Raw genomic sequence first — 133,374 nt, 5'->3', positions numbered from 1 at the left:
AGAGCAGTATTATAGTAGTTATATTCTTTTACATAGGGGACAGTATTATAGTAGTTATATTCTTGTACATAGGGGGCAATATTATAGTAGTTATATTCTGGTACACAGGGGCAGTATTATAGTAGTTATATTCTTGTACATAGGGGGCAGTATTATAGTAGTTATATTCTTGTACATAGGGGCAGTATTATAGTAGTTATATTCTTGTACATAGGGGGCAGTATGATAGTAGTTATATTCTTGTACATAGGGGGCAATATTATAGTAGTTATATTCTGGTACATAGAGGCAGTATTATAGTAGTTATATTCTTGTACATAGGGGGCAGTATTATAGTAGTTATATTCTTGTACATAGGGGGCAGTATTATAGTAGTTATATTCCTGTACATAGGAGCAGTATTATAGTAGTTATATTCTTGTACATAGGAGCAGTATTATAGTAGTTATATTCTTGTACATAGGAGTAGCATTTTAGTAGTTATATTCTTGTACATAGGAGCAGTATTATAGTAATTATATTCTTGTACATAGGAGCAGTATTATAGTAGTTATATTCTTGTACATAGGAGTAGCATTATAGTAGTTATATTCTTGTACATAGGAGCAGTATTATAGTAGTTATATTCTTGTACATAGGAGCAGTATTATAGTGTAGCGCCCCCACTGCCGCAGGGCAGAGGGGTACCCGGTACCGGGCCTGTGAGTCTCTGCTCTGGGGTTGTCACGGTGGCTAGACCCGGTCCGTGACCCTGCTGAGGGGCGTACAGTAATAGATGTGGGTGGATGATGGTGGTGGTGATGGTGACGCTGTAGTGGTGCGGTGCAGTAAATAACGAGGACACCAGGTTGCAGTCTCTTTACCTCTTTACTGAAGATCTTGAAGCTGAATATTGTAATACTCCCTCGGCGTTCCGGCCGCCGGTTGTGCGCCTCAGTAGAATGTTGCCTCGATCTTTCAGCACGACCCCTACTGGTATTCTCCTCGTTGCTTTGATCTCGTTTCTCACTCAGCACAATCTATCTCGCTTCTTATCCCTTCTTGGGCACCGCCGCTATACTGAGCAGGCACGGTCCCGTTGCGTTCTCTCTAGTTGCCAAGTCTCTGTCAGGATCCCACCCCTGACAGAGACCCTACCGAATCTTCTCCCGCAACACCCTCTGCCACAAGGTGTTGCCTGGCTCCAACCCAGTCAGCTTTCTCCCTAACTTCCTGCCTGACCCCCAGTTTTACCAGTGTGTGAGGAGTGGCCTAATGAATAGAACCCTTAGCTCCCCCTGGAGGCCCGGTGGTGAAATGTATTGGTGTCTGTGATACTTGACCAGATGAACTCCTTCAGTGCCATCAGACGTACCATAGCTCCCCTTAGTGGCAGAGCCACAGTACTGCAACGACCAGGACTCTGGGGCGCTGCACTCCCCCCTGGTTAAATCCAGTACTCCGGGACTGGGAAGAAAACAACAATACAAGTTAGCAAAAAGACATACAATTTTGTTGAGTGCAATAACAATAAGTATATTTGAACTGAGCTTCCCTTTATGGGAGGTGAGGACACTTGAACGTTACAAACATAGTTAAATATCATAGCAACATGCTATAAATAACTTCTCTTACCCAACCGGGTATTCTACTTAGTACAAATTCTTGAACAATAATTTAACATTGCCTTTAAGGACGTAGACTCTGAATCCGCTAAAGACCTTCTTATAATCACATTATAAGGCAATCTAACTTTTACATTCTCCTTCTTTAAATCTGCAGGACCGCCTGTCCTAACGGCACCAGACCTACTGCCTCTCCTTTCTTACAGGACCGCTCCTTTCAGCCCGAGCCTTCTGTCTTTTCAACTACTATATATAGTATAGAACATAACATTACTTTCAGTTTAAGAGCACTGAGCCATCTCTATATGGCTCCTAGGAGGACTCAGGGTTCACCTTCTGTCCTCGTTGTCTATCAACATTATCAAACATTTTCTATATAACATTAAACCTTCTCATTATTTTCTTACTGACACGTATGCTGGACACTACGTCTACCCCTACGGGCCCACTGCATCCTTCTTCTAGCTTTCACTTTCTTTCAGGGAACATTATCAGCATTTCTTTACAATTAACTAGTTGGATACATATAACTTTCTCATGCAAACATTACCATCACTTTCTTTTTATCAAGACATTATTGCTATCTCTCAGTCTCAAAGCAATACCATTCTTTAAGTGTAACTAATGAACATCCCCTTTAAGAGGGGACCAAGTCTTTATGAGGTAGCATATCTTCTCAAGCTACCAGTCCATACTCAGCAAAGGTTCCAGTGTGGTATCTTCACAAAGAGTCCTTTTTTTAAGTAAAACCAGTAGGGAGCACCTTTAATAAGGTACAAACTATTTACAGAAAGTTTGTATCATGCACTGTTCATGATTGCAGCAGTTCTGGAAACTTGTGCAAAACTTAGAAGAACAAACAAAACAATAGGGATCCCGGGTCAACAAAGGGATCCCTTTAAAAGTTTACCCTCAACGGGTTTAGCAGCAAAACAGGAGAACAGTAACTATATACATACTCATGGTATCGAGGTTTATCCCTCCATGTCTGGGGATGGCTTCCGTGAGTACCGCCCTCCTCCTGCCACCACGTAAAGGGCATTGGCACCCTGGATAGGGGTCTGGGTACTCACGGTTCTCCTCGGAGTGATGGCCCGCAGACACTTGGCACACAGGGAGATGGAAGCAATGGCCGCGGGTCCCGGTGAATCATCTGAGGATGGTGGTGTCACTTCCGGCTTGTATTTACGCACATGCAGGGCATACCACCCTTTGTCTCCCCAATGGCGGATATACCGAACCCGGTCCCCTGGGTAGAGATCCCGGCCTGGGTGTCCCTCCATGAGGTGCGCCTCTACATCCCGCCGGTTTACAAACACCTCCAAGGCAAGGTCGGACTCTTTAATGAAGCCCCAACCTCCCTGCAGTCGGAAGGTGCTGATCACGCCGTAGCGCTGCGGGCCCCAGTTCTCCTCAGCAGCCTGCCTGACCTGGGCTTTAGTTTGAAGGTCCTTCTCTCGCTCAGCCTGACGCCGGAGCTCCTTCTTGCGGGCCCACTCCTCTTCCTGCTGGCGCAGCTGCTGGCGGTATTCCCTCTGGCGGATGACCTCAATACTCTCCCCCTCCTCCTGGACATCCCCTGGAAACCCCATCAGATTGGTAGTGGCCGCGCGGGTCCACTTGAAGGTTACCCATTCTCCCTGGAGCTGCGTGGGCTGCTTGATGGGTCGTAGGGGGCTATCGGCTGTCTGCAGAGTTTCCCAGGGCCTCTCGCATTCGATGCGGCTACACACCCGCCCGGGTGGTCGTGGTGGGGGTGAGTCTACGTCCACCAGCAGGGGCTCTTCAGTCGCCACGCCAGGGTCGGCGCCTTTACCTGCTTCTGAAGCATCTCCGGTGCCGGTCTCCTCTGGTGTCGGCTGCGGGATCGGTGCCTGGTGCTGGTGCGGCCCCTCACCAGGGATGGTTGCTCGCTGGCACAGGCTCCGGAACTGCCGGCACAGCTCCTCTACCTCCGCCCCGAGGATCTCCTGATTAGCGCAGCCTGGTAAGAGCTCCTTCGGCTCCCATTGGTGGGGCCTGGTACGGGTCTTCTCTCCCTCTCCGGGGTGACTTCCGCGCTCCATGCTGCCAATCGGATTCTGCCTCGTGGCGTTCAGAGGTTTTTGCTCCTCCCCTTCCGGAGGGCGGCCCCTCTCTCCTCCACCATCCCACACTAGGAGGCGGGCCCTTCTCCTTGATGAGCATATCCTCTGGACATAGTAATATCTGTGAGGGGCGGGTTCCATCTTCGCGCCACTCTTCCAAGCTACGCCCACGATAACACGCCCCCTCTCTCCTGCGCGCCACATAGTACTATAATGGCGGCGGTTTTGACGGGGAATGGCGCAGCACAGTCTTTACTATAAAGTACAGTCCAAGCACCATAAATCACAGTTCCAAGGCACACATGACCTCATTCTTCAGGCTTAAGTAGATCCTGTTCGTGACGCCAAGTTGTAGCGCCCCCACTGCCGCAGGGCCGAGGGGTACCCGGTACCGGGCCTGTGAGTCTCTGCTCTGGGGTTGTCACGGTGGCTAGACCCGGTCCGTGACCCTGCTGAGGGGCGTACAGTAATAGATGTGGGTGGATGATGGTGGTGGTGATGGTGACGCTGTAGTGGTGTGGTGCAGTAAATAACGAGGACACCAGGTTGCAGTCTCTTTACCTCTTTACTGAAGATCTCTGGGTCCTCAGTCCGGAGTCCAGATAGCCAGGCTGCGCAAGTCCGGCCGGTCCAATGGCACCTCCAGAGTTCTCTTAGCAGGTGGAAATCTGTGCCTTCCTTCTAGCGCTATGTGTTGCGGTCCTTCCCTGCTGTGCTTACGGAAAGTCCCCACAACTGTTGTGTCCGTTTCTTAAGTTCCCTCACTACTCAATTAGATGATGTTCTGCTAATTCTCCGTTCCTCCCTGATGTTGCGGTTAGAACGGCACCCGTTTGACGGGTAGGCTCGGAGCTCTTCTGGGACCCTAGAGTCGCCCCTCTCCACAAGTTGCCCCCCAAGACTGCATAGGTGATTTAGGTGAGACAGCCCGCCTTAAACTGACTGTCCTGCCGCTGTTTAGAGTATTGCTTGAAGCTGAATATTGTAATACTCCCTCGGCGTTCCGGCCGCCGGTTGTGCGCCTCAGTAGAATGTTGCCTCGATCTTTCAGCACGACCCCTACTGGTATTCTCCTCGTTGCTTTGATCTCGTTTCTCACTCAGCACAATCTATCTCGCTTCTTATCCCTTCATGGGCACCGCCGCTATACTGAGCAGGCACGGTCCCGTTGCGTTCTCTCTAGTTGCCAAGTCTCGGTCAGGATCCCACCCCTGACAGAGACCCTACCGAATCTTCTCCCGCAACACCCTCTGCCACAAGGTGTTGCTTGGCTCCAACCCAGTCAGCTTTCTCCCTAACTTCCTGCCTGACCCCCAGTTTTACCAGTGTGTGAGGAGTGGCCTAATGAATAGAACCCTTAGCTCCCCCTGGAGGCCCGGTGGTGAAATGTATTGGTGTCTGTGATACCTGACCAGATGAACTCCTTCAGTGCCATCAGACGTACCATAGCTCCCCTTAGTGGCAGAGCCACAGTACATAGGAGTAGCATTATAGTAGTTATATTCTGGTACATAGAGGCAGTATTATAGTAGTTATATTCTTGTACATAGGGGGCAGTATTATAGTAGTTATATTCTTGTACATAGATGCAGTATTATAGTAGTTATATTCTTGTACATAGGAGTAGCATTATAGTAGTTATATTCTTGTACATAGATGCAGTATTATAGTAATTATATTCTTGTACATAGGAGCAGTATTATAGTAGTTATATTCTTGTACATAGGAGCAGTATTATAGTTGTTATATTCTTGTACATAGGGGGCAGTATTATAGTAGTTATATTATTGTACATAGAGGCAGTATTATAGTAGTTATGTTCTTGTACATAGGAGCAGTATTATAGTAGTTATATTCTTGTACATACGAGCAGTATTATAGTAGTTATATTCTTGTACATAGGGGGCAGTATTATAGTAGTTATATTCTTGTACACTGGGGAAGTATTATAGTAGTTATATTCTTGTACATATGAGCAGTATTATAGTACTTATATTCCTGTACATAGGGGGCAGTATTATAGTAGTTATATTCTTGTACACAGGGGGCAGTATTATAGTAGTTATATTCTTGCACATAGAGGGCAGTATTATAGTAGTTATATTCTTGTACATAGGAGCAGTATTATAGTAGTTATAATCTTGTACATAGTAGCAGTATTATAGTAATTATATTTTTGTACATAGGAGCAGTATTATAGTAGTTATATTATTGTATATAGGAGTAGCATTATAGTAGTTATATTCTTGTACATAGATGCAGTATTATAGTAGTTATATTCTTGTACATAGGAGTAGCATTATAGTAGTTATATTCTTGTACATAGGGGCAGTATTATAGTAGTTATATTCTTGTACATAGGGGCAGTATTATAGTAGTTATATTCTTGTACATAGGGGGCAGTATTATAGTAGTTATATTCCTGTACATAGGGGAAGTATTATAGTAGTTATATTCTTGTACATAGGGGGCAGTATTGTAGTAGTTATATTCTTGTACATAGGGGCCAGTATTGTAGTAGTTATATTCTTGTACATAGGAGGCAGTATTATAGTAGTTATATTCTTGTACATAGGGGGCAGTATAATACTCATTATATTCTTGTACATAGAGGCAGTATTATAGTAGTTATATTCTTGTACATAGGGGCAGTATTATAGCAGTTATATTCTTGTACATAGGGGGCAGTATAATACTCGTTATATTCTTGTACATAGAGGCAGTATTATAGTAGTTATATTCTTGTACATAGGGGCAGTATTATAGCAGTTATATTCTTGTACAATGGAACAGTATCAGATTAAGTTTTGCTTTTGGTCAGGACAGGAAATTAAAGTAAATGTCTGTAATATTTTCTGGGTGAAATGTCGCTGTGGTTGCTTTTTTTCGTATATTTGTGAGACAGGAAAGGGATTTCTTGAACTGTCATATATTGTTCCGTCCCCATTCATATTCTTTAGCCCTGTAGATGTAAGTGACAACAATCCACTCCCTGTAGAACAACACAGTGGATGATGTCAACAATAATCCAGAATTTCCAGAAATGTGCCTTTTTTCTGATGTCATTGGTTGTTACCTAGGAGCTTACAAGCTCACAACTTAAACAAAACTCAACGTCCCCAGAAGAATTGAAACAAATTTGCAAAATAATAGCATAATAGGCGCTAACTCTACTTTTTAAAATGTTTCTAATCAATAAATATTAGAAATTTCAGAAATCTCATTCAAAAACTGAGTAACGGGAATGGCGTTCTCCACCGTATTCCTGTAGTTCTATCTTTTTGTCAACAGAGGGCGTACAATGACAAGACAATTGTGGCTCTATAACTCTTTGACTTTTCAGCAGTTCTCGTCATTTCCATAGTATCTTCTAGTCTTTAGATTGGATTAGGCAAACTGAGTTGCCTATTTTTTTTTAAGATCTTACATTTGTTGATTAGATTTAAGCAGTTGATAAAACTGAATGATAAAAACTTGTAATTTTAACTATTTCACTTTTACAGTATATCTGCGTGTGGCACAGCTTGGGGTCAGCCGGTGCCGCTGTCTTAGGGGCTGTCACCTATGTTTCTTGGGCTACATGGGAATTTTTGTAGTAGTTTTAATCAGTAGGTTATGGCTTAAGGCAGAGAAAAACTTTGAGCATTTAACAAATATTTTAACGGGACAGATAATCGTTATAAATAATAGATGTCCCACTACGGGAGCCCCTGTGATCACTAGAATGGGGGCTCCTTATCCACCACCCAGATTATCCTGCGTTGTAACGTTTCATCAGTTTTTTCTGCCGTCTACGTCCAGGGATGCTGCTCACAGTGGACAAAGGAACATCAAGATCTCTGGAGATGGACTTGTAACCGTGAGATTGTTTGTTTATATTTTTCAACAATTTTGATTCTCAAGTCCTCAGACTGTTCTCTTCTCCTCTCTCTGTTCTCCATGCTTATTGTGGCACACACAGACACACAAAGCAAATATTGAGTCAGCTCCTTCCCTTTTTATCTTTTCAGGTGTGATTTTCATAATTTCTTACAAATGTTACTTGCCACAGGTGAGTGTGAACGAGCATCACATGCTTGAAACCAAGTTGTTAACCCATAATTTTAAAAGGTGGCAGCAATTTTGACCTGCCTATTTTTGGGTTTTTTTGTGAAATTATTTTCCATTTGCCTCAATTTTTTATTTTATAAAAATATTCTCAAGGGAGATAAACGTGTGTATAACAAAACATCTGTGATTGCAATAGTTTTCTGAGAGAAATACTTCATTTTCTGGGATACTTTCAAGGATGCAAACAGTTTCGGCCATGACAACCCCAGTTATAATAGAAAATCAACCTCCATGACTGACAATGTCTTCTAGGATCCAACAGCTCCTGCTTTCTCCATACACCCAGCTGGATCAGGAGGAGGAATAGTCACTAGCTTTTCCTATTAGGTGTACAGAGCTCTTGTTCAGCACTGTGTATAAAGCGATCGGGAAGGCAGGATCAGTAATGTACCATCTCTGCCTTCCTTATGGGTAGTCTGACTGTCAGTCAGCTCCATGATCACGTGCATCTGCTCTACTATGCAGTGATGTTTTAGAATGTCACCGCAGACCAGGGTTGGACTGGCCATCTGGCATTACTGGCAAATACCCTGTGGTGGGCCGCTCGATCTGTCACCCCCATCATGCTGTCAGCTTCTGCAGCCAGAAGCGATCACTGCACTGCTAAAATCACTGCCACAGCACTAGAAAGGATGAAGTTGATATCCTGATCACGATCTGCAGTGAGGTAACATATAGACACGGCAGGGGGAGGAGGTGTGCTGTGCTGCTCTTTGCTGCACCGGTCCTGCTTCTTACAGCAGCCCCTGATCAGGACATCAGACCACCCACTTCCTCCTGTCTAGCATGGTGGCAGGGCCCAAAAGCCACCCACTTACTCCTGTCTAGCATGGTGGCAGGGCCCGAAAGCAGTTATGAGCTGCTGATAACCTTAACGTGAGTGCTTGGAGCAGAGGACCAGGAAGCAGCACTGGAGTTTTACCTGGAAACAAAGTAGCTGTTAAAAGGCAAGCATTAATAGAATTAAGAAGAAAAAATATCAGTGTCCACTCTGCTAACATGCCACTAAGTGCAGACTAAAACGAGAACTATGGAAATGAGAAAAAAATCCAGCAACCGCCAAAAGTATATATAAAATATCACATTTATTGAAGTTTTTTTTTTTCAATAGAAGGAAAGAAAGAGGGGTATCAAAATTGCATATGAACGCGTCTATGCGTTTTAAGCTGTCCAAGCTCTTGACAAGTCTTGACAAGCAGCATTTGAAAAAGATATGAGTTATATAGAGCATGCTCCCAGAAGGGGCATGTAAAAAAGCACCATAATTACCCTTAGTTCTTAACCCTATGTGTCACACTGAAATACAAAATCATATACATATGTATCAATGCATATTTAAATAGAAAAATCATATAAGTCACAAAAATGAAAAAAACATCTGCGATACTGTGTATAAATTGTTATAAAAATATACATAAAAATATTTTTTTCATATATATGTTCCATTTGTACACTAGATTGGAAAACATACATATGTTTAATAAATATACATTAAATCATTTTTAAATTAAGTCCATTCAGAGATCTTGTACCCGAATTCAAAATCTAGAAAGCTTCACGTTTAAGGAGAAGCCGAGTCCAGTTTCCACCTCTCATAGCGGTGTTAACCCTCTCAATGACCGTGATTAGTAATGAAGAGCAATCACCTTGGTGTTATCAGGTGTCTCAAACTCGCCTGGGTGCATAGAAAAAAAATGAATTTGATGGGACGTATTCTTTGCAGGATGAGATGACATTTTCAGTGATAGCATTTTTTTTCCCATACAACTTTTATATAATTTTTGGCATTTTTTTTTATGCCATTCATCTAATGGGTTGCTGTACAATTTTTGTAGCTGCTCACCTTCATATAGCAATGATTCTATACTGGTCATCTTGTAATAATGTCCTCATTTTGGTTACCTTGTAGCAATGTCACCATTCTGGTCACCTTGTTGTATCAAATGTCCCCAAACTGGTCACCTTCTCGTAACAAATATCGCTATCCTGGTCACCTTCTCATAGCAAATGTCGCCATCCTGGCCAACTTCTCGTAGTAAAGTCCTCATCCTGGGCATCTTCTCGTAACAAATGTCCCCATCCTGGTCACCTTCTCATAGTAATGTTCCCATCCTGGCCACCTTCTCTTAGTAATGTCCCAATCCTGGTCACCTTGTTGTAGCAATGTCTCCATCATGGTCACCTTCATGTAGCAGTGTCCCCTTCTTGGTCACCTTCTCATAGCAAATGTCGCCATCCTGGCCACCTTGTAGCAATGTCCTCATCCTGGCCACCTTGTAGCAATGTGCCCTTTCTGCCACCTTGTAGCAACGACCTCATACTGGTCACCTTCATGTAGCAAATGTCCCCATCCTGGTCACCTTCTTATAGCAAATGTCCCCAATGTTACCATTCTTCAGATACATATTAAAAAAATCCTTCTCACCTGACCTCAATCCCTCAGCAAACAGTGACCTCTTCCTCGTGCACAGTCGGGGCAGCACATGGCAGTGATGTCATATGGCGCCCTGCCGGAACGTCGACGTCAGCTGCCGATCTCTGATTGACCGTTGGCTGGTATTGCTACAGAGAGATGGTCTCTGTGCCACAATACATTTCAAATGAATGTCATCCAAGGTCGCACGTTCTGCTGAAATGAAGCAATAGCATCAGTGACCCCTGAACCATGCCACGATCGCCACGGGGAGCTTTGGTGCCTGTGGGCTGTATGAGGCGGCCCGCAGATCCCATATTTGAGACCTTTGGTGTATATCATGAAAATGCCTGGATAAACCAGACATGCAATGTCTAATTCTCAAGGGTTCAGGAACCTCATCGTGAGTATATTCTGCAATCCTTATCTTCAATTTGCATGTAGTACACCCAATATATTGTATGTAACATATACTACAATCTGCTTAATACACAGCATGTGTCATGCTGCAATTAATGTTTTTATATCATATGTGCATTTAGGGTTTAATGACAAAAAGGGATTTTTTTTCAAATATTGACATAAACTACTACTAGATTGTTTGCAGCAAAAAGTACCTTTGTAGGATAGTCATGTTTTTTATTTGATTTATTTTTATTGCTGGTGAACAGTCTAGCTGAGAGGATACTACCAAGGGAAGTGGCTCGGCTCCGCTAATTTTACTCCAGAGAACAAGATCTGTGAAAGGACATCTTGATACAATACGGGTACGTTTTTACGTATGATACCTTTAACGTATGATCCCCTTTAACTTGACATCCAAAAAAGGTACAGTATGTATGACGTTCAATCTTAAGTTGATATCATTATCATTAAGCAAACTAGATTGACAAGAACTGGCCAGAATTATGGCTGATGGAGAAGATAAACAGCAAATCGTCAATATATCTACCGTACCAAACAATATTCCTATGGAAGGGATTAGATGATGACTATCACACGGTCTCCTCCCACCATGTCATATATAAGTTTGCAAGGGAAGGTGATAAGTTAACACCCATAGGACTGCCTTGAATATTCAAATAATATTCATTATCAAAGTAAAAATAATTATTTGTTAAGAAAAATGAAATTACGTAAAATACATCAGATTAAACTATCTGAAAAATGGCTATATTTATGGAGATGAAATGATAAAGCTCTAAGAGCCATGTCATGGGGAATACATGAATATAGTGAAATAACGTCACCTGTAGCCTAATTATAGTGATCAAACCACAACATATCCATAATTTGTAGTAACTGCTTAGTGTCTTTAATATGACTGCTGGGCACAAAAGGTTGCAACAGGTTATCCAACCATGTTGATAAGTTCTCAGTCAATTTATGCCCGCCACAATGGTACGAAATGGTGAAGGAAAACAACCCTTGAGTACTTTGGGAAGGGCATGAAAGATGGGACATGCTGGATTGTCGTTGGTAATGCATCGCTCAAAAACTCCTTTTTCAAGTAATTTAGACATATTGGTAGCAATGCGATTGGTAGGATCATAAGTTAACTTGTGGTATGTGGATGAATCTGACAAAAGATCCATAACTAACTTGTGATATAACAGATTATCCTGGATAAATATTGAGCCTCCTTTATCTGCAGGTAGCATTACTATATCAGGGTTGTCTCCTAGTTGTTTAATAACTGATTTCTGACTGTAGCTAATATTGGAATTAATCTACTGTTGCGTGATGTTCCATGAGATCTCTTTCTATGATATGCTGGAAATTGTACATAGCAGGTACGTTTATTTGAATGGGGTAAAAACTGGGATTGGGAACGTTAAAGAATGGTAGTTTGTCCTCAATAATGTCATCATTACGATCACTGAAATCAGTCAAAAGGCTGAGAGAGCGCTGTTCCTGAAAATTGGGATAGAAAATATTCTCAGGAATATTAGTTAGACGATATAATGTTAGCCATCAAGTTGATAAATAGTTGTAAGTCAAATTTATGTATGAGATAGCCAATATGGTTGTCTATAAAATGATGGCAGTCTCACGATCAAAGCAGAAGTGGATGGTGAGATATGGAGCCTAAAAGTCAGAAGGTCACAACATTGTTTCACTTTTGCTCATCAGGGTATTACAAAGTTTTTTTATTTTCACGTGCACTATTGATTTATGAAATAAAAAATAAAATGATGTTTATTTTTTAGACTGAGTTCCCACGATGAGTACTTGGTGAGTATTTCATGTTGCAGCATTGCTGCAACTATTAGCTGAATTGGAAATTGCGTTTTTATTGCGCGTTTCGTCTTTGGTCGTTCATGTTTTAACCCCTTAGTGACGGAGCCAAATTTTTTAAATCTGACCAGTGTCACTTTATGTGGTAATAACTCTGCAACGCTTCAACAAATCCCAGTGATTTTGAGATTGTTTTTTCATGACACATTATACTTTATGATAATGGTATATTTATAAAAAGTATCAAAAATTTTAGAAAAATGTTACAAAATTAGCACTTTTCTAAATTTGAATGATTGTCTCTTTAATCCAGATAGTCATACCACAGCAAACTATTAATAAATAATATTTCCCACATTCTTTATATCAGCACCATTTGTAAAATGTTATTTTATTTTGTTAGGATTTTATGAGGTTTAAAAATGTAGCAGCAATTTTTCATATTTTCAAGGAAATGTACAAAATTTCTTTTTTTAAGGACTTATCCATGTTTGAAGTGACTTTAGGGGTCCCATATATTGGGAAACCCCCAAACGTGATACCATTTTAAAAACAGTACCCCCTGAGATATTGAAAACTGCTGTCAGTTAGTTTGTTAACCCTTCAGGTGTTTTACAGGAATTAATGCAAAGTGACATGACAGAAATGAAAATGTGTATTTTTACCACCTAAATGTCTCTAACTTCTGAACAGATTACTACAGCCGACAGACTATAAGGCCACTATTTGGTCATGAATTGCCATGGCAAAAATCAGGACCACACAATCATGATCTGAGGGCACCAATTTGGATAAAGAGGAAGCCCTCACACTCTTTTATCCATTTGTAATGGTGTAGTCACTATTGACAGCAGCATCTAAAGGTACCGTTACACTAAACGACTTACCAACAATCACGACCAGCGATACGACCTGGCCGTGATCGTTGGTAAGTCGTTGTGTGGTCGCTGGGGAGCTGTCACACAGACAGCTCTCTCCAGCGACCAACGATCAGGGGAACGACTTCGGCATCGTTGAAACTGTCTTCAACGCCCGGGTAACCAGGGTAAACATCAGGTTACTAAGTGCAGGGCCGCGCTTAGTAACCCGATATTTACCCTGGTTACCATTGTAAAAGTAAAAAAAAAAAACATTACATACTCACATTCTGATGTCTGTCACGTCCCCCGCCGGCATCCACAGGGTTAAAACTGCTTTCGGCAGGAGCGCTGCTAATATGCACGCGCTGCTGCCGAGAGCTTCCCTGCACTGAATGTGTCAGCGCCGGCAGTAACAGCGGTGACGTCACCGCTGTGCTCTGCTTTACGGCCGGCGCTGACACATTCAGTGCAGGGAAGCTCTCGGCAGCAGCGCGTGCATTACCAGCGCTCCTGCCGAAAGCAGTTTTAACCCTGTGAACGTCGGGGGACGTGACAGACATCAGAATGTGAGTATGTACTGGTTTTTTTTTTACTTTTACAATGGTAACCAGGGTAAATATCGGGTTACTAAGCACGGCCCTGCGCTTAGTAACCCGATATTTACCCTGGTTACAAGTGAACACATCGCTGGATCGGCGTCACACACGCCAGTCCAGCGATGACAGCGGGTGATCAGCGACCAAAAAAAGGTCCTGATCATTCCCATCGACCAACGATCTCCCAGCAGGGGCCTGATCGTTGGTCGCTGTCACACATAACGAGATCGTTAGCGGGATCGTTGCTACGTCACCAAAAGCATGATGTTGCAACGATATCGTTAACGATATCGTTATGTGTGACTCAGCCTTTAGGGGTTAAACAGATTTGGATGGTGCAAACACTGATCGTGGCTGATACAGCAAGTTGTCAACTATAGTGGACAGCCAACAGCTGCTAGATTGTCACCTGTACGGGAAGGCTATTCTCTTATATCTCAGGTCAGTTAAAAGACGTATTGGCTGTCATTAAATAAAACTACTTTGTTTTGCATACATCCTCTTACTTACAGTAGCTTTGATAAAACTTAATTTATATATGCCATGTATTTTGCCATCCTGGCTTCATGCAAATTGCTCCCCAATTTCCTAAGGACTTTGACTTATCATTTGCAAATATGCCAAACTACTGTCATTCCATAAAAAGAAAAACATCACTCATGAACTCAAAAAAATATTTCACAGTCCTAGTAGGGACTGTAATGGTAGTAATCCAACTCCCAACCCGATTATCAAGGCTCTATTGCATAATTCAGAATTACATATTCAATAATTTATGTTAAATGATTCATCTAAATTCATGTGCGATTTTCCATGAGGCAAGTGGTGAATCCCAGTATTTATGGTGCGTATATATATATATATATATATATATATATATATATATATATATATATATATATATATATAATATATATATATATTAATATAATATGTATAATAGATATATATATATATCACTCTGCAGCAGGACCCTAAGATGTACAGGAGGTTCTAACATTAATGTCTTTTCAACTAGTTGTAACTACAATTGAAAAATATAATTTCCAACTTGAAGTGAGCACTATTTGCTTTTTTCTACTTCATTCATTAAACTTAACGAGAGGTCCTGTTGCTCCTTTAGAGTCCTCACAGCGCTGTATCCGAACACTTTCATTGCCTTCTGACAAACATCTTGAATCTCTAATACCGCTTTGTGGTTAAGATCTTTCCTCCACTTCTGAACAATTTTCATGGAGTCTTCAGCAAAGTTCATAAACCCTTTTTGCACTTTTTTGTGTTGATGGGTGATATTGTACAACCATTTTTGAAGATCTTCATTTAGGCTTAGACCTGTAAATTTGTAGATCTTATCAACCATAGTAAATGGTTCCATAGCCAAGTCCTCATGCCGTAACATCATATACTTTCCTTGCAAGGCTTCACCCGCTTGTCTACTAAAATTGTTGATCGCTACTTGTGCTTTGCAAATTTTGGCCATAACTTGGGTGACACTAGGGTTTGACTTCTTATTTTGCTGTTCCTTATCTTCCCTGACCACGATGAGATCCTCGTCATTCAGAAGTTGAAAGTTTAATCGTGATAAAGCCACGGCCCGTGGGTCCCTTACCAGGTGAATAACTCTAAGGTCAAGATTGGTATCTTCTAAAAGTGGGACCAGAGAACCAAGGTCTAGGACACGAACCGTCTTCAGAACCACATGACTGTGGACCTTACAAGACTCCTCCATCTTTTTTAAGGGAACATAACCACAACGTTGAAAACAAGTGGGTCTATCGTATTCCTCATCTTTGCTTAAGGCTTTGCAAGCAGGTGCTGAACATAAAGCCCAACTCTCAGCCCAAAAAGGTAGATCAGAAATATACCGCCCACCTCGCGGAAGGTATTCATGTAAAGGAGACACATCACAACTGTATAATGATCGGAAAAGGTCTCTGATAGGATAATGTAATAGACTGGCCTTGTGATTGGGGAACTTGACCCAAACCATTCGTGCCGGCTCAAAGATATAAAAAACATTAGGGTGATGGTTGAATATCTGCCCCAAGAAAGAGGAGCCAGACCTCCACGATGAAAGAATGAGAACATGAATGCGTTTTTCTTCATGGCCTTCAAAGTCTAACTTGTCTTTAAAAATCCATACAGAGAAGATGAGAAACGATACAGTGGTGAAGCGGAGGAGTGTAAGGCGGGGAGCCATGCTGTGGTTCGTCTGTAATGAGAAAAAAAGAAGCCACTTTATAACAAAAATGTAATAATAATAACAGCATATTCTGGGCATAATGTAAAAACTCAAAATGTATAAACTCCTTCTCTTCCTGGACCATACAAGATGAATATGGGAAGAATCTGACACTTTTATTTATTATCTACAAAGTATGAGCATGTCCAATTCTCCCCAACATTAGATGTCATGGAAAGAAAGGTTGGGTATCTTGGATTTTCAGCATGACTGATCATTTCTGCTCAAATAAGATAATCTGTCACCAGAGGAGAACAGATGCCAAGCAGAGGATATGTCTGTATAGAGTGGAAGGGAAGAACCACTGATGACCAAATCACCATTCGTCCGACAAATATCGCAATTCTATGGCCACCTGGAAAAGTGATATGTAAGACTGGGTAACACCTTCAGATCAGACCCAACAGGGCCTGGAACTAATTAACTTATAAAAAATCAATATTTTTTGCAGTGATCTGAACAAGGACTGCAGCTGCTCTGTGAACATCCCCCTGACTAAATGCTGGCGGCTCCCAAGAGGAAATAAGTTAGTTTTCTCCCAGTAGCCGCACTTTCAATCAGGCCAGTCAGCATTAACCTGCAGATTAACGCTACAGCTGCAGGTAAATAGTGGATTCCAAAGTGACAGGTTCCCTTTAAAGAAGTTGTCCACTACTATAACCTTTTTTTTTTTTCATAAATCTTGCTATTATGTGCCACTGAAAACATCTACTGTGTTTATTTTAGCAATATTACCTTTTATCATGCCGTAGCAGCACATCTTTAGTGCTGGATTCAGCTCTCATGGGGTTAATCGACAACTTCCTTTCTCCTGAGTTATTGTGCTCTAATACTACAAGTTCCATGATGCATTGCACTGCTACTAAGCACGAACCTACCACACCCACTCCAAAACACACCCCAACCCCTCCCTCCTCTCCCCCCTCTATCTTCAAAAAGATTTGTGATGTCATTTCTGTCCAACCTCCTCTTTTACATTTGTCCTACCCACACTCCATTACACACGGATAAAGGGATGGATAGATAGATAGATAGATAGATAGATAGATAGATAGATAGATAGATAGATAGATATAGTAGATATAGATGAATACATACAGATATATCTATACATCTATGTCTATTTCCATAGATATGTCCATATCCATGTTTCTAAACCCCTTCACCCCTGGAGCTTTTTTGTTTTCGTTTATCGCTCCCCTTCTTTCCAGAGCCATAATTTTTCCGTCAATATGGCCATGTGAGGGCTTATCTTTTGCGGGACAAGTTCTACTTTTGAATGACACCATTGGTTTTACCATGTCGTGTAGCAGAAAATGTGAAAAAAATTCAAGGTGCGATGAAAGTGCAAAAAAAGTGCAATCTTACACTTGTTTTTTGCTTGGCTTTTTGGCTAGGTTCACTAAATGCTAAGGCTGTGTGCACACGTTGCGGATCTGATTGCAGATCTGCAGCGTTTTTTGCCGCACTGAATTGCATCAAATCCGCAGTGTAGTGTACAACCAATGTAAGTCTATGGGAGCCGCAGACTTGTTGTGCACATGCTGCGGAAAAAGCTGCACCAAAACCACACCAAGAACTGCATCAAAACCGCACCAAAAAATGCATCAAAACCGCACCAAAACTGCAAAACTGCACCAGGTTTTGATGCAGTTTTTGGTGCAGTTTTGATGCAGTTTTTGGTGCAGTTTTGATGCTTTTTTTGGTGCGGTTTATGCGCGGTTTTAATGCCGTTTTTGGAAATAAGTAAATAAACGGAAAATGTGCATGATTTGAATGGAAACATGCATGAAAAAACAGATTCCAAGGCCGGATTCATCATTTCACAGCTCAGTTTCATACTTTTTTTGCCGGATCCGTCGCTGTGCGTTTTTTCGCAGGACAGAAAAAACGTTCCTCTGTATGTGTTTTCCATCCGGCGGAAACAGCTTTTTTGACGGATCCGGCAAAAAACGGATGAAACTCTATGAGAAAAAAACGGATCCGGCGGAAAAAAATGGATCCGTTTTTTTCAAAACTCGCCGGATTGTGCCTCACGGCAAAAACCTGATGTGTGAAAGCACCCAAATATATGGATAGATACATCTATGTATCTATAGATATATCTATCTATAAATATATCTATAGATAGATATATCCATAGATATATAATAGAAAGGCCGATGTTTCTAAGGCCTCTTTCACACTAGCGCTGTGCACTGCACATCGCAATGCGTCGTTGTGGAGAAAAAACTCGTCCTGCAAAGTTGTCTGCAGGATACGTTTTTTCTCCATAGACTTTCATTAGCGACGCAGCGCAACGGACCCTTACCGATGCTAGTTTGAAAGCAGCCTAAGGCTACTTTCACACTTGCGTTTTTAGCAATCCGTCTTTTTGGGAAAAAAACGGATCGTGCAAATGTGCTCGCAGGATGCGTTTTTTACCCATAGACGTGTATTAGTGAAGGATCGCGACGGATGGCCACACGTCGCGTCCATCGTGCAACGGATGCGTCGTGTTTTGGCGGACCGTTGGCACGTCCGTCGCGTCTGCCATTTTCTACCGCGCATGCGCGGCCAAAACTCCGCCCCCTACTCCCCGGACTTCAGAATGGGCAGCGGATGCGTTGAAAAACTGCATCCGCTGCCCACGACGTGCACAAATTTCACAACGTGCGTCGGTACGTCGGCCCAACGCATAGCGATGGACCCGTGCCGACGCAAGTGTGAAACAGGCCTTAATGAGCGTTTCATTTAATAAAAAATGGAAAAAAACGGCGTGGGCTCCCGCACAATTTTCTGCGCCAGAGGGGGAAAGCCGACGGCCGGGGGCCAATATTTGTAGCCTGCTATGAATATCAGCCCGCAGCTGTCTGCGTAGCCTTTACTGGCTATTAAAATAGGGGGATCCCCCCCAAAAAAATGATGTGGGGTCCTCCTATATTTTATAGCCAGAAAGGCTACGCAGACAGCTGCGGGCTGATATTCATAGCCTAGAGAGGGGCCATGGATATTGGTCCCCCCCGGCTACAAATACCAGTCCGCAGCCGCCCCAGAAATGGCGCATCTGTAAGATGCGCCAATTCTGGCACTTAGCCCCTCTCTTCCCGCTCCCGTGTAGCGGTGGGATATGGGGTAATAAGGGGTTAATGTCACCTTGCTATTGTAAGGTGACATTAAGCCGGGTTAATAACGGAGAGGCGTCAATAAGACGCCTATCCGTTATTAATCCAATACTAAAAAAGGGTTAATAAAACACACACACATTAGGAAAAAGTATTTTAATATTCTTCATTTAACCATACTTACCATACTTCAGCGCCTGCAAAAAACGTAAAATAATAAACCGTATACTACCTGCCCGCCGTAGTCCATTTAATAACTAGTGTCCCACGACGATCTTCCCTATAGAACAGTGACATCGGGTGATGTCACTGCTCTATAGGACCCTCAGTGACACACTTACAGGAGACAATGGCTCCTGCAGTGCATCACTGAGGTTACTAAAGTTCACTGGTCTCACTTTATGGCAAAAAGCTGCGTGAGAACTTTCTCATACAGCATGCCATAAAGTGAGACTAGGGACTATTTTCTCACAGGGGCGTAGGAATACATTGTGGGGAATACATTGTGGAAGGATACCTTCCTCCCCTCACTGTGTTCCTGGGGCCCCTGGAGAGTGGTTGCATCAGCAGATGCTCCTGCTCTCCACGGGAGATCGTCGAGGGACACTCGTTTTAATTGGATTTCTGCGGATCAGGGAGTATACTGTTTGTTTATTATTTTAATATTTTTTACAGATGACAATGGCTTTGGGGATCAAAGTGACAAGTGATGGTGAGTATATACTCTATGTTATATGTACTGTATGTCTGTATGTGTGTATGTACTGTATGTCTATGTATGTACACGTACTGTATGCGCATGTCATTGCATGGCGCATGTCGTCACATGGCGCATGTCGTCGCATGCAGCATGTCGTCGCATGCCGCATGTCGTCGCATGTGGTCGCATGCCGCATGTGGTCGCATGCCGCATGGCGCATGTCGTCGCATGCCGCATGTCGTCGCATGCCGCATGTCGTCGCATGGCGCATGTCGCATGCCGCATGTCGTCGCATGTTGTCGCATGCCGTCGCATGCCGCATGTTGTCGCATGCAGCATGTCGTCGCATGGCGCATGTCGTCGCATGGCGCATGTCGTCGCATGCAGCATGTCGTCGCATGGCGCATGTCGTCGCATGGCGCATGTCGTCGCATGGCGCATGCCGCATGTTCTGTATGTGTTCTATGTATGTATGTACTGTATATGTGTTTTTTTTTTCTTTGTTTTTTTTTTACATTCAACACATTAGCCGGATGATGGGACTACTACTGTCCCATCATTGGCTAATGTGTCACTCACTGTCACTGTAGCAGGCAGAGCCCGATGGGACTTGTAGTCCCATCAGACATGCCTGCACACAGAGACAACGCCGCCCCCACCACCACCGCACAGCCACCTTCAGCACCATGCAGACCCCCGCCGTCGCACCGGTCGCCACCGCCACGGCACCGGCCACCGTGGCGGGACCGGCCGCCATAGGCACCAGCCGCCGCGGGACCGGCCGCCGACGGACCGGCCGCCGCCACGGCACCAGCCGCAGCCACGGGATCAGCCGCCGCCGCAGCACATCTCGGCAAGCAGATCCCATCCCAGCACCAGACACCTGCAGTGCACAGCCCCGCCCACCCCTCAGCAAAGCCCCGCCCGCCCCCAGCACAGCACAGTCCCGCCCACAGCCCAGTCACTCTTGAGTGACTGCTGACTGTGCGGCTGGAACACGCCTGTTACTGACGTCACGTCAATTTCCAGAGTCTGGAAATTGACGTGACGTCGGCGGAAATTAGCGGTGGCTGCAGCCTGGGGGTCACGTGACCCGGACTCAGCCACCAGCATAGCGCCGCTCACAGGCGAAAACGGCAACGCAAGGTATTTACACAATTCGTCAGGGGCCCCGGGGGGATACATTGGGGGGATAATTGAAAGTAGTGGACAACCCCTTTAAGTATGGTGATCCTGATGGGATGCTCATCACTCCGCCCCTGCTGAAGGGTTCATGCCTTTCATCTCGGTGCTCCTGCGAAGCATAGGAGACCATAGTTTTAACTATAAATTCCAATACTTGTAAATTGTTAGCCCTCGCTGGCAGGGACCTCTCTCCTTCTGCACTAGTCATGACTTGTATTGTTTAAGATTATTGTACTTGTTTTTATTATGTATACCCCTCCTCACATGTAAAGCGCCATGGAATAAATGGCGCTATAATAATAAATAATAATACTAAATAGCTAAAAAAAAGAAGCTGGCAGCAAAATTGCTATCTATCAACATTCTAAAAATAATTTAACCATTAGACAAACGCCGTAAAGAAAAAAAAATCCTGAAATTGCCATATTTTTTGGTTGTTTCACCTCAACAAGAAATGTATTAAAATTGATTTATTGCTATCACTAAATGATATCAATAAAATCATCAGACCGGCAAACATAAATATCCATCCTGCACTCGGGTCCATCCACGGAGAAGTAAAAAATTTCTGGGTCTTAGAAAATGACGCCACAAACCAATTTTTTTTTTGCACAGTTCAGAATTTTTTATAAAGTACTAAAAGAATCATTTAAAAAAATTATAAGTCTGGTATCTCCATAATTGGACTGATGTGAAGAATCACGTAGCAAGACCATGACATTTGTAAAACTGAAAGCTCAAAAAAAAAAAAAAACCATGGCGAATTTGGTTTTTATACAGTTTCATTCCACATGGATTGAAAGTGTTATGTCTTTAAGGAACTATCATAGAATCCTAGAATGTTAGAGATGGAAGGGACCTCCGGGGTCATCGTGTCCGACCCCCTGCTCAATGCAGGATTAACTAAACCATCTCAGACAGATGTCTGTCCAGCCACTGTGTGAAGTCTTCCAGGAGAACTCACCACCTCTCGCAGCAGACTGTTCCACTCATTGATCACCTTCACTGTCATAAAGTTTTTTCCAATATCTAATCTGTGTCTTCTCCCTTTCAGTTTCATAACATTGCTTCTCGTGCTAGCCTTCTTTTTTTGCAAGCTAAACATTCGCAGACTCTTAAACCGTTTCTCGTAGGACATACTTTACAGTCCACTTACCATCCTGGTAGCCCTCCTCTGAATTTGCCCCAGTTTTTTTCAATGTCTTTTTTAAAATGTGGTGCCCAGAACTGAACACAGTATTTCAGATGTGGCTTGATCAAGGTGGAGTAGAAGGGGATAATTACTTCATGTGATCTAGACTCTATGCTTCTCTTAATATATCCCAATCCTGTGTTTGCCTTTTTTGCTGCTGCATCACACTGGCTCATGTGCAGTCTGTGATCTATTAGTATACCCAAGTCTTTTTCACCTGCTGTTGCTTAGTTCTATTCCTCCCATTCTGTAGATATAATTTTTGTTTTTCTTGCCCAGATGTAGAAACTTGCATTTCTCCCTGTTAAATTTCATTCTATTAGTCGCTGCCCATTGTTAAAACCTATCTAGATCCTTCTGAATCCTTTCTCTGTCTTCTCTAGTGTTAGCTGTCCCTTCTAGCTTTGCATTCTCTGAAAATTTGATCAGTTTACATTCAGTTCCCTTATTTAGATCATTTATAAAAATATTGGACAAGACTGGGGCCAGGGCATAGCTTTGTGGTACCCCACTTGAAACACTCTTCAGATTGTATGTGCAACCATTTATTACCACCCTTTGAGTACGATCACGGAGCCAGTTATGAATCCACCTAACCGTTACCTTGTCAATCCCATATGTGGCGCCCCAGGGTCCTGGTCATCACAGAAGCATTGCTTTCCTCAAGAGGAAAGTGATGTTACGTTTTGGAAGCGATGAAGGATATCCACCATACACACAACATGTTCACACTCCAGGCCACAAGGGGGAGCTTTTGATCCTATTACTAGGAGATTCCCCTATATATATTGTGGTTTGGAGAGAAAGAGAGGTCTGATTGTCAGAGAGACAGAAGGGAGCAGACCAACCTAGAGGGTCAGAAGGTCTGAAGGGGCCATGTAGTCTGAAGTACTACAGCTCCTGGAAAGAGACATACAGAAAGCTGAACATTGTTCAGTGAGCGAACAGGAAAGCGAAGCACAGGAGAGTAACATCAGGGGAGACCAGATAAGATCAGGCTGCCTCCCTCTGAGGCGCAGATAACCAGTATCCGGACCAACGAGGTTGTAAGGACTCTACGACTTACATCAGAGACCGGCAGGACAGCTGAACTGCAAGTTACCTGTCCGCCTTAATATCCAGGAGGCACGGTGACACATATAGAGCCTGGGGCGTGCTAGAGTCCCTGTAAAAATGCTCAAGTCACCAGTCATACGGGTTTATGTCCTATCCTATATGGGGGACAGAGAGAAGAACTGTGAGGACCTTATCTTAAGCCATAGGCAGTAAGGGACTACAACACCACCGTGCTAGAGGAAGGCTTTTAACTCCACCTGGTAAAGGGGACTTTGGATTCGCTTCCAAGCCAGCCGGACTCTGCTGACCCTGTGATCTGGTACCCTGGACTGTGGCTGCCTGAAGTCTTCAGTAAACCAGGTAAAGAGACTGCAAACCTGTGTCCTCGTTCTTTACTGCGCCTTTCACCATCTTCCATCTACACACTGGGAGCCCTGGGGATACACTTCACCTGTGGGAAGTTATACCATCTAGCTGCCATAACATCACCCCAGAGGACCCCTTAAAGCAGTGTCGGTCCATACTGACCGAATACCACAGGTGGCGTCACGAACATAAACTCTATTCACCAAATCCCTTTAAAGACTTTTCCCTTTTACATGGGCGCCCAGGGCCATGGACCGGGTCGCCACCGTGACATCCCCTGTGAACACCAGACTCAGTACTGGGTACCCCACAGCCCTGGCAGGGCTACTCACATACTTGGTCATTTTTTTTTTAATAACGATAGTATAAGATGCTTTATCAAATGCTTTGCTGAAGCTGAGATATTCTATATCTACCACATTTCCCTGATCCACACAGTCAGTGATTCCATCATAGAAGGAAATTAGATTAGTCTGGCATGACTTGTTTGCTACAAACCCATGCTGGCTCTGGTTAATTGCTGTATTCTTACTGTAAAGGGCATTTTTCTGCAGAAATGATTAAATTACATAGGGTTAGGGTTTCTGCTCCAAACATAAGATATATCCTGTAGTTTAGTCCAGTGCATCTGATTTATCAATTAGTTGTCCCCTCTGTAACTTCACCCATTGGAGCCAAACCTTTTTAAAGCCCTAAATTTAGATATCACCATTAACATCCTATTAGTCGTCCTGCGCTGCATCATTGAAAAATTGTAATATATCGATACCCTTCAAACTTTAGGAGCAGCCATGATATTAAAGTCTAGCCTATTTTGCGACCCCTGGCTTTGTATCTGCTATTGCTGAATCTTGCTGTTAAAAAGTCCCTAATTTGATTGCTCTTACTGTAAAGAACCCTTTTCTACGGTAATAATGAAATCACTTTACCTACAAACGTAAGATATATCCCTTAATTTAGTCCATCACATCACATTTATTGGAGTCCTCTCACAATGGAGCTATTTTCCTATGTGCATGATCTCTATACTAAAATGTCCCAATGTGTAACATGTCAAATAGTCACCCTCTCCTACTCTCTAGGCTCCAGTCACTAGGCATTAAGGACACTGCTCTCTCCTGGTTCTCTTCCTATCTTTCTGAACGCTCCTTCAGGGTTCTGTTCTCCGGCTCCACTTCATCTCCTCTTCCTCTCACTGTCGGGGTACCTCAGGGCCCTAATTGGACAGACCATCAGCAGATTTGGCTTTCACTACCATCTTTATGCTGATGACACACAACTATACACGTCATCCCCTGACCTTACCCCCGCTGTACTACAGAACGCCACTGACTGTCCGCAGTCTCTGACATCATGTCCACTCTCTATCTGAAACTCAACCTCTCCAAAACTGAACTTCTTCTGCTCCCGCCTTCTACTAACCTCCCTAAATCTGACATTTCCCTCTCCGTGGTTGGCACCATAATAACACCCCGGCAGCAGGCGCGCTGTCTGGGTGTTATGTTTGACTCTGATCTCTCCTTCACCTCCCACATACAATCTCTTGCCCAATCGTGCCGCTTACACCTAAAGAACATCTCTAGAATCCGCCCTTTTCTCACCATGGAGACAACAAAAACTCTCACTGTCGCCCTAATCCACTCCCGTCTGGACTACTGTAACGCTCTATTAATTGGCCTCCCCCTCACGTGACTTTCCCCTCTCCAGTCTATCCTTAATGCGGCAGCCAGGGTTGTCCATCTGGCTAATCGTTACTCGGACGTGTCCGCTCTTCGCCAGTCATTACACTGGCTGCCCATTCATTACAGGATACAATTCAAAGTACTTGTTCTCACCCACAAAGCTCTCCACAGTGCGGCACCCCCTTACATCTCCTCCCTCATTTCTGTCTATCGGCCTAGCCGACCACTGCGCTCTGCAAACGACTTTCGACTAACCTCTGCACTAATCCGTACCTCCCACTCCCGACTCCCAAGACTTCTCCCGTGCTGCGCCAATCCTCTGGAATGCTCTACCCCAAGATATTAGGACCATCCACAACTTACATAGTTTTAGGCGCTCGCTCAAAACTCATTTGTTCAGAGCGGCCTATCACGTTCCCTAATCAAACTAATTTTATGTTTGTGTGTGTGTAGCCCATTCACACACACACACACTATCTCCACCTACCCCCACTCCCTGAAGATGGCTGGACCATCATTGTAAATACATCATTGTAAATACACACCTGTACTTTGTATCTCCCCCCACCTCATTGTAGATTGTAAGCTCTCATGAGCAGGGTCGTCTTATTTCGTCTTATTTTGTTTTATTACTGTATTGTTAACATTCTTACCCATGACTGTTGTGTTTGAAATTATTATTATTATTATTAGTAGTATTCAATAAAGAGGACAGTGCAATGCACATGTACAGACAATAAGTCAAGAGGTATAAAAATCTATATATAAAATGCAAGCAATAACTATGTGCAATAAATTGCCATGTGTAGTGTCAAACAGATAAACTAGCTCATAGGAAAAACATCATAAGGGAATGAAGGCCCACGTGTTTCGCTACAGAAGGTGGCTCCATCAAGGGTCAACCACCTGAGGAACCCACCTCCTGTAGCGATACGTTAGCCAGTACGTAGTTATTGATTATTTTATATCTCCTCTTTATGCTGCATTACTTATTGTCTGTACATGTATATCGCACCTTTCGTCTTTATGTATTTCTAAGTGGCATCACTGTAGAGGCAATGTCTATTCACACCTATCTCAGATATCCACCACATTTACAGGGCCCTATTGGTCATCATGTCGGATATATGGGTTGTAGCCCAGTATCAATTTTTGGTCTTTGGAACAGGTTTTTGGCGCAATGTTAACTGTTTCGATTTGTCTTGGCTTTTGTGTTTGTTACTTACTAAAGATTTACAACAAATAAGTGTAGGAAGTGCAAACAATCTATTGTCCTGGTCTTTTCCTCTTTTTTTCTATATTGTTAAGTTTTATTTGTATTTTAGGCAGAAAAAATATTTTCATCTTTTAAATTTTAAAAATTACAAAAAAAGAAAATGGGCTATGCAAAAGTTTGTGCACCCTGCATGGTTAGTACCTAGTAAAACCACCTTTTGAAAGTATCACATGTCTTAAAGAGTCTTTCAGTTCTTGTTTGAGGGATTTCCATCCATTCTACCTTGGAAAATTATTCTGTGAGATTCCTGGGGCGTCTTCCATCCTCTGCTATTTTGAGGTCTAGTCACAGATTTTCAATGATGTTCAGATCAAGGACTGTGAGGGCCATTGTAAAATCTTAGGCACACTACATTGCCACACCACTTTTTTTCCCTATGTTCTTGTATCATTTTATATCACTAATTGGACCTTTTATCTCCTCCCACCCTATATCAAAAGAGAAGTGTAAAGATTCATCTCACCTTTTTTCCAACCTGGCTAGTAATCCTTGATGGCTCCCGGGTCTGCTGAAGACTTGTCCTTTATATCTGGCATATTGTGCCTTTTACTTGCTCAGTTGCATTCAATCCCTTGGAAACTGAATTCTGAAACCTAAAGGCATCAATACAAAAAGACTCATAATGTCACCGGTGGAGGAACCTGCTGGAGGGCACATTCCACTTCCTTCATTAGCAACCTTTGAGTAAGCTTACAAGCTATATATATATATATATATATATATATATATATATATATATATATATATGTGTATATATATATATATATATATATATACATATACCGCACAGACCAAAAGTTTGGACACACCTTCTCATTTAAAGATTTTTCTGTATTTTCATGACTATGAAAATTGTACATTCAGTCTGGAGACATCAAAACTATGAATTAACAAATGTGGAATTATATACTTAACAAAAAAGTGTGAAACAACTGAAAATATGTCTTATATTCTAGGTTCTTCAAAGTAGCCACCTTTTGCTTTGCACACTCTTGGCATTCTCTTGATGAGCTTCAAGAGGTAGTCACCGGGAATGGTTTTCACTTCACAGGTGTGCCCTGTCAGGTTTAATAAGTGTGATTTCTTGCCTTATAAATGGGGTTAGGACCATCAGTTGTGTTGTGCAGAAGTCTGGTGGATACACAGCTGATAGTCCTACTGAATAGACTGTTAGAATTTGTATTATGGCAAGAAAAAAGCAGCTAAGTAAAGAAAAACGTGTTGCCATCATAACTTTAAGAAATGAAGATCAGTCAGTCCAAAAATTGGGAAAACTTTGAAAGTGTCCCCAAGTGCAGTGGCAAAAACCATCAAGCACTACAAAGAAACTGGCTCACATGAGGACCGCCCCAGGAAGGAAAGACCAAGAGTCACCTCTGCTTCTGAAGATAAGTTTATCCGAGTCACCAGTCTCAGAAATCGCAGGTTAACAGCAGCTCAGATTAGAGACCAGGTCAATGCCACACAGAGTTCTAGCAGCAGACATATCTCTGTTATGACCCCAGTGGACAGGGTCTCAGAGGAACGTGTAAGTCTGCAAGATACAAAAATCCAGCTCATAGGGCTGTGGTAACTGGGTTGACCAAATAGCTACTCCTAACGCCAACACTAGAAGTAGCCGGGGATCATGCCTACGGTGATCGCTAGATGACTCGCGCCAGCCGGAGAATCTAACTACCCCTAGGAGAAGAAAACAAAGACCTCTCTTGCCTCCAGAGAAAGGGACCCCAAAGCAAGATACAAGCCCCCCACAAATAATAACGGTGAGGTAAGAGGAAATGACAAACACAGAAATGAACCAGGTTCAGCAAAGAGAGGCCAGCTTACTAATAGCAGAATAAAGCAAGATAACTTGTCGTGATTCTCAATGGCGAGAGAACATAGCCCAGCATATATGAGAACTAGCTCTTGGAAGATGGAAACTATACTGACCATGAACTAAACCTGCCGCACAACTAGAAGTGGCCGGGTAGCATGCCTACGTTTTTTTATCCCTAGATGCCCAGCGCCAGCCGGAGAACTACCTAATCCTAGCAGAGGAAAAGACAGTCCTGGCTCACCTCTAGAGAAATTTTCCCAAAAGGCAGACAGAGGCCCCCACATATATTGGCGGTGATTTAAGATGAAATGACAAACGTAGTATGAAAATAGGTTTAGCAAAATCGAGGTCCGCTTACTAGATAGCATGAAGACAGAAAGGGCACTTTCATGGTCAGCAGAAAACCCTATCAAAACACCATCCAGAAATTACTTTAAGACTCTAGCATTAACTCATAACACCAGAGTGGCAATTTCCGCTCACAAGAGCTTTCCAGACACAGTAACGAAACAGCAGCTGTGAACAGGAACAAAATGCAAAAACACACAAGGACAAAAGTCCAACTTAGCTGGGAGTTGTCTAGTAGCAGGAACAAGCACAGAAAGGCTACTGATTACATTGTTGACCGGCATGAAACTGACAGAGGAGCAAGGTTATATAGCGACTCCCACATCCTGATAGGAGCAGGTGAACAGAGGGGATGATGCACACAAGTTGAATTCCACAAGTGGCCACCGGGGGAGCCCAGAATCCAATTTCACAACAGTACCCCCCCCTCAAGGAGGGGGCACCGAACCCTCACCAGAACCACCAGGGCGATCAGGATGAGCCCTATGAAAGGCACGGACAAGATCGGAGGCATGAACATCAGAGGCAGTGACCCAAGAATTATCCTCCTGACCGTATCCCTTCCATTTGACCAGATACTGGAGTTTCCGTCTGGAAACACGAGAGTCCAAGATCTTTTCCACAACGTACTCCAACTCACCCTCAACCAACACCGGAGCAGGAGGCTCAACGGAAGGCACAGCTGGTACCTCATACCTGCGCAACAATGACCGATGAAAAACATTATGAATCGAAAAGGATGCAGGGAGGTCCAAACGGAAGGACACAGGGTTAAGAATCTCCAATATCTTGTACGGGCCGATGAACCGAGGCTTAAACTTAGGAGAAGAAACCCTCATAGGGACAAAACGAGAAGACAACCACACCAAGTCCCCAACACAAAGCCGAGGACCAACACGACGACGGCGGTTGGCAAAAAGCTGAGTCTTCTCCTGGGACAACTTCAAATTGTCCACCACCTGCCCCCAAATCTGATGCAACCTCTCCACCACAGCATCCACTCCAGGACAATCCGAAGATTCCACTTGACCGGAGGAAAATCGAGGATGAAACCCCGAATTACAGAAAAACGGGGACACCAAGGTGGCAGAGCTGGCCCGATTATTGAGGGCGAACTCCGCCAAAGGCAAAAAAGCAACCCAATCATCCTGATCCGCAGACACAAAACACCTCAAATATGTCTCCAAGGTCTGATTAGTCCGCTCGGTCTGGCCATTAGTCTGAGGATGGAAAGCAGACGAAAAAGACAAATCTATGCCCATCCTAGCACAGAATGCCCGCCAAAATCTAGACACGAATTGGGTCCCTCTGTCAGAAACGATATTCTCCGGAATACCATGCAAACGAACAACATTTTGAAAAAACAGAGGAACCAACTCGGAAGAAGAAGGCAACTTAGGCAAGGGAACCAGATGGACCATCTTAGAGAAACGGTCACACACCACCCAGATGACAGACATCTTCTGAGAAACAGGCAGATCCGAAATAAAATCCATCGAGATGTGCGTCCAAGGCCTCTTCGGGATAGGCAAGGGTAACAACAATCCACTAGCCCGAGAACAACAAGGCTTGGCCCGAGCACAAACGTCACAAGACTGCACAAAGCCTCGCACATCTCGTGACAGGGAAGGCCACCAGAAGGACCTTGCCACCAAATCCCTGGTACCAAAGATTCCAGGATGACCTGCCAACGCAGAAGAATGAACCTCAGAGATGACTCTACTGGTCCAATCATCAGGAACAAACAGTCTACCAGGTGGGCAACGATCAGGTCTATCCGCCTGAAACTCCTGCAAGGCCCGCCGCAGGTCTGGAGAAACGGCAGACAATATCACTCCATCTTTAAGGATACCTGTGGGCTCAGAATTACCAGGGGAGTCAGGCTCAAAACTCCTAGAAAGGGCATCCGCCTTAACATTCTTAGAACCCGGTAGGTAAGACACCACAAAATTAAACCGAGAGAAAAACAACGACCAGCGCGCTTGTCTAGGATTCAGGCGCCTGGCAGACTCAAGGTAAATTAAATTTTTGTGGTCAGTCAATACCACCACCTGATGTCTGGCCCCCTCAAGCCAGTGACGCCACTCCTCAAAAGCCCACTTCATGGCCAAAAGCTCCCGATTCCCAATATCATAATTCCGCTCGGCGGGCGAAAATTTACGGGAAAAAAAAGCACAAGGTCTCATCACGGAGCAGTCGGAACTTCTCTGCGACAACACCGCCCCAGCTCCGATTTCAGAAGCGTCGACCTCAACCTGAAAAGGAAGAGCAACATCAGGCTGACGCAACACTGGGGCGGAAGAAAAGCGGCGCTTGAGCTCCCGAAAGGCCTCCACAGCATCAGGGGACCAATCAGCAACATCAGCACCCTTCTTAGTCAAATCAGTCAATGGTTTTACAACATCAGAAAAACCAGCAATAAATCGACGATAAAAGTTAGCAAAGCCCAAAAATTTCTGAAGACTCTTAAGAGAAGAGGGTTGCGTCCAATCACCAATAGCCTGAACCTTGACAGGATCCATCTCGATGGAAGAGGGGGAAAAAATGTATCCCAAGAAGGAAATCTTCTGAACCCCAAAAACACACTTAGAACCCTTCACACACAAGGAATTAGACCGCAAAACCTGAAAAACCCTCCTGACCTGCTGGACATGAGAGTCCCAGTCATCCGAAAAAATCAGAATATCATCCAGATACACAATCATAAATTTATCCAAATAATCGCGGAAAATGTCATGCATAAAGGACTGGAAGACTGAAGGGGCATTTGAAAGACCAAAAGGCATCACCAAATACTCAAAATGGCCCTCGGGCGTATTAAATGCGGTTTTCCACTCATCCCCCTGCTTGATTCGCACCAAATTATACGCCCCACGGAGATCAATCTTAGAGAACCACTTGGCCCCCTTTATACGAGCAAACAAATCAGTAAGCAGTGGTAACGGATATTGATATTTAACCGTGATTTTATTCAAAAGTCGATAATCAATACACGGCCTCAAAGAGCCGTCTTTCTTAGACACAAAGAAAAAACCGGCTCCTAAGGGAGATGACGAAGGACGAATATGTCCCTTTTCCAAGGACTCCTTTATATATTCTCGCATAGCAGCGTGTTCAGGCACAGACAGATTAAATAAACGACCCTTAGGGTATTTACTACCCGGGATCAAGTCTATGGCACAATCGCACTCCCGGTGCGGAGGTAGTGAACCAACCTTGGGTTCTTCAAAAACGTCACGAAAGTCAGACAAGAATTCAGGAATCTCAGAGGGAATAGATGATGAAATGGAAACCAAAGGTACGTCCCCATGAGTTCCTTTACATCCCCAGCTTAACACAGACATAGCTCTCCAGTCGAGGACTGGGTTATGAGATTGCAGCCATGGCAATCCCAGCACCAAAACATCATGTAGATTATACAGCACCAGAAAGCGAATAACCTCCTGGTGATCCGGATTAACACGCATAGTCACTTGTGTCCAGTATTGTGGTTTATTACTAGCCAATGGGGTGGAGTCAATCCCTTTCAGAGGTATCGGAGCCTCCAATGGCTCCAAATCATACCCACAGCGTTTGGCAAAGGACCAATCCATAAGACTCAAAGAAGCGCCAGAGTCGACATAGGCGTCCGCGGTAATAGATGACAAAGAACAAATCAGGGTCACAGATAGAATAAACTTAGACTGTAAAGTGCTAATTGAAACAGACTTGTCAGGCTTCTTAGTACGCTTAAAGCATGCTGATATAACATGAGTTGAATCACCACAATAGAAGCACAACCCATTTTTTCGTCTAAAATTCTGCCGCTCGCTTCTGGACAGAATTCTATCACATTGCATATTTTCTGGCGTTTTCTCAGTAGACACCGCCAAATGGTGCACAGGTTTGCGCTCCCGCAGACGCCTATCGATCTGAATAGCCATCGTCATGGACTCATTCAGACTCGCAGGCACAGGGAACCCCACCATAACATCCTTAATGGCATCAGAGAGACCTTCTCTGAAAATCGCCGCCAGGGCGCACTCATTCCACTGAGTAAGCACAGACCATTTGCGGAATTTTTGGCAGTATATTTCAGCTTCATCTTGCCCCTGAGACAAGGACATCAAGGCCTTTTCCGCCTGAAGCTCTAAATGAGGTTCCTCATAAAGCAACCCCAAGGCCAGAAAAAACGCATCCACATTGAGCAACGCAGGATCCCCTGGTGCCAATGCAAAAGCCCAGTCTTGAGGGTCGCCCCGGAGCAAGGAAATTACAATCCTGACCTGCTGTGCAGGGTCTCCGGCAGAGCGAGACTTCAGGGACAAAAACAATTTGCAATTATTTTTAAAATTTTGAAAGTGAGATCTATTCCCCGAGAAGAATTCAGGCAAAGGAATTCTAGGCTCAGACATAGGTGCATGAACAACAAAATCTTGCAAATTTTGTACCTTTGTGGCGAGATTATTCAAACCTGTAGCTACACTCTGAAGATCCATTTGAAACAGGTGAACACAGAGCCATTCAAGGATTAGAAGGAGAGGAAGAGAGGAAGGCTGCAGTATAGGCAGACTAGCAAGTGATTCAATTAAGAGCACACTCAGAACTAGAGGGAAAAAAAAAAAAAAAATTGTAGCAGACTTCTTTTTTTCTCTCCTTTCTCAGCCAGTAATTTAACCCTTTTTTGGGCCGGTCAAACTGTCGTGATTCTCAATGGCGAGAGAACATAGCCCAGCATATATGAGAACTAGCTCTTGGAAGATGGAAACTATACTGACCATGAACTAAACCTGCCGCACAACTAGAAGTGGCCGGGTAGCATGCCTACGTTTTTTTATCCCTAGATGCCCAGCGCCAGCCGGAGAACTACCTAATCCTAGCAGAGGAAAAGACAGTCCTGGCTCACCTCTAGAGAAATTTTCCCAAAAGGCAGACAGAGGCCCCCACATATATTGGCGGTGATTTAAGATGAAATGACAAACGTAGTATGAAAATAGGTTTAGCAAAATCGAGGTCCGCTTACTAGATAGCATGAAGACAGAAAGGGCACTTTCATGGTCAGCAGAAAACCCTATCAAAACACCATCCAGAAATTACTTTAAGACTCTAGCATTAACTCATAACACCAGAGTGGCAATTTCCGCTCACAAGAGCTTTCCAGACACAGTAACGAAACAGCAGCTGTGAACAGGAACAAAATGCAAAAACACACAAGGACAAAAGTCCAACTTAGCTGGGAGTTGTCTAGTAGCAGGAACAAGCACAGAAAGGCTACTGATTACATTGTTGACCGGCATGAAACTGACAGAGGAGCAAGGTTATATAGCGACTCCCACATCCTGATAGGAGCAGGTGAACAGAGGGGATGATGCACACAAGTTAAATTCCACAAGTGGCCACCGGGGGAGCCCAGAATCCAATTTCACAACAATAACTTATCTGGTCAACAAAAACCCTATAAAAATCCACGCTGGAGATTCAAGAACCCCCGAACCGTCTAACGGTCCGGGGGGAGAACACCAGCCCCCTAGAGCTTCCAGCAAAGGTCAGGATACAGATAGGAACAAACTGGACAAAAATACCAAACAAAACAAAAGCAAAAAGCAAAGAAGCAGACTTAGCTTGAAAAACAGGAACCAGGATCAGAGGACAAGAGCACAACAGATTAGCTCTGATTTCAACGATGCCAGGCATTGAACTGAAGGTCCAGGGAGCTTATATAGCAACGCCCCTGAACTAACGGCCCAGGTGAGGATATAAGAAAAGACAGACGCTCCAGAGTATAATCACTAATGATGGCTTACAAATGGAAAAAACCCCCATAAAAGGATACTTTATTGATAATATTAAAACCAAACCCCTATCTAATACAAGAGTATAAAGGGGATAATAACCCCAACAAATAGAAAAAGCCCTATACTGGAACCATGTAACGATAATTTACCTATATGTCTAACTAGGATAGTAAAATATAACAAAAAGTGATATACAGGATATAACTAGAAGGGTGTATAGAAACACAGATACTAACCCTACCACTAGGGCAAATATAAATTTGCAACCCTATGAACTATCTTCCTACCTAGGTGCGGGGGTAGGCACCCTAAGAAAAACGAGAATGGCGCCCCCGCTCGTGCGGTGGCTGTCCCTGGTTAACTACACACTCCCTATAAGAAACAGGGTGTGAAACAGAAAGCCAAGTGGCTGTAAATAACTTGTAAACATATGTGATACCACTTAATACAGCATAACAGGCCCACCCCCACAATGTGCTGTAAGGTAGGGATAGGAAAACTAGATGTATACAAATATATACCACTAATGATACAATGAAAAATAACAAAATAAACACATAAGTAATACCAGTATTACAAAGAGCTATAGATAGCAACAAGTGCCACAAAAGAAGTCCCCACAAAACATAACTGGATGTAAAATAAATACCAATAAATCAGAGGGAATGCCATAAGCAGATAAAGACACACATCAGTGTTTGTAATGATATACTCATCTGCTGCAATAGTAGATCCCAGCTAATGCTTCATCCAGTATGCATTAAGATAGGGCAAACAAACTCCATAATCCACCTCTCGACGCGTTTCCCCCATAACCATGGGTTCATCAGGAGAGTAACGAAGATAATATGGCAGTAGACAGATATAAAAAACGATAGGGCTGCAGCGACATACCTAAGGGCCATCTTTAAATAGATGATCTCCAAATGTAGGAGACGTATGTATTTCCTGTTTAATGCTAAAAGTCAGTAACCGTGCCCTCATCCAGGATGTACACGTTAGCGGGAACAGGCAAAGCATATGTATAACGCCATGATATTGGAGCATACGGCGGCCCCACACAGAAGTGAAAAGCAACAAGTACCTCCATCGCCAGGAGATCCCGGAAATGTCCGATAAAGGCGCTAAAGAACAGCGCATGCGCCGGATGCACAAACGGTAGAGGATAACACACCACCATGATGTTGAAGACCATAGGAGCTCCATAGAAACATCAAGACAACAGCGCATGCGCCGCACAGTGCAATGAGAGCACTAAAAAACAGACAATGCGCCGAATAAAGTGAAAAATAACAAACCACTTCGATATAAGAGACCCTGGGTATTCAATTCACCTATCTCTCAAAGGGTACCACAAGAATACATAAAGGTGATAAATATATAATAAACTTCATCACCTTCATTGATATATACATAAACAAAAAACAGGAAAATACGAATACAAATAAAAAAATACCATAAAAAACCCAAACCCGGTGATAATGCTGCAAATAACAAAATACACAAAAAAAGATAAATAAATATATATCAGGCATAATACCTCAATAGGAAAAGCTAGCTAATATCAATAGGTAGATATACCCATCATAAGAAACAGCAATAATTTTGCTGTTCATTCAGGCCATAAGGTGCAAGAGTGCGTAACCTAAAAATCCACTGACACTCCTTTTGAAGGAGCAATTTATCCAGGTTGCCACCACGGGGATTACGTCGCACCACCTCCAGGACACAAAAAGAAATTACTCTACTGTCATTTGAGTGAAAACATCTGACATGCTGGGCTATAGGTGTGTCCCGTTTGTGCTTTATGTCTCCCAGATGTTCACCAATACGTCTTCGTAATTCTCTTTTAGTTTTTCCAATATAGTTAAGCGGACATGAACAAGTTGCCATATATACTACACCCTCGGACTTACAGTTGGCAAAGTCCCTCATATAGTAGATCTTATCTGATGTTGTGCTCCTAAAAGTTTTCTCCTTTTTTATCCATGGGCAGAATTTACAACTACCACACCTAAAAGTACCACATGGTTTACGATCCAACCACGTTCCAGGTGTTTTAGGGCGATCATAAAAACTATGGACCAACCGGTCCTTTATGGATCTACCCTTCTTGTACGTAATTCTTGGAGTGGAGGGAATAAAATCTTTCAAGTCAGGGTCCGCCCTGAGAATCCCCCAATGTCTTTTCAAGATACTCTGCACCACATTCGATCTATTGTCGAACATACCAATGATTCTAGGAATCTCAGGTATGTCCTCCTTACGTGGTGGATAAAGTAACTCATGCCGTGTACAACCGGCTGCATGTTTCAGGGCACCATCCAGAACCAAACCAGGGTATCCTCTCTGGCCAAATCTACATCTAAGATCATAGGCCTGTTCAGTAAAGTCATGGTTACTGGAACAATTTCTCCTGATACGAAGAAATTGTCCTTTTGGAATACCTTTACGGAGAGTGCCAGGATGAAAACTATCCCACCTGAGGAGGCCATTTGTGGAGGTGGGTTTCCTAAACGTCTTGGTGGTCAGCCTCCCCCTATGATCCTTTCTAATGTTAAGGTCGAGGAAATTGATGGATTCTTCATGTATTTCGGATGTGAACCTCATATTAATATTATTCTTATTGATGTGCAAAATAAATCGGTCAAACTCAGCCACAGTGCCCGACCATAATATGAACACATCGTCGATAAATCTCGACCAAAACAAAATCTTGGGGAACCACCACGCTTCTTCCACAAAAATAACGGTCTCCTCCCACCAGCCCAGGAAGAGGTTGGCATACGATGGGGCACATGAACTCCCCATCGCCGTCCCCCTGAGCTGGTGGTAGGTCTTCCCAGAAAACAGAAAACAATTATGGTTCAATATAAATGCCATCAATTCAACCATAAATTTATTATGTGGGATACATTGGGTGGCACGTGTATTAAGGAAGAATTCCATCCCCCTGATGCCTGCCTCATGTGGAATATTACTGTACAATGACTCCACATCTATAGATGCTAGATAGGTATTAGCGTCAGTGTCCAAATCCTCAAGTTTTGTAAGTAGGTCCAAAGTGTCCCTCAAGTATGAGGGCAAAGATGTAACAAAAGGGCGAAGAATTTTATCAATGTAGATCCCTACATTCTGGCCCACCGAATTGACCCCCCATCATGTGCCCCATCGTATGCCAACCTCTTCCTGGGCTGGTGGGAGGAGACCGTTATTTTTGTGGAAGAAGCGTGGTGGTTCCCCAAGATTTTGTTTTGGTCGAGATTTATCGACGATGTGTTCATATTATGGTCGGGCACTGTGGCTGAGTTTGACCGATTTATTTTGCACATCAATAAGAATAATATTAATATGAGGTTCACATCCGAAATACATGAAGAATCCATCAATTTCCTCGACCTTAACATTAGAAAGGATCATAGGGGGAGGCTGACCACCAAGACGTTTAGGAAACCCACCTCCACAAATGGCCTCCTCAGGTGGGATAGTTTTCATCCTGGCACTCTCCGTAAAGGTATTCCAAAAGGACAATTTCTTCGTATCAGGAGAAATTGTTCCAGTAACCATGACTTTACTGAACAGGCCTATGATCTTAGATGTAGATTTGGCCAGAGAGGATACCCTGGTTTGGTTCTGGATGGTGCCCTGAAACATGCAGCCGGTTGTACACGGCATGAGTTACTTTATCCACCACGTAAGGAGGACATACCTGAGATTCCTAGAATCATTGGTATGTTCGACAATAGATCGAATGTGGTGCAGAGTATCTTGAAAAGACATTGGGGGATTCTCAGGGCGGACCCTGACTTGAAAGATTTTATTCCCTCCACTCCAAGAATTACGTACAAGAAGGGTAGATCCATAAAGGACCGGTTGGTCCATAGTTTTTATGATCGCCCTAAAACACCTGGAACGTGGTTGGATCGTAAACCATGTGGTACTTTTAGGTGTGGTAGTTGTAAATTCTGCCCATGGATAAAAAAGGAGAAAACTTTTAGGAGCACAACATCAGATAAGATCTACTATATGAGGGACTTTGCCAACTGTAAGTCCGAGGGTGTAGTATATATGGCAACTTGTTCATGTCCGCTTAACTATATTGGAAAAACTAAAAGAGAATTACGAAGACGTATTGGTGAACATCTGGGAGACATAAAGCACAAACGGGACACACCTATAGCCCAGCATGTCAGATGTTTTCACTCAAATGACAGTAGAGTAATTTCTTTTTGTGTCCTGGAGGTGGTGCGACGTAATCCCCGTGGTGGCAACCTGGATAAATTGCTCCTTCAAAAGGAGTGTCAGTGGATTTTTAGGTTACGCACTCTTGCACCTTATGGCCTGAATGAACAGCAAAATTATTGCTGTTTCTTATGATGGGTATATCTACCTATTGATATTAGCTAGCTTTTCCTATTGAGGTATTATGCCTGATATATATTTATTTATCTTTTTTTGTGTATTTTGTTATTTGCAGCATTATCACCGGGTTTGGGTTTTTTATGGTATTTTTTTATTTGTATTCGTATTTTCCTGTTTTTTGTTTATGTATATATCAATGAAGGTGATGAAGTTTATTATATATTTATCACCTTTATGTATTCTTGTGGTACCCTTTGAGAGATAGGTGAATTGAATACCCAGGGTCTCTTATATCGAAGTGGTTTGTTATTTTTCACTTTATTCGGCGCATTGTCTGTTTTTTAGTGCTCTCATTGCACTGTGCGGCGCATGCGCTGTTGTCTTGATGTTTCTATGGAGCTCCTATGGTCTTCAACATCATGGTGGTGTGTTATCCTCTACCGTTTGTGCATCCGGCGCATGCGCTGTTCTTTAGCGCCTTTATCGGACATTTCCGGGATCTCCTGGCGATGGAGGTACTTGTTGCTTTTCACTTCTGTGTGGGGCCGCCGTATGCTCCAATATCATGGCGTTATACATATGCTTTGCCTGTTCCCGCTAACGTGTACATCCTGGATGAGGGCACGGTTACTGACTTTTAGCATTAAACAGGAAATACATACGTCTCCTGCATTTGGAGATCATCTATTTAAAGATGGCCCTTAGGTATGTCGCTGCAGCCCTATCGTTTTTTATATCTGTCTACTGCCATATTATCTTCGTTACTCTCCTGATGAACCCATGGTTATGGGGGAAACGCGTCGAGAGGTGGATTATGGAGTTTGTTTGCCCTATCTTAATGCATACTGGATGAAGCATTAGCTGGGATCTACTATTGCAGCAGATGAGTATATCATTACAAACACTGATGTGTGTCTTTATCTGCTTATGGCATTCCCTCTGATTTATTGGTATTTATTTTACATCCAGTTATGTTTTGTGGGGACTTCTTTTGTGGCACTTGTTGCTATCTATAGCTCTTTGTAATACTGGTATTACTTATGTGTTTATTTTGTTATTTTTCATTGTATCATTAGTGGTATATATTTGTATACATCTAGTTTTCCTATCCCTACCTTACAGCACATTGTGGGGGTGGGCCTGTTATGCTGTATTAAGTGGTATCACATATATTTACAAGTTATTTACAGCCACTTGGCTTTCTGTTTCACACCCTGTTTCTTATAGGGAGTGTGTAGTTAACCAGGGACAGCCACCGCACGAGCGGGGGCGCCATTCTCGTTTTTCTTAGGGTGCCTACCCCCGCACCTAGGTAGGAAGATAGTTCATAGGGTTGCAAATTTATATTTGCCCTAGTGGTAGGGTTAGTATCTGTGTTTCTATACACCCTTCTAGTTATATCCTGTATATCACTTTTTGTTATATTTTACTATCCTAGTTAGACATATAGGTAAATTATCGTTACATGGTTCCAGTATAGGGCTTTTTCTATTTGTTGGGGTTATTATCCCCTTTATACTCTTGTATTAGATAGGGGTTTGGTTTTAATATTATCAATAAAGTATCCTTTTATGGGGGTTTTTTCCATTTGTAAGCCATTTTTTGTTTTTCCCTCAGTTAGTATTTTTGGTTAGTAAGTCTTCAATTATATTTTTCATGGCTAGCTTTTTATCTGGACCCATTAATACTGGGCAATGGATAGAGGATGCAAATTTGGCCTTTTCCACTGACAGTAGCCGGGCAGGGGCCAGCAGCTCCATTTCTATAAAAAATCTCTTTAATGAACTATTTGTAGGGTACAAAAATAATATCAAGTCGTTTTGGGAAATTAAGGCCCTTGAAAATTATCTGAAAAATAACATTGTTCCCAGTGGTCTAAGGATTCAGCTTCTTCCATCCCCTAGATTGGTAAACCCTCAGCTCTTGGAGGTCTGGCAACGAGAATCAATAGAGTCCTCCTGTAGATTTATGAGAATTTTGGTTGAAGAGGAGAAAATTAATTTTGAACGCACTAGAAAAATATTGGGGGAGCTTATAGAAAAAGCACTAGTGTTTAAATCTGATCCTGATTTCACAAGGAGGGAGTCTTTATTACAGACCTCTGTGGAGAAATTCCAAGCTAACATCAAGGATAGGAAGCACTTCCAATTTATAAGGGATTATACTGAATTTAAAGAAAACAGGGCATACAATTTTGGTAACTCTTATCGTGACAATCGTGTTCAATTTTCCTCATCAGAAACAGATAATTCTGGAAGTGAGAGGTCTAATTCTGTAAATAGGTGGAGACAGAGGGGTAGGACACGGGGCAGGGGACAAAGACAAAGACAGAGATGGCAAGGTTTTGGCACATATATGCATGCTCCCGTAGGAGCTACCAATATGGGCATGGAAGTACCAGGTGGTATTCAAACAAACAATTCCACCGTTACTATGAGCGAGCCATCATTTCCAATGACAGTGTCTGGCCCTTTGCCCTCTTTACCCTCTTTACCCTCTTTACCCTCCTCCTCTCCTTTTTTGGAGCAGAGGGCCCCACTTGGTTATCCACTGAGAAACAGAATGGCTTAGGATTGGTGGGGTCTAGTCAAATCATTAATTTGAGTAATTATGAGTTATCATTTGATGAATTTAATGTTCTACTTAAGGGTCTCAATTTTGTACCCACAACTAAGTTTGATGTTTTTGGTTGGGTTAAAGACATGAATTTGTTTGCACGTAAACTGAAATGGCATAAGTTCCATCTGGATAAGGATAGAGAAAGATGTGCTAGTATGGGGATCTCGGGTGAGGATCTCGAAACTGTAGACATTCTGGCTGACCTGTTGGGAGATAATGAACGTGAAGATGGTGTGGGTCCCTTTACGTCACTGAAACGCAAAAGTACTAGGGCACCTCCGGCTGGGGGTTTGGACTCCATTGACATCTTTCTTAAAGTTGTGGAGGAAGATCTTTTGAGGATTAATCCCAATGAGAGGGGGGATGCTCTTTCGTCTAATCTAACTAGACCTGAAATGCAGGCTTTAACTGAATTGGAAAATAATAGAGATATAGTGATCAAGCCCTCCGATAAGGGGGGCAATATGGTCATAATGAACCATGACCAATATCTATCTATGTGTCAACTTATACTTGATGATAGAGAGACATATGAAATTTTGAGTAAAGATCCAACTCTACAATATATTGATACCTTAATGTGTCTTCTTATTAGTGGCCTTGATTCCAGGTTGATAACTAAGGACGAATTTGAGTTTCTTTCCCCCTCTTTCCCCCTGGTGCCTGCCTTTTATTGCCTACCCAAGGTACATAAGGGGCTTTCGCCCCTTAAAGGTCGCCCTATAGTGTCGGGGGTCAATTCGGTGGGCCAGAATGTAGGGATCTACATTGATAAAATTCTTCGCCCTTTTGTTACATCTTTGCCCTCATACTTGAGGGACACTTTGGACCTACTTACAAAACTTGAGGATTTGGACACTGACACTAATACCTATCTAGCATCTATAGATGTGGAGTCATTGTACAGTAATATTCCACATGAGGCAGGCATCAGGGGGATGGAATTCTTCCTTAATACACGTGCCACCCAATGTATCCCACATAATAAATTTATGGTTGAATTGATGGCATTTATATTGAACCATAATTGTTTTCTGTTTTCTGGGAAGACCTACCACCAGCTCAGGGGGACGGCGATGGGGAGTTCATGTGCCCCATCGTATGCCAACCTCTTCCTGGGCTGGTGGGAGGAGACCGTTATTTTTGTGGAAGAAGCGTGGTGGTTCCCCAAGATTTTGTTTTGGTCGAGATTTATCGACGATGTGTTCATATTATGGTCGGGCACTGTGGCTGAGTTTGACCGATTTATTTTGCACATCAATAAGAATAATATTAATATGAGGTTCACATCCGAAATACATGAAGAATCCATCAATTTCCTCGACCTTAACATTAGAAAGGATCATAGGGGGAGGCTGACCACCAAGACGTTTAGGAAACCCACCTCCACAAATGGCCTCCTCAGGTGGGATAGTTTTCATCCTGGCACTCTCCGTAAAGGTATTCCAAAAGGACAATTTCTTCGTATCAGGAGAAATTGTTCCAGTAACCATGACTTTACTGAACAGGCCTATGATCTTAGATGTAGATTTGGCCAGAGAGGATACCCTGGTTTGGTTCTGGATGGTGCCCTGAAACATGCAGCCGGTTGTACACGGCATGAGTTACTTTATCCACCACGTAAGGAGGACATACCTGAGATTCCTAGAATCATTGGTATGTTCGACAATAGATCGAATGTGGTGCAGAGTATCTTGAAAAGACATTGGGGGATTCTCAGGGCGGACCCTGACTTGAAAGATTTTATTCCCTCCACTCCAAGAATTACGTACAAGAAGGGTAGATCCATAAAGGACCGGTTGGTCCATAGTTTTTATGATCGCCCTAAAACACCTGGAACGTGGTTGGATCGTAAACCATGTGGTACTTTTAGGTGTGGTAGTTGTAAATTCTGCCCATGGATAAAAAAGGAGAAAACTTTTAGGAGCACAACATCAGATAAGATCTACTATATGAGGGACTTTGCCAACTGTAAGTCCGAGGGTGTAGTATATATGGCAACTTGTTCATGTCCGCTTAACTATATTGGAAAAACTAAAAGAGAATTACGAAGACGTATTGGTGAACATCTGGGAGACATAAAGCACAAACGGGACACACCTATAGCCCAGCATGTCAGATGTTTTCACTCAAATGACAGTAGAGTAATTTCTTTTTGTGTCCTGGAGGTGGTGCGACGTAATCCCCGTGGTGGCAACCTGGATAAATTGCTCCTTCAAAAGGAGTGTCAGTGGATTTTTAGGTTACGCACTCTTGCACCTTATGGCCTGAATGAACAGCAAAATTATTGCTGTTTCTTATGATGGGTATATCTACCTATTGATATTAGCTAGCTTTTCCTATTGAGGTATTATGCCTGATATATATTTATTTATCTTTTTTTGTGTATTTTGTTATTTGCAGCATTATCACCGGGTTTGGGTTTTTTATGGTATTTTTTTATTTGTATTCGTATTTTCCTGTTTTTTGTTTATGTATATATCAATGAAGGTGATGAAGTTTATTATATATTTATCACCTTTATGTATTCTTGTGGTACCCTTTGAGAGATAGGTGAATTGAATACCCAGGGTCTCTTATATCGAAGTGGTTTGTTATTTTTCACTTTATTCGGCGCATTGTCTGTTTTTTAGTGCTCTCATTGCACTGTGCGGCGCATGCGCTGTTGTCTTGATGTTTCTATGGAGCTCCTATGGTCTTCAACATCATGGTGGTGTGTTATCCTCTACCGTTTGTGCATCCGGCGCATGCGCTGTTCTTTAGCGCCTTTATCGGACATTTCCGGGATCTCCTGGCGATGGAGGTACTTGTTGCTTTTCACTTCTGTGTGGGGCCGCCGTATGCTCCAATATCATGGCGTTATACATATGCTTTGCCTGTTCCCGCTAACGTGTACATCCTGGATGAGGGCACGGTTACTGACTTTTAGCATTAAACAGGAAATACATACGTCTCCTGCATTTGGAGATCATCTATTTAAAGATGGCCCTTAGGTATGTCGCTGCAGCCCTATCGTTTTTTATATCTGTCTACTGCCATATTATCTTCGTTACTCTCCTGATGAACCCATGGTTATGGGGGAAACGCGTCGAGAGGTGGATTATGGAGTTTGTTTGCCCTATCTTAATGCATACTGGATGAAGCATTAGCTGGGATCTACTATTGCAGCAGATGAGTATATCATTACAAACACTGATGTGTGTCTTTATCTGCTTATGGCATTCCCTCTGATTTATTGGTATTTATTTTACATCCAGTTATGTTTTGTGGGGACTTCTTTTGTGGCACTTGTTGCTATCTATAGCTCTTTGTAATACTGGTATTACTTATGTGTTTATTTTGTTATTTTTCATTGTATCATTAGTGGTATATATTTGTATACATCTAGTTTTCCTATCCCTACCTTACAGCACATTGTGGGGGTGGGCCTGTTATGCTGTATTAAGTGGTATCACATATATTTACAAGTTATTTACAGCCACTTGGCTTTCTGTTTCACACCCTGTTTCTTATAGGGAGTGTGTAGTTAACCAGGGACAGCCACCGCACGAGCGGGGGCGCCATTCTCGTTTTTCTTAGGGTGCCTACCCCCGCACCTAGGTAGGAAGATAGTTCATAGGGTTGCAAATTTATATTTGCCCTAGTGGTAGGGTTAGTATCTGTGTTTCTATACACCCTTCTAGTTATATCCTGTATATCACTTTTTGTTATATTTTACTATCCTAGTTAGACATATAGGTAAATTATCGTTACATGGTTCCAGTATAGGGCTTTTTCTATTTGTTGGGGTTATTATCCCCTTTATACTCTTGTATTAGATAGGGGTTTGGTTTTAATATTATCAATAAAGTATCCTTTTATGGGGGTTTTTTCCATTTGTAAGCCATTTTTTGTTTTTCCCTCAGTTAGTATTTTTGGTTAGTAAGTCTATAATCACTAATGACCACTAGAGGGAGCAAAAAGCAAAATCACAACAGTACCCCCCCCTTAGTGAGGGGTCACCGAACCCTCACCACGACCACCAGGGCGATCAGGATGAGCGGCGTGAAAGGCACGAACTAAATCGGCCGCATGAACATCAGAGGCGACCACCCAGGAATTATCTTCCTGACCATAGCCCTTCCACTTGACCAGGTACTGAAGCCTCCGCCTGGAGAGACGAGAATCCAAGATCTTCTCCACCACGTACTCCAACTCGCCCTCAACCAACACCGGAGCAGGAGGCTCAGCAGAAGGAACCACAGGCACAACGTACCGCCGCAACAAGGACCTATGAAACACGTTGTGGATAGCAAACGACACAGGAAGATCCAGGCGAAAGGACACAGGATTAAGAATTTCCAATATCTTGTAAGGACCAATAAAACGAGGTTTAAATTTGGGAGAGGAAACCTTCATAGCATCAAAGCGGGAAGAAAGCCACACCAAATCCCCAACACGTAGTCGGGGACCCACACCGCGGCGGCGGTTGGCAAAGCGCTGAGCCCTCTCCTGTGACAACTTCAAGTTGTCCACCACAAGATTCCAGATCCGCTGCAACCTATCCACCACAGAATCCACCCCAGGGCAGTCAGAAGGTTCCACATGACCCGAAGAAAAACGAGGGTGGAAACCAGAGTTGCAGAAAAACGGCGAAACCAAGGTGGCGGAACTAGCCCGATTATTAAGGGCAAACTCAGCTAACGACAAGAAGGTCACCCAATCGTCCTGATCAGCAGAGACAAAACACCTCAAATAAGCCTCCAAAGTCTGATTAGTTCGCTCCGACTGTCCATTAGTCTGAGGATGGAAAGCAGACGAAAACGACAAGTCAATGCCCATCCTACTACAAAAGGATCGCCAGAATCTGGAAACGAACTGGGATCCTCTGTCTGACACAATATTCTCAGGGATGCCGTGCAAACGAACCACGTTCTGGAAAAACACAGGAACCAGATCGGAAGAGGAAGGCAGTTTAGGCAAAGGAACCAAATGGACCATCTTGGAGAAGCGATCACATATCACCCAGATAACAGACATGCCCTGAGACACCGGAAGATCAGAAATGAAATCCATGGAGATATGTGTCCAAGGTCTCTTAGGGACAGGCAAGGGCAAGAGCAACCCGCTGGCACGAGAACAGCAAGGCTTAGCTCGAGCACAAGTCCCACAGGACTGTACAAATGACCGCACATCCCTAGACAAGGAAGGCCACCAAAAGGATCTGGCCACCAGATCTCTGGTGCCAAAAATTCCTGGGTGACCTGCCAACACCGAGGAATGAACCTCGGAAATGACTCTGCTGGTCCACTTATCAGGCACAAACAGTCTGTCAGGTGGACAAGAATCAGGCCTATCAGCCTGAAATCTCTGCAACACACGTCGCAGATCTGGAGAAATAGCTGACAAGATAATACCATCCTTAAGAATACCAACAGGTTCAGCGACTCCAGGAGCATCAGGCACAAAGCTCCTGGAAAGAGCATCGGCCTTCACATTCTTTGAACCTGGTAAATACGAGACCACAAAGTCAAAACGGGAGAAAAACAATGACCAGCGGGCCTGTCTAGGATTCAGGCGTTTAGCAGACTCGAGATACATCAGATTTTTGTGATCAATCAAGACCACCACACGATGCTTAGCACCCTCGAGCCAATGACGCCACTCCTCAAATGCCCATTTCATGGCCAACAACTCCCGATTGCCCACATCATAATTTCGCTCCGCAGGCGAAAACTTCCTAGAGAAAAAGGCGCAAGGTCTCATAACAGAGCAACCAGGGCCTCTCTGCGACAAAACGGCCCCTGCCCCAATCTCCGAAGCATCCACCTCAACCTGAAAGGGAAGTGAGACGTCAGGCTGGCACAAAACAGGCGCCGAAGTAAACCGGCGTTTCAACTCCTGGAAAGCCTCCACGGCAGCAGGAGCCCAGTTAGCTACATCAGAGCCTTTCTTGGTCATATCCGTCAGCGGTTTAACAACGCTAGAGAAATTTGCGATAAAACGACGGTAGAAGTTAGCAAAACCCAAGAACTTCTGAAGACTCTTAACTGACGAGGGTTGAGTCCAATCATGAATAGCTCGGACCTTGACTGGATCCATCTCCACAGCAGAAGGGGAAAAAATGAACCCCAAAAAGGGAACCTTCTGTACACCAAAGAGACACTTTGAGCCTTTTACAAACAAAGAATTTTCACGCAGAATCTCAAAAACCATCCTGACCTGCTCCACATGCGAGTCCCAATCATCAGAAAAAACCAGAATATCATCCAGATAAACAATCAAAAATTTATCCAGATACTTCCGGAAAATGTCATGCATGAAGGACTGAAAAACTGAAGGTGCATTAGAGAGCCCAAATGGCATCACCAAGTACTCAAAATGACCTTCGGGCGTATTGAATGCGGTTTTCCATTCATCGCCCTGCCTAATGCGCACAAGGTTGTACGCACCACGAAGGTCTATCTTGGTGAACCACTTGGCACCTTTAATCCGGGCAAACAAATCTGACAACAGCGGCAAAGGATACTGAAATTTGACAGTGATCTTATTTAAAAGCCGATAGTCAATACAAGGCCTCAAAGATCCGTCCTTTTTAGCCACAAAAAAGAATCCCGCACCAAGAGGGGAAGAAGACGGACGGATGTGTCCTTTCTCCAGAGACTCCTTGATATATGAACGCATAGCGGTATGTTCAGGTATCGACAGATTAAACAGTCTTCCCTTAGGAAACTTACTGCCTGGAATCAAATCTATAGCACAGTCACATTCCCTATGAGGAGGCAATGCACTGGACCTGGACTCGCTAAAGACATCCTGATAATCAGACAAGTACTCCGGAACTTCCGAAGGCGTAGAAGAAGCAATAGACACAGGCAGGGAATCCTCATGAATACCACGACAGCCCCAACTAGACACTGACATAGCCTTCCAGTCAAGGACTGGATTATGGGTCTGTAACCATGGCAGCCCCAAAACAACCAAATCATGCATTTTATGTAGAACGAGAAAACGTATCACCTCGCGGTGTTCAGGAGTCATGCACATGGTAACCTGTGTCCAATACTGCGGCTTATTTTCTGCCAATGGCGTAGCATCAATACCCCTAAGAGGGATAGGATTTTCTAATGGTTCAAGAATAAAACCACAGCGCTTAGCAAATGAGAGATCCATAAGACTCAGGGCAGCACCTGAATCTACAAACGCCATGACAGGATAAGATGACAGTGAGCAAATCAAAGTTACAGACAGAATAAACTTAGGATGCAAATTACCAACGGTGACAGGACTAACAACCTTAGATATACGTTTAGAGCATGCTGAGATAACATGTGTAGAATCACCACAGTAGTAGCACAAGCCATTCCGGCGTCTATGAATTTTCCTCTCATTTCTAGTCAGGATTCTATCACATTGCATCAAATCAGGTGTCCGTTCAGACAACACCATGAGGGAATTTGCGGTTTTTCTATCACATTGCATCACATCAGGTGTCTGTTCAGACAACAACATGAGGGAATTTGCGGTTTTGCGCTCCCGCAACCGCCGGTCAATTTGAATAGCCAGGGACATGGTATCATTCAGACCTGTGGGAATGGGAAAACCCACCATAACATTCTTAATGGCCTCAGAAAGGCCATTTCTAAAATTAGCGGCCAGTGCACACTCGTTCCAATGTGTCAGCACGGACCATTTCTGAAATTTTTGGCAATACACCTCTGCCTCGTCCTGGCCCTGAGACATAGCCAGCAAGGCTTTCTCTGCCTGAATCTCAAGATTGGGTTCCTCATAAAGTAAACCGAGCGCCAGAAAAAACGCATCAATATCAGCCAATGCCGGATCTCCTGGCGCCAACGAAAAAGCCCAATCCTGAGGGTCACCCCGTAAGAATGAAATAACAATTTTTACTTGTTGAGCAGAGTCTCCAGACGAACAAGGTTTCAGGGACAAAAATAATTTACAATTATTCCTGAAATTCCTAAACTTAAATCGGTCTCCTGAAAACAGTTCAGGAATCGGAATCTTGGGTTCAGACCTAGGATTTCTGGTAACATAATCTTGTATACCCTGCACACGAGCGGCAAGCTGGTCCACACTTGTAATCAAGGTCTGGACATTCATGTCTGCAGCAAGCTTAAGCCACTCTGAGGTAAAGGGGAAAAGAAAAAAAAAAATGAGAGAGGGAAAAAAAAACTCAAAATTTTCTTTCTTATAATCCCACTTCTGCAATGCATTAAACATTTAATACTGGCCTGGCATACTGTTATGACCCCAGTGGACAGGGTCTCAGAGGAACGTGTAAGTCTGCAAGATACAAAAATCCAGCTCATAGGGCTGTGGTAACTGGGTTGACCAAATAGCTACTCCTAACGCCAACACTAGAAGTAGCCGGGGATCATGCCTACGGTGATCGCTAGATGACTCGCGCCAGCCGGAGAATCTAACTACCCCTAGGAGAAGAAAACAAAGACCTCTCTTGCCTCCAGAGAAAGGGACCCCAAAGCAAGATACAAGCCCCCCACAAATAATAACGGTGAGGTAAGAGGAAATGACAAACACAGAAATGAACCAGGTTCAGCAAAGAGAGGCCAGCTTACTAATAGCAGAATAAAGCAAGATAACTTATCTGGTCAACAAAAACCCTATAAAAATCCACGCTGGAGATTCAAGAACCCCCGAACCGTCTAACGGTCCGGGGGGAGAACACCAGCCCCCTAGAGCTTCCAGCAAAGGTCAGGATACAGATAGGAACAAACTGGACAAAAATACCAAACAAAACAAAAGCAAAAAGCAAAGAAGCAGACTTAGCTTGAAAAACAGGAACCAGGATCAGAGGACAAGAGCACAACAGATTAGCTCTGATTTCAACGATGCCAGGCATTGAACTGAAGGTCCAGGGAGCTTATATAGCAACGCCCCTGAACTAACGGCCCAGGTGAGGATATAAGAAAAGACAGACGCTCCAGAGTATAATCACTAATGACCACTAGAGGGAGCAAAAAGCAAAATCACAACATATCTCTACAACAACTGTTAAGAGGAGACTTTGTGCAGCAGGGCTTCATGGTAAAATAGCTGCTAGGAAACCACTGCTAAGGACAGGCAACAAGCAGAAGAGACTTGTTTGGGCTAAAGAACACAAGGAATGGACATTAGACCAGTGGAAATCTGTGCTTTGGTCTGATGAGTCCAAATTTGAGATCTTTGGTTCCAACCACCGTGCCTTTATGCGAAGCAGAAAAGGTGAACGGATGGACTCTACATGCTGGTTCCCACCGTGAAGCATGGAGGAGGAGGTGTGATGGTGTGGGGGTGCTTTGCTGGTGACACTGTTGTGGATTTATTCAAAATTGAAGGCATACTGAACCAGCATGGCTACTACAGCATCTTGCAGCGGCATGCTATTCAATCTGGTTTGCGTTTAGTTGGACCATCATTTATTTTTCAACAGGACAATGACCCCAAACACACCTCCAGGCTGTGTAAGGGCTATTTGACCAAGAAGGAGAGTGATGGGGTGCTACGCCAGATGACCTGGCCTCCATAGTCACCAGACCTGAACCCAATCGAGATGGTTTGGGGTGAGCTGGACCGCAGAGTGAACAGAGTGAAGGCAAAAGGGTCAACAAGTGCTAAGCATCTCTGGGAACTCCTTCAAGATTGTTGGAAGACCATTCCCGGTGACTACCTCTTGAAGCTCATCAAGAGAATGCCAAGAGTGTGCAAAGCAGTCATCAAAGCAAAAGGTGGTTACTTTGAAGAACCTAGAATATAAGACATAATTTCGGTTGTTTCCCACTTTTTTGTTAAGTACATAATTCCACATGTTAATTCATAGTTTTGATGCCTTCAGTGTGAATTTACAATTTTCATAGTCATGAAAATACAGAAAAATCTTTAAATGAGAAGGTGTGTCCAAGCTTCTGGTCTGTACTGTATATATATATACATATATATATATATATATATATATATATATATATATATATATATATATATATATATATATATATAACACCACTCCTCATTTTATTGTCATGGAAGTGAAGTCAAGATCCTAAACGCCCACAGCCAAAAGAATAAGAAAGAAAAAATCTAGTGAAGTAAAACAAAAAGATTCCAAAGATGATGCTGTGGCTTGGGCAAAAAATAAGTTGAAAAGAAAATGCCCGTATTGATCTAATTATTTTGATCTGCAGACGTATAGAAATGTAAGCAAAGAAAGGCATCATGTGAAATATACAAATGAAACTCCGCAAGGAGAAATAAGGGACAAAAATTGGTTTTACACCATGTATACAGAAATCATATACCAAGAAAAGGGTGTGAATAATCCAAAAGGCAAACAATATATATTGAAGGAATATTTTTATGAAGGGTAAATTTAAATAGTACCAAAACCACGTTAGAAAAGTATAAATATATTACAAAGTTAGCCACAAGATGGCGCCAACAGCAATGTCCCCAAAAAAGGGATTTGTGGATCACAGTAAAAATGAAAAAGTGACTGAAATAATAACTTTTGACACACTGATAGCAACACTATCCTTTGTTTCAGATGCTGCACATCTCATATCGTAAGGCAATTGTCTATGCTGTGAAGATACGAGATGTGCAGCATCTGAAACAGCGGATACTGGAAGCCTGTGCTAGCATTTCTTCTGCGGTGTTGCTATCAGTGTGTCAAGAGTGGGAGAATAGGGTTGCATCGACAATCCAACACAATGGGCAGCACTTTGAACACATTTTATAAGTGGTCATAAACTTGTAAATAACTCATGAAAGAATAAAAGATTAAAACCAAGCACACCATTGTTTTTCTTGTGAAATTCTCAATAAGTATGACGTGTCGCATGACCTTCTTCCCATTGAAAAAATAAAGTGGATCCAAAATGGCCGACTTCAAAATGGCCGCCATGGTGACCACCTATCTTGAAAAGTTTCCCCCTCCCATATACTAATGTGCCACAAACAGGAAGTTGATATCACCAACCATTCCCATTTTACTTAGGTGTAGCCATATAAATGGCCCACCCTGTATATGTTGCACAGCATGAAAGATGTTATACTGCAATATAGAACAGTGTAGATGCTAATCCAGCTCTGAAGCAAGATAAGACATTTTTCTATGAGCAGTACCAGCATCGAGGACATGAAACAGCAGTAGAAAGTAATGTAGATGTGAATCTACCTCTAATTGTAAGATAATGCATTTTCTAGAAGCAGTAGCATGAAGGGCATGAAACAAATACTGAATAGTGTTGATGTGAATCCATCAGATAAGATTAAACATTTACTAGAAGTATTCTTATCATGGAGGACATGAAACAGCAGTACTGAGCTGTGTATATGTGAATCCAGCTTTGAAGTAAGATAAAACATTTACTAGAAGCTGCAGCATGGGGACATTAAACTGAAGTACTAAGCAGTGTAGGTCTGAATCCAGCAGTGAGCTGAGATAAAACACTTGAAAGCAGCAGTACAATCTTAGTTCTCTATTACTCCCTCTTCCTCCTCATTTCATAGACTGCAATAAGCAGGTGTAATCTGATCTCTCAGTGAGCTGGCAGTGTCTTCCCAATCCCTGGGTATGGTCAAAACCGAACAGCAATTTCAACTTTTAGGTTGGGTCAAACATTTTGGTCAGGGACATCCAAAACTTTGTTGAAATTATTTTCAATAAATCTGAGAAGTCTCGACAAATTGGCAATTCAGGACTGTCCCAGGCCTGTTGGCAACTATTCAATTGTTCCAACTTCTCTAGGCATCTTGGAAAATATCTACTATATAATTGTCTAAGGGTCACTTTCATCTGTCCTTCTGTCTTTCTGTTAGTCACGGATATTTATTGGTCACGGCCTCTGTCTGTCATGGAAATCCAAGTCGCTGATTGGTCGTGGCAAAATGGCCGCTCCTTACTCCCCGCAGTCAGTGCCCGCTCCATACTCCCCTCCAGTCAGCGCTCACACAGGGTTAATGGCAGCGGTAACGGACTGTGTTATGCCGTGGGTAACGCACTCCGTTACCGCTGCTATTAACCCTGTGTGACCAACTTTTTACTATTGATGCTGCCTATGCGGCTTCAATAGTTAAAAGATCTAATGTTAAAAATAATTTAAAAAAAATAAAAAATCATTATATACTCACCGTCCGTCGGCCCCTTGGATCCAGAACCGGCCTTTCCCGCTTCGGTGACCGCTCCATGCATTGCGGTCTCACGAGATGATGACATAGCGGTCTCGCGAGTCCTGCTACATCATCATCTCGTGAGACTGCAATGCACTCTTGGACCGGAGCGTGCGAGGAGCATCGGTAAACGCTTCGCCTGGATCCGGGGTGTTATGACCCCAATGGCGAGGGTCTCAGAGATATCAGCAAGTCTGCGAAGTACAAAAATCCAGCTCATAGGGCAGTGGTAACTGGGTTGACCATATATCTACTCCTAACGCCAACACTAGAAGTAGCCGGGGAACATGCCTACGTTGGTCGCTAGATGTCTCGCGCCAGCCGGAGGACTAACTACCCCTAGAAGAGGAAAACAAAGACCTCTCTTGCCTCCAGAGAATAGACCCCAAAAGTTGGATACAAGCCCCCCACAAATAATAACGGTGAGGTAAGAGGAAATGACAAACACAGAGATGAACTAGGTTTAGCAAAGAGAGGCCCACTCACTAATAGCAGAATGTAGTAAGATAACTTATATGGTCAACTAAAACCCTAACAAAAATCCACAAATCCATACCAACGTTGCCAGGCATTGAACTGAAGGTCCAGGGAGCTAATATAGCAACACCCCTGACCTAACGACCCAGGTGAGCATACAAGGGATGATAGACATACCCAGAGTAAAAACACTAGTAGCCACTAGAGGGAGCCAAAAGGTAAATTCACAACAGTACCCCCCCCTTAGTGAGGGGTCACCGAACCCTCACCAAGACCACCAGGGCGATCAGGATGAGCGGCGTGAAAGGCGCGAACTAAATCGGCCGCATGCACATCAGAGGCGACCACCCAGGAATTATCCTCCTGACCATAGCCCTTCCACTTGACCAGGTACTGAAGCCTCCGCCTGGAGAGACGAGAATCTAAGATCTTCTCCACCACGTACTCCAACTCGCCCTCAACCAACACCGGAGCAGGAGGCTCAGCAGAAGGAAACACAGGCACAACGTACCGCCGCAACAAGGACCTATGAAATACGTTGTGAATGGCAAACGACACCGGAAGATCCAGGCGAAAGGATACAGGATTAAGGATCTCCAATATCTTGTAAGGACCAATGAATCGAGGCTTAAACTTGGGAGAGGAGACCTTCATAGGAACAAATCGAGAAGACAGCCATACCAAATCCCCAACACGAAGTCGGGGACCCACACCGCGGCGGCGATTGGCAAAACGCTGAGCCTTCTCCTGTGACAACTTCAAGTTGTTCACCACATGATTCCAGATCCGCTGCAACCTATCCACCACAGAATCCACTCCAGGACAGTCAGAAGGCTCCACATGTCCCGAGGAAAAACGAGGATGGAAACCGGAGTTGCAGAAAAATGGCGAAACCAAGGTGGCAGAACTAGCCCGATTATTAAGGGCAAATTCAGCCAACGGCAAGAAGGTCACCCAATCATCCTGATCAGAAGAGACAAAACACCTCAAATACGCCTCCAGAGTCTGATTAGTTCGTTCCGTTTGTCCGTTAGTCTGTGGATGAAAAGCGGACGAAAACGACAAATCAATGCCCATCCTACCACAAAAGGATCGCCAGAACCTGGAAACAAACTGGGATCCTCTGTCCGACACAATATTCTCAGGAATGCCGTGCAAACGAACCACGTTCTGGAAGAACACAGGAACCAGATCAGCAGAGGAAGGCAGCTTAGGCAAAGGAACCAGATGGACCATCTTGGAGAAACGATCACATATCACCCAGATGACAGACATGCCTTTAGACACCGGGAGATCCGAAATGAAATCCATAGAGATGTGTGTCCAAGGTCTCTTCGGGACAGGCAAGGGCAAGAGCAACCCGCTGGCACGAGAACAGCAAGGCTTAGCTCGAGCACAAGTACCGCAGGACTGCACAAATGACCGCACATCCCTTGACAAGGAAGGCCACCAAAAGGACCTGGCCACCAGATCTCTGGTGCCAAAAATTCCCGGGTGCCCTGCCAACACTGAGGAATGAACCTCGGAAATGACTCTGCTGGTCCATTTAGCAGGCACAAACAATCTGTCAGGTGGACAAGAGTCAGGCCTACCAGCCTGAAATCTCTGCAACACACGTCGCAGATCTGGAGAAATCGCTGACAAGATAACTCCTTCCTTAAGAATACCCTCAGGTTCAGCGACTCCAGGAGCATCAGGCACAAAGCTCCTAGACAGAGCATCGGCCTTCACATTCTTAGAACCTGGTAAATACGAGACCACAAAGTCAAAACGGGAGAAAAACAATGACCAGCGGGCCTGTCTAGGATTCAGGCGTTTAGCAGACTCGAGATACATAAAATTTTTGTGATCAGTCAAGACCACCACCCGATGCTTAGCACCCTCGAGCCAATGACGCCACTCCTCAAATGCCCACTTCATGGCCAATAACTCCCGATTGCCCACATCATAATTTCGCTCTGCCGGCGAAAACTTCCTAGAGAAAAGGGCACAAGGTCTCATAGTAGAGCAACCAGGGCCTCTCTGCGACAAAACGGCCCCTGCCCCAATCTCCGAAGCATCCACCTCAACCTGAAAGGGAAGTGAGACGTCAGGCTGGCACAAAACAGGCGCCGAAGTAAACCGGCGTTTCAACTCCTGGAAAGCCTCCACGGCAGCAGGAGCCCATTTAGCTACATCAGAGCCTTTCTTGGTCATATCCGTCAGCGGTTTAACAACGCTAGAGAAATTTGCGATAAAACGACGGTAGAAGTTAGCAAAACCCAAGAACTTCTGAAGACTCTTAACTGACGAGGGTTGAGTCCAATCATGAATAGCTCGGACCTTGACTGGATCCATCTCCACAGCAGAAGGGGAAAAAATGAACCCCAAAAAGGGAACCTTCTGTACACCAAAGAGACACTTTGAGCCTTTTACAAACAAAGAATTTTCACGCAAAATCTCAAAAACCATCCTGACCTGCTCCACATGCGAGTCCCAATCATCAGAAAAAACCAGAATATCATCCAGATAAACAATCAAAAATTTATCCAGATACTTCCGGAAAATGTCATGCATGAAGGACTGAAAAACTGAAGGTGCATTAGAGAGCCCAAATGGCATCACCAAGTACTCAAAATGACCTTCGGGCGTATTGAATGCGGTTTTCCATTCATCGCCCTGCCTAATGCGCACAAGGTTGTACGCACCACGAAGGTCTATCTTGGTGAACCACTTGGCACCTTTAATCCGGGCAAACAAATCTGACAACAACGGCAAAGGATACTGAAATTTGACAGTGATCTTATTTAAAAGCCGATAGTCAATACAAGGCCTCAAAGATCCGTCCTTTTTGGCCACAAAAAAGAATCCCGCACCAAGAGGGGAAGAAGAAGGACGGATATGCCCCTTCTCAAGAGACTCCTTGATATATGAACGCATCGCGGTATGTTCAGGTACCGACAGATTAAACAGTCTCCCCTTAGGAAACTTACTGCCAGGGATCAAATCTATTGCACAGTCACATTCCCTATGAGGAGGCAGTGCACTGGACTTAGACTCGCTGAAGACATCCTGATAATCAGACAAATACGCCGGAACTTCCGAAGGCGTAGAAGAAGCAATAGACAAGGGCAGGGAATCTCCATGAATTCCATGGCAGCCCCAACTTGACACTGACATAGCCTTCCAGTCCAAGACTGGATTATGGGTCTGTAACCATGGCAAACCCAAAACAACCAAATCATGCATTTTATGCAGAACAAGAAAACTTATTACCTCCCGATGTTCGGGAGTCATGCACATGGTAACCTGTGTCCAAAACTGCGGTTTATTTTTTGCCAATGGCGTAGAATCAATACCCCTAAGAGGGATAGGATTTTCCAATGGCTCAAGAACAAATCCGCAGCGCTTGGCAAATGACAGATCCATAAGGCTCAGGGCCGCACCTGAGTCCACAAACGCCATGACAGGATACGATGACAGTGAGCAAATCAAAGTTACAGATAGAATAAATTTAGGTTGCAAATTACCAATGACGACCGGACTAACAACCTTAGTAAGACGTTTAGAGCATGCTGAGATAACATGTGTAGAATCACCACAGTAGTAACACAAGCCATTCTGGCGTCTATGAATTTTCCGCTCATTTCTAGTCAGGATTCTATCACATTGCATTAATTCAGGTGCCTGTTCAGACAACACCATGAGGGAATTTGCGGTTTTGCGCTCCCGCAACCGCCGGTCGATTTGAATAGTCAGGGCCATAGAATCATTCAGACCTGTGGGAATGGGAAAACCCACCATGACATTCTTAATGGCTTCAGAAAGACCATTTATAAAATTTGCAGCCAATGCACACTCATTCCACTGGGTCAGCACGGACCATTTCCGAAATTTTTGGCAATACACTTCAGCCTCGTCCTGGCCCTGAGACATAGCCAGCAAGGCTTTTTCTGCCTGAATCTCAAGATTGGGTTCCTCATAAAGCAAACCGAGCGCCAGAAAAAACGCATCAATATCAGCCAATGCCGCATCTCCTGGCGCCAGCGAGAAAGCCCAATCCTGAGGGTCGCCCCGTAAAAAAGAAATAACAATTTTCACTTGCTGAGCGGAGTCTCCAGAGGAACAGGGTCTCAGGGACAAAAACAATTTACAATTATTCCTGAAATTTCTAAACTTAAATCGGTCTCCGGAAAACAGTTCAGGAATCGGTATCTTAGGTTCTGACATAGGATTTCTGGTAACATAATCTTGTATGCCCTGCACACGAGCAGCAAGCTGGTCCACACTTGTAATCAAGGTCTGGACATTCATGTCTGCAGCAATCACAAGCCACTCAGAGGTAAAGGGGAAAAGAAAAAAAAAATGAGAGAGAGAAAAAAAAAACCTCAGAACTTTCTTTCTTATAATCCCGCTTCTGCAATGCATTTAACATTTAATACTGGCCTGGCAAACTGTTATGACCCCACAAATAATAACGGTGAGGTAAGAGGAAATGACAAACACAGAGATGAACTAGGTTTAGCAAAGAGAGGCCCACTCACTAATAGCAGAATGTAGTAAGATAACTTATATGGTCAACTAAAACCCTAACAAAAATCCACACTGGAGATTCAAGAACCCCCGAACCGTCTAACGGCCCGGGGGGAGAACTCCAGCCTCCCTAGAGCTTCCAGCAAGGATAGGATATAGATTATGTACAAGCTGGACAAAAAATGCAAAACAAAAACAATAGCAAAAAGCAAGAAAGCAGACTTAGCTTAATCAAGCAGGAACCAGGATCAGTAGACAAGAGCACTACAGATTAGCTCTGATATCAACGTTGCCAGGCATTGAACTGAAGGTCCAGGGAGCTAATATAGCAACACCCCTGACCTAATGACCCAGGTGAGCATACAAGGGATGATAGACATACCCAGAGTAAAAACACTAGTAGCCACTAGAGGGAGCCAAAAGGTAAATTCACAACACCGGGGCCAACGGAAGGTGAGTATATAACTATTTTTTATTTTAATTCTTTTTTTTTAACAGGGATATGATGCCCACATTGCTATATACTGTGTGGGCTGTGCAATACATTACGTGGGCTGTGCAATATAATACGTGGGCTGTCATGAATCCCCAATGGCTAGGGATAGCACAGGATAAGCAAAGTATAATAAATATCGGACGAGCTCTAGGGTGATGGAACCTGGGCTGACCGCTGCCCTACGCCTGACAAACGCAACTAGAGATAGCCAGGGAGCGTGCCTACGTTGGTTCTAGACGCCACGCACCAGCCTAAGAGCTAACTAGTACTGCAGAGAAAACAAAGACCTCACTTGCCTCCAGAGGAATTAACCCCAAAGGTATAGTTGCCCCCCACATGTATTGACGGTGAAATGAGAGGAAGGCACACACATAGAGATGATGTATATAGCTTTAGCAAATAGAGGCCCGCTGAAAACTAGAAAGCAGAATGACACAAAAGGGGACTGAGCGGTCAGCAAAAAACCCTAATCAAAAAAACCATCCTGAGATTACAAGAACCCATGTGCCAACTCATGGCACATGGGGAGAACCTCAGTCCACTAGAGCAACCAGCTAACAAAGAGACATTCTAAGCAAGCTGGACAAAAAACCAAACAACTGAAAATCAGCACTTAGCTTATCCTGAAAGATCTGGGAGCAGGTAGGCAGGAACCAAACAGAGCACATCTGAACACATTGATAGCCGGCAAGGGAAATGACAGAAAGGCCAGGTAAAATAGGAAACACCCAGCCTCTGATGGACAGATGGAAACCAAAGGCCGCAACCCACCAAAGTCACCCAGTACCAGCAGTAACCACCAGAGGGAGCCCGCAAACAGAATCCACAACAGTGGGCTGTGCAATATAATATGTGGGCTGTGCAATATACTTCGTGGGCTGTGCAATGTACTGCGTGGGCTGTTGTTATGATCTGGTGGCTTCAGAGCGGCATCAGACGTGCTCTGGAGGAGGTGGTACCTGTACTGACCGCAGACCCTGAACTTAACACCGCAACTAGCAGTAGCCGTGGGATGTACCTACCAGTCCTAGACACCTCGACACAGCCGGAGAACTAATTACCCCTATAGATAGAAACGGAAAACTATCTTGCCTCAGAGAAAATCCCCAAAGGATAGACAGCCCCCCACATATATTGACTGTGAGAGGAGAGGGGAAAAACATACGCAGGCTGAAAACAGAATTTAGCAAAGAAGGCCAATCTAGCTAAATAGACAGAATAGGACAGAGTACTATGCGGTCAGTATTAAAAAAAAACCTAGAAAAATCCACCACAGATAATACAAAAATCTCCACACCTAACTAAAGGCATGGAGGGAAAATCTGCTTCTCCAGAGCTTCCAGCTAGACTGAATAAATCCACACTGACAAAGCTGGACAAGAAAAACATAGAAATGCACTGAACAATAAAGTCCACAGTATGTGGACTGCAAAAACCAAGCCAGGACTTATCTTTGATGATTTGAGCAGATAAGCAGGAGAATCCAGGAGGAGAAGTGACTCCACCAAGGAACAATGAACAATGAACAACTGGCACTCACCAAAGGGTGAGGCCAGACTAATTAGCCCCGTCCGAAGTGGACGCACCTGATGACTGCTGTGAAAGACAAACAGCAGCACTACCACTTATAACCACCGGAGGGAGCCCAAGAGCAGAACCCACAACAGAATTCACAACAGGCTGTGCAATATACTACGTGGGCTGTGCAATGTACTACGTGGGCTGTGCAATATACTACGTGGGCTGTGCTATATACTACATGGGCTGTGCAATATACTACATGGGCTGTGCAATGTACTACGTGGGCTGTGCAATATACTGCGTGGGCTGTGCTATATACTACGTGGGCTGTGCAATATACTACGTGGCCTGTGTTATACACTACGTGGGCTGTGCAATATAATATGTGGGCTGTGCAATATACTTCGTGGGCTGTGCAATGTACTGCGTGGGCTGTGCAATATACTACGTGGGCTGTGCAATGTACTACGTGGGCTGTGCAATATACTATGTGGGCTGTGCTATATACTACATGGGCTGTGCAATATACTACATGGGCTGTGCAATGTACTACGTTGGCTGTGCAATACACTACGTGGGCTGTGTTATACACTACGTGGGCTGTGTTATATACTGCGTGCATGGGCTGTTATATACTGCATGAGCTGTGTTATATGCTACGTGGGCTGTTATAAACTACGTGGCTGTATTATACGCTATGTGGGCTGTTATACACTTCGTGGGCTGTGCTATATACTACGTGGCTGTGCTATATACTCCGTGGGCTGTGTTATGTACTATGTGGCTATACTATATACTCTGTGGGCTGTGCTATATACTCCATGGGCTGTGCTATATACTACGTGGTTGTGCTATATACTACGTGGCTGTGCTATATACTGCGTGGCTGTGCAATATACTATGTGGCTGTGCAATATACTATGTGGCTGTGTAATATACTATGTGGCTGTGCTATTTACTATGTGGGCTGTTATATACTACATGGCTGCCGCGAACAATCAGCGACAGGCGCAGTCCGGCCGCAAATTGGCGCGGGATTTGAACCACACTTCGCTAATTGGTCGCGGCTGGCCGAATCCTGTGTATTCAATGTATTATTCTAAAATCTTCATAAATAAACTACATACATATTCTAGAGTACCCGATGCATTAGAATCGGGCTACCATCTAGTATGTAATAGTGACCTAATTGTTTAGTTGTTTTTTTTAGTTTGGTGAACTATTCTGGCGGCATTGGCTGTGCCTGTGTGAATTGTGCTGGAGAGGTAACGTGAGCTGTGGAGGAATTTAAAGAATTGTGTAAGGGCTGAACATTTGCTGAACTCAGTTATGTCTGTTTCATACATTTCTTGGACATAATAGGAATGGGGATTTTTGGGGAATTAAATGTGTGGGAGACAAGTTCACTTGTGTGACCATGTCCAATACTTACCAACTCTCCCATAATATCTGTGAAGTGCCCAAAAAGGAGCATCTCTTAAAGCCCTTTGTGAGTTGCCAAAACTCCTGGGTATTTCCAAAACCTCCTAAACAGTCCTAAACAGCAGGAAACCCTCAAGAAGGTATTTGTTATGACACAGAAAAATGGTAATGACCTAAAACCTTGGCACAAGAGTAAATTAGGTGCGAATGGGAGGCTGTAACTTGTGTTGGCAGATATGCAACAGATACAGACTTATTTGTGTGCAAGAGAAGTTTATACTTTTCTGACAGGAGATGGCGATGTTGTTACTGTTATATGCTTAGTTGAATGTGATGCATATACTTGTTGTACTTTGGTTTCAGTTTCTCTCTGGTAAAAGGTCCTTCAGCCTTCCGGTTATGCTGTAATAAGAAGCTGATGCATGTACCTCACGTTCTGTGTAGATAAAAGTTGAATTACCCCATATAATCTACTCTCACAAGTTTCTTCTGCGACCAAACTATGCAACAACTTGGACGTAACCAGTATGCAAAGAATGTTACCTGGAGAAAATCTGTGCCATAAATCTTACAAATGTCTGTAATTATCTGTAAGTAACTAAACTTTTTGGCAGAAAAAAACTAAATCTGCAGCTCAACCTGACCTGGTTACATTTAACTACCTTATTAGATAGACTGATAGGTAGATAGATATAATATACAAACTCTACACACCCTTGATAAAATGCCAGGTTTTTGTCATGTAAAAAATCCTGCCAAGAAGAATCCAAGACCTTTTTCCACTTTTTTGATTGTGCCTATAATCTGTACACATCCATTGATAAACAAACTAAAGGCTGCCAAGAAGCCGACAAAAAACAGTAAATGAGTGCAGGTATTTCTGGCCAGTACTGTTGTGAACTGCATGTGACAACAAACTGCTGTATTCTTCATATGTCCGTCCTGTGGGATAAGGAGGCAAGATGGAAGTCTTTTGTTACAAAAAAAAACATTCAAGCCTGACTATGTATTCCTAATATCTCCATCATGTCTGCCGAAATCATGTGGGGAATATGTTCTTGGCTGATGAGACCATGAGGGAACTTTTTGGCCAAAATTCCAGAAGAAAGCCAACTCTGCATTGCCAGAAAATCACCATTCCCACTATGAAGCATGGTGGAGGTAACATTGTGCTTTGGAGTTGAAATTCAGCAGCTAGACCTGGGGTCTTAATGAAGGTGGTGGGCACTCATGAATTGGCAAGTTTGTGCACTAAGTGCCTTCATTATATTAGTGTATTCTATATGGCATCAATGCAGGTTACATCTCACATATTTAAATGTTTTGGGCACATCTTAGCTCTTACAGAGGCTGCTGTGTTCTTTTATTTGTCTTTTGTTTTGTAGATAGATACAAATAAAAAAAGCTGATCAGCGTCTGCTAACAGGATGAAGCAAGTGTGAACAGGTGCAAGCTGCTGTGACTGCAGAACACACAAACCAGAGCACACAGCAGCCGCTGTGTGCAAAGATGTTTGCAAACATCCAAAATGGTAATTCTGAATGGCATTACTGCTGTATACATTTCAGAGATTCTAATAGCCCTTTATTTTGTAAGCCTTGGCACAGGAGACGTAAGTCTGATAAAGTAGGTTCCCATCAATAAGTGTTATGATCCGGTGACCCTGGAGCCGCATGAGACTATCTCTGGAGTAGGTGGTACCTGTACTGACCGCAATCCTATTACTGACACCGCAACTAGAAGTAGCCGTGGGATGTACCTAACCAGGCCTAGACACCTCGACACAGCCGGAGGACTAAATACCCCTAAAGATGGAAATGGGAAATCCTATCTTGCCTCAGAGCAGAGCCCCAAAGGATAGGCAGCCCCCCACAAATATTGACTGTGAGTTTAAGAGGAAATACGTACACAGGCAGAAAAAACAGAGTTTAGCAAAGAGGCCCTCCTAGCTAGATAGAAAGGATAGGACAGAGTTCTAAGCGGTCAGTATTAAAACACTAGAAAATTCCACAGCAGAAAATACTATATACTACATCTAACTAAAGACATAGGATGTATATCTGCATCTCCAGAGAAACCAGCATGACAGAAAAATCCAAGCAAGTCAAGCTGGACAAAAAACACAATAGATTGCACTGCACATAAAAGCACACTGCATGCTTGCTACAGAGAACCAAAACAAGGCACTTATCTTAGCTGAAATGACAGCAGGGCAGTGGAGCCAGACAGAGATGCAATCCCTCCAAGATACAATGGACAACTGGCAGGGATTGATGGATCCTACAAACCTAAATACCTAATAGAGCTGCAATAAGCAGAAACACCTGCCCTGGCCTATAATCCAGAGACCACTGCACTACCACTAACAACCACCGGAGGGAGCCCAAGAGCAGAATTCACAACAAATAAGGTTGTCTTGCTGTGGCTGGTAGGCACACATGAATTGTCCACAAAAATATATTTCCACCCTCTTTACTCCCAATTATCTCAGGTATTAATTCTCTCATTGATAATCTAAGTCAATGGTTAGATGAGCCCCTGGTGATCAGAGTCCCTGGTTATCTTAGGGACACATCCTCCGTTCTGGAAGTCGTTTATAAATTTTCATGGTAAAATAATTTCTCCTTCATGAAATGTGATGTGTGTTGTTGGTTTTTATTCCATTATTCCACATTCATTAGCCAAGATATCAGTTCAATACCATCCAGATTGCTACAGTACTTATTGTCCAACTTGAAAAATTCGTCATGCTAGTTTTGGACTATTTGTTAAGTTATCATTTTTTCATGCTTCATTCACAATTCTTTCAATAAATGGAAAGGACCCCAATGGGCTCCAAAATTTCCCCATCTCTGGCCATTCTTTACATGGCTTGGTAGGAATATTTCCTAATACTTTCTTTTCCCACATAATGTGGTACGGCCGTTATGTAGACGATGTCCTGATCATTTGGTTGGGAGAAACTCTTGTCATCCCACAGTTCCTACAATACATGAAAACCAATGATCATATTTTATGTTTTGGCTTGGTAGGAATATTTCCTAATACTTTCTTTTCCCACATAATGTGGTACGGCCGTTATGTAGACAATGTCCTTATCATTTGGTTGGGAGAAACACTGGTCATCCCACAGTTCCTACAATACATGAAAACCAATGATCATATTTAATGTTTTAGCTTGGGAGGAATATTTCCTAATCCTTTCTTTTCCAACATAATGTGGTACGGCCGTTATGTAGATGATCTTCTCATAGTTTGGTCGGGAGAAACACTGGTCATCCCACAGTTCCTACAATACATGAAAACCAATTATCATATTTTATGTTTTGGCTTGGGAGGAATATTTCCTAATCCTTTCTTTTCCAACATAATGTGGTACAGCCGTTATGTAGACGGTCTTCTCATAGTTTGGTCGGGAGAAACACTGGTCATCTCACACTTCCTACAATACATGAACACCAATGATAGATTTTATGTTTTACTGCTAATCATCCTGATATTCCAGTTTCAGTTTTGGATCTCACACTCACAGGCATACCATCGGAGGGCAGGGCAGGGACAACATAATACAGAAAGGTTACCGCAGGCGGTACTATTCGTCTCACTAGCAGCTGTCATCCAAGACATAGCACTCAACCTTTCCCTTATGGTGAAGTTCCGTGTGCCAGACATATCTGTTTTAATGATGATGCTGTCTGTTGTGAACTCTGTTTTTGGGCTCCCTCTTGTGGTCACAACTGGTACTGTGTGAGTGCTGTCTTTGGGCTCCCTCTGGTGGTTCTTTGTGTCATTCTGCAGGTCTGAGGCAGGATCAGCTGTCTCGTTATCTCTTAGCTGGTTTCCTATTTAGTTCACCTGGACTCTCAGTTGTTGCCTGCTGTCAATGTCTTCAGTGCTATTTTGGAGCTCTCCTGCAGTCCTTCGTTATCAGTCTCTTCAAGAGAAGCTAAGTTTTCCTTGGTTCATTTTTTGACCATCAGTGGTCACATGTTTCTTGGTTTATTTTTGTCCAGCTTGCTTATATGTGATTTCCTTGCTTGCTGGTAGCTCTAGGGGGCTGAGTTTCTCCCCTCACACCGTTAGTTGGTGTGGGGGTTCTTGTATTCTCAGCGTGGATATTTTGCATAGGGTTTTTTTTACTGACCGCACAGTTCCCTATCTGCCTTCTGCTATCTAGTATTAGCGGGCCTCATTTGCTTAATCTGTTTTCATTTCTACGTTTGTGTTTTCCCCTTACCTCACCGTTATTATTTGTTGGGGGCTTCCTATATCTTTGGGGTGATTTCTCTTGAGGCAAGTGAGGTCTTACTTTCCCTCCAGGAGTAGATAGTTTCTCAGGCTGCGTCGAGACGTCCAGGATTTTAGGCACGTTCACCGGCTTCCTTTAGTGTGTTGGTTAGGATCAGGTTTGCGGTCAGTCCAGTTACCACCTCCCTAGAGCTCGTGTCTATGTTCATAAACTTAGCTAGTCCATTTTGTGATCCTCAGCCACTAGGATCATAACAGCTGTCCTTCATGAGAACACCTTCATTTGCAACAGACTTAGACAGAAGCTATCATGATATGAAAATCAAGCATGCGTTTAATAAAATTGCAAACAAATCGAGAAATATCTTGTTCTACAATTCTAGAAACAGTACTATCAGAAATCAGGATATGTTCACACGTTGCGTTTTTTATGTGTTTTTTCCCGCAGGCAAAACTTGCTCTCTTGGCAGTAAGAAACTTGCTTAAAAAATGCAGGTTCTGTGTTTTTTCAGTTGCATTTTTTGCTGCGTTTTTTTCCCCCACGTTTTTGTCCTGGTGCACATGTTTCTTGTGCATGCTGATAAACCCTTTGCTTTCAGCGGGTGAAAAACACTGAAAGAAGTGATGTGCTACATTTTGCAAAAAACAAGGTATTGCACAAAATACTGTGGACAAGAGCTGTGCATGAGATTTCTGAAAGCTCGTAGACTTTGCTGGTAAAACGCAGCGTAGAATTTGCATTACAAACGCAATGCAAAATCAACAAAATCAACACATGATTCACCCTTTGTCACTTTCTCTACACCGTACCGTTCTCGATTCAATGAAATTAACAAAATTGTTTTGAAACACCTTCCTATTGTAAACCAGGATGAAGCCCTGCACAAAATAATTCCCAGGGGCTGCAGATGAGTGGCCAGAAGGGGGCGCTCATTGGGAAACATGCTGTTTCTCTGCATGTTGCAGTCTCCACCATCAGCCTGGAACGGCATTAGATGCAATATTTGTGTGCTTGCTGCAGACCAGGAAATCTCCTCCCATTGCACATGGTGAGGATGGCGACATTAAACCCATCGTGTGTGATGCGGTGTACAGCGATATTGGATGCACGACATGTGATTACAAAAAAACGCATTGCAGCGCACACAGCTAATAATCATAGCAACAATACTACGAATTCTGGGGAAGTAAAACGTTTTACCGCCATTCATAAAGGTGATGTGTCGCTATCTCTGCTCCATGGCTTAGAGAACGTGATGTCCTCCGTACTTCCAGAGGTGGCAGACACAGGCGGTACTACGAGAGGTGTCGTGTTCAGAGGTGGCAGAGACAGGCGGTACTACGAGAGGCGTCATGTTCAGAGGTGGCAGAGACAGGCGGTACTACGAGAGGCGTCGTGTTCAGAGGTGGCAGAGACAGGTGGTTGTTATGACCTGGTGGTTAAGAGGCCACACTGATATGACCTGGTGGCTAAAACGCAACATGGGACGAGCTCTGAGGAGGTGGTATCTCTAATCCAGCACTGGATTATGTACCTGTAACCATGGAAAACCCAGCAAAACAACATCATGCAAATTATGCAACACCAAAAAGCGAATATTTTCCTGATGTGCTGGAGCCATGTACATGGTCAACTGTGTCCAGTACTGGGGTATATTCTTGGCCAATGGCGTAGCATCAATCCCCCTTAGGGGAATAGGGCTCCGCAAAGGCTCCAAGGAAAAACCACAGCGCTTGGCAAATTCTAAGTCCATTAAGTTCAGGGCAGCGCCAGAATCCACAAATGCCATAACAGAAAAGGATACTGTGCGGTCAGTAATAAAAACTACAAAAATCCACGCAGAGTTTACAAAAATGAACTCCACACCGACTCACGGTGTGGAGGGGCAAATCTGCTTCCCAGAGCTTCCAGCTAGCCTGAATATGACATAGTGACAAGCTGGACAAAAAGAGACATATTTGCAAAGCAATAGTGTCCAAAGAAAATGGACAAACAAGAACTAGCAGAAACTTATCTTTTGCTGACAAGGACAGGCCATATGAGAAATCCAAGGAGAGAACCAAATCCAACCTAAGACATTGACAGCTGGCATGAACTAAAGCCCAGAGCAGGTTTAAATAACAAACCCAGGCAAGGCGAACAGTGATGGCATCTGCTACAGCTACCTAATGGAGCAGCAGTTCCACTCGAAACCACCAGAGGGAGCCCAAGGGCAGAACTCCCAAAAATACCATTAGCAACCACAGGAGGGAGCTCCAGAACGGAATTCACAACAGTACCCCCCCCTTGAGGAGGGGTCACCGAACCCTCACCAGAGCTCCCAGGCCGATCAGGACGAGCCAAATGGAAAGCACGAACCAAATCGGCAGCATGAACATCGGAGGCAACAACCCAAGAATTATCCTCCTGGCCATAACCCTTCCACTTGACCAGATACTGAAGCTTCCGTCTCGAAAAACGAGAATCCAAAATCTTCTCCACCACATATTCCAATTCCCCCTCAACCAACACCGGAGCAGGAGGATCAACGGAGGGAACCATAGGTACCACATATCTCCGCAACAAGGATCTATGGAACACATTATGAATGGAAAAAGAAGCTGGAAGGGCCAAACGAAAAGACACCGGATTGATAATTTCAGAAATCTTATAAGGCCCAAAAAAGCGAGGCTTGAACTTAGGGGAAGAAACCTTCATAGGAACATGACGAGAAGACAACCAGACCAAATCCCCCACACGAAGCCGGGGACCAACACACCGACGACGGTTAGCAAAACGTTGAGCCTTTTCCTGAGACAACGTCAAATTGTCCACCCCATGAGTCCAAATTTGCTGCAACCTGTCCACCACAGAATCCACACCAGGACAGTCAGAAGGCTCAAGCTGCCCTGAAGAAAAACGAGGATGAAAACCAAAGTTACAAAAGAAAGGCAAAACCAAGGTAGCAGAACTAGCCCGATTATTAAGGGCAAACTCGGCCAACGGCAAAAAGGTCACCCAATCATCCTGATCAGCAGACACGAAGCAATGACAATGAGCAAATCAGGGTAACAGACAAAAGAAATTTAGGCTGTACAGTACTAATGGTAACAGACCTAGGGACCCTCTTAGTACGCTTAGGGCAATCAGAAATAGCATGAGCAGAATCACCACAGTAAAAACACAGGCCATTCTGACGTCTGAATTTCTGCCTTTCTGCTCTAGTCAAAATCCTATCACATTGCATAGGCTCAGGACTCTGCTCAGAGGACACTGCCATATGGTGCACAACCTTGTGCTAGCGCAGACGCCGATCAATCTGAATGGCCAAAGACATTGACTCATTCAGACCAGCAGGCGTGGGAAACCCCACCATAACATCTTTAAGGGCTTCAGAAAGACCCTTTCTGAAAATCGCTGCCAGGGCATACTCATTCCATTTTGTGAGCACAGACCACTTTCTAAATTTCTGGCAGTATACTTCTGCTGCTTCCTGACCCTGACACAGAGCCAGCAAAGTTTTTTCTGCCTGATCCACAGAATTAGGCTCGTCATACAGCAATCCGAGCGCTTGAAAAAATGCATCAACATTGAGCAATGCAGGATTTCCTGGCTCAAGGGAGAATGCCCAGTCCTGCGGGTCGCCATGCAGCAAAGAAATAACAATCTTCACCTGCTGAATGGGGTTACCAGAGGAACGGGGTCTCAGAGCAAAAAACAATCTGCAATTATTTTTAAAGTTCAGAAATTTAGATCTATCCCCAGAAAATAAATCAGGAATAGGAATTCTAGGCTCTAATACCGGAGTCTGGACAACATAATCTTGGATACTCTGTACCCTTGCAGCGAGTTGATCCACACGCAAGGACAGACCCTGAACCTCCATATCAGCACCAAACTCCTGAACCACCCAGAGATTAAGGGGAAAAAAAAGACAAAACAAGCTACAAAGGAAAAAAAATGACTCAGAACTTTCTTTTCCCTCTTTTGAGATGCATTTAACACATTGTGGGCCAGCTGTATTGTTATGACCTGGTGGTTAAGAGGCCACACTGATATGACCTGGTGGCTAAAACGCAACATGGGACGAGCTCTGAGGAGGTGGTATCTCTAATCCAGCACTGGATTATGTACCTGTAACCATGGAAAACCCAGCAAAACAACATCATGCAAATTATGCAACACCAAAAAGCGAATATTTTCCTGATGTGCTGGAGCCATGTACATGGTCAACTGTGTCCAGTACTGGGGTTTATTCTTGGCCAATGGCGTAGCATCAATCCCCCTTAGGGGAATAGGGCTCCGCAAAGGCTCCAAGGAAAAACCACAGCGCTTGGCAAATTCTAAGTCCATTAAGTTCAGGGCAGCGCCAGAATCCACAAATGCCATAACAGAAAAGGATACTGTGCGGTCAGTATTAAAAACTACAAAAATCCACGCAGAGTTTACAAAAATGAACTCCACACCGACTCACGGTGTGGAGGGGCAAATCTGCTTCCCAGAGCTTCCAACTAGCCTGAATATGACATAGTGACAAGCTGGACAAAAAGAGACATATTTGCAAAGCAATAGTGTCCAAAGAAAATGGACAAACAAGAACTAGCAGAAACTTATCTTTTGCTGACAAGGACAGGCCATATGAGAAATCCAAGGAGAGAACCAAATCCAACCTAAGACATTGACAGCTGGCATGAACTAAAGCCCAGAGCAGGTTTAAATAACAAACCCAGGCAAGGCGATCAGTGATGGCATCTGCTACAGCTACCTAATGGAGCAGCAGTTCCACTCGAAACCACCAGAGGGAGCCCAAGGGCAGAACTCCCAAAAATACCATTAGCAACCACAGGAGGGAGCTCCAGAACGGAATTCACAACAGGCGGTACTATGACAGGCATCGTGTTCAGAGGTGGCAGAGACAGGCGGTACTACGAGAGGCGTCGTGTTCAGAGGTGGCAGAGACAGGCGGTACTACGAGAGGCGTCGTGTTCAGAGGTGGCAGAGACAGGCGGTACTATGACAGGCGTCGTGTTCAGAGGTGGCAGAGACAGGCGGTACTACGAGAGGCGTCGTGTTCAGAGGTGGCAGAGACAGGCAGTACTATGACAGGCGTCGTGTTCAGAGGTGGCAGAGACAGGCGGTACTACGAGAGGTGGAATGAAGGATAAAATGATTTCTTTTATATTTACTGAATTTCATTGGTTTCTTTCTCACCTCTGTATCCTGTTTCTTATAATAATGATGTGTTTTATAAGCATTTATTGCTGGATATTCTGCAGCCAGGTATCTGCCCTACACTGTAGTCATGGATGGCAGAATGCACAACCCGGCACTATTCCCACCACATAGTGATTACAGCATTAACCACTGAAGTGCCGCACGTCTCCGGGGACATCAGACGGGGCTGAGCTTTCTGGGAAACTAGTCAAATTAAGGAAAGAAATCAGCATGTGACTCTCAGCTTGGCTATATCTGACAAATCCATTTGTAATACACTTTATAATCTCAGCTCCACTACATCGGGGAAGCTCAGTTCTGCAAAAAAAGAACTAATACAGCTCTGCTTTATATGACCATCTCACTGACAAACACAACTCAGCTATACCTGATCATCTCACCGACAAACACAGCTCTGCTATACCTGATCATCTCACTGACAAACACAGCTCTGCTATACCTGATCATCTCACTGACAAACACAGCTCTGCTATACCTGATCATCTCACTGGCAAACACAGCTCTGCTATACCTGACCATCTCACTGACAAACACACCTCTGCTATACCCGATCATCTCACTGACAAACACAGCTCTGCTATACCTGACCATCTCACTGAAAAACACAGCTCTGCTATACCTGACCATCTCACCGACAAACACAGCTCTACTATACTTGATCATCTCACTGACAAACACAGCTCTGCTATACCTGACCATCTCACTGACAAACACAGCTCTGCTATACCTGACCATCTCACTGACAAACACAGCTCTACTATACTTGATCATCTCACTGACAAACACAGCACTGCTATACCTGACCATCTCACTGACAAACACAACTCTGCTATACCCGATCATCTCACTGACAAACACAGCTCTGCCATACCTGACCATCTCACTGACAAACACAGCTCTGCTATGCCTGATCATCTCACTGACAAACACAGCTCTGCTATGCCTGATCATCTCACCGACAAACACAGCTCTGCTATCATCATACTGGGAGCAGGGAGGGGATTATTGGTGCCTCACCGGATCCAGATGATCACAGGTGCCAGGAACAAATGGCTGGATACCTCTCATTAGCAATAGCAAAAACGGAGAAAAACGTTCAAGCACCTGGCGTCTCTTCCCTAAAATCTTCAATATTCTATTTTCATGTCAAGAATAAAACATCATCCGGGGACGCAGCCCCTCAGCGCCTGACGCGTTTCGAGCGAAGTTCTTAGTCATAGGCCTATGAGCAATACACAAAACCCTCCTCATACACCCATTGTATCCAGTGCAGCCATGAACACCTGCGACCTGACGTGACTGATTCACATTCTTTACAAATTCAAATGTGAGACACGAAAAACAAAAACACGAACACGACGCCTCCACAGATTGTCGCCTCTCTGTCCACACAAAACTAGTTTGTAAGAAGCATCGTTACTCTCTCAGTACAACAACGTATGTGTTTTGATAAACATAAAAAAAAATAAAAAGACATGAAAATTTAATATTGCAGATTTTAATGAAGAGATTCCTGGTGCTGGAACTTTTTTCCGCCTTTTGCATCTCTGCTATACCTGACTGTCTCACTGAAAAACACAGCTCTGCTATACCCGACTGTCTCACTGACAAACACAGCTCTGCTATACCTGACTGTCTCACCGACAAACACAGCTCTGCTATTCCTGATCATCTCACCGACAAACACAGCTCTGCTATACCTGACCATCTCATAAACACAGCTCTGCTATACCTGACCATCTCACCAACAAACACAGCTCTGCTATACCTGACCATCTCACCGACAAACACAGCTCTGCTATACCTGATCATCTCACCGACAAACACAGCTCTGCTATTCCTGACCATCTCACAAACACAGCTCTGCTATACCTGATCATCTCACTGACAAACACAGCTCTGCTATTCCTGACCATCTCACCGACAAACACAGCTTTGCTATACCTGACCATCTCACTGACAAACACAGCTCTGCTATACCTGATCATCTCACCAATAAACACAGCTCTGCTATACCTGACCATCTCACCGACAAACACAGCTCTGCTATACCTGATCATCTCACCAATAAACACAGCTCTGCTATACCTGATCATCTCACCGACAAACACAGCTCTGCTATTCCTGACCATCTCACCGACAAACACAGCTCTGCTATACCTGACCATCTCACAAACACAGCCCTGCTATACCTGATCATCTCACCCACAAACACAGCTCTGCTATTCCTGACCATCTCACCGACAAACACAGCCCTGCTATACCTGACCATCTCACAAACACAGCTCTTCTATACCTGACCATCTCAACAACCAATGCAGATTTACTATAATTGACTGTCTCGCTGACAAACACAGCTCTGCTATACCTGATCTTCTCACCAATAAACACAGCTCTCCTATACCTGACCATCTCATGACAAACACAGCTCTGCTATACCTGACCATCTCACTGACAAACACAGCTCTGCTTTATATGACCATCTCACTGACAAACACAGCTCTCCTATACCTGATCATCTCACTGACAAACACAGCTCTGCTATACCTGACCATCTCACTGACAAACACAGCTCTGCTATACCTGACCATCTCACTGACAAACACAACTCTCCTATACCTGATCATCTCACTGACAAACACAGCTCTGCTATACCTGATCATCTGACTGACAAACATAGCTCTGCTATTCCTGACCATCTCACCGACCAATGCAGATTTACTATACCTGACCATCTCACTGACAAACACAGCTCTCCTATACCTGACCATCTCACTGACAAACACAGCTCTTCTTTACCTGACCATCTCACTGACAAACACAGCTCTGCTATACCTGACCATCTCACTGACAAACACAGCTCTCCTATACCTGATCATCTCACTGACAAACACAGCTCTGCTATATATGTCCATCTCACGACAAACACAGCTCTGCTATACCTGACCATCTCACCGACAAACACAGCTCTCCTATACCTGATCATCTCACTGACAAACACAGCTCTGCTATACCTGACCATCTCACCGACAAACACAGCTCTCCTATACCTGACCATCTCACTGACAAACACAGCTCTGCTATACCTGACCATCTCACTGACAAACACAGCTCTGCTATACCCGATCATCTCACTGACAAACACAGCTCTGCTATACCCGATCATCTCACTGACAAACACAGCTCTGCTACACCTGACCATCTCACTGACAAACACAGCTCTGCTATATATGTCCATCTCACGACAAACACAGCTCTGCTATACCTGACCATCTCACCGACAAACACAGCTCTCCTATACCTGATCATCTCACTGACAAACACAGCTCTGCTATACCTGACCATCTCACTGACAAACACAGCTCTGCTATACCTGACCATCTCACTGACAAACACAGCTCTGCTATACCCGATCATCTCACGGACAAACACAGCTCTCCTATACCTGATCATCTCACTGACAAACACAGCTCTGCTATACCTGACCATCTCACTGACAAACACAGCTCTGCCATACCTGACCATCTCACTGACAAACACAGCTCTGCTATACCTGATCATCTCACTGACAAACACAGCTCTGCTATACCTGACCATCTCACTGACAAACACAGCACTGCTATACCTGATCTTCTCACCAATAAACACAGCTCTCCTATACCTGACCATCTCATGACAAACACAGCTCTGCTATACCTGACCATCTCACTGACAAACACAGCTCTGCTTTATATGACCATCTCACTGACAAACACAGCTCTCCTATACCTGATCATCTCACTGACAAACACAGCTCTGCTATACCTGATCATCTGACTGACAAACATAGCTCTGCTATTCCTGACCATCTCACCGACCAATGCAGAATTACTATACCTGACTATCTCACTGACAAACACAGCTCTCCTATACCTGACCATCTCACTGACAAACACAGCTCTTCTTTACCTGACCATCTCACTGACAAACACAGCTCTGCTATACCTGATCATCTCACCGACAAACACAGCTCTGCTATACCTGACCATCTCACTGACAAACACAGCTCTCCTATACCTGACCATCTCACTGACAAACACAGCTCTGCTATACCTGATCATCTCACTGACAAACACAGCTCTGCTACACCTGACCATCTCACTGACAAACACAGCTCTGCTATATATGTCCATCTCATGACAAACACAGCTCTGCTATACCTGACCATCTCACCGACAAACACAGCTCTCCTATACCTGATCATCTCACTGACAAACACAGCTCTGCTATACCTGACCATCTCACTGACAAACACAGCTCTGCTATACCTGACCATCTCACTGACAAACACAGCACTGCTATACCTGACCATCTCACTGACAAACACAGCACTGCTATATCTGACCATCTCACTGACAAACACAGCTCTGCTATACCTGACCATCTCACTGACAAACACAGCACTGCTATACCTGACCATCTCACTGACAAACACAGCTCTGCTATACCTGACCATCTCACTGACAAACACAGCTCTGCTATACCTGACCATCTCACTGACAAACACAGCACTGCTATACCTGACCATCTCACTGACAAACACAGCACTGCTATACCTGACCATCTCACTGACAAACACAGCTCTGCTATACCTGACCATCTCACTGACAAACACAGCTCTGCTATACCTGACCATCTCACTGACAAACACAGCTCTGCTATACCTGACCATCTCACTGACAAACACAGCTCTGCTATACCTGATCATCTCACTGACAAACACAGCTCTGCTATACCTGATCATCTGACTGACAAACATAGCTCTGCTATTCCTGACCATCTCACCGACCAATGCAGAATTACTATACCTGACCATCTCACTGACAAACACAGCTCTCCTATACCTGACCATCTCACTGACAAACACAGCTCTTCTTTACCTGACCATCTCACTGACAAACACAGCTCTGCTATACCTGATCATCTCACCGACAAACACAGCTCTGCTATACCTGACCATCTCACTGACAAACACAGCTCTCCTATACCTGACCATCTCACTGACAAACACAGCTCTGCTATACCTGATCATCTCACTGACAAACACAGCTCTGCTACACCTGACCATCTCACTGACAAACACAGCTCTGCTATATATGTCCATCTCATGACAAACACAGCTCTGCTATACCTGACCATCTCACCGACAAACACAGCTCTCCTATACCTGATCATCTCACTGACAAACACAGCTCTGCTATACCTGACCATCTCACTGACAAACACAGCTCTGCTATACCTGACCATCTCACTGACAAACACAGCACTGCTATACCTGACCATCTCACTGACAAACACAGCTCTGCTATATCTGACCATCTCACTGACAAACACAGCTCTGCTATACCTGACCATCTCACTGACAAACACAGCACTGCTATACCTGACCATCTCACTGACAAACACAGCTCTGCTATACCTGACCATCTCACTGACAAACACAGCTCTGCTATACCTGACCATCTCACTGACAAACACAGCACTGCTATACCTGAGCATCTCACTGACAAACACAGCACTGCTATACCTGACCATCTCACTGACAAACACAGCTCTGCTATACCTGACCATCTCACTGACAAACACAGCTCTGCTATACCTGACCATCTCACTGACAAACACAGCTCTGCTATACCTGACCATCTCACTGACAAACACAGCTCTGCTATACCTGACCATCTCACTGACAAACACAGCACTGCTATACCTGACCATCTCACTGACAAACACAGCACTGCTATACCTGAGCATCTCACTGACAAACACAGCTCTGCTATACCTGACCATCTCACTGACAAACACAGCACTGCTATACCTAACCATCTCACTGACAAACACAGCTCTGCTATACCTGACCATCTCACTGACAAACACAGCTCTGCTATACCTGACCATCTCACTGACAAACACAGCACTGCTATACCTGACCATCTCACTGACAAACACAGCACTGCTATACCTGACCATCTCACTGACAAACACAGCTCTGCTATACCTGACCATCTCACTGACAAACACAGCTCTGCTATACCTGACCATCTCACTGACAAACACAGCTCTGCTATACCTGATCATCTCACCGACAAGCACAGCCCTGCTACATCTGAACATAGAACAATTACTGAACATACTATCATTGGGACCGACATGTAAATATAATCTGTGACCTTTGTCATTACGAGAAGCGGCTGAGATACGTTTGGCCACATAGCAGAGCTGAGTGTGTCATATGGTAACAATGTGATACTCTTCCATGGCACGGCAGGAAAACGAAGTCACTGCCACTCAGAAGACATTGTGGAGCAGTTCTAGCTCTGCTACATCTGCACATGTAATGTCAGCCTGCAGCGTACCTGAATACGTGAGCGTCGTCTGCGCAGAAGCTCCAGTGTCTGTGATTTCCTCGGAGAGTGAAATGTCGCTGTCAGGCGGGCGAGATAAGTCGTTATCTCATAATAACCATAAAACTGGTTATGGATCCGGCTCAGGGAACAGCTGCACAGCCACTTAACCCTTTGCGGACCTGGCATTAGCCTTTTTTTTCTCCTGTTTAGTCTTTTTCCTTCCCTCTTCCAGGAGCCGTAACTTATATTCCCCCAATACCCCAATATTTCCCCAAGTTTTTTGAGTTGCACTTTTGAATGTCGTCGTTCATTTGACCAAATAATGAAGTGAAAATTGGAAAAAATTGCTAAAATGGTTAAAAAAATATCTCAATGCGGCCATTGTTTTGGGGGTCTTGTGTTTACATCGTTCATTGTGCAGTATAAACGAGCTGGAAATGTGATTCCCCAGGTCAGTACGATTACGGCGATATCAAACATATAACATATAGGGGGTTTTTCAAAAAATATTTTTGTGGTTAGAACAATGTAGATCCTGGTAAAGAAACAAATGTCATGATATTCCGAGACGTGTCTGTTGTTTTTTCGGTTTTTATTTTTTGCATCCCTGGATCTGTGTCAGGACTTGTGTGTTTTTTGCTCGCTGAGTTGTAGTTGTCATTGATTTCATTTTGCAGCTACAGAGCGACATTTTGACCACATTTTATTGCATTTTTTCAGTGGGGCGACAGAAAAAAATGGTGATTCTGGAATTTTGTTTTTTTAGGTGGATTAAATAATTCTATATTTTGATAGATTGGAATTTTTCGGACACAACAGTATCACATTTTTTCTTTATTTTTTTAAATTTATTTTTTAAATGTGAAAGGAGGGCTGATTTACACATTTTCTCCCCTAATATGGGGCAATTAGCATCCCCTTCATGGGGTTTTGCCTACCTCTGGGTCAACGTGTTAGGCTATAGGTTGTACTTGATGGACTTATGTCTTCTTGCATTCCTCAAACTATGAAGCGATAAGCCTTAGAGATCTATGGATCCATAATAGAAAACCATAGAAGTCTATATATCCAGAATACAGAAGTCGTAGAACACCTTAGATCTATAATATATTGACCATAGAAATCTATGGATCCATACTGAGCCGGGACAAGGTAATTTTTTCTCCTACAGATGAGGCAAGTGGTGCCTTATCCCCTGCACTCACACACAGCTAACATGCTGCATTATTTGCTCCTTGCACATCATTTGTTTGTGTTCCGTCTAACCTTTGGCATTTAATTTACAATATCGAGGATCCCAATTCATCTCATCTAAAAATGAATACAGACCACATGAATACATACCACATCATATACACACTAAATGAATACAAGTACACACTGAGTTCACTGTATGTAATAATAAGGGTGGACACTATGTAACAGGAAAAGATGACACTGTATATAATAAGGTAGGAAACTGTATGTAATAGGAAAAATAACACTGTATATAATAAGGGAGGACAGTGTATGTAATAAGAAAAGATTACACTGTATAATATAATAGGGGAGGACACGGTATGCAATAGGAAAAGATAACACTGTATAAAATAATTGAGGACATTGTATGTGATAAGAAAAGATGACACTAAATAATAAGAGAAGACACTGTATGTAATAGAAACAGATAACACTATATAATAAGGAAAGAGACTGTATGTAATAAGAAAAGATGACACTATATAATAATAAGGGAGAACATTGTAAATAAAAAGTGACAAAAATGAATACAATGTAATAAAATGCAATATAAAGGATGCAATATAATAGAGGATGATGCGGTATACAGGTACTTCTCGCAAAATGAGAATATAAAAAAAAATAATTGATTTCAGCTCTTCAATACAAAAATTGAATCTCATATATTCTATAGAGTCATTACAAACAGAGCAATCTATTTCAAGTGTTTATTTCTGTTAATGTTGATGATTATGGCTTACAGCCAATGAAAACCCAAAAGTCATTATTATTGGAATAATTAACAAAAAACACCCACAAAGGCTTCCTTAGAGTTTATAAAGCTCCCTTAGTCTGTTTAAGTAGCTCCACAATCATGGGGAAGACTGCTGACCTGACAGATGTCCAGAAGGCGGTCACTGACACACTCCACAAGGAAAGTAAATTTTGCATTTCATTTGGAAATCAAGGTCCCAGAGTCTGGAGGAAGAGTGGAAAGGCCACAATCCAAGCTGCTGAGGTCTAGTGTGAAGTGCCCACAATCATGAATGGTTTGGGGAGCCATGTCATCTGCTGGTGTAGGTCCACTGTGTTTTATTAAGACCAAAGTCAGTGCAGCCGTCTACCAGGACATTTTAGAGCACTTCATGCTTCTCTCTGCCGATAAGCTTTTTGTAGATGGAAATGTCATTCTCGAGAAGGACTTGGCACCTGTCCACACTGCCAAAAGTACCAATACCTGGTTTACAAACAACAGTATCACTGTGCTTGATTGGCAGCAAACTCGCCTGACCTTAACCCCATAGAGAATCTATGGAGTATTGCCAAGAGGAAGATGAGAGACACCAGACCCAACAATGCAGAGGAGCTGAAGGCTGCTATCAAAGCAACTTGGGCTTCCATAACCCCTCAGCAGTGCCACAGACTGATCGCCTCCATGCCACGCCGCATTGATGCAGTAATTGATGCCAAAGGAACCCCGACCAAGAACTGAGTGCATTTACTGAACATACATTTCAGTAGGCCAACATTTCAGATTTTAAAATCATTTTTCAAGCTGGTGTTATAAAGTATTCTAATTTACTGAGATAATGACTTTTGGGTTTTCATTGGCTGTAAGCCATAATAATCAACAATAACAGAAATAAACACGTGAAATAGATCACTCTGTGTGTAATTACTCTATAGAATATATGAGTTTCACTTTTTGTACTGAAGAAATAAAATAAATTAACTTTTTGATGATATTCTAATTTTGTGAGAAGAACCTGTATAATAATAGAGGACACTGTATATAAATAAAGACAATGCAAATAATATAATAAAATGTAAGGAAGGACACTGTATGTAATAAGGGGTGAGCGGGGGGAATACATCTGAATTGGGCTTCCAACACATATCTTGCTCGACCTTGTATAGATATCTGCCATATAACATTGGATCATGGGAAATTACACCTCCCAGTATAACCCCTTACCTACAATGATAAGGCTATGCTGGCATTTGTTTTTTCACAAACATGAAGAATAAACCTTTACAATCAGCATTTTTCAGGAGACGTCTCTTTCTTTTCTTCTCTATTTACTCCTGACTTCTGGCCATGATTTGTCTCTGCACTTCCTGTTAGCTAAGGTGCCCCTACCACAATACAGCGACCATAGAAGTCTACGGATCCACAATACATTGACCATACAAATTAATGACCATAGATTCTCTATTCAAAAGTTTACTTCTGGGTACAGACTTTTATAGCTTTGCCCCTTCCAATTAATAAATGATCTTACTCTTTCTTGGCAGAATATGTCAGGGGAAAAAGGGAACTCATTGGATTTAGACCTTGCCAATCCTTGTTTATGCAGGGGATACGCTGCAACCTGGCAGGTTTGATAGCAGCAGTTTCCCTTTATTCATTAGATAAACATGCAATCTTCGGCAAAGTCAGTATACATGTTTATAAGGGAGTAGACAAGAAAAACTGTCAATTGAGCATATCTTTATTGTTTATGCAGAAATTGAAAAAAAAAGACTAATGACTGAGCTTACAGCTTGCAAGTTTATGGTGGAACTGGAATGAATAATCGCACGTCAAGTACAACTTGTATGTTTATATTCATGTCGGAAAGAATAGCTGTAGTTTCTATTCTCCTTACATGAGTATTGGTGAATCAAGAAAGATAGCCGTCGACCAAAACCAGCTGGGGAGTTGGAAAGACATGCTGTCAGCTGAGCCCAGGTTGCATGTTTATGGGGAATCATAAGGAAGCTGTGGGCTACATAAGCATTTGGAAGACAGCTTACTTGTACGGCGGTGGCCAGGTATAAGGAATGTCCTCTTAGCTTGAGACATGAAACGTTGAAATGGGAAAACAGAATTTTACTCAAAATAATCACCTCCATGTTCCATATTCACATCACTAAGGGTATCAACCTCCCCAAGTTATGACACAAAGTCCAAGCTCATATTTTGCTGATCACTTCTTGAACCCACTGGCAAGTAACCGAACAAGTCCATTGCTTCCTTGCAGTATTCCTCAATCTCCTTCACATAGTTGAAGTCCATAGTCTTCCTCCGCTGATGAACAACATTTGAAGACTTTCTAGAAAATGTCATGAATGCTTTATTTTCCCTAACATTGATGTGAATGATGTTATATACCCATTACTCCAGATGTGGTGTCCATCAAACTCAGATTTTTATTTGTATTCGTGATAGGTTCTCTTGACAAGTCCTCATGACGAATGAGCAGATATCTTCTCTTTAGCTAATCTCAGGCTGTGTTGACCATTTTGCTTATGTTTGCCTGTGCTTTGTAGATTGTGGCCATGACCGGATCTTTTGTGGCTTTGTCATGTTCCTTAAACACAATGGGATTACCAACACTGAGTTCACAATTTCTCCTCGATTATGCTATCACCTTGGGGTCGCTAACAAGGTGGATTGTCTGAAGATCAAGGGCAAAGTCTCAAAAAAACTGGAAGGAGAACAGAATAGTCTTAAGGTACCGTCACATTAAGCGACGCTGCAGCGATATCGACAACGATGCCGATCGCTGCAGCGTCGCTGTGTGGTCGCTTGAGAGCTGTCACACAGACAGCTCTCCAGCGACCAACGATGCCGAAGTCCCCGGGTAACCAGGGTAAACATCGGGTTACTAAGCGCAGGGCCGCGCTTAGTAACCCGATGTTTACCCTGGTTACCAGTGTAAATGTAAAAAAAAAACAGTATATACTCACCTTCTGATGTCCGTCAGGTCCCTGGCCGTCTGCTTCCTGCACTGACTGTGAGCTCCGGCCGTCCGTAAAGTAAAAGCAGAGCACAGCGGTGACGTCACCGCTGTGCTGTGCTTTACGGCCGGCCGGCGCTCACAGTCAGTGCGGGAAGCAGACGGCCAGGGACCTGACGGACATCATAAGGTGAGTATGTACTTTTTTTTTTTACATTTACAATGGTAACCAGGGTAAATATCGGGTTACTAAGCGCGTCCCTGCGCTTAGTAACCCGATATTTACCCTGGTTACCATTGTAAAACATTGCTGGCATCGTTGCTTTTGCTGTCAAACACGACGATACACGCCGATCTGACGACCAAATAAAGTTCTGGACTTTCAGCAACGACCAGCGATATCACAGCAGGATCCAGATCGCTGCTGCGTGTCAAACACAACGATATCGCTATCCAGGACGCTGCAACATCACGGATCGCTATCGTTATCGTTGCAAAGTCGTTTAGTGTGAAGGGACCTTTAGATTCGTACTGTTTTCATGACCCTATGGCTGTAGGTGCCATATGCCTTTCACATTTCATCAAAGGTGGATTTCTTACACTGTTGGAAACATTTTGACCGATTATAGCCATCAGGCGGTAGAGGAAGTGAGCATGATGGTAGTGAACACAAAGCTCGACTTTCTGAGGAGAAGGATATGCTGGAAATGTGCTGGTGATCACCGCTGACATAATGTTGTAGTGGGGTAACATCACAGTTGAAAAGCAAATGAATGAGGTCTCTGACTGTGTAGTGAAGAAGTTTGGCACCTTCTTTTCTAAATCTCATCTGAATGTCCTGGTTCAAAGAGATAAAAAACCATCAGGGTGGTGATTGAAGATCTGCCCGATGAAAGAAGAGCCAGAACGCCAAGAAGATAGAATGAGAACATGGACGGGTACTTTCTTTGTTTCATTGGACTTTGGTAACTTAAGATCGGACTGACTTTACAAAGCTGGTATGAAAGGAAAATTATGTATAAAAGTGCACAGAAGTAGAAGACCGAAATGATGGACATGGTGCAGTTCAACCTAAGAGCAGACATTGTAGAGGTCAATTAGAAGTGAGAGAGAGGAAACATAAAGGGTTTCCACATTTCATACAAATGTAAATGCAAAAGAAACAAAAAACAGTAGAAATATATATACAGTGCCTTGTGAAAGTATTCTGCTCCCTGGAGCTTTTCAACCTTTTCTCACATATCATGCTTCAAACATAAAGATACCAAATGTAAATTTTTGGTGAAGAATCAACAACAACTGGAACACAATTGTGAAGTTGAATGAAATTTATTGGTTATTTTAAATTTTTGTAGAAATTAAAAAACTGAAAAGTGGGGCGTGCAATATCATTCAGCCCCTTTACTTTCAGTGCAGCAAACTCACTCCAGAAGTTCATTGTGGATCTCTGAATGATCCAATGTTGTCCTAAATGCCTAATGATGATAAATATAATCCACCTGTGTTTAATCAAGTCTCCGTATACATGCACCTGCTCTGTGATAGTCTCAGGGTTCTGTTTGAAGCACAGAGAGCATCATGAAGACCAAGGAACACAAAAAGGCAGGTCCACTGTTGTGGAGAAGTTTAAAGATTTGGATACAAAATGATTTCCAAAACTTTAAACATCCTGAGGAGCACTGTGCAAGCGATCATATTGAAATGGAAGGAGTATCATACCACTGCAAATCTACCAAGACCCGGCCATCCCTCTAAACTTTCATCTGAAACAAGGAGAACACTAATCAGAGATGCAGCCAAGAGGCCCATGATCACTCTGGATGAACTGCAGAGATCTACAGCTGAGGTGGGACAGTCTGTCCATAAGACAACAATCAGTCCTACATTGCACAAATCTGGCCTTTATGGAAGAGTGGCAAGAAGAAAGCCATTTCTCAAGATATCCATAAAAAGTGTTGTTTAAAGTTTGCAACAAGCCACCTGGGAGACACACCAAACATGTGGAAGAAGATGCTCTGTTCAGAAGAAACCAAAATTGAATTTTTTGGCAACAATGCTAAACGATATGTTTGGCGTAAAGGCAGCACACCATCCCCACTGTCAAACATGGTGGTGATAATATCATGGTTTGGGCCTGCTTTTCTTTAGCAGGGACAGGAAAGATGGTTAAAATTGATGGGAAGATGGATGGAGCCAAATACAAGACTATTCTTGAAGAAAACCTGTTGGAGTCTTCAAAAGACCTGAGACTGGGACGGAGATTTGTCTTCCAACAAGACAATGATCCCAAACATAAAGCAAAATCTACAATGGAATGGTTCACAAATAAACATATCCTGGTGTTAGAATGGCCAAGTCAAAGTCCAGACCTCAATCCAATCGAGAATCTGTGGAAAGAGCTGAAAACTGCTGTTCACAAACGATCTCCATCAAACCTCACTGAGCTCAAGCTGTTTGCCAAGGAAGAATGGGCAAGAATTTGTCTCTCGATGTACAAAACTGATAGAGACATACCCCAAGCGACTTGCAGCTGTAATCGCAGCAAAAGGTGGGCAGCAAAGTATTAAGGTAAAGGGGCCAAATAATTTTGCCGGCACCACTTTTCACCTATTTCCACAAAAATTTAAAATAACCAATAAATTTCGTTCAACTTCACAATTGTGTTCCACTTGTTTTTGATTCTTCACCAAAAATTTACATTTGGTATCTTTATGTTTGAAGCATGATATGTGGGAAAAGGTTGAAAAGTTCCAGGGAGCTGAATACTTTCGCAAGGCACTATAAGTCTTTGTTCACATCGGCATAGTTTTCGATATTATCGTGTTCCTATCAGCAAGTCTTGCTTTTGGAAACACAGAAATGTAATGGACAGCATTATTAACCAATAAGGACTGTCAAGTTGCATTGGGGCTTAAAAGTTTATCCATCAAGAAATGGAACACAAAAAACATCAACAGAGAACAAAGCATAGAAATTGTATAGCTAAAATGCCAACCATTCCTTCTAAGAGAGGACAGAGGACAGTAACTTCTTACCTTCTTTTCAAATCCGAGCCGATTGAGGAGACCAAGTGAAGATTCTTCAACGCGTCTTTCAATTCTCCATAATTTTTTTCCTTTAAAATTGGAAAAAAGGGTTACGTTACGTTGAAAACTGAAGCCCATAAATATGTCAGCAAAGCTCAATCATTTCCTAATTTAACACAGAAAACAATTAAAACAATTAAAACCAATTAACAAACAGAACAGATCGCTCTGGGAGGCTAAATCCAAATTTATGATCTACAAAAGCCAATTATTCTACCTCGTAAAGCCGAACCCTTCCTTCTGGAGAAGAACATGTTCATGGCTTGGTGTAGATGAGAACTAAATGAACGCTTAAAGAAAGCTCTTGAGATATTTAACTACCTGAAATACTTAGTTAAATGTTAGATATGTACCAATTAGTCTGCATGAAGTGCAACCTCAAGGTCTGATTAAAAGGCTTTCTTGATTAAGTGACACTTCTTAAACCGCACACATCTATTAACATAACGACGTCATGAAGATTGGTTGCCTTAATACACTCTGTGTATAGAGAGCGGCGGCTGTAACCGTGCCCCCAGCAGGAGAATGGAAAAAATTGATAAGTGATGACCCCAGCCATATAGCCCCATAAGAAACCATCTAATAAAAAGTTAAAAAAATTAATAACACATATGCAAACATAATTAAAAACAACCAACACTAAATGAGGTAAATCCCCTCACTATAAAAAGGATGCCCTTCTATTCAAAATTTAGAGGAAAGCTGCAAACCCCAAATTTTCATTGAGACCTTGTAGGCTCATAGCCCCCAATCGGAAAATCCGATTCATAATCCATATATATCTTTAAATTTTAAAGATATATATGGGTCTCTTCTTGCGGATAAAATAATTTAAGTCCGCTTTAGAATTGTATATTTACACAGTAGATGCCAGCAGTGAGGTCAGTGATGAGATTAGGGCTGTATGTCATTACATGGCTCACAAGCCTGTTCTTACCTTATAGGAGGGTGTGTTCTTTTTTTAACGTCATGCAAGGTAAAAAGTAAAGGCCCCAGCAAAGAATCTTTGCTAATGATCTACCATCCTACCTGTGCTCTTCATTCTTCTAATGACTTGAGGTTAGCATCCTCAATAATCAGAACCTCCCACTCCCGTGTCCAAGACTTTTCACGTGCTGCGCCAATTCTTTGGAATGCACTACCCAGGTCAATACGATTAATCCCCAATCCCCACAGTTTTAAATGTGTCCTAAAAGCGCATTTGTTCAGACTGGCCTACCGCCTCAAAGCATTAACCTAGCTATCCCTGTGTGGCCCATTCAACATTTTTACCATAATGAGGTTCCTCGCATCATGTTCTCATACACTTTATGCAGTCAATAGCCCTCTGTGTCTGTATTGTTACATACTTAGGCTGTTAACTGGTTCATGCAGCTTTACATGAACACCCGATCCTTACACTATGGCTGGTTCGAACAACGAAAGCAATTGTTACCATCCACCTCTCGTGTCTCCCCTTTTCCTCATAGATTGTAAGCTTGCGAGCAGGGCCCTCACTCCTCTTGGTATCTGTTTTGATCTGTGTTTATTGTTATGCTGTAATGTCTATTGTCTGTACAAGTCCCCTCTATAATGTAAAGTACTGCGGATTATGTTGGGGCTATAGAAATAAAATTATTATTATGTTAAGGTATTCGATGACTTTTTGAGATTATTGGGTCGTTCTGTTCTCCTTTATCTGCTCCGGTCATACTTTATGATTGACAATATGAAAGGTTGGTCTATGGTCTGTCCTCTGTTTGTGATACAAAACTTACACCAATGATAATGCCCTTAACAAAAAAGTCATGGTATATAGGTAAATAATGCCAGATTTGCATATTGATTGCATTTAGCTGAAAAACTCCATCACATAATTCAATAAAAAGGAGAAAAAAGAGTCATAATTCAATAAAACTTAACAAACTTTTATTTCACTAAATTAAAGCACAATTATTGAGATTGTCAGACTTATCACTGGTGAAACAGTGACGACATGGGCTAAACAATGCTATTTCTCAGAACAATAAATGTATTAGTCATGCAGAAAATGACATGTTATTAAGTTGCCCCTAGTAACATCTACAACCACATAAAAGATGCAAACAGTACAACTCTATATGTATATGCACACGTCCACCTTCCAGAGGGCCATGGACCGGATCCTCACACCCCATAAGAATTATGTTTCAGCATACCTGGACAATATCGTAATCTTCAGCACAGATTGGGGAAGTCCAGGCGGTGTTCCTCCGGGAAGGTGGGTTCTCTATAAATCCCAAAAAAAGTGCCATGGGGAAAGAGGATGCCAAATACCTTGGAAATGTAGTAGGTAGATACTAAATCAAACCCCAGACCAATAAAGTGAACGCAATCCAAAACTGGCAGAAACCACTCTCAAAAAAGCAAGAATCATGGTTTACTATAGTAGGTTCATTCCCAGCCTTATCATGGTGGCCGCATCCCTGACTGACCTCCTTAAGAGGACAAATTCAGTCAAGGCCAAATGAATATCAGAGGTGGAGACAGCCTTTTAAGAACTGAAAGTAGTTCTGTATAAGCAGCCGTTCCTGGTAGCCACCAACTTTAAAAAGGAATTTGTACTCCAAATGTGCACCTCAGAAGTCAGATTAGGAGCGGTCCTTTCTCAGGAGGTACACGGAGTGGAGTATCCTGCTCTCTACCTGAGGAGGAAACTGTCAGCATGCAAAAAAAATTATTCCATTGTGGAAAAGGAATGCTTAACCATAACCATGGGTGGTGGACACATTGCAATACTATCTCTTAAGATGAAAGTTTAAATTAGTGTCAGACCATGCCAAACTCAGGTGGATGAGGGAGAAAAAGGGAAAAAATGCTCATGTTACCCTCTGGTTTCTAGCCCTGCAGAATTTCCTCTTCCATGTGGAACATGGTAATACCAATGCCCTCTTGATAATTGCATGTCTAGTTGCAGAAGGCGCCATGCCCACGGCTTTAGACAGAGGAGGGAGGTATGTAAGGTGGTGTAGGAGACCTAGTGGATGGTAAATAAACTTGGAGTAATGTTTTATTACATCTGGTACTAAAAGGGGTTAATCAGCCATGACAGGTTGATTATGACCAGCTGAAGAGTTGGGAGAGATGGCTGCTCACCATGTCTCCTCCCCTGGGTGTGGTTTGCTTTGTAAAATGAGACCTGTTTATTTTACACAAGGCTGTGTGTATGGAGATGTGCAGATCTCCTGAATTAAGTGCCTTTGCTATAAGACTAAGGGTACCGTCACACAGTGGCATTTTTATCGCTACGACGGCACGATTCGTGACGTTCTAGCGATATAGTTACGATCTCGCAGTGTCTGACACGCAGCAGCGATCAGGGACCCTGCTGAGAATCGTACGTCGTAGCAGATCGTTTGAAACTTTCTTTCGTCGCTGGATCTCCCGCTGTCATCGCTGGATCGTTGTGTGTGACAGCGATCCAGCGATGCGTTCGCTTGTAACCGGGGTAAACATCGGGTTACTAAGCGCAGGGCCGTGGTTACCAGCGTAAAAGTAAAAAAAAACAAACCGTACATACTCCGTCAGGTCCCTTGCCGTCCGCTTCCTGCTCTGACTGTCTGCCGGCCGGAAAGTGAGAGCAGATCACAGCGGTGACGTCACCGCTGTGCTCTCACTGTACGGCCGGATCTCAGTCAGAGCAGGAAGCGGACGGCAAGGTACCTGACGGACATCAGATGGTGAGTATGTACGGTTTGTTTTTTTTTACTTTTACGCTGGTAACCACGGTAAACATCGGGTTACTAAGCACGGCCCTGCGCTTAGTAACCCGATGTTTACCCTGGTTACCAGCAACCTCGGCATCGTTGGTCGCTGGAGAGCGGTCTGTGTGACAGCTCCCCAGCGACCACACAACCACTTACCAACGATCACGGCCAGGTCGTATCGCTGGTCGTGATCGTTCGTAAATCGTTATGTGAGACGGTACCCTAAGAAGGGGAACACTAAGCCAGACGGGCTAACCTGCACTATTGTAAGGTACTGTGTGATTCACTTTTTGCCTGACAAAGGCTGTATTTAAGTTTTCCTGTGATGTGGTTTATGAGGACTGAAAGAAACCAGCCAGACATTAAATGGAAACGGTTCCTGTGATACATCCAAAGTGATTAGCATTGTCACTTTGTGTGTATATATATGTATATATATATTGCTCAAAAGAGTAAGGAGAATACTAAAATACCACTTCCTAGGTATCACTGAATGAAATATTCCAGTTGCAAATCTTTATTCATTACATTGTGGAATGCGCTGAGAACAATATAACGTAAAAATAATCAATGTAAATCAAAATTAATATCCCATGGAGGATATGGATTTGGAATGATTCTCAGAATCAAAGTGGAAAATGAAATTACAGTTTGATCCAGCTTCAGTGGAAATGCCTCAAGACAAGGAAATGATCAGTAGTGTGTGTGGTCTCCACGTGCCTGTATGACCACCCTACTATACAACGCCTGGGCATGTTCCTGATGAGGCAGTTGATTAAAGCATCAGTCAACTCCTGGACAGTCTGTGGTGCAGTGTGGTGTTAGTGCATGAAATGAGACATGATGTCCCAGATGTGCTCTATTAGATTCTGGTCTGCAGAACGGGCAGGCCAGTCCACAGCATCAGTACCTTCATCATGCAGGAAGTGCTGCCACACTTCACCCACACGAGGCCTAGCATTGTCATGCATTACAAGGATCCCAGAGCCCACTGCACCTGCATATGGTCTCACAATGGGTATGAGGATTTCATCCCGGTACCTATTGGCAGTCAGGGTCCCTGTGGCTAGCACATAGAGGGCTGTTCAAGAAATGCCTCCCCACACCATTACTGACCCATTGCAAAACCTGTCATTTATGCCTACTATTGGAACATCCCAGACGATACCTGCTATATCAAATCAGAGGTTATTTTAGTCCAGCAGGTCCACACAGGCTGATTATGGATGCTTATATACCCTTATACTGTATGTACACTATACTGGAGAAACCTAACCTCTGATTTGATATAGTGGGTATCTATTTACATGTCTGGGATGTTCCATTAGAAGGCAGAAATGTTAAAAACATTATCGCTATATGACCGGTTTTATTTCAATGTTATCTTTGTCAGCCTGTTCTTCTTGAACTAATAAACATTTTTTGTATGATACCTTCCTTTTTCTGTGGACCTTAACTTCATGTTCATTGTAGGAATTAATCATTAAGGAGTGTCCATTTTGGACTATTGAGTTTGGTCACTGTGTGCAGGCGTCTGGCCATGATAGAAATATTCTACGTACAATTTATCTAGTTTGGAAGATATTAATTATACTTTTCATTTGATGGTTGCCATGGGAGGAAAGCACTCGCCAAATTTAGTCATGTCCTATTGGAAAGAATGCTATTTATTTATGTTGATGCAATGCCTTGTTCTGGTATGGCAGATACGTAGATGACGTGCTCTGTTATGACCCCAATGGCAGAGGGTCTCATAAATAAATACCAAGTCTGCAAACACAAAAAAACAGCTCATAGGGCAGTGGTAACTGGGCTGACCGTATATCTAATCCTAGCACCACAAATAGCAGCAGCCGGGGAACGTGCCTACGTTGGTTCTAGACGTCTCGCGCCAGCCGGAAAACTAACTAACCCTAGAAGGGAAAAGATAGACCTTTCTTGCATTCAGAGGAAAGACCCCAAAAGTTGGATACAAGCCCCCAACAAATAATAACGGTGAGGTAAGAAGAAAAGACAAACGTAAGAATGAACTAGGTATTTAGCAAAGAGAGGCCCACTGACTAATAGCAGAATATAGTAAGATGACTTATACGGTCAGCAAAAACCCTATCAAAAATATCCACGCTGGATATTCAAGAACCCCCGAACCGTCTAACGGCCCGGGGGGAGAATACCAGCCCCCTAGAGCTTCCAGCAAAATCAGAAATCACATTTAGTACAAGCTGGACAAAAAATAAGAGCAATACAAATAACCAAAAAACAAGGAAGCAGGACTTAGCTTAATTTTGCAAGAACCAAGACCAGCAGACAGGAGCAAACAGAAAGAACTGATTACAATGATGCCAGGCACCAGACTGAGAATTCAGGAAGTTCATATAGCAACACCCCTGGACTAACGACCCAGGTGGTGCCAAACTGAGGAAAGAAAATCCCAGAGTCATATCACTAGTGACCACAAGAGGGAGCCAAAAAAGTCTAATTCACAACAGTACCCCCCCTTTAAGGAGGGGTCACCGAACCCTCACCAAGACCACCAGGGCGATCAGGATGAGCAGCGTGAAAGGCACGAACTAAATCGGCCGCATGCACATCAGAGGCAACCACCCAGGAATTATCCTCCTGACCATAGCCCTTCCACTTGACCAGATACTGAAGCCTCCGCCTGGAGAGACGAGAATCCAAGATCTTCTCCACCACGTACTCCAACTCGCCCTCAACCAACACCGGAGCAGGAGGCTCAACAGAAGGAACCACAGGTACGTTGTGTACCGCCGCAACAAAGACCTATGGAACACGTTGTGAATGGCAAACGACACCGGAAGATGCAAGCGAAAGGACACAGGATTAAGGATTTCCAATATCTTGTAAGGACCGATGAAGCGAGGCTTAAATTTAGGAGAGGAGACCTTCATAGGAACAAATCGAGAAGACAGCCATACCAAATCCCCAACACGAAGTCGGGGACCCACACCACGGCGGCGGTTGGCAAAACGCTGAGCCTTCTCCTGTGACAACTTTAAGTTGTCCACCACATGATTCCAAATCTGCTGCAACCTATCCACCACAGAATCTACCCCAGGACAGTCAGAAGGCTCCACATGTCCCGAGGAAAAACGAGGATGGAAACCAGAGTTGCAGAAAAATGGCGAAACCAAAGTAGCGGAACTAGCCCGATTATTAAGGGCAAACTCAGCCAACGGTAAGAAGGTCACCCAATCATCCTGATCTGCAGAAACAAAACACCTCAAATAAGCCTCCAGAGTCTGATTAGTTCGCTCCGTTTGTCCATTAGTCTGAGGATGAAAGGCAGACGAAAACGACAAATCAATGCCCATCTTAGCACAAAAGGATCGCCAGAACCTGGAAACAAACTGGGATCCTCTGTCAGACACGATATTCTCAGGAATGCCGTGCAAACGAACCACATTCTGAAAGAACAAAGGAACCAGATCGGAAGAGGAAGGCAGCTTAGGCAAAGATACCAAATGGACCATCTTGGAAAAGCGATCACATACCACCCAGATGACAGACATGCCCTGATACACCGGAAGATCTGAAATGAAATCCATGGAAATGTGTGTCCAAGGCCTCTTCGGGACAGGCAAGGGCAAGAGCAACCCGCTGGCACGAGAACAGTAAGGCTTAGCTCGAGCACAAGTCCCACAGGACTGCACAAATGACCGTACATCCCGTGACAAGGAAGGCCACCAAAAGGACCTAGCCACCAAATCTCTGGTGCCAAAAATTCCCGGATGCCCTGCCAACACCGAGGAATGAACCTCGGAAATGACTCTGCTGGTCCACTTATCAGGAACAAACAGTCTGTCAGGTGGACAAGAGTCAGGTCTACCAGCCTGAAATCTCTGCAACACACGTCGCAAATCCGGAGAAATGGCTGACAAGATTACTCCCTCTTTAAGAATACCAACTGGTTCTGCGACTCCAGGAGAGTCAGGCACAAAGCTCCTTGAAAGAGCATCAGCCTTCACATTCTTTGAACCTGGTAAATACGAGACCACAAAGTCAAAACGGGAGAAAAACAATGACCAACGGGCCTGTCTAGGATTCAGGCGTTTAGCAGACTCGAGATACATCAGATTCTTGTGATCAGTCAAGACCACCACACGATGCTTAGCACCCTCGAGCCAATGACGCCACTCCTCAAATGCCCACTTCATGGCCAGCAACTCCCGATTGCCAACATCATAATTCCGCTCAGCAGGCGAAAACTTCCTATAGAAAAAAGCACATGGTCTCATTACAGAGCAACCAGGGCCTCTCTGCGACAAAACGGCCCCTGCCCCAATCTCAGAAGCATCCACTTCAACCTGAAAGGGAAGTGAGACATCAGGCTGGCACAAAACAGGCGCTGAAGTAAACCGGCGCTTCAACTCTTGGAAAGCCTCCACGGCTGCAGGAGCCCAGTTAGCAACATCAGAACCTTTCTTGGTCATATCCGTCAAAGGTTTAACAACGCTAGAAAAATTAGCGATAAAACGACGGTAGAAGTTAGCAAAGCCCAAGAACTTCTGAAGACTCTTAACTGACGTGGGTTGAGTCCAATCATGAATAGCTCGGACCTTGACTGGGTCCATCTCCACCGCAGAAGGGGAAAAATAAAACCCAAAAAGGGAACCTTCTGTACTCCAAAGAGACACTTTGAGCCCTTAACAAATAAAGCATTCTCACGCAAAACCTGAAACACCATCCTGACCTGCTCTACATGCGAGTCCCAATCATCAGAAAAAAACAGAATATCATCCAGATAAACAATCATAAATTTATCCAGATACTTCCGGAAAATATCATGCATAAAGGACTGAAACACTGAAGGAGCATTAGAGAGCCCAAAAGGCATCACCAAGTACTCAAAATGACCTTCGGGCGTATTAAATGCAGTTTTCCATTCATCTCCTTGCTTAATGCGCACAAGGTTGTACGCACCACGAAGATCTATCTTGGTGAACCACTTGGCACCTTTAATCCGGGCAAACAAGTCCGACAACAGAGGCAAAGGATACTGAAATTTAACAGTGATTTTATTCAGAAGCCGATAGTCAATACAAGGTCTCAAAGATCCGTCCTTCTTGGCCACAAAAAAAAATCCCGCACCAAGAGGGGAAGAGGATGGACGGATATGCCCCTTCTCCAGAGATTCCTTGATATACGAACGCATTGCGGTATGCTCAGGTACAGACAGATTAAATAGTCTTCCCTTAGGAAATTTACTACCTGGAATCAAATCTATAGCGCAGTCACAGTCCCTATGAGGAGGCAGAGCACTGGACCTGGACTCGCTGAATACATCCTGAAAATCAGACAAATACTCAGGAACTTCCGAAGGAATAGAGGAAGCAATAGACACCGGCGGGGAATCACCATGAATTCCCTGACAGCCCCAACTTGACACAGACATTGCCTTCCAATCCAAGACTGGATTATGGGTCTGTAACCATGGCAGACCCAAAACGACCAAATCATGCATTTTATGCAGAACAAGAAAACGAATCACCTCCCGATGTTCAGGAGTCATGCACATGGTTACCTGTGTCCAAAACTGCGGTTTATTTTCCGCCAATGGCGTAGCATCAATACCTCTAAGAGGGATAGGATTTACCAACGGCTCAAGAACAAAACCACAGCGCTTGGCAAATGACAGATCCATAAGACTCAGGGCAGCACCTGAATCCACAAACGCCATAACAGGGTAGGAAGACAATGAGCAAATTAAAGTCACAGACAAAATAAATTTAGGTTGCAAATTACCAATGGCGACAGGACTAACAACCCTAGTTAGGCGTTTAGAGCATGCTGATATAACATGTGTAGAATCACCACAGTAAAAACACAACCCATTCTGACGTCTATGATTTTTCCGTTCATTTCTAGTCTGAATTCTACCACATTGCATTAAATCAGGTGTTTGTTCAGACAACACCACAAGAGGATTAGCGGCTTTGCGCTCCCGCAAACGCCGGTCAATTTGAATAGCCAGCGCCATGGAATCATTCAGACTTGTAGGAATGGAGAAACCCACCATCACATTCTTAATGGCTTCAGAAAGGCCATTTCTGAAATTTGCGGCCAGAGCACACTCATTCCACTGAGTAAGCACGGACCATTTCCGAAATTTTTGGCAATACACTTCAGCTTCATCCTGGCCCTGAGAAATAGCCAGCAAGGCTTTTTCTGCCTGAATTTCAAGATTGGGTTCCTCGTAAAGCAATCTGAGCGCCAGAAAAAACGCATCAATATTTGCCAATGCCGGATCCTCTGGCGCTAGCGAGAAGGCCCAATCCTGAGGGTCGCCCCGTAAGAAAGAGATAACAATTTTAACTTGCAGAGCTGAGTCTCCAGACGAACGGGGTCTCAGAGATAGAAACAATTTACAATTATTCCTGAAATTCCTAAACTTAAATCGGTCTCCAGAGAACAGTTCAGGAATAGGTATTTTAGATTCAGACATAGGACTACTGGTAACAAAATCTTGTATGCCCTGCACACGAGCAGCAAGCTGGTCCACACTTGTAATCAAGGTCTGGACATTCATGTCTGCAGCAAGCTCAAGCCGCTCAGAGGTAAAGGGGAGGAAGAAAGAGAGGAAAAAAAAAAAAACTCAGAATTTCCTTTCTTATTATCCCACTTCTGCAATGCATTAAACATTCAACTTTGGCCTGGCATACTGTTATGACCCCAATGGCAGAGGGTCTCATAAATAAATACCAAGTCTGCAAACACAAAAAACCAGCTCATAGGGCAGTGGTAACTGGGCTGACCGTATATCTAATCCTAGCACCACAAATAGCAGCAGCCGGGGAACGTGCCTACGTTGGTTCTAGACGTCTCGCGCCAGCCGGAGAACTAACTAACCCTAGAAGGGAAAAGATAGACCTTTCTTGCATCCAGAGGAAAGACCCCAAAAGTTGGATACAAGCCCCCAACAAATAATAACGGTGAGGTAAGAAGAAAAGACAAACGTAAGAATGAACTAGGTATTTAGCAAAGAGAGGCCCACTGACTAATAGCAGAATATAGTAAGATGACTTATACGGTCAGCAAAAACCCTATCAAAAATATCCACGCTGGATATTCAAGAACCCCCGAACCGTCTAACGGCCCGGGGTGTCATGATCTCAATGGCAAGAGATCATAGCATCAGCATATATAGGAACTAGCTCTTGGAAGATGGAAACTGAGCTGACCATGAACTAAACCTAACGCACAACTAGCAGTGGCCGGGTAGCATGCCTACGTTGATTCTAGATGCCCAGCACCAGCCGGAGGACTAAATAAAGCTAGCAGAGGAAAATATTAGTCCTAGCTCACCTCTAGAGAAATACCCCGAAAGGAGACAGAGGCCCCCCACATGTATTGGCGGTGAATCAAGATGAAATAACAAACGTAGTATGAAAATAGGTTTAGCAAATTTGAGGTCCACTTACTACATAGCAGAAGACAGAAAGGACACTTTCATGGTCAGCTAAAAAACTCTATCAAAACACCATCCAGAAATTACTTTAAAACTCTGGCATTAACTCATAACACCAGAGTGGCAATTCCTGTTCACAAGAGCTTTCCAGACACAGTAACGAAACTACAGCTGTGAACTGGAACAAAAATGCAAAAACAAACATGGACAAGAGTCCAACTTATCTAGTAGTTGTCTAGGAGCAGGAACAAGCACAGAGAGGCTTCTGATAACATTGTTGACCGGCAAGCAACTAACAGAGCAGCAAGGTTATATAGCGACTCCCACATCTTGATGGGAACAGGTGAACAGAGAAGATGAAGACACCAGTTCAATTCCACCAGTAGCCACCGGGGGAGCCCAGAATCCAAATTCACAACAGTACCCCCCCCTCAAGGAGGGGGCACCGAACCCTCACCCGAACCACCAGGGCGATCAGGATGGGCCCTATGAAAGGCACGAACCAGATCAGAGGCATGAACAACAGATGCATTCACCCAAGAATTATCCTCCTGGCCGTATCCCTTCCACTTGACCAGATACTGGAGTCTCCGTCTGGAAACACGAGAGTCTAAGATTTTCTCCACAACGTACTCCAACTCACCCTCAACCAACACCGGAGCAGGAGGCTCAACGGAAGGCACAACCGGTACCTCATACCTGCGCAATAATGACCGATGAAAAACGTTATGAATAGAAAAGGATGCAGGGAGGTCCAAACGGAAGGAAACAGGGTTAAGAATCTCCAATATCTTATACGGGCCGATGAACCGAGGCTTAAACTTAGGAGAAGAGACCCTCATAGGGACAAAACGAGAAGACAACCACACCAAGTCCCCAACACGAAGACGAGGACCAACACGACGACGGCGGTTAGCAAAAAGCTGAGTCTTCTCCTGGGACAACCTCAAATTGTCCACCACCTGCCCCCAGATCTGATGCAATCTCTCCACCACAGCATCCACTCCAGGACAATCCGAAGATTCCACCTGACCAGAGGAAAATCGAGGATGAAACCCCGAATTACAGAAAAACGGGGACACCAAAGTGGCAGAGCTGGCCCGATTATTGAGAGCGAACTCCGCCAATGGCAAAAAAGCAACCCAATCATCCTGGTCAGCAGACACAAAACACCTCAGATATGTCTCCAGGGTCTGATTAATCTGCTCAGTCTGGCCATTCGTCTGAGGATGGAAAGCGGACGAAAAAGATAAATCTATGCCCATCCTAGCACAGAATGCCCGCCAAAATCTAGACACGAATTGGGTCCCTCTGTCAGAAACGATATTCTCAGGAATACCATGCAAACGAACAACATTTTGAAAAAACAGAGGAACCAACTCGGAAGAAGAAGGCAACTTGGGCAGAGGAACCAAATGGACCATCTTAGAGAAACGGTCACACACCACCCAGATGACAGACATCTTCTGAGAAACAGGCAGATCTGAAATAAAATCCATCGAGATGTGCGTCCAAGGCCTCTTAGGAATAGGCAAGGGCAACAACAATCCACTAGCCCGAGAACAACAAGGCTTGGCCCGAGCACAAACGTCACAAGACTGCACAAAGCCTCGCACATCTCGAGACAGGGAAGGCCACCAGAAGGACCTTGCCACCAAATCCCTGGTACCAAAAATGCCAGGATGACCTGCCAACGCAGAAGAATGAACCTCAGAGATGACTCTACTGGTCCAATCATCAGGAACAAACAGTTTATCAGGTGGGCAACGATCAGGTCTATCCGCCTGAAACTCCTGCAAGGCCCGCCGCAGGTCTGGAGAAACGGCTGACAATACCACTCCATCCTTAAGGATACCTGTGGGCTCAGAGTTACCAGGCGAGTCAGGCTCAAAACTCCTAGAAAGGGCATCCGCCTTAACATTCTTAGAACCCGGTAGGTATGACACCACAAAATTAAACCGAGAGAAAAATAATGACCAGCGCGCCTGTCTAGGATTCAGGCGCCTGGCGGTCTCAAGATAAACCAAATTTTTGTGGTCAGTCAATACCACCACCTGATGTCTGGCCCCCTCAAGCCAATGGCGCCACTCCTCAAAAGCCCACTTCATGGCCAAAAGCTCCCGATTCCCAACATCATAATTCCGCTCAGCGGGCGAAAATTTACGGGAAAAGAAGGCACAAGGCCTCATCACGGAGCAGTCAGAACTTTTCTGCGACAACACTGCCCCAGCTCCGATCTCAGAAGCGTCGACCTCAACCTGAAAAGGTAGAGCAACATCAGGCTGACGCAACACAGGGGCAGAGGAAAAACGGCGCTTAAGCTCCCGAAAGGCCTCCACAGCATCAGGGGACCAATCAGCAACATCAGCACCCTTCTTAGTCAAATCGGTCAATGGCTTAGCAATATCCGAAAAACCAGCAATAAATCGACGATAAAAGTTAGCAAAGCCCAAAAATTTCTGAAGACTCTTAAGAGAAGAGGGCTGCGTCCAATCACAAATAGCTTGAACCTTGACAGGATCCATTTCAATGGAAGAGGGGGAAAAAATATATCCCAAAAAGGAAATCCTCTGTACCCCAAAAACACACTTAGAACCCTTCACACACAAAGAATTAGACCGCAAAACCTGAAAAACCCTCCTGACTTGCTGGACATGAGAGTCCCAGTCATCCGAAAAAATCAGAATATCATCCAGATACACAATCATAAATTTATCCAAATAATCGCGAAAAATATCATGCATAAAGGACTGGAAAACTGACGGAGCATTTGAAAGACCAAAAGGCATCACTAAATACTCAAAGTGGCCCTCGGGCGTATTAAATGCGGTTTTCCACTCATCCCCCTGCCTGATTCGCACCAAATTATACGCCCCACGAAGGTCAATCTTAGAGAACCACTTGGCCCCCTTTATGCGAGCAAACAAATCAGTCAGCAACGGCAATGGGTATTGATATTTAACAGTGATTTTATTCAAAAGCCGATAATCAATACATGGTCTCAAAGAGCCGTCTTTTTTTGACACAAAGAAAAAACCGGTTCCTAAGGGAGATGACGATGGACGAATATGTCCCTTTTCCAAGGACTCCTTTATATATTCACGCATAGCAGCATGTTCAGGTACAGACAGATTAAATAAACGACCCTTTGGGTATTTACTACCCGGGATTAAATCTATGGCACAATCGCACTCTCGGTGCGGAGGTAACGAACCAAGCTTGAATTCTTCAAAGACGTCACGATAGTCAGACAGGAACTCAGGAATTTCAGAGGGAATAGATGATGAAATGGAAACCACAGGTACATCCCCATGAGCCCCCTTACATCCCCAGCTCAACACAGACATAGCTTTCCAGTCGAGGACTGGGTTGTGAGATTGCAGCCAAGGCAATCCTAGCACCAAATCATCATGTAGATTATACAGCACCAGAAAGCGAATAATCTCCTGGTGATCCGGATTAATACGCATAGTTACTTGTGTCCAGTATTGTGGTTTATTATTAGCCAATGGGATGGAGTCAATCCCCTTCAGAGGAATAGGAGTCTCCAAAGGCTCTAAATCATACCCACAGCGTTTGGCAAAGGACCAATCCATAAGACTCAAAGCGGCGCCAGAGTCGACATAGGCGTCCGTGGTAATAGATGACAAAGAGCAAATCAGGGTCACAGATAGAATAAACTTAGACGGTAAGGTGCAAATGGAAACAGATTTACCAAGCTTTTTAGTGCGCTTAGAGCATGCTGATATAACATGAGTAGAATCACCACAATAGAAACACAACCCATTTTTCCGTCTAAAATTCTGCCGCTCGCTTCGGGACAGAATTCTATCACACTGCATACTCTCTGGCGATTTCTCAGTGGACACCGCCAGATGGTGCACTGGTTTGCGCTCCCGCAAACGCCTATCGATCTGAATAGCCATTGTCATGGACTCATTCAGACCCGCAGGCACAGGGAACCCCACCATAACATCCTTAATGGCATCAGAGAGACCCTCTCTGAAAGTCGCCGCCAGGGCGCACTCATTCCACTGAGTAAGCACAGACCATTTACGGAATCTTTGGCAGTAAATTTCCGCTTCATCTTGCCCCTGAGATAGGGACATCAAAGTTTTTTCTGCCTGAAGCTCCAAATGAGGTTCGTCATAAAGCAACCCCAGGGCCAGAAAAAACGCATCCACATTGAGCAACGCAGGATCCCCTGGTGTCAATGAAAAAGCCCAGTCTTGAGGGTCGCCCCGGAGCAAGGAAATCACAATCCTGACCTGCTGTGCAGGATCTCCGGCAGAGCGAGATTTCAGGGACAAAAATAATTTGCAATTATTTCGAAAATTCTGAAACCCAGATCTATTCCCCGAGAAAAATTCCGGCAAAGGAATTCTCGGCTCAGATACAGGTGCATGACAAACAAAATCTTGCAAATTTTGTACCTTCGTGGCGAGATTATTCAAACCTGCAGTTACCCTCTGAAGATCCATTGCAAACAGGTGAACACAGAGCCATTCAAAGGAGAGAAAAAAAAAAAAAAAAAAAAAAAATTTCAGCAGACTACTTATTTCTCTCCTTTCTCAGCCAAGGATTTTAACCCTTTAGTGGGCTGGTCAAACTGTCATGATCTCAATGGCAAGAGATCATAGCATCAGCATATATAGGAACTAGCTCTTGGAAGATGGAAACTGAGCTGACCATGAACTAAACCTAACGCACAACTAGCAGTGGCCGGGTAGCATGCCTACGTTGATTCTAGATGCCCAGCACCAGCCGGAGGACTAAATAAAGCTAGCAGAGGAAAATATTAGTCCTAGCTCACCTCTAGAGAAATACCCCGAAAGGAGACAGAGGCCCCCCACATGTATTGGCGGTGAATCAAGATGAAATAACAAACGTAGTATGAAAATAGGTTTAGCAAATTTGAGGTCCACTTACTACATAGCAGAAGACAGAAAGGACACTTTCATGGTCAGCTAAAAAACTCTATCAAAACACCATCCAGAAATTACTTTAAAACTCTGGCATTAACTCATAACACCAGAGTGGCAATTCCTGTTCACAAGAGCTTTCCAGACACAGTAACGAAACTACAGCTGTGAACTGGAACAAAAATGCAAAAACAAACATGGACAAGAGTCCAACTTATCTAGTAGTTGTCTAGGAGCAGGAACAAGCACAGAGAGGCTTCTGATAACATTGTTGACCGGCAAGCAACTAACAGAGCAGCAAGGTTATATAGCGACTCCCACATCTTGATGGGAACAGGTGAACAGAGAAGATGAAGACACCAGTTCAATTCCACCAGTAGCCACCGGGGGAGCCCAGAATCCAAATTCACAACACCGGGGGGAGAATACCAGCCCCCTAGAGCTTCCAGCAAAATCAGAAATCACATTTAGTACAAGCTGGACAAAAAATAAGAGCAATACAAATAACCAAAAAACAAGGAAGCAGGACTTAGCTTAATTTTGCAAGAACCAAGACCAGCAGACAGGAGCAAACAGAAAGAACTGATTACAACGATGCCAGGCACCAGACTGAGAATTCAGGAAGTTCATATAGCAACACCCCTGGACTAACGACCCAGGTGGTGCCAAACTGAGGAAAGAAAATCCCAGAGTGATATCACTAGTGACCACAAGAGGGAGCCAAAAAAGTCTAATTCACAACAGTGCTCTTCATCTGGAGCGGTGATGTATCTGCCATACCTGAATTTGTCCAATATATGACTTTGAATCATTGTAATTTATCATTTACTCATTGTTAGGGTTGGCGGAACGCACCGCATATATTTATTAGATGGGATTGGTGCGTTCGCAACCTGGGATCCACCGTGCAGGAAAGAACCTGCTGCTAAGTAATTGGTGGCAATATATGGCGGTATGAACCAGCTCTGTTAGCGTCACAGAGCGGCTGAGAAAGCAAAGCTCTGTGCCCTGTTAGACTTTCACAGAGGCACAGGCTAACTACCCAAATGAGAGCAGTCACTGGTCATGCATGCACACAAAACTCCTCACCGGAGGTGCCAGCGTTCTAGGGGCTTATTTCAGCCAGGTCCCTGAATACACACAAACACAATCTCCTCGCCGGAGGTGCCAGCATTCTAGGGGCTTATTTCAGCCGGGTCCCTGAACACATACAAACACATGACCACACTGGCACAAAGCACATAACTTAGGAAGTTACTAGCGTATGGCCGTGCGGCCATGCGAGCCTTAAATAGTTGCAGCACGTACAGGACCTTCCTAGAAGGACCAATGAGAGGCTGCTACAGAGCCTGCGCACCTACAGGACCTTCCTAGTGTTGAGGGAGGATCTAAATTGATCCTTCACGGTTGACTCAGTGGTTTCCAAATTAATCTACAGGGCGTTGCCGGCAACTGAAAATGACCAGACGGAGACGTGTGTCTCTGTATGGGGGATCGAGCAGATCTCTGGCCCCCGTTTTATTGTGTATCGCTTTTCATAATCATAGAAATTATACTTCAACCAATCAGCATACGAACACGCTCACAGTTCTTAACCTATAAGAATGCAGGAAAAACTTAACCCATGAGAATACAGAAAAACCGGAAACTACATATATATCATATCTTCTTGGCATAGTATGTGTTTTTCTAACAGGTGCCTCAGTCTTGTATAGCGATACACCCCCGAATGTATTATCTGGCTCGAGTCAGAAGACTCAAGGTCTTTATACCAATTATGAACCATAGCCTAGTTGAATAACAGGCTTGTGAACAACAAGATAAAGTTACTTCATGGCAGCTGTAACCTTTTACCTAATTAAATAACAGAATTTATCTTTAAGCAACAAGAAAATGCAGTCGAAAAGCACAAAATGGAGAATCGTTCTTAATTTGTCCCTTCACATTCCCCCCTAGATATATTTTGTTAATTAATGTCCAGCATCAGAGGTACTATCCCAAGCTCTAAGCTCGAGGGGTACTGGTCTTCACATGACTGGTGCCATGTTACCAGCCATGGCTGTTGCGGCGTACCCGTCCCCCCTGTATACTAGAATTTACGAATAACAATTATTGATAACAGTAGTGGGGATCTTTTGAAGGTAGCCATGTGCTTGGCTTCAACATCTTCATCAGGTAACTTTGTGAAATTGGTGTAGAGAAGAGCAGGGGTGGCAACGATTTTGGTTTCATCATTAGTTGTCTTAGTGCAGAATTTCCTAATACATACAGAAATACACCAAAGAACAAGTTTTAGTATTACATACACAACAAGGATAAAGGCAACAATATATAACAAACTTTGAAAGATTTCAGCTATCCAGCCCCCAGGTCCCTCAAACCAATTGGCTGGATTAAGAAAGGAGAAGGTGTCTGCCCACCAACTGTCCTTATTACGGTCATTGTCTTTATCATATTAATCTCTGAGTCTTTGAATATCCTCTAACTTTAACTTCATAGTGCTATTGGGATCTATATAATGACAGCATGCGGGTCCAATAACCTGACACATACCACCCTGTGCTGCTGTTAAGTAATCCAGTACTACAGTATATTGATTAGTGACTATGATAAGTTGGTTTTGGACAGCAACAGTAGTATTAAGTATATTCAAAATATCCCAAATTTGATCATCTAGATAGTCTGTTGCCCTAACCAATTTATCCCACATTTGTGTAATCATAGGGTAAATGAAAACAGAACTGACAATTTTATTGGCTATACCCATCTGTACTACTAATCTTTCATGATATTGTTCAAACTTATTATTCAAGGATATTGGGGAATTTAGGCTGTCCCATGCGGTTATCAATATTATTATATGGCAATACGAAAAACCAAAACATTATGTCCCCTTATTTGCTACTAGTCTGTTTGACCAGCTTGCAGTGCGATACGTGGATCCACGTCGACCTTCCTTCCAGCTTTACTGACATAGGAGTGATACTGAGGACTTGGTAGGGACCGTCATACAAGGGTTCTAGTCCGTGTTTTCTGACATGGCTTTTCACGACCACAAAACCACCAGACTTTAAGTTGTGACAAGTGTCGGTTTCTGCTGAATCTGGAAGGGAAGAAAAAACTAAAACATAGATATTAGCAAGACTTTTACTAAGCTGAATAACATATTGAACAGTACGGTCAGTTTCTTCTGACAACTACTGAGGCTGGAAATTTGCAACTGGGGGCCTAGCACCAAATAATATCTCATATGGGGACAGGCCATGTTTTGCCTTAGGGGTAGTACGAATGTGGTACAGTACAATGGGTAGGAGCTCTGGCCATGGAGCCGTAGTCTCCTGCATCATTTTGGTCAATTGTCCCTTCAGTGTGCCGTTCAGCCTCTCAATTTTCCCACTGGATTGTGGATAGTACGGAGTATGGAGGGCTACAGTGGATCCAAGCATTGTCAAAACCTCCTGATACACACAAGAAGAAAAGTCCGGGCCTTGGTCACTTTCGACGACTTCTGGAACACCATATCTGCATATAACTTCTATCACCAGTTTCTTCGCTGTGGTTTTTTGCAGTCATGTTGGTAATGGGGAATGCTTCCGGCCAACTGGAGAACATGTCGACAACCACCAGACAATATTCATACCTTCCAGACTTAGGCAACATGATGTGGTCCACTTGGAGACTTTGGAAAGGATAGTCGGGCTTAGCAAGGTGCTTCGGGGGTACACATTGAAGTTGACTGGGATTGCAGGTCTGACAGATATTACATGGACGGTTGAGTGCTGTCAGGACTGTAGAAATACCTGGAGCCCAGTAGAATTTTTGTACAAGGGCAAGGGCCTGTTTTTTTTTTGGTTTGTTTTTTCTTTTCCTCGATGTGTGGGCTCACGTGCCCACGTCGCAATAGCAGGGTACATCCGCTTAGGGAGACACACAAATTGGTCCTTTTTCCAGAGACCATTGTCCATACATACTCCATCAGCCTTCCACTGCTTCACTTCTTCCTTTTGGGGACATTCTCTGCATCGTCATTAAGCGGTCTCACGTGGTCCGACAGAAAATCTCAGTCTGTCGTCGATCATCATGATCCTGTAGAGTCAGTGTTTCTTGCAACTGTTTACTCTGAGAGCGTGTGGTCACCATAGTTGGTATAGTCAGATCAACGGGTAGGAAAGCAGCAGCTTTTGCTTGCATATCCACAAAGGCGTTACCAACAGTGTGTGGACTTTTCCTAGGACCGTGCGCCTTAATTTTGATAATGGCCACCTGGGTAGGTAATTTGATTGAGTCCATGAGGGTTTTAACAGCTTCAGCATTCTTCACTGAAGTCCCAGCGGTGGTAATAAACCCTCGATTGGTCCATAGGGCTCCAAAATCATGAGCAATACCAAATGCATACTGTGAGTCCGTGTATATATTAGCCCGCCTGTCTTTGGCCAGAACACATGCAGTAGACAGAGCCTGAAGTTCTACTTCTTGTGCTGACAGTGAGGGAGGGAGTGCAGCTCCGTGCACTACAGTATCTTCCGTAGTAACAGCATATCCGGTGTGGAATCTGCCAAATCATCAGCACATCTTAAACCGTCTTCCAGGGCATTGCAGAGAGGTTGCATTATGCGGGATGCGTCCGGTATCCACTGACGACAATAAGTACATAGTCCAAGAAAACGCTGGAGTTCAGTCTCATCTTTTGGTAAAGGAAGGGAGCTGACGGCTATTTTTCTTTCTTTTGTGAGGTGTCTGACACCCTGAAGGAGACAGTGACCCAAAAATATCACTTGACCAAGGCAGAACCGAAGTTTCGAGGCCGAAACCCGACAGTTCAGATCTGCCAGATACTTGAGGAGGCCAACAGTGGCAACAATGGCTTCCTGCTCTGTTCGTGCACACAACAAAAGATCAGCCACATACTGAAGCAGCAAGACATAGCGGTGATCTAACTGCCAGGGAAAAAGACACTCGCCCATATTTTTTGCAAACTGATTGGGACTATTTTGGGCCACTTGTGGCATAACTGTCCACGTCAATTGTCGTCCCTGATAAGTGAATACAAACAGAACTGGCAATCTGGGTGTAATGGAATGCTGAAGAAGGCATTGGCAAGGTCGATAACTGTGAACCAAGCAGCATCCTGAGGTATCTGGGACAAAAGAATATGTGGCTTAGGCACCTCTGGAGTTTCCAGAACAGTAGCTGCATTAACTGCCCGTAGATCTTGTACCAGCCGGTACACAGGGGGTTGGCCGGGTGGGGGCTTTTTCTTAATGGAAACAAGGGCGTGTTACATGGGGAAACACAGGGTACCAGGGCACCATTATCGAGCAACGTTTGTATTTGCCCCTTGAGGCACCGCTCCTGATCATGTTTCAAAGGGTACTGATAGACTTTGGGAAAAGGGGCACAAGGTTTGAGAAACACTTTTACTGGTTCCACAGGCATTATTGGGGGTGGATCTGGGCCTATCAGGGCCATCATAACCGTGGGAAGGGCGTGTAGGATACAGATCTCATTGTGTTCATCTGCATAGGGGTTATATAACGTAAGGACCATCTGACCATCATCTTGGAATTGTATTCTGGGGCGGAACTGTGATAATAAATCTGCCCCCAGTAAATTTACCGGACATATAGGAGACATTACGAACTGAGCCGTGACTTCAGGGAAAGGTCCCAATGGGATGGGTTTTATAAGAGTATATTTATTAAGTCTGCCATCTGCACCGATTAAAACAAGCTCTTGGTCTGAGAATTGACATGACGGGGCTGGGGAGTGAGATTCTCAGACATAGGGTTAAAAGAAATATTGGATTTGTGTAAGGTGGGGAGGGCAGGAGCTGAAGTCTGTTACATGGGCCACTGATAAGGAACAGAGCTGTGTCCTTGCAGCTGTGGGGGGCTGAGATTGGAGTAGGAATCACTGCGGCCACTGATTTAACCTTTAATTTCCCTGCTGATGCAGAACGGGCTAAATTCTTTTGAAAACCTTTTTTACTACTTTTAATGCATCATCCGGAGTGGAAGTCTCGATATCAGGTCTAACTGACATTATTGCCTCTTTCAATTCAGATTTAAGGCCGGACATTACAGCTGTCACAAAAATGTGGGAATGGGCTTTATTTTACAATGAGAATCCCGGTCTTTAAATACTACCATAAGACGCCCATAGAACTTCTCGGCAGTCCAGGATATATTGGTGCCTTGGGGTTAAGGGGCATAGGGCTTACAGTCGGGAGTTGAGGCTTAATTTCCTGGGGAGGGACCATATTATCTAGCAGGGAGACCCCCTGTCCCAAATTTTTGATTGTTTGCTTTACCGACACATTAATCTCAGTCACTTTCTCAGTTCCTTCTTGCACCACAAAACATCCAGCTTTTTGTCATAGTAATAGACAACTTTCCTTTTTTCAACGTAATTCACTTCCTCTGTTGATCCTCAATTTGCTATATATCAACAACTCATCTTGAAGCAGGTGCATCTTTTACCAATCTTTCAACTACACTGATAATCAAACAATCTCTTACAAATTTCCTTCTAAAACTAGGTACCATATTTCAACTATTGTTTAAACACAAATCTCCCAGCGCGACAGAAAATATAGAGAAACTTAGAACACAGCTACGTGACCCCTCCATACGAGAGGCACAGCAGAGATAAGAAAATCACAGCATTCCTCAACACAGAGAAAGCAATAACGCAGCTGTTTGACTCCCCCCTCCCATCGGGTATCTTAGAGATAAACACAGAAACGGAATACAGCAGTTCTCAGACTTAATTAATTTCTACAAAACCTTCATCACACAATTCACATACCAGAACACCTTAGAAAAACCCATAATAGAGAATATTTTATCTGCGTTCCTGACAGATTTATTTCCCCGTCTTTGGGCTAACAATATCAGATTCATCACACAAATTGAAAGTCTTCTTTTCCTTCCACGGAAACTGATTCTCCTTTAGAGCTAAATATCCTTACTTTGTCGTGCATAGTACTAGAGCGGCCGTATAGTCTATTCCACTGCGTCTACCTGTCCCCCGCTGGGACAACCCAAAAACGCGGTACTCAGTGAAAGGAGGAGGGCATCTTAGACTTTCCCTCCGGACACCTCTGGACATATATAAATATATAATTCCTGAGTTACGCATCCTACCCAATCTTCGATCACCTCACTGCGCCTGATTCTAACAGTGATCAGGAATTCAGGATATTTTGACTATAAAGAGAATTACATCACTGGTCAATCCGGGGTGTCCGTCCCTTATGAGGTACAGTTCGAGCACTGGGCTGCCAACGGAACTACACCTCTATATGATTCCACCCAAAAATCACCCCACCATCGGGGACAAACTTCAGATCCTCTTTGCAGCAACAAACACAGGAAAACCACACCAAACGGTCAGTCTGGACATTATAACTGCCAACTTACCGTGGTTGTTGTGGGGGATGATCAGTCCCAATTTTCCAGTGCCTGTGTCCGGTCCGAGGGTCCTTTGTCTTGTTGTCCTCCAGGGGGCAGAGGCGTTCCTGCTTGGGGCCCCACGTTGGGCGCCAACTGTTGAGGGAGGATCTAAATTGATCCTTCACGGTTGACTCAGTGATTTCCAAATTAATCTACAGGGCGTGTCGGCAACTGAAAATGACCAGACGGAGACGTGTGTCTCTGTATGGGGGATCAAGCAGATCTCTGGCCCCCATTTTATTGTGTATCGCTTTTCATAATCATAGAAATTATACTTCAACCAATCAGCATAAGAACACGCTCACAGTTCTTAACCTATAAGAATGCAGGAAAAACTTAACCCATGAGAATACAGAAAAACCGGAAACTACATATATGGTCATATCTTCTTGGCATAGTATGTTTTTCTAACAGGTGCCTCAGTCTTGTATAGCGATACACCCCCGAATGTATTATCTGGCTCAAGTCAGAAGACTCAAGGTCTTTATACCAATTATGAACCATAGCCTAGTTGAATAACAGGCTTGTGAACAACAAGATAAAGTTACTTCATGGCAGCTGTAACCTTTTACCTAATTAAATAACAGAATTTATCTTTAAGCAACAAGAAAATGGAGTCGAAAAGCACAAAATGGAGAATCGTTCTTAATTTGTCCCTTCACACTAGAAGGACCAATAGATTTGGCTGCAGTACCTGAGCATGTGACCCTTGATCTCCACTGAGAGATCTTACCCTGGGCATGCTCAGTGTGTGCAAAGCAGGACTTAGTCCCAGAAAAGCCTGCTCGCCGCAGATCAGTGCAAGGTACAATAGCAGAGCCTGGAGAGGCAGCAGTAACCCTTTGCACAGTATCAGTCATAGTGAGACGCTGGGACCGACGTCTCCGCTGAGCAGGCTCCACTGCGGCCGATGCAGAATGGGAGACCGCAGCAGACACGGATCGAGATTCCCCCTATGCAGCAGAGGAAACTTGACTCCTAACACTCATGTGACTCATCCCTTCTTCTATATCTTTTCTAGATTTATTGTTGGAGGGTTTTGTGGTGAAGGCATTACTACCTCTACATTCTTCAAGCCGTTATCAGGTAGTACTATATTGCATGCCAGAAGCAGTCACCCCAAGGATAATATCAGATCAATACTGGTAGGCAAAATGACTAGGATTACCAGGAATTATAGAGATGGTGCCTGAATGTGTAATTAAAGCGATGTCATGATAAACTGAAAAAGAGAGGATACTCAGGGTGGTGACTGAACAGAGCAAGGGAGATTGTACAGAACAAGGAATTACAGAAATTGATCACACATGAGCAGGGATCTGGAATATCGAAAAATAATTGCCCTCTATTGTCCACCCCATACAACCCTCAGTTTTATAGGATAAAGTCAATCATACAGAAACATACAGTATCCCCATATTATATGTGGACGAGATTTTTTCTGACATACTTGAGCCAGGGTGTTGCATAGTAGCAAAAAAAGCACCTACTTTGGGTAATATCATCTCTCCCAGCTATTTCCCTAGCCAAACAGGACACAATAAGTGGTTAAATCACCCAGGATTTTTCAAATGTGGGAACACAGGGTGCAGAAAATGCAGACATTCAGTGGCTGCCCGTACGTTTACTGGGCAAAACAATAGTGAACCTCACAAAATAAAACAATACATCAACTGTAACTCCCAATATGTATTGTTATATGATCAGGTGCATGGAATGCAGTTTGTGTTATATCGGGTGCGCTACCGGAAGGTTAAAGGTCAGACTAATGGATATCATTACCTCCTCCAGTCCCAGCAGGGCAATCTCCTATTCGTCTAAGCACTTTATAGTCCACCATGAAAGACGCATGTCATCTTTCAGAGTGCTAGGTATTGAGCGGATAAGAAAATCACCGAGAGGAGGGGATCACGAGAGATGCCTACTAAACAGATAGGCCTTCTGGATGTTTTTTTTTCCAGGACCTGTCATCCTCGAGGACTGAATGCACACAGAGAGGTCATGTTCCATTATTGATTTGCAAGTTCAAGACTGTTGTTACTATCATTTGGCATATATTGTGTGTTGTATTTTATATTCATTTTGTACTTTTAATTGTATATGTGTGTTTTTGTCCAATTAAATTGGCATATGTTAGCAATTGATCATGTGATATGCGAGGCAAAGGTTATTGGTCATGCTAATGTTTAAATATTTTGGGAACCTTAGTTCACATAGCTAGATAAAGGACGCTTCCTAGCATTTGAAACGCGTTGCTATATTGAATATGATGTGACTTTGTAAACTGATTGATTTTATGAAGCTGGAACCATACCTCCTTGTCCTTTGGATTGCTTACACGGGTGGCCACACGAGTACCATGCTTCAACACGCCGAATGCTGCTGTAGGTGAGCTGGGTTTTTTCCACCTTTTTTTCACTTAAATTTCCTGCACTGCCCCCACAGGAGATATGAAGAATTACACAGTAAGACCACCAGGCATAGTAACTGATGAACCATCCTAGACTATGTGTTGTTGATCCATATAAATCCCAGACCACAAGGGATATTGATATTTAGCCCTCTAGATCGCTGGAAATGTCAACCTCGGGGCATGATATAGGTAATTGCCATCAGGAACGGAGCCAAGGGATGTCACCGGGAGAGCAGTCAGGAGGACGTTTCCTGACATCAAGTGCAGTTCAAATCATTTTCAACACCTTATTCACAACTATTCTTCAATCTGTATCAGTGCTAATTATATTTATTTCCTTAAACTAATTATTTGCTGCCTATTTTCTAAGAGCGTTCTGATGAATCAAAGTTCAATAACATCATGTAATTAAACCATTGAGGTGAAGTCACACAAATCTAATGGATGACTCATATGGGTGGTTGTATGTTGCAATATTCAGGAGGCGCTCATTCAGTCCCGGAATATATTACCAGTGAAATAAAGTTACTCATCAATGGAATTTTCCAGGATCTACATACTGGTACAGTCCTGGATTTGTTCCAATTTCAACAATATTTTTGGCTTTGAAAAGTCCACAACAATTCACTGGTCCCATCATGACCTCCCTCAATCTCTAGTGATAAGCTATGATCAGCGAGGGAACCTCTTATCAAGTGTTCAATTTCCCTACAGCACCTCTGCAGGTGACATTGAGCATTATATATTTTTTGGGTTACCAAAGTTTTTGATTTCTGATTCATACAAAGTGCAAAAAATAGCATTTTTTTAAATGTTTACATATATTTTTTAATAAATATAAAATCATTTATAAAAAAAAAGAAGAAAATAAGGATAAAATAAAAACAATATTCCTGAAAAGGAAAGCTTCTTATAAAACATAAGGATCTTTTAAAATCTTGAATTGTGAAGATAATGAAGATACAAGTAAGATTAATACCAGTATATTATGGAAAAAATCGGAATCAAACACGTATTGCTAGTGTAGTAACCCTTTAAATATCAGGTAATTTTTGAAGGACACAAAAAATAAATATTTTTTGTATTTTATTTGTTTTTTTTGCCGTGGCAACTTTTTGATTTTAGGCTGAGATAACAGCACCAAAATTTGGACTTAAGTTAGATTAATTTTTAAATTAGAAAAAAGCTTAAAATAATCGATTCCACCGCAGTTTTTATCATTTGTTTATGCCGTGCAACAATCTTCATAAATGCTTATAAATAGTGAGAAGACACCAATGATGTGCGGATATCTGCTGATGAGCGTTATAAGGAATCATTTATTTTATATTATTTCTTGCACTGATATATTTTTTATTACTTTACTTTTTTAATTTGATTTTTTTTTATCCTAAATGATCCTGTACCGATGTTATACTATTATATTAGAAGGGAAATTTAGGAAGCCTGGATTTCTGTTATCCACATACTACTAATGTAAAGGGGTTTAGAAAACCCTTGTTCTTCTGCTGCAGTTTATTTAAAAAATAAATTGTTATTTATTCACCCTCCCCAGGTCCAGTGCTAAGTCTCCAGGTAAATGTTATTATCTGCAGCGCTGACCTCACATCAGTAGCGCTGCAGGCAATCACTAAGATCAGACAATCTCGCTTATTTGATAGGACGACCCCGGAAATCAGTGATTGGCTGCAGTGCTGTCCATGTGACATTATTACTAGTGATGAGTGAATCGTTCAGAAAATGATCGGCATTCATAAATTCAGCCCGAATATGGCGCATTCAGATTTATGATCAGAAACACAAGCAAAATTTTATAAAATTGGAAAAAACGGTAACATTCGGTAAGAAGTGCTGGAAAATATTTGCGTAGCCACAAAAGTATTTTCAGCACTTTATCAACAATAATGGTGGTATATCATGAGCGTTTGATGAGGGGAGGAGGTTTGCAGAGCTCAGAGGTGCGGTGTTCTTGTAAACAGTGTGAGGCAGTGACCGGTATCACATAGAAAAAGGTGGGGGAGGAAACCTCCAGCAATGAAATCAAGAAGGAAAGTTATCTTTTTTGCAAAAAAATGAAAACACTTTTATTCGGTACAGGAGTATATTAAAAAAGACATGGATCCTGGTCACCACAACCTGGGATGAACATCCAACATGTTTCAGCTAAGAGCCTTAATCATGGTAACACCCTGGACTGAACAGGTTTCTAAGGCCGGCGTCACACTTACCGTATGGAAAATCGTTCCGGGTCTCCCTGTCAAGAGTCACAGGAGTGTTCACCATATGGTCATCCGTGTGTATTCGTTTGCAATGCGATGATGAGATTTCCTCCCACCCATGTATCTGTATGACATGCGTATGGCGTTACATTTCTCACTGACTTTCCACATTAAAATAAATGGCTCAATGGCCTGAAATAAATAAAAACCTAATCAAGGAGCCTATATATTGGCTCCACAAGTTGCCTCCTCCAATCTTTGCATTAGGCCGGTTTCACACGTCAGTGGCTCCGGTACGTGAGGTGACAGTTTCCTCACGTACCGGAGCCACTGACACACGTAGACCCATAAAAATCAATGCATCTGTTCAGATGTCATTGATTTTTTGCGGACCGTGTCTCCGTGTGCCAAACACGGAGACATGTCAGTGTTCGTGGGAGCGCATGTATTACACGGACCCATTAAAGTCAATGGGTCCGTGTAAAACACGGACCTCACACGGACCTTCTCCGTCTGGGGTCCATGTGCGTGCAGGAGACAGCGCTACAGTAAGCGCTGTCCCCCCACATGGTACTGAAGCCACTATTCATATGTTCCCTGCAGCAGCGTTTGCTGCAGAGAAAATATGAATAATAGTGTTTAAAATAAAGATTTATGTGTCCGCCGCCCCCCCACCCCCTGTGCGCCCCCCCGCTGTTCAGAAAATACTCACCCACTCCCACGTTGGCTGTCACTCCTTCCTCTCTGCCCCGTGCCTCCTACTGTATGCGGTCACGTGGGGCCGCTCATTTAAAATCATGAATAGTCGGCTCCGCCCCTATGGGAGGTGGAGCCACATATTCATGACTGTAAATGATCGGCCCCACGTGACCGCATACAGGAGAAGATGGGGCCAGACCAGGAAGCAGCGAGGGAGGCAGGTAAGTATTTTCTGAACAGCGGGGGGGCGCACAGGGGGTGGGGGGGCGGCGGACACATAGATCTTTATTTTAAACACTATTATTCATATTTTCTCTGCAGCAAACGCTGCTGCAGGGAACATATGAATCGCGGCTTCAGCACGATGCAGGGTACCACACGCGTAGGTACCACACGCTCCGTGTGGTACCCACTCGCCATACGGGCGGCACACGTATGCCACACGTATGGCCTACATGAGTTCCCAGGCACACGGACACGGATAACTCCGGTACCGATTTATTCCGGTACCGGAATTATCTGGACGTGTGGGACAGCCCTTAAAGTCCGTGCTGGTGTATTGGTTTTGCTGCTTTCTGTCAAACATGTGTGACAGGCTAAACTTCAACACAACTGAGCGGGTTCTTTTCCATTGGGTTTTGTCTCAACGTTTTGGAGAACCTTACCTTGTGATGCGCCTGGTATCACCTTCAAGGACACCAAGATGCGCAAATGTATTTAGACAGAGGAGCGCCTTTTACTTACATTACGGAATGTATTTATCCTATATTTGTGTGATATTGAATGTCTTTTTCTTTTTGAAATCCACTCTGCCCTTTCTTTGGGTATAAATATTTTCTGCATGTTTCCCTCATCATAACTTAAATTGCTTCATCACATTTAGTCCTTTCCATTCCCTGATGTTTGTTATTATGATATGTTCCTTAGTAGTGATGAGCGAGTGTACTCGTTACTCGAGATTTCCTGAGCACGCTCGGGTGGTCTCCGAGTATTTGTGACTGCTCGGAGACTTAATTTTTGTTGCTGGATGATTTACGGCTGCTAGCCAGTCTGAGTACATGTGGGGGAGCCTGTTTGCTAGGGAATCCCCAGTAGCCACAAATCATCCAGCAACAAAAATTAAGTCTCCGAGCAGTCACAAATACTCAGAGACCACCCGAGCGTGATCGGGAAAACCCGAGCAACGAGTATATTCACTCATCACTATTCCTTAGTCATTGAATAGTGTTGTCTCCTGTTGAGGCAGGGCTTAGTTTGCTATGTCAATAACTTTTATGATGGCCTACACTTTTAAGATGATGCGTGGATATGTCTTTTCCTAATTTTTCTTTTCTTATCATTTGTAGCTTTCTATCCACTGGTCTCTCATATGAGGCACTTCATCTGGAGTTTCTGATTGGGAAATCCACCATCTCAGGCATTATACATTCTACTTGTTCGGAAATATGGTCCCGCCTGCATAATTCTGTAATGCCTGAGCCCAAAAATGAATACTGGCTGCGGATAGCCCATGGCTTTGAGGAAACGTGCCAGTTCACCAACTGCATAGAAAAACATATACCATACAAGACAACATAAGTAAAGGGGTGCCACAGTGTACCCATGTGGGTATCTCAAAGGTACACCTAAAGGACACTCCAAACCATAATGTGAAGCATAAGAAAAATTGGAGCAAAAAGTCCAAAAAGTAATCAAAATATCAATTTATTGGAAATAATACACAATACATAAACAGACTAGGATAAGGTAGTAACAAAAGGACAGTGGTATCCTGACAAAAGATATTTAAAGGGAACCTGTCACCCCATTTTTTCAGTATGAGATAAAAATACTGTTAAATAGGGCCTGAGCTGTGCATTACAACAGTGTAATTTGTGGGCCCCGATTCCCCACCTATGCTGCCAAAATACGTTACCAAAGTAGCCGTTTTCGCCTGTCAATCAGGCTGGTCTGGTCAAAAGGGCGTGGTGTCTTCCCCCAGATCTTGCTTAGTTTTCCGTTGGTGGCGTAGTGGTTTGCGCATGCCCAAGGTCCCGAATCCACTGCACAGGGGAGTGCAAAGAGCGCGATGTGCGTTATTTCCCTGTTGATCGGTGGGGGCGGCCATCTTCTTTTGGCCGTGCGTGCGCAGATGGAGCGCTCTGCTGCCCGCGGCTTCAGGAAAATGGCCGTGGGATGCCGCGCGTGCGCAGATGAAGATCGCGGCGGCCATTTTCCTGAAGCTGAGATGCGAATTCTGCTTCAGGAAAATGGCCGCCGCGATCTCCATCTGCGCATGCGCGGCATCCCGCGGCCATTTTCCTGAAGCCGCGGGCAGCAGAGTGCTCCATCTGCGCACGCGCGGCCAAAGGAAGATGGCCGCCCCCACCGATCAACAGGGAAATAACGCACATCGCGCTCTTTGCACTCCCCTGTGCAGTGGATTCGGGACCTTGTGCATGCGCAAACCACTACACCACCAACGGAAAACTAAGCAAGATCTGGGGGAAGACACCATGCCCTTTTGACCAGACCAGCCTGATTGACAGGCGAAAATGGCTACTTTGGTAATGTATTTTGGCAGCATAGGTGGGGAATCGGGGTCCACAAAATACACTGTTGTAATGCACAGCTCAGGCCCTATTTAACAGTATTTTTATCTCATACGGAAAAAACGGGGTGACAGGTGCCCTTTAATATTCGACATGGGTAAAAGTGCTCAAGTGCAGCAAGAGAGAGACCAGAAGGTTCAAAGTAAATAGTAGAAATAAAAGTATCCAAATGGCTGAACAAATCTGCGCGCTATGCCATTATATAGAACCGGGTCCCAAGCTTGAATCATTGCTTACCCATGATATTAGTGTTCCAGGATCAGCGTCCATGCCGCCACTGATGCGCATTTCATCTCTTTCTCAAGGTTAGGGTCCCAATATTACAATTATAAACAATTTTTTCTGTAGTGCTGTTGGCCCTGGTCGACAGCACATACAGGTTTATAATTGTCGATATTGGGGCCTATGGAAGAACTGGAGACTCCAGAGTCTTCAATTCTTCCATAATGGGTCATCGGCTGCAAAGTAATGACATGGACCTCCCACCCCCACATCAGCTACCGGGGTCAAGTTTGGATGCGGTGCCTTATGTCATAGTTGCTAATGAGGCCTTTCAATTGAACTGCAATGTGATGAGGCCATATCCACGTAGAGTCCTGGACAACCCATGCAGAATATTTAATTATCGGGTATCCCACGCACGACGATTGGTGGAGTGTGCATTTGGAACACTCACTCTGTGCAAAATGGCGGCTCCTGATGTCAGCCATCGAACTTAGTGAAGCAAATGTGAATTTGGTAATTAAAGCCTGTGTGATACTTCACAACTTGACGAGAATACATGACTGTACAGCAAATGATGGTGATGATGGAGTGGATGGTAATATTGGCATGGCTACAACACATGTACATCATCCACGTCGTCAGCCCTATGGCCTTACAGTGCGGGGCATGTTTACTAATTATTTTGTTTCACCAGAAGGATATACTCCATGGCAAGAGAATGACGTTTCTATGTTATGATTTTTTTTTGTCATAATAAAAATCTGTTAGTGAATGAACCGTATGCTAACTATGCAAATTGTCTCTTCAGAGACCGAGAAATGATACTTCTTGAATGAACTGTGTGGTGTTTTTCGATTATAAAATAGAAAAAGTGAACTGATACATATCTATATATTGCTCAAAACATAAACCACAGATTGAAATAACAGTTTTATTTTGTACCAGAGTTTTTGACTCAATAAAACCCATATTTAAAACATATGGCAACTTAGGCTACTATTGCAGGGCAACATTCAACTTAAAACTAAAAATATTAGTCATTATGAGACTTTTTTTTGCAAATTCTGGTAGGAAGGTGGAGGTGATGGCGGGAGGCCAGCATGAGTGGTTTGTGTATTTTGAGATCCAACCTGATTGGGCCCCTGAAAGGTGGATGAGGCTGGATTACGGATCAAGGGAGGGCCCTGTTGTGGAACAAGGTACTGCCCACTTGGGTAAGGATTTCCATACTCATGTGGATTGGCATTTGCCATTTGTGTAAATGGAGCACCCAGCAGGGCCATGGGGTACTTGGAACCGGGCCCAGTCGGTTCTTGCGGGGAAGATGTCATGGCAGCAGTGACCTGGTCCGTGGCCCTGGGCGTCCAATAAAAAGGTGATGATGAAAAGGGGAAAATAAAGTTTATAGGGGATTTGTTCATCACGCCACCCATGGTGTTCAGCAATGAGTGGCCGTCGCTGCTTAAGGGGACCGCTGGGGCTGATGGTGATGCAGCAGAGTCGTTATGGCTCTCCATGGGTAGAGCGGGACCCCAGGGCCATTATGGTGTTAAAGTCAATGATGGTAAATCTTGTAGTGCAGGGCAGGTGACTCAGAAAATAATTCTGAAGACACAGCAGGGTGCAGTTTCCATACTTTACTCAAAGTTCTTAGATGCAGTCCCCAGTTGGGTGCTGTGTCCTCCAGGTCTGTGGTCCAGCCAGCTCTCAGGTAGTTTGGGGTGCACTTTACCAGAACCCCTTTCTTATGTTCCTTCACTGGCCGTCTCTCTGCGCTGGCTTCCACCTCTTGTGCCCTGCACCTTCACACACAGTGTTCCAAGCCAGCAGCCTCAGATCCTGTCGGGCGATGTACTCCTGGTCCACTTGAACCTATATGGCTGCCTTTTCAGCGAATATGTGTGGATGTGGCTGTAGCACATGCAGTTACTTCAGCCTCCGATTTGCTAGCTGAGTCCTCAGTTTCGCCATTAGTCTAGGGCTGGTCCCTTAATGCGACCTGGTCCTTCCACCCAACTACGGTCGGCGTGCATGCAGGCCTGATGGGTGGATTCCTCACTACCCGTGCACCTAAGACCCCTTCTTGCTGTCTCACTCTCTGGAACTTCTCTCTCTGTCCTCTGGTGCTGGGACGAGTTCCTCACTCCTCAAGTCCCCAGCTCCAACTGCTCCTGACTAACTGACTCCTCCTCCCATTTCCATGACTACTCTCCACTTCCTCCACCCACACCTTCTACCTAGTTCCTTCCTGGCCTAAAGAGGTCTAGTTTTGGGTGTTAGTGTGTGGGTCCCTGGGTAGTGCCCCCCTCCTTACCCGAGAGTAGAGTACCACACCTCTGGCTGAGGTGCAGTACCTCTGTGCTGACTGGACCCACAGGGGCACCACATAAACCCCCCAGAATGGCCATGTCTACCATACCCATGTTGTGACCACTCTCCTACAGTGGGTATGTACAAGTGGCCATATTGGGCAGGTGCCACTGGAGTTGTAAAATGCACCATGTTGTGGGCATTGTTGGTATTGCCCTTGATGTGGCTGTGGTGATGGGATATGTAGTGGAGGTGGTTCTGTGCCTGCTATTGTATGCTCATCCTGGCTTCCAGGTATGTGTAGGTGGTTGTCGCTGGACATCTGCCATCTTTCAAGGTACATGAACACCTGAGTTGAATTATTTGGTTCGGTGCATGAATCAATCACAATTTGTAAGGCATCTCTGGCACGCAGCCTCACCTCACGGGTAATTGTGCGCAGATACCGTGCAAGACTCCAAGCATATGATGCTTCCTCACCATCATCATTAACAGTGCATGATAGATAGTCCAAAACATCAAGGTCTACTTGGCACCTGTTACCGGTGGTGGGAAGCTCCCTCCTGCACCGACCCCGGTGTGGTATAGCCGTAGCCTGGGGTGAAGTATCCAGGGGTAGCATAGGACTACTACTATGTCCACGTTCATCTTCTTCTTGATTGTTCTCATGTCCTGCAGAAGGTTGTGCTGGTGGTGGTGGTTGGTTTGTTGATGATGCTGCAGAAGAAGGTCTAGCCACATCTTCAATTTCACCAATAGGGTCCAAGGTGACCTTGGAGTCGGATGCTGTTTCTCGTTCAGTAAGGTTGCGGTCAGTTCTGTTTTTTGGCACAATTTAAACATAACCAAAAAATGAATTGATGTACCTTAAGGCCATGTCTAAAATTTTGGAACAAGCATGCACTTACGAACGTAGATCCAGAATGGGAGCAAGGAAATTTGATTGGTCATAATTAGTGTTGAGCATTCCGATACCGCAAGTATCGGGTATCGGCCGATACTTGCGGTATCGGAATTCCGATACCGGGATTCCGATACTTGCCGCGTATCGGATACCGGAATCGGAAGTTCCAAGATTCAAAATGCAGAAATTCAGCCAATGAGAATGATTCCAAGTGTGGGCACATCCTGTTTAGCATGGAGGGCATGAAACTACTGGCAAGGCTGTGATTGGCTGCTGAAATGATGTCATGATGCAGTTTAAAAGTCGCTGGCGCCATTTTGCGATCACTCTGCTGTGAATTCAGTTAGTGACAAGACGATTTGCTTCTTTGTGCTTTCCAAAGGCTAATTTAGCAACCGCTGTGTTCACCTACTATTCACCTTGCTTTTGCCTTGTAGCGCTGTTTTCACAGCGATCTGCAAGGTCTGTGTGTGTGTGTGTGTGTGTGAGTGCAGCCCACTCTCTAGTCTGAGTGCAGCCACATAGGCCATCCATAGCTGGTTGTATTCAGTTCAGGGAGGGTGGTTCATTGCCTCATACTGTTCTTTTTTTTTTTTTCAAGTAGTGTAGTCTGCTGCTAATTTATTCAAAAAAATCCTATTAGTGTCTTTCCACCCGTCTCCAGCTAATTTGTGGAAAAACACTACATAGGATAACGTAGAGGAGGGTTTTTGGGCCTTGCAGCGCCGTTTACGGCTGTCTGCACGGTCTCCGTGTGACTGCAGCTCGCCCTGTAGTCTGTGAGCAGCCATAGCCTGGTTGTCTCCAGCTCAGGGTTGTTCACTGCGTCATACCGCCAAATCAATTTTCATTTTGTTTTAAGTAGTGCAGGCTGCTGCACATTTTTTCAAAAAATTCCTATTAGTGTCTTTCCACCCGTCTCCAGCTAATTTGTGGAAAAACACTACATAGGATAACGTAGAGGAGGGTTTTTGGGCCTTGCAGCGCCGTTTACGGCTGTCTGCACGGTCTCCGTGTGACTGCAGCTCGCCCTGTAGTCTGTGAGCAGCCATAGCCTGGTTGTCTCCAGCTCAGGGTTCTTCACTGCGTCATACCGCCAAATCAATTTTCATTTTGTTTTAAGTAGTGCAGGCTGCTGCACATTTTTTCAAAAAAATCCTATTAGTGTCTTTCCACCCGTCTCCAGCTAACTTGTGGAAAAACACTACATAGGATAACGTAGAGGAGGGTTTTTGGGCCTTGCAGCGCCGTTTACGTCTGTCTGCACGGTCTCCGTGTGACTGCAGCTCTATCCGTTGTCAGTTCAGCCCCCAAAAAATAAATAAATAATAAAGTTCACCAAACACACCAGTTACACCACTTTACATTTGTGTAGGCCACATTAGCTCATATTAAAGTCTAGTCCACACTTTAGAAAATTAGTGTTTCTTATACCTGTTAGGAGGAGTTGCTCAGGAATAAGCACACAAAGCCGTTAGTACTTTTCTGCTTATCTTTATCAGTCAACCAAGATGAAGAAGGCAGTGAGTAAGGCACGTGGGCGTGGGCGTGGGCGCGGAGCAGGGAGGGGACGTGGGGATTCTGTGCCTGCTGCGGGCACCGGTGACTCATCAGCACCCACTTTCACCAGGCAACAGTCATTCATGCGCAGCTTTGTGTCAGAGCGCCGTACACCGCTGCTGCGTGAAGAACAAATTGAAGCCGTTGTCGGATGGATGGCAGCTAATGCATCAACTTCAATTAGTGCCACATCCTCTCAGACACAGAGCACTGGAGAGCAGCCATCTGTCTCTTCACCACCTGCCAAATTGCCCAGGCAGACAGAGAGCCCAGGACAGGAGCCGTCTCTACTTCTGTTCTCTGAATCTCTTGGCTTGGAAACAGGGGGCCAGCCAAGCAGCATTGGAGAAATGGAAGAAGAGGCAGGGTGCAGTGATGCCCAACAGCTTTTTCTCTCTTCCTCTGAAGAGGCGGGTGGGCCAGTGGCTCCGGTCACCACATCGCAGGCCGCATCAGCTGATGATGACACTCAGGTGCCACTTACTGGTGCGTGCTCTGCTGCTGAGACTACCCAGGAGGAGCAGTTGGGGGCAGAGGGTAGTGTAGATGATGAGGTCCTTGACCCATCTTGGCGTGAGGGACAGGAAGGTGGTGGGAGCAGCTCTGAGGAAGAGATTCCCCGTATGGCCCAAAGAGGGAGAGGGAGGGGGAAGACTGCGGATCCTGCAGCCTCCGCTTTGGCACCCGTTAGGAGCATGTCTCTTCCAAAAGCCAAAAAGGGCACTCTCAAGACTTGCAGTGCCTGGTCCTTTTTTGACACAGTTGCAGATGACATTTGCTATGTCAGATGCAAGGTGTGTCATCAAAAAGTCAAAAGAGGTCGAAATGTCAGCAACCTCAATACCTCCAACATGTGGAAACATGTGCGCAACAGGCACCCGGCGGAGTTAGAAAAACACACTGAAGAGCTAGGCCAACCAACAGCGGCAGCTACCACCTCTTCAGCTCGTGTTGCCTCTTCCTCTAGCTCACACGCAGCTGGTTCGGCTTCCTCCCAGGATCGCCGTGGAAGAACCTCTGGCCCTGTTGTCCAGAGACCCGCTGTAATTCCACCCGCAGCACCACTTTCCCAGTCATCCACACACTCCCAGCCCAGTCTACAGCCATCGGTAGTACAGGCATGGGAGAAAAGGCGGCCTTTCTCGTCAAACCACCCACGAGCACAGGCTCTGACTGCAGGCATTGCCAAACTTCTTTCACTGGAAATGCTGTCATTCAGGCTGGTGGAGACTGACAGCTTCCGTGACTTGATGTCATTGGCAGTCCCACAGTACAATGTGCCCAGCCGCTTTTACTTCAGCAGGCAAGCCGTCCCTGCCCTGCACAAGCATGTGGAGGGACACATAAAACACGCGCTACTGAACGCCGTCAGTAGCAAGGTCCACCTCACCACCGATGCGTGGACCAGTCAACATGGACAGGGGCGATACCTTTCCCTCACTGCCTATTGGGTTAATGTCGTTGAGCCGGGTACAGACCGTGCGAGTGGCGCAGGACGTGTCCTGCCCACTCCAAGGATTGCAGGAATCCATTCTGTACGCATTGACTCCTCCTCTTACACCAGTTCCTCAGAATCATCGCTGCAGGAGCCGTCACAGTCCACCTCCACATGGACCCGTGATGAACGTGTACCTGTTACGACCGACATGAGCACAGCCGTGGCCAAACGTCAACAGGCCGTCTTGAAATTAATTTTTTTGGGGAATCATAGCCACACAGCGCAGGAGCTCTGGAATGCCATCAAGCAGGAGAGCGATGTGTGGTTTGTGCCAGCGAATCTCCAGCCAGGCATGGTAGTGTGTGATAATGGCCGAAATCTGGTGGCAGCTCTGGGCCTCGGCAACCTCACTCACATCCCATGTCTGGCACATGTGCTCAATTTGGTCGTGCAGAGCTTTTTGAGGGACTATCCGGATCTTGATGCACTGCTGCACAAGGTCCGCCTAGAGTGTGCTCACTTGCGGCGTTCCAGCACGGCAAAAGCGCGCATTGCGGCTCTGCAGCGCCGACACCGCCTGCCGGAACATCGCATCATATGTGACCTACCTACCACGTGGAATTCCACGTTACATATGTTGGAGCGGTTGTGTGAGCAGCAGCAAGCTGTAATGGAGTACCAGCTGCTTCAGGCGCAAAGAAGTCGCAGTCAGCGCCGTACAGACTTCACAACCACAGAGTGGGCCACTATGAATGACGTCTGCCAGGTTTTGCGTCCCTTTGATTATTCCACGCGGATGGCGAGTGCAGATGATGCACTAGTCAGCATGACTGTTCCCCTTATCTGCCTGCTTGAAAAATCACTGCAAGCGCTAAGGGATGATGTTGTGGAAGAGGTGGAGGATGAGGATTCACCATTTCCATCATCTTCTGGACAGTCAGCGCCACGTGGTTCCTCACAAATGCGTAGGCAGGGGACAGTTTGTGAGGAGGATGAGGAGGAGTCAATGGAGGAGGAAGACATCCGTCCAGAGGAGGGAGTTACCGAATTGTCCAGTACTCAGTGTGTACAGCGAGGGTGGGGTGATGACGAGCGGGCAGAGATCACGCCTCCAGCAGGGGACAGCGTTTCTTGGGCAGTTGGCAGTCTGCAGCACATGGTGGATTACATGCTGCAGTGCCTGAGAAACGACCGCCGCATCGCCCACATTCTCAACATGTCTGATTATTGGGTGTTCACCCTCCTCGATCCTCGCTACCGGGACAACGTAGAAAGCCTCATCACACCGTTGAACCGGGAGCGAAAAATGCGGGAGTACCAAGACACACTGGTCAATTCCATCATCTTCTCCATTCCAACTGAGAGAAGTGCTGCTAGTGCATTCCAAAGCAGCTCAGTGCGTCCAGGCAGTGGTGGAGGCTCTGCACAAAGAGGGAGCAGAAGCAGTGCCTCTGCCCAAGGCAAGACCAGTATGGCCCAACTGTGGCACAGTTTTCTGTGCCCCCACAAAAGTCTACACCATCACAGACGGCTCCAGTCAGCAGGAGGCAACGGTTCCGTCAGATGGTGACAGACTACATGTCTTGCCCTCTTGCTGTACTCCCAGACGGCTCTTCCCCTTTCAAGTTTTGGGTCTCAAAGCTGGATACATGGCCAGAGCTAAGCCAGTATGCATTGGAGGTGCTGTCTTGCCCTGCGGCCAGTGTATTATCGGAACGTGTCTTTAGTGCTGCAGGTGGTGTACTAACTGACCGTAGCATGCGACTATCCTCCGATAACGTTGACTGGCTTACTTTCCTGAAAATGAACAAGGCCTGGATCTCGCAGGAATTTGCCACTCCTCCTCCTGATTAAATAATTAGGTCACTGTATACGTTATCCAGGTCTCCTGTTGTGTTCATCTTTCTACCACCTGAACTTAAATTCCTGGGCTCCAACACCGCCAGTTGAGGCTCAGAAGTGCCGTCTGCACAGTCAAAACATACGACCCAGTGTTATTGGGTTTCAGTAACGTCAGCTGATCCCCAGCTGTGTAGCCGGCAATGTGTCATGCGACCGCCACGCTGACACAACAACTTAAATGTAAGGGAATCTGTCCCCCCCCCCCAAGGCGTTTGTTACTGAAAGAGCCACCTTGTGCAGCAGTAATGCTGCACAAGGAAAAGGTAGCTATTTTGGTTTAGCTCCTTGCACACGCAGAACTTAACACTTATAAAATGTGTCCACTGATACCGTAAAACCGTCCCGGAGGTGGGACTTTCCTTCGTAATATGACGCAGCACAGCCGTCATTCCTTCCCCCCCGGCGCCGCGCCCTGGCTCCTCAGCGTTGTTTGATTCCGTCCCGGAGCCTGCGCTGTTATGTTATCCCGTGGCCAGGCACACTTAGCGCTGCCCGTCTTCTGGCATCATTTGGTGTCAGGATGGCTGTGCCTGTGCGGCCGCGCTGGCCGAGAGCCCGCCTCGCAGTGTCTTCTGATTTAATCCCACTGGGGGCCTGGGATCCATGGACATGCGCAGTGCATATCTGAACCTCCACCTCTCACTCATCTCCCTATGGCTTCTTCAGACTGTTCGGTGTCAGCTGGTCCCTAATAGCATGCCACGGCCGTGACACCGCACAGTCTTAAGAAGCCGTAGGGAGGGGAGTGAGAGGCGAGGATATGCACTGCGCATGGCCATGGATCCCAGGCCCCCAGTGGGATAAAATCAGAAGACACTGCGAGGCGGGCTCTCGGCCAGCGCGGCCGCACAGGCGCAGCCAGCCTGACACCAAATGATGTCAGAAGATGGGCAGCGCTAAGTGTGCCTGGCCAAGGGATAACATAACAGCGCAGGCTCCGGGACGGAATCAAACTACGCTGAGGAGCCGGGGCGCGGCGCCGGGGGGGTAGGAATGACGGCTGTGCTGCGTCATATTACGAAGGAAAGTCCCACCTCCGGGACGGTTTCACGGTTTCAGGGGACACATTTTATAAGTGTTTAGTTCTGTGTTTGCAAGGAGCATGATGAAAAGAGCCACCTTTTCCTTTTGCATCTTTTGTGCTGCACAAGCTGGCTTTTTCAGCTACAAACGCCTTGGGGGGGGGGTTAAAGGTTCCCTTTCGACTTTCTCAGGCTTCGGCCTACATTGTGTTCCTCTGCTTTTCCACCTGTCCCTGGGCTCCAACACCGCTAGTTGCCGTCCAGAAGTGCTGTCCGCACAGTCCCAACAGTCGCTCCTCTGTTATTGGGGTTCAGTAACGTCAGCTGTTCCCCAGCTGTGTGTGTGGCAATCCCTCCTACCTCCTCCTACCTCCTCCTCCTCCACCTGTCCCTGGGCTCCAACACCGCTAGTTGTTGCCTGGTAGTGCTGTACGCACAGTCCCAACAGTCCCTCCTCTGTTATTGGGGTTCAGTAACGTCAGCTGTTCCCCAGCTGTGTGTGTGGCAATCCCTCCTACCTCCTCCTACCTCCTCCTCCTCCACCTGTCCCTGGGCTCCAACACCGCTAGTTGTTGCCTGGTAGTGCTGTACGCACAGTCCCAACAGTCCCTCCTCTGTTATTGGGGTTCAGTAACGTCAGCTGTTCCCCTGCTGTGTGTGTGGCAATCCCTCCTACCTCCTCCTACCTCCTCCTCCTCCACCTGTCCCTGGGCTCCAACACCGCTAGTTGTTGCCTGGTAGTGCTGTACGCACAGTCCCAACAGTCCCTCCTCTGTTATTGGGGTTCAGTAACGTCAGCTGTTCCCCTGCTGTGTGTGTGGCAATCCCTCCTACCTCCTCCTACCTCCTCCTCCTCCACCTGTCCCTGGGCTCCAACACCACTAGTTGTTGCCTGGTAGTGCTGTACGCACAGTCCCAACAGTCCCTCCTCTGTTATTGGGGTTTAGTAACGTCAGCTGTTCCCCTGCTGTGTGTGTGGCAATCCCTCCTACCTCCTCCTACCTCCTCCTCCTCCACCTGTCCCTGGGCTCCAACACCGCTAGTTGTTGCCTGGTAGTGCTGTACGCACAGTCCCAACAGTCCCTCCTCTGTTATTGGGGTTCAGTAACGTCAGCTGTTCCCCTGCTGTGTGTGTGGCAATCCCTCCTACCTCCTCCTACCTCCTCCTCCTCCACCTGTCCCTGGGCTCCAACACCGCTAGTTGTTGCCTGGTAGTGCTGTACGCACAGTCCCAACAGTCCCTCCTCTGTTATTGGGGTTCAGTAACGTCAGCTGTTCCCCTGCTGTGTGTGTGGCAATCCCTCCTACCTCCTCCTACCTCCTCCTCCTCCACCTGTCCCTGGGCTCCAACACCGCTAGTTGTTGCCTGGTAGTGCTGTACGCACAGTCCCAACAGTCCCTCCTCTGTTATTGGGGTTCAGTAACGTCAGCTTTTCCCCTGCTGTGTGTGTGGCAATCCCTCCTACCTCCTCCTACCTCCTCCTCCTCCACCTGTCCCTGGGCTCCAACACCGCTAGTTGTTGCCTGGTAGTGCTGTACGCACAGTCCCAACAGTCCCTCCTCTGTTATTGGGGTTCAGTAACGTCAGCTGTTCCCCTGCTGTGTGTGTGGCAATCCCTCCTACCTCCTCCTACCTCCTCCTCCTCCACCTGTCCCTGGGCTCCAACACCGCTAGTTGTTGCCTGGTAGTGCTGTACGCACAGTCCCAACAGTCCCTCCTCTGTTATTGGGGTTCAGTAACGTCAGCTGTTCCCCTGCTGTGTGTGTGGCAATCCCTCCTACCTCCTCCTACCTCCTCCTCCTCCACCTGTCCCTGGGCTCCAACACCGCTAGTTGTTGCCTGGTAGTGCTGTACGCACAGTCCCAACAGTCCCTCCTCTGTTATTGGGGTTCAGTAACGTCAGCTGTTCCCCTGCTGTGTGTGTGGCAATCCCTCCTACCTCCTCCTACCTCCTCCTCCTCCACCTGTCCCTGGGCTCCAACACCACTAGTTGTTGCCTGGTAGTGCTGTACGCACAGTCCCAACAGTCCCTCCTCTGTTATTGGGGTTTAGTAACGTCAGCTGTTCCCCTGCTGTGTGTGTGGCAATCCCTCCTACCTCCTCCTACCTCCTCCTCCTCCACCTGTCCCTGGGCTCCAACACCGCTAGTTGCCGTCCAGAAGTGCTGTCCGCACAGAGCCAAACACCTCGCCAATGTGTTAGTGGGGTTCAGCACCGCCAGCTGTTCCCCTGCTGTGCAGCCGGCAACGTGTACTGCGACCGCCACGCAGGCACAACAAGTTAAATTTAAGGGAACCTGTCCCCCCCCCCCCCAGGCGTTTGTTACTGAAGGAGCCACCTTGTGCAGCAGTAATGATGCAAAGGGAAAAAGTGCCTCTTTTCGTGGTGCTCCTTGCACATGCTGATCCTAACACTTATGAAAAGTGTCCCCTCCTACCGTGATACCGTCCGGTTGGTGGAACTTTCCTTTGTGATGTGACGCAGCACAGCCATCATTCTTACCCCCTTGGCGCCGTGCGCCGCCTCCTCAGCGTTGTTTGAATCAGTCCCGGAGCCTGCGCTGTTAGGTTAGCCCTTGGCCATGCACACATTTTGCGCTGCCCGTCTTCTGACATCATTTGGTGTCAGGCTGGCTGCGCCTGTGCGGCCGCGCTGGCCGAGAGCCCGCCTCGTACTGTCTTCTGATTTAATCCCACTGGGGGCCAGAGATCCATGGACATGCGCAGTGCATATCTGAACCTCCACCTCTCACTCATCTCCCTACGGCTTATTCAAACTGTGCGGTGTCAGCTGGTCCCTAATAGCATGCCACGGCCGTGACACCGCACAGTCAGAAGAAGCCGTAGGGAGATGAGTGAGAGGTGGAGGTTCAGATATGCACTGCACATGTCCATGGATCTCAGGCCCCCAGTGGGATTAAATCAGAAGACAGTACGAGGCGGGCTCTCGGCCAGCGCGGCCGCACAGGCGCAGCCAGCCTGACACCAAATGATGTCAGAAGACGGGCAGCGCAAAATGTGTGCATGGCCAAGGGCTAACCTAACAGCGCAGGCTCCGGGACTGATTCAAACAACGCTGAGGAGGCGGCGCACGGCGCCAAGGGGGTAAGAATGACGGCTGTGCTGCGTCACATCACAAAGGAAAGTTCCACCTACCGGACGGTATCACGGTAGGAGGGGACACTTTTTATAAGTGTTAGGTTCAGCATGTGCAAGGACCATAATTAAAAGAGCTAAGTTTACCTTTTCCAGCATTAGTGCTGTACACGATGGCTCTTTCAGCTACAAACGCCTGGGGGGTGGGTTAAAGTTTCCCTTTCAACTAGCTCCAGTGCAGGCTTCGGCCTACACTCTGCTCCCTCTCCTCCTCCTGCTGACCCTGGGCTCTAACACCGCCAGTTGGGGCCCAGATGTGCTAGCTGCACAGAGCCAAACACCAGCCAATGTGTCAGTGGGGTTCATGTTGTGAATTTGGTTTCTGGGCTCCCCCGGTGGTTTCTGGTGGTACTGCACTTGTGTGCTTCATCTCCTCTGTTCACCTGTTTTCCATCTGGATGTGGGAGTTTTCTATTTAGCCTTGCTCCTCAGTCATTTCTATGCCGGCCAACAATGTTACCAGAAGCCTTTCTGTTGCATGTTCCTGCTCCTAGACTACTACCAGCTAAGTTGGACTTGTTGTCCTAAGTTTGTTTTGCATTTTTGTTCCAGTTCTCTGTGATTGAATATTTCTGAGGCTGGAAGCTCTTGTGAGCTGAAATTGCCACTCTGGTGTCATGAGTTGATATTAGAGTCTTAAAGTAATTTCAGGATGATATTTTGAAAGGGTTTTCAGCTGACCGTGAAGTTCCCTTTTCTGTCTTCCTACTATCTAGTAAGCGGACCTCAATTTGCTAAACCTATCTTCATACTTCGTATGTCAATTTCCTCTAAAATCACCGCCAATATATGTGGGGGCTACTGTCTGCCTTTTGGGGAAAATTTCTCTACAGGTAAGCCAGGTCTGTATTTTCCTCTGCTAGGGTCAGTCAGTTCTCCGGCTGGCGCTGGGCGTCTAGGGATAAAACGTAGGCACACTACCCGGCCACTGTTAGTTGTGCGGTAGGTTTAGCTCATGGTCAGCTCGAGTTCCCATCTTCCAAGAGCTAGTCCTTTTGTATGCTTTATTACGTTCTCTTGCCATTGAGAACCATGACAGGTTCAGCACCGCCAGCTGTTCCCCTGCTGTGTAGCCGGCAACGTGTCCTGCAACAGCCACGCAGACACAAGAACTGAAATTGAAGGAAACCTGTCCCCCCTCCCCCAGGCGTTTTTACGTTTTACAGCCACCTTGTACGACAGTAATGCTGCATGTGTGCAAGGTGGCTCAGAAACTTAATCTCCTTGCCCATGTTGAAGTGAACACGTCTAAAAATGAGTCCTCTGCGACCATTAAAACGTCCCTCAGGTGTGATTTTCCTTTGTATTGACACGCAACAAGCTCCTTGGTAGCGCTGCCCGTCTTCTGGCATCATTGTTTGGCTGGGTGCGCCTCTGCGGCCGCCTTGCCCCACACAACGCCCCTCGGTGTCTTATTTATTTGGACTGCGAGGGTGTGATTGATGGGCATGAACGCTGCATTTCTTCGCCTGTCCCTCATCTCCTTCCGCCTTCTTCAGACTGTGCGGCTTCATGGCCGCGGCATGCGATAAGGGATCAGCTGACGCCGCACAGTCTGAAGCGGGTGTAAGGACCCGAGTGTGAGAGGCGAACATATGTACTGCGCCAGGCCATGAATCCCAGCCCCGCAGTGTTTAACAATGTTAACACACTGGGGGGCTGGGATGCATGGTCATCGCAAACCGCAACAGCCGACAGAACATGATGTCAGAGGACGGTCAGCGCTAACAGCCCAAGGCCAAGGGATAACACAAAAGCGCAGACTCCTGTGCAACAAATAACGATGCTCAGGAGGCCGCGCAAAGCACCAAGGTGGCATTTTTGCCAGCTGTACTGCGTCTCTTTACGAAGGGAACTCACGCCTCAAAATCAGTTTGACTGTGTAAGGGCCTAAATGTTATACGTGTTCCTTTCAGCGTGTGCAAGGAGCAAAATTAAAATAGCAACCTTTGACTTGTGCAGCACTACTGCTGCATAAGCTGTGGCTCTTCTACTTTGTAACCCCTGAGGGGGGGTTAAAGGTTACCTTTGAAATTGGTTCAAGTAGGCTTCGGCCTACACTCTGCTCCCCCTGCAGAGCACGGGCTCCAACACCGCCAGTTGGGGCCCGGTACTGCTAGCTGCACAGAGCCAAACACCAGCCAATGTGTCAGTGGGGTTCAGCACCGCCAGCTGTTCCCCTGCTGTGCAGCCGGCAACGTGTCCTGCAACAGCCACGCAGGCACAACAGACCCAAAGCTGCCGCCAGTGGAGGCTTCGGCCTACACTCTGCTCCATCTCCTCCTCCTGCTGACCCCGGGCTCTAACACCGCCAGTTGGGGCCCGGTACTGCTAGCTGCACAGAGAAAAACACCAGCCAATGTGTCAGTGGGGTTCAGCACCGCCAGCTGTTCCCCTGCTGTGCAGCCAGCATCGTGTCCTGCAAAAGCCACGCAGACACAAGAACTGAAATTGAAGGGAACCTGTCCCCCCTCCCCCAGGCGTTTGTACGTTTTTAAGGCCACCTTGTACAGCGGTAATGCTGCATGTGTGCAAGGTGGCTCATAAACGTATTCTCCTCGCACATGTGGAACTGAAAACACGTCTGAAATGTGTCCTCTGTGTGACCATTTAACCATCCCGGGGGTGTGACTTTCCTTTGTAATGACACGCTGCAACCCCCTTGGTAGCGCTGCCCGTCTTCTGGCATCATTGTTTGGCTGCCTGCGCCTCTGCGGCCGCCCTGACCCACACAACGCCCCTCGGTGTCTTATTTCTTGGGACTGCGAGGGTGTGATTGATGGGCATGAGCAGTGCATCAGTTCGCCTGTCCCTCATCTCCTTCCGCCTTCTTCAGACTGTGCGGCTTCATGGCCGTGGCATGCGGTAGGGATCAGCTGACGCCGCACAGTCTGAAGCGGGTGTAAGGACCCGAGTGTGAGAGGCGAACATATGTGCTGCGCCAGGCCATGAATCCCAGCCCCGCAGTGTTTTAACAATGTTAAGACACTGCGGGGCTGGGATTCATGGTCATCGCGAACCGCACCGGCCGACATTAAATGATGTCAGAAGATGGGCAGCGCTAACAGCGCTAGGCCAGGGGATAACACGACAGCGCAGACTCCTGTACAGCATATAACAACGCTCAGGAGGCTGCACCCAGCACCAAGGTGGGATTCTTGACATCTGTGCTAAAACACCATTGGAGGAAAACCTCCACTAAACTCAAAAAAACACCAGAACACAGGCATGCTTACCTGTTCAAGGCCTCCAACAATTGCACTACCCAGGGTGCACCAGGCCCAAGTAAAGATAGCAAACAACACAG

The 133,374-nt window shown here is 44.6% G+C and overlaps 1 protein-coding gene and 1 pseudogene across 2 annotated transcripts; both read right to left on the bottom strand.

Moving 5' to 3' along the window:
- Positions 1-14,801: 14,801 nt before the first annotated feature.
- Positions 14,802-78,133, bottom strand: LOC143809493 (carbohydrate sulfotransferase 4-like). Of its 2 annotated transcripts, none has more exons than XM_077292569.1 (2): positions 78,082-78,133; positions 14,802-16,120 (listed from the first exon to the last, which is right to left on the bottom strand). In XM_077292569.1, the coding sequence occupies exon 2, from the start codon at positions 16,106-16,108 to the stop codon at positions 14,972-14,974; it is 1,137 nt and encodes a 378-aa protein (XP_077148684.1). In that variant the 5' UTR covers positions 16,109-16,120; positions 78,082-78,133; the 3' UTR covers positions 14,802-14,971. The 2 variants fall into 2 exon arrangements, with proteins under 2 accessions (XP_077148684.1, XP_077148683.1); XM_077292568.1 differs by lacking the exon at positions 78,082-78,133 and adding an exon at positions 27,175-27,309.
- Positions 78,134-82,225: 4,092 nt separating this feature from the next.
- Positions 82,226-84,070, bottom strand: LOC143803807 (carbohydrate sulfotransferase 4-like; annotated as a pseudogene).
- Between the last annotated feature and the right edge of the window lie 49,304 nt (positions 84,071-133,374).

This window comes from Ranitomeya variabilis, chromosome 2 (assembly GCF_051348905.1).
Source record: "Ranitomeya variabilis isolate aRanVar5 chromosome 2, aRanVar5.hap1, whole genome shotgun sequence".
In the NCBI taxonomy this organism is placed as follows: Eukaryota; Metazoa; Chordata; class Amphibia; order Anura; family Dendrobatidae; genus Ranitomeya; species Ranitomeya variabilis.
This window is presented reverse-complemented; position numbering and strand designations above follow the sequence as displayed.

Bases quoted from the DNA above. Each gene is read 5' to 3' on its own strand.
- LOC143809493 (XM_077292569.1), bottom strand. From the start codon at position 16,108: ATGGCTCCCCGCCTTACACTCCTCCGCTTCACCACTGTATCGTTTCTC.